Here is a 103,074-nt window from a genome sequence, read left to right as displayed (position 1 = left end):
CACTGGCTCCAGACTAGAGTCCCGAGACGAGCATGGCGCCGCGGCACGCACCACGTGTTCATTACCCCCACCTGCCGCCAAACTTTCAAACCCTGGACAGACCTCTGCTTTCTACGGACAGTAGTCCCCTTGCCAAACATAAGCCAGCGTGGTGTGAAAGCGCTCTTAGAGTGAATTAGGGGGTTGGTAAGTTTAAAAAAAGCTTACTATTGTTGTTATTTAACTTCTAACACATTCACCTAGATATTATAGACGTCTAACAAGGAGAGAAAGCAGTGAAATTCACATATTACAAAACAGTAAGCCACAGGTCGAGCCTCTCACTTGTTCATTCGTGTCAGCATTATAGCAACTGTAACACAACTAGCTATCAGAGCCACTGTGTCGTGAGCATTTGTACAGCCCCAGTAAAATTAGTCGCCACATGGCTCAGCTAAAGCTCAGTCAGAGGCCAGTCGACCAAGCATTGCAAGGTGTGGTCGCCGCTGACCTCCATCTCTCCATAGAGGAGAGAGATAAACTTAATGGCTACGATATTAGTTGTTGTGATGAAGCATTGCAGGAACTAATTGATTATGTCAACAACCCGATCGGGAAGCCAAAGCACACAATCCCAGTCCTCGTGGGACAAATGTTTTTCCTCCATCACCGCAGAACCCAACTGCAAACCGCAGAGCACCAGGCCCAGTTCGTCCAGCTGAAGAACAGCTACCAAACAGTGCAGAGAGAAAATCTCAGCCTGCGCCAAGAAGTCAGGTGCACCCAAGCTGAGAATGCCCGGATGCAGGAGGAAAATGAAACCCTATGCAGGCAGCTTGAAGCTGCCCAGCTAAGAGCAGAGTCAGATCAGGTAAGTGCAGCTGAAACACACAGCAAAACATCTGACATCGAAGAGGGCCCCCTCTTTAGCACAATGCGTAGAAAGGTACCCCTGAAAACTCCAGGGACACACACTAGGAGACGAGCTGCCCCTAATGGTACAGTCTCTGACTTCGTTTTCCTAGACTCCTGTCAAGCTTCTCCAATGGCCTGCTGGTTGGACACAGATGCCCCTCCTTACTGTAAACCCCCCAGTCAGTTTTCAGTCATGCCACCTTGTGTTTCAAACCGACTGATTCCACACCATAGAGGGGGGGAAAATACTTTCAAGACCAGAGTGGTGTAAGCAGCTCGAAGATCCCATTAGCCAGGGAGCTGTACGCAACCCGGGATCCACCCCCGTCGACTGGACTTCCCCAACATGAAAGGGAGGAAGTCGTCCTCATCACTATAGCGATCTGAGTGACTATGGTGTTTCGGATGACTCGGACGTCCCGCAGTCATACCAACACCAAGGTTTGCGCATTCTCGAGTCCCTCACAAGGGACATAGAACACTTTGACCCTAGTAATCAAGATTAAAAAATCGACGATTATCTTAGAGAAGTTGAGCTCTGTCTGGTTAATTTGCCTTATGCTTTGTCATGTGAAAAACTTAAGCTTAAAAACTTAACCACGTTAAGGAGTGTCCATGTGATAATGCAAACTCTACCGATTGGTACCAGAGACCGTTACTCTGCTATGTGTAAAGTTATATGTGAAGAATATTCGCTGTATATCGACGAAGCCCCCCTTACCATAGCCGCTTTTGCCATCACACAGAAGAGGCATGTGCCTCCGCGTGAGTATTACAGATGCCTAAGAACCACGTACTTAGAATGGGCAACCCCACCATGCAGAAAATGAGAAGTTATGCACAACTGGCATTGGAGACACGCGTGCGCCCTGTCCCGTGTTTTGTCTGGTCTGAGCTGGTAGAACTCAGTAATGCGGAACAGCCAACAGGTGTTCCGTTTGCACACAGCGCCCTTCACCAAGCTGATCCAGTGCACCTTCTCTCCCAGGTTAGCTACTAAGCGTCGCTTCCTGGATGTTCTCCTCCCTAGCCTTCTGGCCCGCAAATTCAGTGGAGCAATTCTTGTCCAGACCCACTATGAGCCACAGGTGCTCTGTACTGTGGTAGGACTCCACAGGCTTATTTCCCTCTTCAGGCAACTCCCTGTGATGTATTTTCCACGGTACAGTTCCCTTTTCGGTGGACCCGCATCTCCCTTGGGCAGTCCCACTGACCCCGGTTGCCTTGCTTGTAGAGCTCCTCCCTCATTAGGCAGGAATTACCACCATGCTGCTCCCACGTATGACCTCACAATGTTTGTGGTGTATTTGCCACATGTTACCTCCCCCTAGTCTGGGCAGGATGTGGCTTCTGCAGGGTCTTTTCCCACTGAAAGAATAGAACCGGGAAAAACCACCTTCCCCGACATATTTCATAGCGCTAAGATAGCCCCAGCTGCTTCACACTGTATTTGAGAGACACAGAGAGAGAAAAGGCCATGGCTACGAGGCTTGCTCTAATGCTAGTCATGTAGCACCTGTTCCCCCCTCAGGGGGGCTGGGAACCTAAGGTCTGTATATGACATCTCTTTTGGGGGCATTGTTGAGGGTTACATGCAGCCAATACAGCTGCCTTTAGCACGCAGCAGCCTGCTTGCACCTGTCTCAGCAGTTCACGTAACACGGACTAGTGTGTGGTGTTTTCGATTGGGACACCTTGTGTCACTTCATTCAACACAACGTCGAGTGAGTGACAGAAGGGGAACATCATAGTTACTGTTGTAACCTCCATTCCCTGAGGGAGGGAACAAGACTTTGTGGCCCTCCTGACACGGCACTAGACCTACCACTTTAATATCCGTGCCTTATTCTTGGCTCCTCAGGGCAAAAACCTGACTGACAGATGCATGCCGCTTCCCTTTATACCCGTATGTCAGGGGGCAGGACATGCAAATTATGTCTGCCAATTTTACATTAGCCTTTCCTCAAGTTCAGAGGTATGTGAGGCTCCAAATGAAGACCCCTTATGTCATTCATGCTCCAAATGAAGACCCCTTGTGTCATTCATTCGACACAACATCTCGTTCCCTCCCTCAGGGAATGGAGGTTACAACAGTAACCATGACGGAATCTACCAACTCGAGCAAACCAGGCCATGCAACCAGCCAACAATTTGAAACTTAGTTAGAAAAAACTACCAATTCTGAGAATTATTTTAATAAAAATAAATACAATTGTTACGCCATGATACAGCAGATCCAGTACAAATATAGGAGTAGGCTGTATAAAGGTTATTCCAAATCTGTGCCATTTCAACACATCCTTCAGCACTAGAGTCATAAACAAGCTAATGCCCTCAAATGGGGATTCCTTTGACTAAGGGTAACATAAACCTTCTGAAAAACCGAACAAAACATGCATTCTTTCATAAAAGTAACAAAACTTCCAGGTATGTATAAGTACCTGCTGAGAATAGTCTTTCTGCATTATTTAGAAACACGACCTTTGGGAAAAAGTGCCATAATTATTGGTGGATAAAGGATTAGTTAAACAGTAAGGGTCAGGGTCATTTCTAGCTATAACTGGTATAAGCGGCTTATACCAGCCACCAGAGGGCCCACACAGCAAGGTCGTTTTTAAAATTATTTTTATTTTCTAACTATACGAAAGTCTGCGACAAAGACTGAGGTAGCTGTTATGGCTCAATTAGACAGTTATAAGAGGCCCCCTTGTGGCCCAATAAAGAAGGGAGAATGTAACTGCAATGGGAGATAGCTGTGACAGGCACACGCACGCTCAACACATTTTTTCATTGAAGTACACCAACATGTCGGGAGCAGAACAAACCCTCAGTCAAAAACATTAAACTAGTTTGCTTGAAATGCTTGAGAATTCAGTTTGTGAAGGCAGCTTATTGTGGTACATTGTGTGCTGTGTTTTATTATTACTACTTTTTATTTGGAGACACAAATGTTTCATACAGTATGATTCCCCTTGAGTTGCAATCTCCTGTCTGCTACATGATTGAATAAGCTTAGGTAGTAGAATGCCTCCTCAGAATGCTTTTCCCCTTTACCCCACAACAACCAATCTCTCTCTCTTCTCTCCTTCACCCTCCTCTCTCTCATTTCCCCTCCCACTCTGTGCTAGTGTGAGTTCTCTCTCTCTCCTACCCCTCGCAGGCACACACTCTGTTAGTGGAAGAGATGGTTTCGAAATCCAGCCGTAGCTCAAAGTGATTGCTTCCTTGTGCGATTCTGCCCTTTGTCTCCCCTTGTACCACTTTTCTTGTTCTGAACCTATAAGGATTTTTTCACATCTGGCTCTAAGATCTGTGATTTAGTGAGTGTTCTGCTGAAGAAAAAAATAAGTTTTTCCCTACATGGGTAAAGCACCTGTCTATGACTCATTTCGAATGTCTCATTTGCATTTTTTCTGTTATTGTTATTGACAGTCTTTGTGTGTTCTTATACACATGACACAGTTTAAGTGATCTATTTTTTTGTACTGGAATCTTTTTTATTTTGCCATACATGGATCGTTTTGCATGACAAGTGGTGATAACTCCTAGGAGAAACCATGAGTTGGACTCATTGTAAAAGCTAAACATCTCTGGACTTGGAGCTACACTGCCTGTGGAATTCAGAAAAGGTAAAGCATTATTTTTTTCTCTTTAGTGAAATTCAATTTGACTCTGGAGGTCAGTTGTCCAAAATTCCTTAACTGTTATAAAATATAAGAATGTCTCTATAATTTCAGGGTGCAGAGTCTGATTTAAAAAAATAAAATGATTCTTATATACATGTATCACATAATACATTCCTGCAAAATTATTAGTAATTTCATAGGAATAGCTTAATAAATGGCAACTAACAATAAATGAATTAAATCAAGTTTGAGAGAAAGTTTATCCACGTTTGCTGTACAATGCTGACCCCTAATCGGTTTAACACAATCTCTGTTGACAGCAAATGTGGTATAATGGTGATTACCACAAAAATTTATTTCGACTTGTCCCTCCTTTTCTTTAAAAAAAGCAAGAATCTGGGTTAGTCAATGAGGCACTTACGTTTTAAATTAAGTGAATTTGGCCAATCCATAAAATGTTAAAATATTCAGATTAAAAAATACAGCCACAAGACGTAACTGTATGGTTTTAGCTAACTAACCTTTTCTGTGTAATAGTTATATTCAATTTTACATAATGCAGTGAACCCTAAAATTAAATTTAAACAACTTTTCAGCTCAAATAATAATAGCATTAAAAGAAAAATGTATGTACAGTAATTGCTTTATCAAATTATAAGATTCACATTTCTGCCTTTAAACCCTCCAAAAATTGGCCTCATTTACTTCCTTTGTAAGTGATTCACTCTAACCTTCACTCTAATTTGAGTCAATTTTTTTATTTTTTTTTTTTATTTTAAGAAAAGGATGTCGAAATAATTACGTTGTAAATTGACCTTGACTTCTATTGAACCTACAATATTTTGTATTTATTTTTTCATTGTTACGAGTGCTAATTTCCTTAAATGTTGCGCATAGTCTTTGGAGGCACACAAAAATATATGATTCTATGTGTGTCATCACAGGTACGTCCAAAAAAAGAGAGGAAGCTCACACAAAGTGTAGAAAAATCTTTCAATGTATTTTTTGTTTGTTTGCTTCTATATTTAAATGCCAAAAAGTGCTCAGTGCAAATACAAAACGTTTTCGATTTACATCGTCATCAGTTTCCTGTTAACAATAGCACACCTGGGGCTGGATTCACAAAATATTCTTAAGAAGAAATGTCTTCTTATTTTGTATTCTTGAATAAACTTCTTAAAAAAGTTCTTATCTTTTTTCTTAAGATTGTTCTTAAGAAAAAAACTTAGGATATCCTAAAAGTTAGGATAACCTCACAGTTGTCTTAAATCCTAAAAGGTAAGATGTTTAATTAATTTACTAGGTTTTTCATGTTGAATCTGAAGTCGCATTGGACTGTTTATGTAGAAAGTTTATTTAAAAAAAATAGTGCTCTCTGTGAGTTAGAGTTCATAAAAACAATAATTTTAACATTAGAAACCTTAGTCTTTTTTTTTCACCCCCCATCCACATCCCTATCGGAGTTGGTACAGCGGAGACAGCCCCTGCCATGGCACAGCGGAGACAGCCCCTGCCACCTTTTCCCATTTACCTGCCTCATACTTACAACGTGATATTATCAAGCTTCCTAAGGAGAACTTTTTCCTTGCAGTAATTTCCTCAAAAAGAACATCCAGAACTTGTCTACTGATGTTTTTGTTTCTTTTCTTTTCCTCCATGTCAAATTAAAAGTTATCAAATGGTTTGCTGCAAGTAAATTCTCCCATGACGATAAAAGTTGTTAAACGGACACATGCACTTTATATTCAAAACAATTATAGCTAGTGCTTGCTACTTAATAATAATAATAATAATAATAAAAAATAGGTTAATAGATAAATGTATCATTACGATTTACCAGTGTTGAAGTACTGAATTTGTTGTAGGCTATTAGACAAGGCAATTCCATTAGTAGGCTGATCAGACAATGTCTTTTTTTTTAAGAAAATAATTGAGAAATTCAAAAATTGCACTTAGGAACATTCTTAGGAACTTCTTATAATTTATCATAAGAACTTTCTTATTTGTTTTCCTAAGAACATTTTACTGAATTCGGCCCCTGATTCTATTCATAGAGAGGGAGTATTTACCATATTTCTCATAATAGAATAGACTTAAGAATATACAAATGTTTGATAAAAGTTATTGACATATATGGTCTCTTTATATGGTATACTGGCATTTACATATATTACAAAAGTAACAAAGCAAAGTTACAAAGAGTCCACGATATATATATATATATATATATATATATATATATATATATATATATATATATATATATATATACAATACATTACATTTGGCAGACACGACTTACAGTGCCCTTATTACAGGGACAATTCCCCCAGAGCAACCTGGAGTTAAGTGCCTTGCTCAAGGACACAATGGTGGTGGCGGTGGGGATCGAACCAGCGACCTTCTGAATAACAGTTATGTGCTTTAGCCCACTATGCCACCACCACTATATATATTATCAGGAGATAAAGGAGGACACCAATTGCAAATTACCCATTATATACAGTTGTCAGAGGTTTAAATACACCTTAGCCAAATACATTTGTTATTTACAATTCCTGACTTTTAATCATAGAAAATATTTCCTGTCTTAGGTCAGTTAGGATCACTACTTTATTTTAAGAATGTGAAATGTCAGAATAATAGAGAGATTTATTTATTTCAGATTTTATTTCTTTCATCACATTCCCAGTGGGTCAGAAATGTACATACATTGTTAGTATTTGGTATCATTGCCTTTACATTTTTAACTTGGGTCAAACATTTTGGGCAGCCTTCCATAAGTTTCTCACAATAATTTGCTGTAATTTTGGCCCATTCCTCAAGACAGAACTGGTGTAACTTAGTCAGGTTTGTAGGCCTCCATGCTCACACACACTTTTTCAGTTCTGCCCACAAATTTTCTTTCGGACTGAGGTCGGGGCGTTGTGGTGGCCACTCCAATACCTTGACTTTGTTTTCCTTAAGCCATTTTGCCACAAATTTGGAGGTATGCTTGGGGTCAATGTCCATTTGGAAGACCCATTTGCAACCCATTTGCAACTTCCTGGCTGATGTATTGAGATGTTGCTTCAATATATCCACATAATTTTCCTTCCTCATGATGCTATCTATTTTGTAAAGTGCACTGGTCCCTCCTGCAGCAAAGCACCCCCACAACATGATGTTGCCACCCCCAAGCTTCATGGTTGGGATGGTGATCTTCAGCTTGCAAGCCTCACCCTTTTTCCTTCAAACACAACAATGGTCATTATGGCCATTTTGTTTCAACAGACCAGAGGACATTTCCCAAAAAAGTAATATCTTTATCCTCATGTGCACTTGCGAACTGTAGTCTGGATTTTTTATGGTGGTTTTGGAGCAGTGGCTTCTTCCTTGCTGAGCAGCCTTTCAGGTTATTACGATATAAAACTCGTTTTACTGTGGATATGGATTCTTGTCTATCTGTTTCCTCCAGCATCTTCACAAGGTCTTTTGCTGTTGTTCTGGAATTGATTTGCATTTTTTGCTCCAAATTATGTTCATCTCTAACAGACAGAATGTATCTCCATCCTGAGTGGTATGATGGCTGTGTGGTCCCATGGTGTAAATACTTGCATATTATTGTTTGTACAGGTGAACATGGTACCTTTAGGCACTTGGAAATTGCTCCCAAGGATGCACCAGAATTGTGGAGTTCCACAATTTTTTTTCTGAAGTCTTGGCTGATTTCTTTAGATTTTCCCATGATATCAAGCAAAAGAGGCACTGGGTTTGAAGGTAGGCCTTGAAATACATCCACAGGTACACCTCCAGTTCAGTACACCTCCTATCAGAAGCTAATTGTATAACTGTCTAAAAGTTTTACATTATTTTCTGGAATTTTCCAAGCTGCTTAAAGGCATAGATAACTTGGTGTGCGCAAACTTCTGACTCACTGGAATTGTGATCTAGTCAATTAAAAGTGAAACAATTTGTCTGTAACAATTGTTGGAAAAATGTATTACGTCATGCACAAAGTAGATGTCCTAAACGACTTGCCAAAACTAGAGTTTGCTAATAATAAATCTGTGGAGTGGTTAAAAAATGTGTTTTAATGACTTCAACCTAAGTGTTCTTGTTTGAGTAATGAATATAATTGATATATGGATGTGATACAAAATACAGTTGAAGTATCTCAACAAAAGAAGATGATAGAATATATATGATGGGTAATTTTTTAGATGTAATTGGTGTTCTTTTTTATCTCCAGATATATATATATGTAGATTCTTTGTAACTTTTCTTTGTTACTTTTGTAATAAATGTGAATGCCTGTATACAATATAAAGAGACAATATATGTCTATAATATTTAGCAAACATTTGTATATTCTTAAATCTATTATATTAGGAGAAATACAGTAAATACTCCCTCTCTATAAATTGAATCAGGTGTGTTAAGGGGATACTGATGACGATATCAAATTAAAATGTTTTGTCTTTGCACTTTTGCACTTTTTGGCCTCTCAATAAACAACAAAATGCAAACTTCCTCTTTTTTTTGGCCTCAAGAATGATTTTTGAGATTATGCAACAAAGCTACCTGGAAATATAAGCCCTTTCAGTATTTGCCAAGGATGTCTTTACAGCTTTTGTTCTGCTGTTGGTTTACTTTCATCAGAGGTAAAAATATAGACTGAATATTTTAATATATTATATAATTGTTCATGTAATACTTTTAATTTAATTAATTAAACAACATAAGCTTTAAAGTGATACAATTTACTGTTCTGCAACTTTTTAACCACTTTTGACCATTCATTTGGTTCCTATGTAGAGATGACCACTGTGTCTATGGAGCCCATGGTGGCGATGGTAGAGAAGATGTCCAATGTCACTGAGGCCCCAGTAGAAGCTTCTACTGAAGACATGGCTGCAACATTTACCATTGGCACCATCTTGTCCTTAATGTGTCTGGTGGGTGTGGTTGGAAATATCTACACGCTAGTGGTCATGTGCCACTCAATGCGCTCAGCTGCCTCTATGTACATCTACATCATCAACCTGGCACTAGCCGATCTGCTTTACTTACTTACTATTCCATTTGTGGTGTGTACACATTTTCTAAAGGGATGGTACTTTGGAGATGCCGGGTGTCGAATCCTCATTAGTATGGACTTCCTCACCATGCACGCCAGCATTTTCACACTGACTGTTATGAGCACAGAACGTTACTTTGCTGTCCTCAAGCCACTGGATACAGTCAAACGCTCTAAGAGCTACCGTAAGGCAATTGCCCTGCTAGTGTGGACGGCCTCCCTGATTCTGACCTCACCCATGATTATTGGTGTCCAGCTGATGACCGAGAGCACCAAGCCAATGTGTCAACCTACACTGAGCCCACTCTCTTATAAAATCTACATCTCCTTTCTTTTTGGAACCAGCATTCTGGCACCAGGGGTGATAATTGGCTACCTGTACATACGCCTCGCACGCACCTACTGGATCTCTCAGACTGAGACCTTCAAGCAGACCAAGAGGCTCCCAAACCAGAAGGTCCTTTATCTGATCTTCACCATTGTGCTCCTCTTCTGGGCCTGCTTCCTACCTTTCTGGATCTGGCAGCTTTTAGGTCAGTTCCAGCCAGCGCTGGCTCTCTCCACCAAGGCCAAGCGCAACATTAACTATCTGACCACTTGTCTGACCTACAGCAACAGTTGCATTAATCCATTTCTCTACACCCTGCTCACCAAGAACTACAAGGAGTACCTCCGCAAGAGACAGAGGACATGGACAGCAGGCAGCTACCTAAGCAGGCGAAACCGCTTCCAGAGGTCGCCCAGACGCTCATTGTCTTCTAGCAGTCAGCAGTGCACGGAGAGCTTTGTTCTTGCACACACTTCCCGCACCAATAACAGCAGTCTTTGAGGTATGTTGTTGTCCAAACTTCTGGCCCTAACTCTGTCTGTGCATGTGCTTCCCTTGGGTGTAGTGTTCCAGACAATCTGAATTGATGTGGAAAACAAAGACCCAATTTGAATAAAACCACATATCTTCAATTTACCTTGATCCATTTGGTCTGTTTTGAATCAAGCCAATGCCAGACTGTTGTGGTTTGTAGTCCACAGGTCTGATTTTCTGATCAGTGCATACAGCAAGGATGGGCTACAGCAGAGATATTAAGTATTTGAAGCATCATTTTGATTGCTACTTTTTAATTGCCTACTTTTGTCAAAAACATGACTCCCATACATGATTTATTCACACATTGTGGCAGGTGAAACAAGTGGGAAACTATTGATATAGCTGGACAAAAGGTAAAAATCAGGTTGGTATGTGCAGGTTATATGCAGTTTATACACATATACAATAACTGTTATTGTAACTGTTATTGTTACAAATACAGTAAAAATTAATTGGGCAAATGGCATTAACAAAATTATCATAATAATAATTTTGAACATTTGATGAGTATTCATTGTGCAGATTAACTGATATAAAAAGATCAGACACTGAAATGACAATGAAAAAATGGGGGGTTGAAATAGGAGTCTATCAGAACAGAACCACTGTTACCATTTGCATCCCAATATAGTAATTGGTTTACACAGTAGGTCAGAGTGCAACTGCTGGTCTCAATAAAATGGTCCACGTGATAATTAAGTTTCACTGATTGGATCTCACTAAAAATGATTTTCCAATCAGCAGAACTGCTACCTTCAAGATGATCTGCATAATAATTAATGCCTGAATTGGATGAATAATTGTAGACTGAGAAAAAATAAACAAGGCTGGAAGGGGTTATGAGTATTGATGAGTTAGAAAGAAAAGTGTGTTTATTACATTAACAACAATACATTATTTACAATTTTATCCTACAATAATTCTGTCTGGATTCACTCAGGAAAAAACAATAAAACTCTCCCTAGATTAGGAACTTGGAAACACAGATGCTCTAAATCCTTACATTTATTTTAATTTAAAAAAAATGACAAATGTGAAAACAGGCAGAGAAAGGAGAGGCGGAAATAGAGAGTAAGATATATAGAGATGGAATTTATATTTCATCGTTAATTAATCATTTTTGCATTGAGTTTCAAAGGATTACATTAATTTCTTTAATGTCCACTCAAAAATACAAGTGACTTTGAAATGTTAACCTTCTGGATCACATTTTCTAAAATCATAAAGATTAATGGTAATTCCTAAGTGCAAATACAACAGTTCATAGCACAGTACTAGAGACAGTCCTGTCTACAAACTAATAATACTGTTTTCATAATATTCTGAAAAATATCAAAACAATCACAGCACATGTTTATATGTTAATGTATTTCAAAATCAAAATGCACTCTACAATCATTAGAAGGTCATATAGTTATTATTATCATTATTATTATTATTATTATTATTATTATTGTTGGTGTTGTTGTTATTGTTTTCAGAATTTTAAAAAGACAAGAAATAAACAGAGAACAAAAGAAAATCACTAAACCACAACAAATGTTTTGCTTTCATGTTTCGAAGAATTGAAAGCTGAACAAATAATATTAGGAAGTATCAAACAGTGAATGACCACATCATGATTACAATATAATGACTTACAAATTCCAAAGTTTCATGTTTTGTTTTGTTTTTATATGCCAAAACACAATTCCATAGTTTAATTAAACTTCAGAGCACAAGTGAAAGAGGCTGCAGTCAGCAGAGCAAAGCGAGATGTAAAAATTTTCGGAGTTCTTGCCTCCAACAAGCTCTTGCGTGGGTTTTGATAATCTGTCTCTGGTGGGCAATATGATCCACGTTTAGGAAGTGATGGACATTTCCAGGAGGAAGACCTCTTGGGTTCCAGCAGCTCTAAAAATAATCTGTCCTCTGCTGCAGTCTCTGTACTCAGTCCTGCAATGTCTCTGTTTGTTGCCGGAACTATATCAACATTACACGTAATGATTGCTCTTCCCCTGAGCTTTAATTATTGATTCACCACTGTTGATTGTTTGATCGCTATTAATAGATTGATGACAAAATATTTGAATATTTGAGACAGAGACAGAGCATGTGCGATCACCTGTTGCCACACCTAAGCAGAGATGCTGTCAGCTTTCTGAAGATCAGCTTTCTCAGTGATAAAATAGGCGGGGGTATTTCTCCCAATTTAGTGGTAGCCGTTGCACAAGAGTCATTCGTTATAGAAACCGCAATGTCCTCCGCCATTTTAAAATGTGTTTTCACTCCAATGTGGAAAGTCCGATAAGAGATAAGCCCCTTCAGTTTGTGTAATTAATCAGTCTGTTGTGTCTATCAGCTGTGATGAGCCGTAATGCTTAAGTTTTTATTTTACAGCCATTTAAAGCTGTTTACTAGCATTAGTAGTAGTAATACAAGCGATCACGAAGAGCAGTTGTAAGTAAAAGCTGAAGCAGCTTCACTTCATGTCAACTGGCTCATATTACACATACAAATGATCTTTTGCCACCATCTGCTGGCTAACATATGTAATGTAAAAAAAATACATGTAAAAAAAAAAGACAAACCATAGCTCTTAACAGATCAGCACTGCTCCTACACTTTAGTTTAGAATGGCAGGAACTCAAGCTTTATAAAGAGAATATTCAATGTATGCATTTTTAAAAATACTTAGAACACAGTTACTGGATTTGATGGACTGGTGTTTAACTGTGAATACAAACCCACATGTTGACTTTTTAATCAAACAGTTTTAAAATAAATAATTATATATTAACACATGTCTTTGCCATGACAATCTGACAAGCAGCCATAATTTAAAGGTCAACATTTACATTTTGAATTGCTAACTGGTGCTTATCTATGTCTTTGCATATTAAATCTAGCTAAATGAATAGATTGTGATGATAGCATGCATTTATATGGATTTGCATACCTATTAGGTCAAGGCCTTGGAAGCAACTGAATAAAAGGCATTCAAATCAGAAGGAAGTACATATACACCTCAAAGTGCTCCTGATGACATCTTTTTCACATTGATAAAGTTATATAATCTTTTTAAAGTAAAACAACCCCATTGATAATGGCACTTTTTTAATCTTGATACCGACCTATTTGTGAGAGTGAAAGTTTGTCATAAACCTTATTTGTATAGACGGTGGGCTGTTTCCTCTGGTTCTGATCCTACAAGGATCTAAATCAATACATCTCATATATTCCAGGACCTCTTCCAGATCATCTTGAGCCTATAGCGTGAGATATTCCTGGCAGTAGAATTGCAGGATGATGAACTGTTTTGAGCTTTGTAATCTAATAGAAGAATGGCACAAATTTCCATCAAACACTATTAAACTGAAAAAAGAATCCCGGGCTTGGCTCAATAATCGATGACTGGCATGCTTACCAAAATGCCAATCACTGTTCAATTAATAGCTACATAACTCAGAGAGACAGCTACTAAAGGCCGACATGGAATCTGCACACTTTTTTCATTTGTCTGTCCTAATTGTGAGGAAAAATCTGCAGAATTGTTTGGATTTAAAAACTGTACATTGAAAGGTATTAAACGAAGTTGAGAATACTACACTTTTTGTTGCCAAAATATTTAATAAACAAAATCTTAAGTGACAGGGAGATGTGCATAACACGACAGGTGTTTGAATTCTGTGAATCTTTCTGTAGAGCTTCCTTGAAAGGCTAGTGATAACAGTTGTAGAGGAGAGGACATGGAGAATGAAAAAAAGATTAAATGTACAGTCCAGAAATGTTTGACTTATTTGTTTCAAGAGAAATTCAGGATAACAGTTTACCACTAAATTGAGAGTAAGTTATTTCATGCCGTGGCTGTAATGGAAAAAAACAACAACAGGAAAACAGGTTAAAAACAAATAATGAGAAGCAGCAGTTGGAAAGCCCAAGGAAAAGGATGTGGAGACGTGCAGCAAACTAATATGGACTTATCTTAGAGAGTTGTGACAGAGGGATCAGTCGAGGTAAAAATGCATTATGCAATTTACATATACCACCATGCTGCCTACCTAATTGGAGACTGCAACTGACGATGGGAAGTTGATGCCTATCATATCTATTACCCTTTTTTATCAAGTTGTTAGGTTAAAACATATATGAATGTATAAAGTATGCCTATATTTTAGGTGCAATGACTAGTCACAATTTCTTTTCCATTTTTCACTGTTTTTAATATTTTGTCCCGCTTCATTGGTTCATTTTAAATGGTTCTGTGGTGTGATACATCTCTCTTCAAAGGGAAAATGCCATGACTGAAACTGAGAAAAAAGGATTAAAATATTTGGCTTTAGTATGGATTTTGTATTTACCATAATTTTTACACTACATTTTCTCTTAATATGAACATAGTTGAGCCAAACCCATCTGTCACAGGACAGATTGTAGATTATGGTCATATCTTAATTTTGACAAATTGACCAATATTTCACTGTGAAGAAACACAAAGCTATGCATTTGTTTGGTATACATGGCATTGGTGCAACATTGTTGCGTCAATATGGTGTTGGAGAATATAGATTTTGTAAGGGTTAGAGGTAATGGAAATTAATCATGAAACAGCTTCACTTGTTAACAGAGGCAGCTTACTGACTGACCCAGGACAGCTGGCTAGGTTTATGAGTCCCATTTTTCTTGTGCGCATGCTTGTAAATACCGTTCTAATGACCCTGATTACATATGCTGGGCATCTTATCTCACATGTGTGTATGAACACTTGTGAAAAATCTATTTTTTTTTTCTCTTGAAAATATGAATATACACATTATCAGAGCAGTGGGTGGATCTTTTAGCACTGACAATGTCCCTTGCTGATGAAATATTACTTCCAGTACCGCGGATCCCTATACGTATATTTTATGCAACCTGCATAGGGCACCAACTTCCTAGGGGGGCACCAGAAACTCCACCGTCTGCCCTTACTTGAATGTTATTCGTTATTCAAGGACCCAGTAGCGGTTGCGGAACACAGTTGATCGCCTTGCATTTTTTACTGCGCCCAGCACTCACACTTTCTCACAGCACCTTCAAAATGCTCCCAAACAACAGATTTGAGAGACGGTGGTGGGTCTTCAAAATCTGTCTTATTTAAGTCTGACATCTTTATATTTTGTTTAGTTCCATTACAATTGGGAAAAATATCGAGCTAGCTAGTATAAACTTCACACATTTATTTGATTCACAGTTTCTAGTGTTCCGTCTGGTGCTCTGTTCTGTTAAGTTTTAGTTCCGTGCGGTCCCGTGTTGCTCTGCAATCTTTTTTCATTTTAGTTCTGCACGGTTTGTGTAGTTCGTTATATATTGTTTTAATATTGGTTTCACGCACGCAAAATATGTAATCATTCGTGTGACTGGGTGTACCGTACCGAAGGCCCTGTTTTCATTTTGTATGGCCCGGACACATGTACCATTGCAGCCCTACATATAACAACTTTTACCTGCACTTTATGGGCTTAATCTTACATGTGTTAAACATGTTTATACCACAGGTCTGTTGAATGCTTGATTCTGATTGGTTTACAGATTTTCTAATGTGTGCAATTATTTTTCAAGTAAATGCATGACTACGAAGTAGTTCCAGGTCTTGACCACTTAACGGTTCCATATTTTATTTCAAAGACCCCTACAGGCTACCACAGCAAAATAACTAATTAAAGACATTGGTTAAGTACATTGGATAAGAATGACAAACAATGTCTATATTATACTACTTTTATTTCAATTTCTCACCCGCATTTACACACGTTCACACACACATACACTAACGGTCAAAATATTTGAAACACTTGACTTGAATGTTTCTCATGATCTTAAAAATCTTTTGATCCAAAGGTGCATGCTTAAATGTTTTAAATTATTTTTGTAGACAAAAATGTATTTGTGCCACCAAATTAATTTATTTAATTGAAAACAAAATTTTTATTTAAAAAAAATAGTTTTTGAAATTGATGACTTGGACCAAATAATAAAGAAAAGCAGCCAATAAGTGCCCATCATATATGGGAACTCCTTCAATACTGTTTAAAAAGCATCCCAGGGTGATCCCTCAAGAAGTTGGTTTAGATAATGTCAAGAGTACATGTCTGCAAATTCTAGACAAAAGTGACTACTTTGAAGATGCTAAAATATAACACAGTTTTGTTTTAATTTGGATTTTGTTTAGTCACAGCATAATTCCCATAGTTCCATTTATGTTATTCCATTGGTTTGATGACTTCACTATTATTCTAAAATGTGAAGAAAAAAAAATTATAATAAAGAATAAGTGTTTCAAAACTTTTGATCAGTAGTGTACAGTGTTGGGGAGTAACGGAATACATGTAACAGGATTGCTAATTTAAAATACAAAAAATAAGTAACTATTCCACTACAGTTACAATTTAAATCATTGTTAATTAGAATACAATTACATTCAAACAGTATTTTGATTACTGAAGAGAATACTTTGCGTTTTATTGTCATTTGTTTCATTTAATATTTAGTCCTCGGAAACATCCTGTTAAAGGAAACATTTATACATATAAATGATGCGATCCAAAGTGCATTTGAACAGCGGTGAAACACTTTTTATGATGTGCTACATTCATAAAAGCTGACGAATGTAAGCTTGAAGTAAGTTTGGAGCAGAAGAAACAGAAATAAACCTTGTGTAAATTATAAGCTTTATGCTAAGCTAAAATGCTATTTCTAGCCATTTTACATGCACATTACCAGGCACGATCATTTCTTTTATCAAGAAAATTTGCATTATATCATAATTTCTTTTTTTCTAGTAAGATCTTTGATATTAGGGCAAAAATCATATCTTGATGATATTTTTGTATTGTTTTCCTGTAAAAATCAATTAAATATGCAGTGTTGTTTCTAAAACAAGATTCAAGATAGTTAGGTTTTCAGAGAATGTATTTTTAACATGTGTTTTTTGTCTTACTGTACATGCAGAGTTTTTATAGTCAAAACGGTAGTTCCACTCACAAGAGCATTTTAGGGACGAAAACCCGAAAATGTCTTGAGATAAAACCCTGAACGTTGTCTTAAGGTGTGGTAACAATGGAAAATAATGCACACCACTGCATGTCGTGACCACATTATTTTTCAATAATTCAATGGTCCATCATCAATTATTCCTTACATAATTAATCTTGCATACAGGTTTATTGTAGTAACAATAAATAAATGGATATATAAACATTTTAATAAGGATGATGAAGTGTATTTAAAAACGTATATATTTGTCTCCTCTTTACCTCTTCACTGATGTTTATAACGTCAGGGCTGTCTAACAGTTTGAGAGGTTTGACTTCCTCCATGTAGAAGTTTTCTCTGTACAATTCAAAGGGGTCACATAAGTTTTATGGTCTTCGCTTGCCTGCGCGATATCAATTGATATCCCAATTGAATCACCCAAATTTCGCTCTGACATGTCCCAGAGCTCTGGCGATCTTATCCCTGGAGCATTCTAACATGCACTGTGGCAAATCACACTAAAGCATGTTTCATTCACCTAGCACAGATGTGCTTGTAAGTTATGAGAGGCATTTAGTGCTTATAGAGTGCTGAGCACGAGATGAATACAATTAAATTAAAGTCGCTCATTCTCATAATTCTGAAACCTTCCAAGTAAGAATGATGGAGTTACCCGCCACTGCCGGTGTTAATTTCAAACCCTGTTTGTGCATAATCGTACAAGTGCTAATATGTTCTCTAAATAATCTATTTAGACTCATACATTAAATTATGCTCTAGACCGAACGTGTTCTTGCACTAAAACAATTTACAGACTGTGCAACAAATAGACCAGTATGCAGGTGTATCAGTATGTTTTAAAAGTTGCAGTTATTTTTAACTTGATACAGCATTTAAAAAAAGTGAGATGCAGCACAAAGGTCTCTCAGAAAAGAGTTTCATCACCCATTGTCTCTCAGCAGGCTTTGACTGTGTCAGTCATGCAGGGTGTGGTGATTGAGCTCCTTCAAGGTCAGGCCTTTACAGACAATTGACAGCTTCATCACTCTAACAGCACCTAGCAAGTTTTAATGCACACAAATGCTAATGGCTTTGCGAAGTAATCAGTGCAACCCAGATCCCCTCAGTCTGTATCCTGTCATATTGTATAGGAAACCCACATGCTGTGCCAAAATGACCAGCTACTTCCGATAACCTCTTAAAGTCTCTCACACTGGAAAACATATTTGCTATGTTTTTATTTTTTGATATATCAATTTGTCCCTATGTTAGATGAAAAGATTTCTGAAAAGCTATGAATGTTATTATTTTCTTGATAATTCTGATACCCTGTAGAGGTTGTAATACCCCAAGACGTTTACATGAAAGCTTTAGTTTTAGTGCTAAAGTCTTTGGCACTGTAAAACAGTTAAACAACAGCTGAACTAGCCTCCAAACTTTCATGAGTGAACGATTGATGTGGTTCTAGTTTACTTTACTTTCTTTTTCCTTTTTTCCTTTGAGTGTATTAAGATGATGAATGATAAATCTGACTTTAGGTTGATAGATGTACATTAGTGTGTAAAACTGTTTGAGTGATGAGTGGGGGCTTTCATTTATCATATCAAAAACATGTTGTTCAAGAAGAAAAGGTACTACGTATTATATGTGTCCTTATAAAAGTCAATTAATAATGCAGAATATTATAAAAATATAAGATAAGCCCTTTAAAATTATAGCTAAATCCATAAAGAGTGCTGGTGTTTTGATTGTGCTGATAAAGAGCATTTTGCCACATGGATAACTTTGGAATGTTCTTTAAAGCATGACTAAACCTTTGAAAGAAGTGTGTTACAATGGCAAGAGACAGATGAGAGAACAAGGATTACAAAGATCAACAAATGAGGGAGTAGAGGTCAGAGAGACCCATTAATAAGGCCTATAATAATTAAGCATTATCTTCAATGATATTGAGCACAGAAATAAAATAAGGGGCTAATTCATATACATGGATATGGGATCATTAAAAAAAAATAACACTTTAAAACTCTCGGCTCAAATCTTGTGAATCACATCTGGTCATTATTTTCCAAATATCTGCTTCTAATTAGTATCGGTCCTGACTTTTCTCACCAATTATAGGCTTTTGGAGCCTAGAGCTTTTCCGATAGATGCAATAAACAAAACATTATGTTACTGATGACTTTGAATATGTTTATGTAATTACATGATTATAAAGCATAATGAAGGCTTATATAAGTCAAGCAATGTACCAATGTACAATTGTTAAAATATATAAAATGTAAGTCTGTGATGGTTAATTTTGAAAGTTTTGATGCAGGATAGCCTACAAGGCACCACAACACTTAACCGTTGTAAATGTAAAACATGTAAATACAAAGGCAGGCATGAACAGTGTATGATCTGCCACTGCCTGAGAAAATATTATATTTGAGGATCGGTGTTTGGTTGATAGATGTAAAGATTCTTTAAGGCACCATGAATTCAAAATTTACTTTTTGGCTTTTGGTCAGAGTCTATTAGCTTTTAAGGCCATATTATATAATTATGACCATCTCATCAAATATTTTAAAGATTAGAAGAATTGCATACTGTTATATGCAGACATCGCCATGGGGTCTTGTAAATACATTAATTTGATTACCATCATTTTGCTGATATTTGTTTAGTTTTAACCTCATTCTGTGTGTATTCTTTGTGAATACTCCCATATGTCAATTCATTTCTTCATGTTTTAGTTTCTCTCTTTTTAACTTTATTCAAAGTGGAATCTCCATTGATGTTTCTACCATTAGCCAGCTAACTAGAGTAGTTAGTGGTCTCCCCTCATAGAGCAATACATTTTTTGTTCATGTCATAAAATGGACTTTGTAATGGTTAGGTGCAGTAAAAGTTATTGAGCTGTATTTCTGTATTTTTAATATGCTAGTTACCACACCTCACTCCACCTAACAGCTTTGGTGCATTATTATAATTATTAAATACATACCAGTTTGATCAGACTTACAAAACATTCTCTAGGAATAAATTATACATTACACATACCATACACTGTATGTGTAACTAGACAAGATGTCATATATGTTCTGTGCACCAGTTTCACGTACAGTGTGGACAAACAAATTGCTTGACCCTGGAATCATTTGACATCTGGTTATGACACATATTACACTACACAGGTCTTATTGGCTGTTGTTAATTCAAAGTGTTCAGTTCTGTGTGATTACAGATCACATCCTGTAGGTGATTTTTGTATGTTTTTGTACAAGAAAAATAGACTGTATATAATATATTTTTTTTATCTGCACAGCGCAATCATTATCTTTTTGTTCACTAAGAATATTGCTTATGTTTAAGTCTGGCATGACATTAGATTACCTATTATCCAAAGAGTATATTTTGTTAGCTAAGATGTGTGAGTTTCCCAATGCCTTGTGAAACACTCAGTGGAGCACTGGATCACAGGGTCAATTGAATCACAGACCATCAGTAATGAACAGCAACAAAAACTATTAATAGCCCTCTCCCTCTGCATTCCGTATTCCTAAGATGGAAAGAAACTAAAACAAAGACCATGAGGATATATTTGATATGTAAATCTCATACTTTCAGGTTTCGCTAAGATACACTGGCAGCCAAAAGTTTGGAATAATGTACATATTTTCCTAGTTTTAGGAAATTAGTACTTTAATTCACAAAAGTGGCATTCGACTGATCACAAAGTATAGTCAGGACATTACTGATATAAAAAACAGCACCATCACTATTTTAAATCTAGACAGGCCCCATTTCCAGCAGCAATCACTCAAAAACCTTGCTAATTTGGTACTAGAGAATTTCTTGCCATTATATCAAACATAGTTAAAAGCTATTTTGTTAATTAAATGAAGCTTAACATTGTCTTTGTGTTTGCTTTTGAGTTGCCACAGTATGCAATAGACTGGCTTGTCTTAAGGTCAGTATTAGGTAAAAAATGGCAAAAAAGAAACAGCTTTCTCAAGAACACATGTTCAAGTCACAAGCAAGTCTCAAGTCTTAACCATCAAGTCTCGAGTCAATTCTCAAGTGCAATGCAGGCAAATCAAGGAAGTCTAGTCAAGTCAGTGACTTACCTCAAGCAAGTCAAGCCGAGTCCTGATGAGTGTCAAGTCAAACCACAGTACTACAATAAATAGAGGTTAATTTTTGAAATAAATATATATATTTTTTATATTTATATTTTATATTTTTTTATTTACATATATAAATTTTTAAATATTTAAAGATAACTATCTTTACAGGAAACAGCAGGAAACCGATGGAGTGCGTACTCCAGGTAGGGAAGGAGTATTGCCCCAAGTGAAGGAGTTCAAGTACCTCTGGGTCTTGTTCACGAGTGAGGGGACAATGGAGCGGGAGGTTGGCCGGAGAATTGGGGCAGCGGGGGCGGTATTCCACTCGCTTTATCGCACCGTTGTCACGAAAAGAGAGCTGAACCGGAAGGCAAAGCTCTCGATCTACCGGTCAATTTTTGTTCCTACCCTCACCTATGGTCATGAAGGCTGGGTCATGACCGAAAGAACTAGGTCTCGAGTACAAGCGGCCGAAATGGGCTTCCTCAGAAGGGTGGCGGGCTTCTCCCTTAGAGGTGAGGAGCTCAGTCATCCGTGAGGAGCTCGGAGTAGAGCCGCTGCTCCTTTGCATCGAAAGGAGTCAGTTGAGGTGGTTTGGGCATCTGGTAAGGATGCCCCCTGGCCGCCTCCCTAGGGAGGTATTTCAGGCACGTTCAGCTGGGAGGAGGCCTTGGGGAAGACCCAGGATTAGGTGGAGAGATTACTTCTCCACACTGGCCTGGGAACGCCTCGGGGTCCCCCAGTCAGAGCTGCTTAATGTGGCTCGGGATAGGGAAGTTTGGGGCCCCCTGCTAGAGCAGCTGCCCCCGCGACCCGACTTCGGATAAGCGGTTGAAGATGGATGGATAAAGATAACTATATATAATTTCATCATTATATATTGAATTATTGTTATATGAGGGGCTTTCTCATCAAATATTTGTGTATGCAATTAAGTGAGATTAATCGCGAATAATTAATCGAGACACCATGTAATTAATTCAATTAATTATTTTTTTTTAATTGCGATTAATTAATCAGGACAACATGTAATTAATTCGACAACATTTAAAATCAAATTGCAAATTCACTCTCTGACAGTTTGTTGACACTTATGCAGCAGAAATATAGCTGTTATCCTGGTAATGCCTGTACACAAAGCAGCCATGTGCTTATAAACATTACTTTATTAGGCATTATACGGAGGTAAGATGAAAAGAAAATGTCATCAAAACTTTTCTGAAGACAGTCAGTTACCTTCAGAGATAAATTTATATTAAATAGTCATAAAGGTATTGCATTCAAGGGCTTTAGTTAATGTCTTCAGAAGTCATAATCACTATGAGAGCGCTTGGATTTAGTCACAAGTCATTCTGTATATTTTATACTACTTGTCACGTTTTAAATAGTGTTGCGACTGCAAATATGCCTGTTATGTTTTTATATCGCCAACAAATGGTTATGGACATACAGTATTTGCCTAGACCTTCATTGTGGTCTGCTCTTTGTTCCAATGAAATCTAAAAATGAAATGCCACCAAATGCACCTCTGTTTCTGATATATATCTGATGTCCTGTAGCTATTTTGCTTGGTTTATTAAAAGTTAAAATTAAGTTTTGAACCCTGGACTAAAAGCAAGAAATGTTCCAGTGGAGCAACACATACAATATAGAATAAAATTATTTTTGAATATAAAATTTACAATATGTATGTGTATTTAGGGTAATATAATTTGTAGCATGTGCTGCTGGTTGGATTAGTTAAAGTGTACCGTTCATTATTTCAACTGAAGTGAAATGTGTTGAGGTGTTGTGGTGCATTGGTTTGTATTAGATTACAATGACTGATAAATATTGGATGTCTGTCATCATTTTGATTAGTTTTGTAGTGAGTTAATATGCACACCCTTTGACAATTTGCCTATTTGTGGTTTAATTTCACATTTACTTGAGCTTTTTGACGTGGATGTTTAACATCTTAGTGGTGTTTTGTGCTGAGATTAAATCATTAAGTATGGTTGGGTGGCATCATGTTCTGTGGTTGCACTAGATAAGTCTTTATTCATCACTCTCTGTACAATTTCTCATACTTGTTTTCATTTCATAAGGAGTAGGGCATTATGGGATCTAGCATCCAATACAATGGCACATAAATAACAGTAAATAGGCTTTTGTGATAGATTTTTGACTCCCCTTGTTTGTTTCAGTCCGGTAAAACCAACGAGTTCTAGTGTGAAACTTCTACCTGTCAATGAACCGCTGTGCTAAAATTAGGTTTTTAAACTTTACAAGTTAAAGCACATATACACATGCACAAGTTCACAGAACTTCATTGTCCCTGATGTGAACATAAAGTATAACATGAGAAGCACATCTGTGACAGAATTTGGAATTATTTGTCAATTTTTCAAATATTGGTCAAATAATAGATTAAGTGATAATTTGTGCCCCCCACTAAATACTAACCCTGAGATGCCACTGATATGTCAAAGAGGGAAACTGGGATGATGGCACAGTGCAAGCCTGGGGCAGAGAACACAGGATGGGGCAGAACATCTCTTCTGTTAGTTATATCTCCACACAAGTTCTAGGTGCTCTGCACTTGGTGACTTTGTTGTTGTAAGTTGGGAGGGCATTGCTTCTTCAGATGTTTACTGTATGTGCTAGAGCCATTAAGGCAGGGTAACTCACAAATGATAAATGGATGTGATACACAGTCTGAGCAAGCTGCCTTTTTGTGGCCTTCTGCTCTGTGAGATTCTGTCAAAACAATGTAAGAGAGAGAGACAGAGAGAGGCTGGACTGAACTCATTCATGGTGTTCTGTGATTGTGTTCTCTGTAGCTAACTTTACCTCTGTAAATTGGCTGTTGTTCCAAAACAAATCACTGGTTTAATTGTTCTGAACTGCTCTTTTATGTTTGTGAAGAACATTACAGATTATGTAATTATGGATGCGAATGAAAGTTACATGATTTAGAAGATTAAATGTTTCATGTAATTGTACTCTATATTCTGATTTCACATCTTTTTCCTACACTGAGGTGGAAATTGTAAGATATTGTCATGGTTACTGTAGGGCTCACAGTTTATGAGCGGGTTTGGTTATTAGCAATAATTAATAATTATCATAGATAATTATCAATTATTAAAATCAATAGAACACTGATTAGAATCAATGTTAGCTTTTAATCCTTTAAATCAATAATCGTCAAATTCAATAGAATATGAATTATTATCAAAGATAATATTAATTATTAAAAATAATGGAACATCTTTGATTTGACTTAACACTAGCTTATTGAACAATCATCAAAGATAATTGTCAATTATGGGTTAATGTCGACGGGGCACCACCCTGGAATCAGGGACTAATAACCAGACAGTATAACAGTCTCAATATTAGATTGTTATCTTAGGAACATTGATCTCCATAGAGTAGCAATATTCAAAATGAAACAACGAAGGGTTGAATTCGAGCACTGGCATCCCCTGCCAGCCTTTGACACATGTGTATGCAAAACAAACCAAAACACTACTCTTTTAATTATAACGAAGTTTATGGATAATATAATATCAATTAATAATCAATACAATGCAGTCAATAAACTTCCGACATTCAACTACAAACTAGTGACGTGACAAGAGGGGTTGGGGGGGTGTGTGTGTGTGTGTAAGGAGTGACACGCACAAAATAGCGGACGTGACTCTCGTGGAGAGTACGTCACGTGAGATTTCGGGCCAGAGAGTATGGCCGCAAATGTGGGCGGAGAGAAGCCAATTAATGGCGTCTGCCCGTGTACAGCGTGTCTCCGCTTGTACGATAACTTGGGGACAAAGCTGAGCTTTATCACAAAGTTATCTACTAGCCAAATGTTTGTGAGGGGTTGCATGTGTGTGTGGTTAGTATGACAGAGAGAGAGAAAGTGGCTGCTCTGAAGCTGGTTTCGTGATCGTGGGAGAGAAGGCAACTGTTAGTTTATCACTCAGAGATGCGGTGAACAGCTTGTAACCTGTCCCATGGCCTTTGGTCCTTTAATGGCTAAACACAGTGTGCCGGTCTCACCCGCGATGGCGTAAATACACAAAAGTCCAAAGTGGTTGGATTACAACACAGCAAATTCTCATTTGTGATAAAAGTATGTTACATTAATACCTTGAGTATTATTAGCAACATTGAGCAGACTCGGCGGTCCGTAAACTGTACAAGCAAATAACCTTGATACACAAGAATAACACATCTAAATATACTATCTCTGCCCAGACGTTAACCTCTTACTTGGGTCGCGTGGGGACGCATGTAGAATGTGTGTGCATCCGTCGTTTGACTCCGACTCAGTTCCTCGAGGCTCGGGTGATGACGGGAGGCCGTTTCCTCGCTCTGTCGGCAGGCGCCTGCTGATTTTCGGCGGGATGGCGGAGAAATCAGCGACGTCAACTTGGTTGAAGAGGGATTCTTCTTTCTTCACTTCTGCAGGCAAATGGATGAAAATGCGGATTGCTCTGTGGTCTCCTTCGGATTCATTAAAGTGTTCGGCTCGTCCAGCAAGATGGAGATTGTATGGCCGCAGTTTCAAGTCATACGTTACTTCATTGTGCAATGAGGCAACACCTGAGAACAGCGATGAGCTACGTCTACGTACGGCAAGCGAAGTCACTGGAAGCGATGTAAAGAATGATTTTTTAGGTATTTTTACTCCTGATGACATCATAGTTGAGGTGTGTTCTGTTGAGTGCCTGATCCAATAGGAGTTGAGAGTTCGATCCTTTGGAATTTCACACAGTTGTAAAGTGAGCAAGGCTTCTTGAGATTTGTAGTCGGATTTGTACTCCCTTTGTTTGATTTTGGCGTGGTTTTTATCAGTAAGATTTATTAATTTACTGCCTTTGTTTTGTATCTGAATACATGAGGGCCAACAGTTACTGTTGTAACCTCCGTTTCCTGGTGGAGGGAAAGAGACATTGTGTCGAATGTAGTGACACAAGGGGTCTTTCTTGAGAGGCTTGTGTAACTCTGAACTTAAAAAAAAGTTAAATGAGAAATTGGCAGACAGAATTTGCATGTCCTGTCCCCGGACATATGGGTATAAATGGAAGCAGGCGCGCATCTGTCAGTCAGGTTTTTGCACTGAGGAGCCGAGAATAAGCTACAGCCATTTACAGCAGTAGGTCTAGTGTCATGGCAAGGGGGACACAACGTCTCGTTCCCTCCATCAGGGAACAGAGGTTACAACAGTTACCATGACGATCCCCTTCTGTCACTCACTCGACGTTGTGTCGAATGTAATTACACAAAAAAGCGTCATGCATTACACCGTGTTACGTGAACTGCTGACACAGGTGCAAGCAAGCTACTGCATGCTATAAGCACCTGTAACCCTCCCCAACGCCCCCAGAAAAAGGTTCTTTTCTCACTCTATGTTTCTCGTCATAGAGCATAAAGTGGCTGGGGCTTTCTTAATGCTATGAAATGCATCGGGGAAGGCGATATTTTCCCTTCCTATTCTTTCAGGGGGAAAGACCCTGCAGAGACCACATCCTGCCCAGACTGGTGGGAGGTGACATGTGGTAAATACGTCACATGGGTTGTCAAGCCACACGTGGAAGTGGCGCAGTGGTAGGTCCTGCCTGTAGAGGGAGGAGCTCTACAAACACAGCAACCGGGGGCAGAGACACTGCCCAAGGGAGATGCGGGTCCACCAACAGCCCAAAGGGGGTGCGGCAAAAGAAAATAAGGAAAATTAAGATTTTCCTCCCAGCCCTCCACCTGGGGACGGAGTGGTCCTGATACCAGCTCTGGAGCGAACATCTGACTGCCCAGGTCTTCCGTCTCAGGAGCGCTTAGAAGCTTTCCGAGTCCTAGAGGGTGTCCTCGAGATGGGGGTCGAACGACACTGGGGCTGAGAGCTGGGCCTGGGTTGAGGCGGAGCTGCCTGTTGCTTGGATGTAGGGGGATGTCCTTGGCAGGCAGACGGGGCACGGGCTTCGCTGGGGCGGCGCAGCGAAAAATGCTGGGTGAAGTTGTCAATGGTGTTGCCGAAGATCAATCTTCGCCCACCCAAGTGCCTGCGCTGTGACCTTCGTGGCTCTGAGAGCAAGGTTGGTGGCAAAGCGCAGTTCCTGCAGCACGTAGGGGTCAGGACTACCCAGATGCAGTTCTTTGAGTGCCTTGGCTTGGTGGAATAGCAGGAGAGCCATGGCATGCAGGGTGGAGGAAGCCTGTCCAGTGGCGCTGTAGGCTTTTGAAGTCAGCAACGAGGTCATCTTACAGGCCTTGGAGTGGAGTACCGGGCAATCCCGACTAGTGGTGGCGTTCTTGGGGCACAGGTGGATCGCAACCACTCTGTCCACCTGGGTGACCTTGGTGTACCCGTAGGCTGCCCCACTGTCAAGGGTAGTGAGAGCGAACGAGTGAGGAGGTCGGTTGCGGGCAGTGAAAGGTGCCTTCCACGACCTCATCAGCTCATCATGCACTACCAGAAAGAAAGTTACTTGAGGTACCAGTCGTCAAGCCGTGAGGGCTGTGGGGAGGACGGAGGGTTCCAGTCCAAGCCCACGCTCACGGCGGCCCAGGCAAGTATGACGGCCATCTGCACGTCAGCCTCAGAATGGGCGGGCTGACCTGAAGGTGGCAGCCCAGTCGAGTCCTCTGTGTCAGACGCCTGAATGCTCTCCGATGCAGCGCCGATGACATCATCCAACTCCGGGGGCTCAAGGGAGAACGCGGGCTGGCCATGAGGCGAGCCGCACTCACCTTGGGCCCGGACGGAAGCGAGCGTGCCGGGGGCGGGTTGTTCGTGGGGATTTACCTGGCTAAACAGAGCCCGCTGCCATCCCCAAATTGCCTCCATCGCCAGCCGGGTCATCCTCATTCCCATGGGAAGAATGAGCAACGCGGGGGGCGGCTGAAGTGGCATAACCTTGAGAAAAGAAAGCCGCAACCGCAACGCTGCCATGGTCGTGTTCTCGCAGTAAGTACATGAACCATCCACAAACGCTGCCTCAGTGTGATCCCTACCCAGGCACACGATGCAGCGTCTATGACTGTCAGTTTTGGAGCGATATCGACCGTATCCAGGAACTACACAGAGGCAGAAGGGCATCTTTAAAAATACGCATCCTGAAATGGACGTTCAACACCTGCTGTGTATTGCTCTTTTGTGAGTGAAAACAAACTCTTTTAGAGGGGAAAATACTCTTTTAGAAGTCTGCACTCTTTCAGACAGAAGCGCTGTCGAAGCACCCAGGGGCGTGGACTGCACAGGGTGCAGAGACGGAAAAAGCAGCTCGCAATGCACCGTAGATGCACCAGCAATGCTCTGCTAACAGAGGTGTGTGGAACTTCAGCTTTCTGCTGCACAACCGCTCGGCTCCAAAGAAAGAATCTGACTGACAGACGCACACCTGCTTCCCTTTATGCCCGTATGTCCAGGAGCAAGACATACAAATTCTGTCTGCCAATTTCTCATAGGCCTTTTCTCAAGTTCAGAGGTATGCGAGGCTCTCAAGAAAGACCCCTTGTGTCACCACATTCGTAAATTATTTTGTGAATGATTTATGGCTCATGTAACATGTGTGTGTGTGCTTTTGAAAGTGTGGCTGTATTCTTGTGGCCAGGACTTAAAATCGAAATGGGAAAACTATTGCACTTTCATATTAGCTCTGTTATAATAACTGTATGTTGTTCAAGCCACATGGCCTCTAAATTGATAATCTCAGTGCAAAAAGAGATTACTTGCCACACAGAAGGACTGTGGTTTTCTGTGATGTAGAGTTGTGTTTTGCATGATAAATCTAAAGGGATAATCAAATAAAGGGGAAGTCTGAACACACAATACACACTTGAATTCACTTCCTTTTAGATCACCATTGGCACCATTGAGATTTCAAACTCGATGAGAATGAACACATCTCTCATACATCCTTATATCCTGCCGAATCAACAGATATTTTACTGCAAACATGCAAACATGTTCTAGACACCAGTCAGTATCTGGGTGTTTGACATGACATGTCAAACATTGACAGCAGCATCCTGCAGTGTGCTGTGCAGTACTCCATCCAAAAACCATCTTTAATTACATGCAGTATTATAGATTGAGATAATAGATGGGATATTTATACCTTTAAAATTAATTTGTCACAACAACGAAATAACATCAACTGCAATAATGCTAAAAGGTCATTAAAATCGTAGAAAATTAAAAGAAATGTACAATTCCTCTTTTCAATTCAATTTATTTTTAAAGAGCTTTTTGCAATACAAACATTCCTAACAGCTTTACAAACAGAAGTGGCTTACAAACCCCACAGTGAGCAAGCCAAAAGTTTACAAACCCTGTGAAATCACTTGATACGATTTGTTTCTTTATTGTGTTGATGTATTTCCTATTGAAACATTATAAAAGAGTTGACAATATCAAAGAGTTCATCCCATTAAGGCTTTAGGTACATCACTGCCATGAACCATTGTTTGCTGCTCAGTTGCAGGTGGTATAGGGAGGAACATTCTCATTCTAGAGCATTTCAATGGAACTGGTGTAGTATAAGATGAATCATCAACATTTGTTGTCCATTTTCCCTGAAGAGAAAGACTGTACATTTGAAATGCGTAACTAATATACAAATGGCTTCAAAGCTAATTGACAAGAATGTCCTAAGTAAAAACTTACAATTTATGGGATTTCAGACTGCAAATAAGATTTGAAATATTTAATGAGAAAGCTTCTTCATGCATGGCTTGTGATTTTCTTTAGTACAGTATGTCCTTGCAGGGGAAAGTGACCTAGAAAGAGGTGTCAACAAGCAGCTTTACAGGGGAAAGTGATTCTCCTGCCCCCTGGCTCAGATTCTGTTGCAGGCTTATGTCATGTTCCACTGAGAGCTGCTCTTCACACGGGCTGAGGGCTAATTCACAGCTGACTGTCTCCCCGCTGGTCAAACTCCCAAGAGATCTCAATAATCACTTACCCTTAACCTCTTAACATCCAGCCTCTTTTTGTGCATGAGCTTGATAACGACATACCCAAAGTAAAACTCTTTCAGTTCTTGAACCCTTTGGTGTACAAACACAAACTTGGCACTTAGACATTTGTTATTCAAGAGTAAAAATGTATCATTGTAGTAAAAAAATAAGTTTTTTGAACTATTCAACTATTTTGAAAAGTGACCGCAAATATTATTTATAAAATTCTAAAAACAAAAATGCAAGACTATGCGCAGTGCCCCAAAAATGCATCTGATTCAAAGCCACATGTCTGATGAAGGTAACTCAATTTTGAAGTCAATATGATCAAAACTCTTTTGAGAGTTGATTTATGTAAGTGTTCTTCCAAAAAAAGGCCACTTGGAGGCCCCAATAGACCACTTGTAGTAACTTCCTAAACCAATGATCAAAGTGGTTTAAAACAAACAATTTGCTTATATTTCAATGTAAAAAAAAAATACCACACAAACCAAAATATACATGAAGATATATATTTTCTTTTATTATTTGGGAATATATTACAATGCATTCCATATTTTTTTATACATTTTATAAACAATGTGAAAAGAACATTACAATTTGAAATGTTGGAAATAATTATGTCAATGGAAATAATCTTTTACTTACAATAATGATGCTTGTTTTAATTTTTTCTATACAAATATAAATTGACTTTCAGAGCTTTTGCACTGCCGTTCACCAAGGGTCTTTAGCCACTGCCTCAAGCCGGGGAGCCTCGCTCTCACCGGCCTCGATCAGCATCAGTGAAGCCTGGAGCACACCTGCACGTGTGCTCTGAGTCTGGGGTCTACCTCACGATGAGCGAAGACAAGGAGGGTGGCTCCCCATGGGTTGAATAGCATGTCTGAGCCCCCTGGATGTGCAGTTGAATGGGGTTTGATGAAAAAACGCAGTCGTGAATGTGTGTTCTCAATGCCCTCAGTGTATGGTGACTGAAACTAAGGAGGTTGGGTCAGATTGCAGAGTTCTTTGTTGACAATATGACAGTAACACGCTATAACTGCACACCGTGGTAAAAGCGCAAACACAAACAAACACAGTCCATGGTTTTTCACTCCAAACCTTCGCAAATCTACATCAGGTATATATACAACCCTCATATCGTTGTTTTCATCTTTTCATTAGCTACACGACCCATCAGTCAAAATCGATCTAGCTTTTCACTGGCCACCTTTATCCAGAGACAAACATGGATGATGCAACTCTTTACATCACTTGTGTCGACTATCCTCTTTGGCTATTTTGAGTGACAACCCAATGACAACTGCACAGAACATTTTGAGGGAGGGCTAATTGTTTCGTAAGACCCTCCCAAATATCATGTTTGGGAGTTTTGGTACTGAAACACTACACAGAGTGCAAGATTTCGCAGAGAATGGACATGAATGATAACATGTTGAATATGTAAAACCTGAACAAAGACCAATTGATCAATATTTCTTCATATTTGTCAATATATGGCCTAAAATATCTAATGGATTTTATTTATTGGACTCTTGCAATGAAAAGCATACTGTAGTATGGAGGATTGTGCTCATCTGTGTTTGACTGGAAGACAATAGAAGTCAGAACTTCTGGTTTTATTTTCCGTGTTATCATTTTCACTCTTGACACATTTAATAAAATATCATTGTTGTAAGTTTGCAGTCGTCATAATCTCTTTAAAATGTTTAATCTTGAGACACAGATGTCAATATTAGTTTACAATTTCACATTTTGAAAATGCATTAAACATAAATAAATGTAAATAAATACGCATGTGAGTCATTTCTGACCAGTGGGTCATTAAGAGGTTAAGAAAATAGGTCACAAAGCCACACAGCATTTGCTAAAACAATCGCATCATGATTATACAATTTTTCTAGTAAGACCTTTAATATTAGGGCACAAATAGGGTAAAAATATCCAAAATACCTTAAAACATGATCAATTTGATAGACCTTGTTTTAGAAACAACGCCTCATAAGATTTTTAGGTTCACATTTTGTTATGTTGCAGCCTAATGCTAAAATGCTTAAAAGAAAGAAAAAAAATTATTAACATCACGCCATACCCCATAACGACAAAGCAAATTCCAGAGTTGTATAACTTTGCAAATTTATTAAAAATATATTTTTTTTTAGAAAAAATGAATCACATTGACATAAATATTCAGACCCTTAGCTGTGACACTTGAAATATATGGTGGATCCCATTTCTCTGGATCATCTTTGAGATGTTTCTACACTTCAAATGGAGTCCACTTGTGGCAAATTCAATTGATTGGACATGATTTGGAAAGGCACACATCAGTTTATATAAAGTCTCACATTTGAAAATGTTTATCAGAGCATTTTGATAAGGCACAGATCTGGGGAAGGCTACAAAAAACTTTCAGCTGCACTTAAGGTTCCCAAGAGCACAGTGGCCTCCATAATTCTTAAATGGAAGAAGTTTGGAACAACCAGGAATCTTCATAGAGCTGGACACCCAGCCAAACTGAGGAATCAGGGGAGAAGGGCCTTAGTAAGTGAGGTGACCAAGAACCTGATAGTCACTCTGGTTGAGATCCAGAGATGATGTGTGAGATGAGAGAAACTTGCAGAAGGAGAACCGTCACTGCAACACTCCACCGATCTGGGCCTTATGGCAGAGTGGCCAGACACATGAAAGCCTGCTTGGAATTTGCAAAAAAGCACCTAAAGTTCTCTTAGACTGTGATAAACAAAATTCTCTGGTCTGATGAAATTAAGATTGAACTGTTTGGCCTCAATTCCAAGCGTCATGTCTGGAGTAATCCAGGCACCACTTATTAACTGTGCAATTCCATCCAAACGGTGAAGAATGGTGGTGGTTGCATCATGCTGTGGGGATGTTTTTCAGCGGCAGGGACTGGGGGACTGGGGGACTGGTCAGGGCCAATGTGATTTTTCTTCTTTTTTTCTTTTTAATACATTTGCAAATTTATCAAAAATCTGTGTTTTGCTTTGACATTATGGGTTATGGAATGCCGATTGATGTGAATTTCTGTTTATAATTTTAAGCATTTTATTAGCATGAGGCTGAAACATAACAAAGTGAAGGGGCCTGAATACATTCTGAATGCACTGTATATTTTACAGTTGTCTTAGTTATAAGTTCTCTCTTAGCTCATTTGCTCAAGCCTAATTTTAATTTGTACATATTAGCCGTTACTTTTTATTAAACTACAGAATTTTTATCTTTCCTTGCATTTTCCATGTTTAAAAACCTCAACCCATTTCAGTGAAATCTTCCTGTCCTGTTACTAAATATAATTCACAAATATGTAGAACTTATGGCCATAAGGACTGTTTTACAAATAGATTTGTATGTAACAATGATTTAAAGCAGCATGGGATGTCCAAAAACATCAGGATTAAGCTGAATTACTAAAGTCAATTAGAAATGATCAATGGTCATACCTTTCTCAATGATTTGGGGGAAAGCCTAAACAAGTGAGTCTGCCTCAAAAATGGCCCTTAAGCTCTAGACTGCATGCAAACTGTCCAGAAAGTAGGAATGTGTAATAATGTGAGGTGTTTAGATTGCTCAAGAAACTTGGCAGAGATCCTACATTTGAAGATAATCACTGAAGACACTACCAGACTTTAACCCGGTAATTTGAAAACATGTTAATGCAAAGGCAGGCATAAGCACTATATTTCTGGCTTGCTGAGAAAATACCATATGTGAGTGTCAGCGAGTGCCTGTCAGATGCAGAGCTTATTAAAATCTGTTCTTCTTAGGAGTTGAAGGTTGAACTGGTGCCTTAATTTTCCTAATTGGATCTTCCAAGAGAATTCCAATTGCGAAAGGCAATCAGCCAATACATCTATATTAAGTGAAAGAAAACTAAAAGGCATTGAATAACATTACTAAACATAGTCTCTTAGATTTTCCTTTTTAAACACAATCGATCATCGATCATGGATTGATTGAAGGATTCTGCAATATGTTAAAAGATTTCTTTTTTTTTTACTCTTAAAGGCCATGGCATACTCACTGAGGATTTCAACTTTGTTTTTCGCTCAGGGCCAAAAAGAGTGTTGAAACAGCTGAGCAACATTATACTGTTTGTGAACAGTCAGCAACTAGACACACTGCTGGGGGAGGCATTTACAGGAGCGTATAAATAAGGGCACACAAGACTACATTTAAAACCTTAACTAATGTGAATGTGTAATTACATGTGTGTAATCAATTACTTAATTTCTCATTATATGAATAAAATTCACACAAGATCAGTAAAAGAAGCTATTTTTACCACATTTTTATGTAATGATTTTAATGACGATTTAAAGTAATATATACAGTATATATATATATATATATATATATATATATATATATATATATATATATACTGTAAGGTATGGCGGAGGATCAGTGGCCTTAACAGGTTCCGAACAAACAAGAACTTACTGTTGAAACTCCCCTAATTACTGAAATAGCGCGAAACTCCCCTAATTACTGAAATAGCGCCAACTAGTCTCCACAAGCACAATAAATGTATTGACAAAGAGACAATGAACTATTGACAGAGAACCGCATGTGACATCTGCATGCTCACCACGTGCTTATCGTGTGGACAGGAAGGGGGAATCTTTGAACGCAACAATGTGTGTGTGTGTGTGTTTTTCAGTTAAACACAGAACTGCATATTGCTAATGAAATACGTGTAATCCCTGTATGTTGTGTATTTCTGAGGTATATCAAACTCGTTAGAACTGTTTCGTTGTATGTTTTAAACTCTGAGGCCTCATATTTAATAGCCGAAGAGTGTATATTCCTTTCTAAGTGTACTAAATACACGTTCCTTGGTATCAAATTAAACCTTACGACTTGTCCTAGTTGAATATAAATATAAGATTACCTTAGAATGGTGTTCTGCTAGGTATTACCATCTTTTGAGTTATTCAAACCAAAGCCAGACCCGGTCATAAGAAACATGCAAATGAGCCGTGACGGAACAAAGGAATCATTCTCCTGCCCAAAGAAAGGGGACTTTTACGACCCCCCCAAAGGAATGCTCAGACTGCTGAAGCTCACTGCTTTCTTACTGAGAAGGAGAAATGACACCTTTTAATCCTATATATGCTATATATATATATATAATCCATGTGATAAAAATATTTACATGTATCTAATGTGCCATCTCACAATTTCCCTTAAATGTTGCTTGATCTATGTTTCTTGCAAACTCTAATGGGTTAATGTTTCAGACTTTGCATACTATGGTTAACCGAAATCATATGTGTGGCATATTTGGTCTCTATAACTTGGTATTTTGAAGATCAAAATGACTGTGTACATGATATGTCGATAACAACAACATATTAGTATTACAAGTATATTTCCTAGTTTCTTTCTTGCTCATGCAATGAGAAATGTGAGAACAAAGAGCAATAAACCAAATTCCCGCCTGGAACCCAAACCCTTCTCATTGGTCGAGCCAATGAGAGGTGGGACATGTTTTCTAAGGTTATAAATGCTCTTAGCTCTTATTTCTCGCTCTCTTCTCTTATCTCTTAGCTCTCTCTTAGCCTCTCTTGCTTCCTGCCTCTCTTGTTTTCTGGTCCTCTGAGCCTTGTGCTCTCTCACTCTCTCGCTGAATGATGCCAAACTAGAAGGCCCCAAGGACTCCCAAGCGTGCGCCAGGCTACGGCCTTGTCTCTGACTCCCACTGGTTCTCTCTCTCATCAAGACAACATCATCAAAGATCAACTCAAGCCATCAACAAATTGCATCAGGACAGTTTAATTCAAATGGGACATGCAAGTATCAAACTTAGTCTCATTATTTGATACATTAAGTATCCTTAACCCCTTTCTAAAAAGGGCGTGTCAGAACTAATATGATGGTTTGCTCAGGCTGTTGATCTGCTGAACTTCAAACAATGCTATAACTTCTTGCCTTCCTGTATTCTGCTTCAGCCCTCTTTCTCTTGGTAAACTGTATGAATGTATGTATATGTATGTTAGAGTAGTTTAAATGTTTAGTCTAGTTAATAAAGTCTTGTTCATGTCACATGTAAAGTTGTCTGTGTCTCAAGCTCATATCTAAAGTCACTAATCATAGATTTTGACTACTTGCTCTTAATACGTAGTAAGAAAGACATTTCCCATGCCCCGGAAATGTACCTTTCTATTAATTAATTAATTAATAACCAATATTGAGTGTTCACGGGATGAACCGAGTATTTGGTTGTAATGTTAATGTAGCTACATCAAGTTAACCCGATTAACTGATCCAAATATTCATAATCGATTATAACAAGTTATGATTGATTATTAATATTTCATAGAGCTGATTCGCTACAATATATTAGGGCTGTCGATTTAACACGATAATTCAGTGCGATTAATTTTACAAAAAATAACGCGTAAAAAAATTAAAGTTTGTCTGACGCTTGTTGAAATTCGCGGGTTCTTAAACAAGCCCTCATAATAAATCTCCAACTGATTGACAAATTCACTTTTGAAATGGATTGTATGCCAATGATTGGCTTATGTTCAATAATATGGTAGTAAACAAGACATTGTATTCTAAAGCCGCATTTTGTATTTTCTTATCAATGATTAACTCTTCTGTCACAAGAATGTAATGCATTTTAATGATCTGAATATGATCTGAATATTTATATATATATATATATATATATATATATATATATATATATATATATATATATATATAAAATAAAAATATTCACCGCCATGGCGATTTATGTACACTACCGTCGTGGTACTGTCTGAACGGATCAAGGCGTGCTTGCCGGAGAAACCTCCGCAGGGCAAGGAGTACAGCCATCAACTCAGCCTGCCCATTGCACACGGCGCTCAAACCCTGTTGAGAGGCGTCTGTGCTGACCAAGACACGTCTGGACACCTACTGTAGGGGGACTCCGGTCCGCAGAAAACAGAGGTCTGTCCAAGGGTTGAAAGTCTGATGGCAGAAGGGGGTGATTACCACACGGTATGTGCTGTGGACTCGGGTCTGAAGCCAGTGCTGAAGCGGTCTCATATGCATCAACCCGAACGGCGCGACCATGGCTCCTTCGTGAGGCACGCTTTCATCGAGACTGACTCTAATTCCATGCCGAGAAAAGAGATGCTCTGAACCGGGACAAGCTAGCTCTTTTACCAGCCCTAGATGACTGAGGTGCCTAAGCATCTGGTCCCTGTGTGCGCATAGTAATTCTCGAGAGTGAGCTAGGATGAGCCAGTCATCGAGGTAATTGAGTATGTGGATGCCGACTTCCCGTAGTGGGGCAAGGGCTGCCTCTGCGACCTTGGTGAAGACGCGTGGGGACAGGCCGAATGGGAGGACTGCAAACCGTAGGAAGGGTCGGTGTCAAGGCAAGATGGAGACGTGGAAGTACGTGTCCTTCAGGTCTACCGGTGCAAACAATTCTAGCTGTCGAACGCTGGTTAGAATCTGTCTCTGCATGAGCATTTTGAACAGGAGATTGTGCAAAGTCTGGTTGAGAACTCGCAAGTCCAAAATTGGTCGCAACCCACCTCCTTTCTTTGGTATGATGAATTAAGGGCTGTAGAAACCCTTCTTCATCTCAGCTGGAGGGGCGGGCTCTATCGCATCCTTGAGAAGTAGAGTCGTGATCACAGCCCATAAAGCGCTGTCTTTTTTGCAGTGTACGGAAGTGGAGCGAATACCGCTGAAATGAAGCGGGAGCCGGGTGAATTGAATCGCGTAGCCAAGTCGGATGGTCCTGGCAAACAGTGGAAGCCACGCCTCCAGATTTGAAAGAGAGAGAGAGAGAGAGCGTGAGTGAGCATCTTAAAGATTGTGTACGAGGGGCACTGGAGGGACGATAATTTTTTAAGTACCGTGTGGGGCTTCGTGGCGGAGGGGGGCAGGAAATAGCGCGTCGGGAGGCAAAAATGCGTCCCAAGGCTTGGGTGCTAAGAAAAGACTCAAAGCACTTACCTTCCTCCACGCACCCGGCAGGGGGTGGGTTAGAGAATGAGGAAGAGATCAAGGGAAGACGTCTTCAAAACTCATCAGCGCTGGCCTGCCGGGGCTGAGCAGTCGTGGGTCTGGATGCGAGGTGGCTGCGTCCAAGGAGCCAGATCTGTTGGATTTTGGTGCCGGGGCGGCGTGAGAATTGCACGCACCGGCTGGATGACCCAGGGAGTGAGGAAATTGCTCTTTTATTAAGAATGTGGATACCACAGCTCGAAGGGGGTGTGGCAAAGAAAATAAGGAAAACAAGGATTCTCCTCCTGGCCCTCCACTTGGGGACAGAGTGGTCTTGGTACCAGCTCCAGAGCGAACATCTGACTGCCCAGGTCATCCATCTCAGGAGTGCTTAGAAGCTTTACGTGTCCTGGAAGGGGTCCTGGAGACGGGGGGTGTAAGCAGCCTGCGGGGTGCTCGATGCTGGGGCTGAGAGCTGGCCACCTCTTGTTTTGGCTGCAGGGGGGCCCTTGGAGAGCAGGCGGGGCTCGGGGTGCGCTGGGGCGACGCCGCGGAATGATGTGAGATATAACCTCCTTCTGCCTTTTCACCACCGAAAACTGGGAGTAGTTGGCGACGTGTCGCCGAAGAGGCCAAGCTGGAAGACGGTGCAGTTGAGAAAGCATGCCTTGTCAGTGTCGCGCATCTCGACCATGTTCAGCCGAAAGGTGGTGTTCCGGGACCGCGAGGGTAGCCATCGTCCGCCCGAGTGCTTGCGCTGTGACCTTTGTGGCTCTTAGAGCAAGGTTGGTGGCAGAGCGCAGTTCCTGCAGCACATCGGGGTTGGGACTACCTAGGTGCAGTTCTTTGAGTGCCTTGGCTTGGTGGACCTGCAGGAGAGCCATGGCATGCAGGGCGGTGGCGGCTTGTATGGTGGCGCTGTAGGCTTTAGAAGTCAGTGATGATGTCATCCTACAGGCCTTGGAGTGTTGTACCGGGCGTTCCCACCTGGTGGCGGCTTTCTCGGGACACAGGTGGATCGCACCCGCTCTGTCCACCTGGGGGATCTCCGCATACCCGTGGGCCGCCCAGCTGTCAAGTGTAGTGAGAGCGGACGAGCGCAGGCTTCGGTTGCGGGCAGTAAAAGGTGCCCTCCATGACCTTGACAGCTTGTCGTGCACTTCCGGGAAGAAAGGTACTGGGGGGGTGGGGGCATGGCTGGGAACGGCTCCCTGACCCAAAGTACCAATTGTCGAGCTGTGAAGGCTGTAGGGAGGACAGAGTGTTCAAGTCCAAGCCCACGCTCATGGTAGCCCTGTCAAGCATGTCGGCCATCTGCGCGTCGGCCTCAGACTGGGCTGGCTGGCCCGAAGGCGGCAGCCCAGGTGAGTCCTCTGCGTCAGACGTGTGGACGCTCTCCGATGTACCGGCGATGCCGTCATCCATTTCCGGAGGCTCAAAGTTGAATACCGGCTGGCCGCGAGGCAAGCGCACTCATCCCGAGCTTGGATGGAAGCAATCGTGTGTGCCGGGAGGCGGGTGGTTCGTGGGATTTATCCGACCAAGCCTGTCGTCATCCCCAAGTCGCCTTCATCGCCAGCCGGGTCGTTCTCAATCCTGTTGCAAGAAAGATTGATGTGGGGGGCTGCTGAAGTGGCGTTCACCTTAAGGAAGGAGTGCCACGACCGCAACGCTGCCATGGTCATTGCTCTTTTATGAGTGAAAACAAACTCTTTTAGGAGGGAAACACTCATTAGACAGAGAAAAGCACTGTTGAAGCGCCCAGGGGCATGGACAGCATAGCGTGCAGAGAGAGAGAGAACGCCACTGGAAATGTGCTGAAGGATCCAACAGCAGTGCTTCTTGCCAACAGAGGTGAGTGGAACAGTAGTGAACTTTAGCTTGCTGCTGCACAACTGCTTGGCTCTAAAGAAAAAATCTGAATGACAAACACATGTCTGCTTCCCTTTATACCCGTATGTCCGGGGGTGGGACATGCAAAGTCGAGTGAGGGACAGAAGGGGAACTTGTGGCTATTTTCCGAGGATGCCTTGCAAGAGATGCAAAGTGTTTTGCTGAAGCCAATTTATGCAGAGAAATGTGGCCATGTCTTTTGCATTTTATTCTAATAAGTGTGACAGGGAGCATAGATGCAAATTATACGCTATCAAAAGGGGCTCATTACCTTTATATACGTTATCAAAATATTCAGGAGGGATTGCTTTCATCGAAACTGTGAACCATAGCGAAGTTGGAATGAACTGCACACTGGACCACCTTTTCAAGCAGACTTGAGTGCAGTTCACTAGTTGCACACCTGTTCATGAAAATGCTTCTGGGTAGTTCACATAAAATAATTTTGGAAAGTTGATGTACCGTGGTGTGACAGGCTCTACTAATTTTAAAATAATTTTAAACAGCATTCTGCTAATACTTGTATAATTTTTATGTATAGAGCTGTAGTGGCCTCATATCAATGAAGAGACCACATGGAATATTTGCACTTTCAATTATTTAATTTTTTTTACACCACAGGACCATTTACAATGAGCTATTAAAGGCTATATAAAAATAGCAAAGTTTAAAATAATGGGTGACCAGTTACAGGATATATATACTTTCCACTAAATATTTAACATTTAACACTTTAACATTAAATCTTGATTTAAAAATGGACATGTATGTGTTAACTACTCTTTCAAACCAAATTCTGAAATCAAACAGGCCCAGGTCCACACCAAAAGCTATAGTGTTAAAGCCCTCATAAACAAAGACCATACTCCTTACAAAAAAACTGTTAACTGAAAATTGTTTCATTCTGTTTTGAGAATTGAACAGCAGTGACCAGAAATATATGCAATATATAGTGTTCATGAAGTCTTCAGTATTAGGTAAAAATGACAAAAATAAAATTATTTAGATGAATTATATAAATATGTATGATAGTATGTAATCAGAAAGAACTTGCATTTGGCTCTAAACCATCTTAATTAGCCACATCTGGATGATTCAATACTAAATAACATCTGTGAGGAAACTTCCATGTAAAGTGAGTCAAATTATTTTTTTTCTTAAGAAAAATAAACAACAAATAGTCTAAAATATTCAATTTTGTGTTGTCAAGTCTCGTTTTTTCATAATCTTAATTAAATAATGCTTTTTTTTTACAGTTCTGTCCTTATTTTAAACTTCTCTTTTTTTTTTTACTTTAGATGTAATGAAAGTATCTGCTTATTAAAGAAAGATCTCAATCTCATACATTAGATGTTCACTGTTATTCAGACAGTCTCTACGTTTTGTGCAAACAGTCATGATGACTGACCCTCAAGGTCCCTGCATGATTCATCTTGTAGAACTTTCCTAATAAATAGCTGTCGGATAGGCTGCCCTTCAATTAGCATATTTCTCCACTGTTATTTCTGCGTTAATCACGTATGTGCTCTTTTTGTTAATGGAGAAAACCTGGCTGTTATTTCCTGTCTCTTTAGTAATTATTTGCAGCACCTGTTTAAAAAGCATAAACCTGAATTTGAAGTATTTTAATGGTACAGATGATAGTTTTTTTTTTTTTTTTTTTTTTTTTGCTTTGGACTAATTAAGATTTAATTTAATATGGGTCTGTTTACAAAGATTGCTCATCATGTCAACATTTTAGAGTAATATATATATATATATATATATATATATATATATATATATATATATATATATATGTGCAAAGCTGGTTTGTCCCCTCTGAGCATTTAAAGCCCTGATGTCTGAATAAGCAAGCAAGCAAGCAACTTTATTTATATAGCACATTTTTAAACAACAGACGTTGCCCCAAAGTGTTTTACAGAATAATAACATGAAAGTCATACAACAAAAAACAGACATACATTATTCAAAAGCTAAAGAAAATAAATAAGTTTTTAAATAAGACTTAAAAGTTGTAATCGATGGAGCTGATCTCACATGGAATGGGAGACTATTCCAAAGTTTGGGACCTACCACGGAAAAAGCACAATCTCCTTTTGATTTTAAATTACAACAAGGTACCTTTAAAAGTCGTTGATCGGAGGACCTGAGAACTGTAAAAGGAGAGTAAGGAACTATAAGATCTCTGATGTACTGGGGGGCAAGGCCTGACAATGCCTTGTAAACAAACAAGAGAATTTTAAAATCAATCCTAAATTTGACCGGAAGCCAATGTAGGGATTGCAGTACCGGAGTAATATGTTCGCTCTTTCGCACCCCCGTTAAAAGCCTTGCCGCTGCATTCTGCACTAACTGTAGGCGGACAAGCAGAGTCTGGGGGAGAATAAGTCACTTTCGGTCTTTAATTTCATGCATTCCAAGTAGCTTATTCTCCATCCCTGCACTTTTGAGACATTATGCCATCCAGAAGTCACTAATGTGAAAAGTTTTCAGAGCAATGGCTAATTATGGCAAGCATCAGTTTCAAAGGTTACAGAGCACCCAACGGGAGACTGTTCCAATCATGTGATGACATTATTCTTGCTCTTAAATGTGAACAATGATTACCGTGGAGTAAACAATCTGACAAAGACATCTGTAAAGCTGCATGGAGATCTTAATTTTTTCCACTTGTGTTTCACTGCACAGTATTAAAATAAAGGTTTGTAGACAAACTTTGAGATTGGCTTGAAAAAGCCTGGTCTGAAAGTTTAAAACAAGTTTTAAAAGTGTATCTAGGCATTGCTTGCATGTTTTAGCACTTAACTAGGCATTGCAATTATGTTTCAGCACTGAGATACAGTACGGGCTGTTAACATGTGTTAAGTTGATGCTAGCATATTGCTAAGGTGTTTTAGCACATAGCTAAGCATTGTTAGCATGTGTTAGCATCAGGCTAGCATGTTCTTAGCATGTTTTAACATGTCGATAGTCTTAGCTAGCATATTTTTTGCTATATGCTATACCTGGATTAGTGGGTTGCTAGGGTGGTCTGATTAGTTGCTAAGGAGTTTAGAGAGAGAGAGGTAGAAAGAGAGAGCCCAACTGAAAAAGGTCTCAGCAAAAAAGCTGAATGTGCAATATAGCCGCAAAATTTGTAGCATCCTGCCATCTCCTGAAGGACAACCACAACTAAGAAATGGACATTTGATGAATGTATTATTAAAAATGTAATCGTCCCACTCACACCGCGAACCCCACATTACACATGAATGTAAATAATGTTTATTTCCGTTTATATAGTTAAAGTTAACTTGTTACATAATTTTTTGGATCATAATAATTTTGTATTATGTTTTTCTTTTTTGATTTTCAGTGTTTTTCCTTTGTTTCCTTTGCTTGTTCAAATACTAATCCAATTGTTCAACTGTTCTAAACTATTTTCTATGTTGTTTTACATGCTTTGGCAATACAACGTTTACTTTTGTCATGCCAATAAAGCGAATTGATTTGAAAGAGAAGAGAGAGAGAGAGAGAGAGAGAGAGAGAGAGAGAGAGCGAGAGAGAGAGGGCAAGTGAGCAGCTTAAAGATTGTGTACATTTGAATTTTGACAGTTGGAGTCAACCTTATAAGCTTAAATAATATAACTGTAGGTTGGATTGTTCAAGCCAACCTAATTATTTTATTTGATCTCCTCATGTGTACAATCAGGCCAGGAACACACTGAATAGAGTGAGAGGCTGAAAAACAAGTTTCAGCTAACGACCCTGCATCAGTGTGGAGTGGCATGAAACAACTTACTAACTACAAGACTGCTACCCCCAACACTGTAGGGAACCAACAACTGGCTGATGACCTGAACGTGTTTTACTGTAGATTTGAAAGCCTCAATCTCACACCCCACACCCGCTCTGACCTTCACTTCACACAAACACCAACACCTCCTGCAACCCCCCTCCTCCCCCCTCCTGCTACTCAACCTGCACTTAAGATCTCTGAAGAAGAGGTGTGCCGTGTTGTCTAAAAACAAAAGAAAAGGAAAGCATAGGGCCCAGTTGGTGTTTCACCCATGTGTCTTAGATCCTGTGCTAATCAGCTGCCCCCCATCTTCACACACATTTTCAACAGATCACTGGAGCAGTGTGAAGTCCCATACTGCTTCAAAGGCTCAATCATCATTCCTCAATCACAGGACTTAATGACTACAGACCCATCGCTCTGACATCTGTGGTCATGGAATAATTTGAGACACTGGTGTTGGCCCTCCTGAAGGACATCACAGGACCCTTTCTATATCCCCTTCAATTTGCAAACAGGTCTATGGAGGATGCAGTCAACATGGGATTGCATCATATCCTGCAACATCTGGACAGACCAGGGACATATGCAAGGATCCTTTTGTGGACTTCAGTTCGGCTTTCAACATCATCATCCCAGCTTTTCTCCAGACTAAATTACACCAACTCTCTGTTCCCACGTCTATATGTCAGTGGATTACCAGATTTCTGATGGACAGGCAGCAGCTTGTGAGACAGGGGAAATTCACTTCCAGCACCTGTACAATCAGCACTGGTGCCCCCTAGGGATGTGTGCTCTCCCCACTACTCTTCTCCTTGTACACAAATGCCTGCATCGCCAAGGACCCCTCTGTCAAGCTCCTGAAGTTTGCAGATGACACCACTTTCATCTGCCTCATCCAAGATGATAATGATAATGCACACAGAAGGGAGGTTGAACAGCTGGCTAGGAGGAACACCCCAACACTGACCCCCACCTCAACATTCTAAAAAGCACTGTGACAGCAGTGGTGTCATTCAGGATCCTGGGTACTACCATCTCACAGGACGTGAAGTGGGAGACAGACATTGATTCATTGTGAAAAGGCCCAGCAGAGGTTTTACTTCCTTTGCCAGTTGAGGAAGTTCAACCTGCCACAAGCGCTGCTGATACAGTTCTACTCAGCAGTCATTGAGTCTGTCCTCTGCACTTCAATAACTGTCTGGTTTGGTTCAGCTATGAAATCGGACATCAGAAGATAGGATTATCGGTTGCCCCCTGCCCTCCCTTCAAGAACTGTACACTTTCAGAGTGAGGAAAAAGGCTGAAAAAAATCACTCTGGACCCCAATCACCCTACCAACTACCTTTTTGAACTGTTGCCTTCTGGCCGAAGCTTCAGAGCTCTGAGCACCAGAACCATCAGGCACAGGAAAACATTTTTTCCCTCAGGCTATCCATCTTATGAACAGTTAAATCTGCCCCATTAGGGAATAATTATATGCAGTTCACAGTTTTGTCTTTTTATATTTATCCAACATATCCTACTTCTTCTGCCATTACACTCCCTTGCACCGTGTATAACAGATTTGTATTTAAACTTGCACTACATATGTGTGGATATATATATATATATATATGTGTGTGTGTGTGTGTGTGTGTATTTATATATTTGCCTTATTGTTTATTCTATACTTTATTTTATTCTATTTGTATTTATTTATTTATTATTTTTTATTATTATCTCTGTCTTCTTGCTGTATTGTATTGTTGTGCACTGGAAGCTTGTCACCAAGACAAATTCCTTGTATGTGTGAGCATACCTGGCAAAAAAGCTGATTCTGATTCTGATGTGTTCAGTTAAAATCTTGAGAATGTTGCTCCCTAGGGATTATCTTGGCTCTTTAAAAAAAAAATACAAATAAAGTGTAGTAAGTAAAATTACTTTCATCTTGAGTTACTGGACTGTGTCTTTGTTTTTCCTGGGTTAAATATTTTGAGTCATCTTGCTTATTGGAGGGTGGCATGAGAGTAATGCAAGTATGCTACACTGTTTCCAATTTTACTTGTCCTGTGGTGCAGTCAGAATCAGAACAAATACAAACATGGAACTCTGGCAGCTCAGCAGCCCAGTCCTTCAACCTCAGATGACAGCAAAATATGCAACAGTAATCCATACTTTTAGTTAGTGTCAGGTCAAATGCTTTTTGGGCAAAAGGCCACCACATGCAATTATTTGAGGTCAAGCCAAATTGTTGACTCTTTTAAGGCATTCTGACAATTGTCCAACAAATAATATACAGAAGTACAATAAACTCTGAAAGAAACGAGTGAAGCTATTAATTTTACTATTAAATTAATAATCCATTATTCAAAACAAGTTAAGCTCAATCAACAGCATTAGTTGCATAATGTTTCATAAAGATTTTCACAAAAACTAGTCCCTCCTTTTCTTTAAAACAAAGCAAAAGTCGAGGGACAGTGAGGCACTTACAATGGAAGCGAATGGGGCCAGTTGTCATGATCCTTCTCTGTCTGCCCTTCTGTCTTTGTTGGTTTTTTGTCTGTGTAAGTTTGTGTTATGTATGAGTACATGGCTTAGTCTAATGTTTATGTTTGCCATGTGCTCTCCCAACTCCGCCCCCTCGTTCCCTCTGGCCTCAACCCTAGTTTAGTCCTAGTTATGATGATTGTCTTCTACATTGTTATGGCAACGAATGTGTCAATATTGGATATAACTCCACATAGAAAAGGTTAGTACGCAATATTTATCCCACTAAAATCATGTTAACACATTTTGTGGCTATACTTTTGAAAAGATGGGTATTTTAAAGTTTACGACTCTGCACCATTCACTTCCATTTAGTGCCGTAGTATAAAAACGATATTTTATTTTTTTTATGAACAATATGCCACAAATGGTGTCAGTTGAGCTTAACTTATATTAAACATGGACAATACCTTTAAGTAAATATGAAGTATGTTGGAAAGGTTCTTGCTGGACTGGATCAAGTGATTTTATAAGCAAATTAAAGCAGTATTTAAAAAATATACATATTATTTCAGTATCAGTATATATATAAAATTGGTTAAAAACTGTTTTTACTCTATTGTTAGCACTCTAAACTTACAACAAAGGAAGGAACTTAATGGTAGGAAATGGAAAGTAAAGTGGAGCTACAGTATATACAGTATATAGCATGAAAGAATTGACAGGTTATGTTTTTGTTTGAAACTGATGTTTTCTTACCAAAGTAATGTACAAAAAACTGAGAATTCACTTTGTGCTCAATTGCTGGCATGACTTGCATGACTAAAATGGTGAATAGAACATGAAGCAATCTGTCCTGAGGTTGTTTAAATGAGGCTGTGAAGAGTTACTGACAGTTATTGGGACAATCAAGAAAATACAAGTGAAAAATGAAAAGTAGAGTCTTTGTTTATCTTTTTTTTTTTTGTGATATGAACTTTTTGATGTCAACCAAAAATGATGTTCTCAAAATGAAAACCAGATTTCTCAAGAAATAATCTGGGCTGTATACAGGTTGTTTTTGCTGGGTGTTGAGTTTATATCAATGGATACTAACAGAAAATGCAGGCGACACAAGTGTTGGCTTGAAAAGGCATCTCTTATCCTGCATCAATATGCCATCACCTCTCTGCTCTAGCAGACAAAGGTTGGCCCTGTCAGTTGGTATTTTTGTTTGTACATGCACAGAAGATGAGAAAGTAAATGTCATTGATAAATATGCCTATAACTGTGTGCTTGGTTACTTGTGATCTGTCTTTCATCCAAGGCAACCTACTGTACACTACTTGCCAGTATGGTCTCCCTGGAGCAGACTGAGGTTAAGGCCCTAGCTAAAGGATACCATTGTGATTAAGCACCAATCATATATTAGTGTTTTCCCAATATCTGCTTGAGATTGATTCTGTACTTAACCATTCGGCTACCACTGCCATGCCTCCCTGGATGGTGTTTATTCAATCTGATTAGTGGGTCTTTATCTTGCTCTCTTTCCCACACATTCACACACTTCTTAAATGCCTTGAATAAACCTGAAAGTCTTTACACCTGGCATTAACATGCATTTTAGGTGATTGAATCACAACTGAATTGCACTTGATAAAATAAAATCCAGATTTCCAGCATTTAGAGGTGGTCAGGAATGGCTTCTGACTATTTTTAATGAAGTAAATGCTAATTTGCATTATCTGCATACAACTAAGCAAGTAATATGTAATATAGATAGATAGATAGATAGATAGATAGATAGATAGATAGATAGATAGATAGATAGATAGATAGATAGATAGATAGATAGATAGATAGATAGATAGATAGATAGATAGATAGATAGATAGATAGATAGATAGATAGATAGATAGATAGATAGATAGATAGATAGATAGATAGATAGATAGATAGATAGATAGATAGATAGATAGATAGATAGATAGATAGATAGATAGATAGATAGATAGATAGATAGATAGATAGATAGATAGATAGATAGATAGATAGATAGATAGATAGATAGATAGATAGATAGATAGAATATAAGCTGCAATTTCTTTTACCTGTTGTTGATTTCACAGGTCTATATGATTCATTTTTTCCAGGTCTTATTTACTAAAGGGAAAAGCATTTTGAGGGAATGATTCACAAATGGGAAGAAACAAGGATCAGACATTAGTGCCCCAGATTCACTTGTTTGATGCATAATGTACCATATGGATGATCTATCAGAGAGAAAGAGAAACATTTTCCTTCACCCTCAAAACATCATCATTGCAAGATATTACACAAGGGTTTGAAAAACAAAAAACACTTTTCACTAATACCTTTTTTTTTTTTTTTTTTTTAAGATTTATGAAATGCAGTTTTTTTCCTTTAAACAACAAAGAGGTCATGTTTCCACACCTCTCCATCACAATAAGTAAGGAAATGGAAATAGAGAAAAACAGCTTCCTCTGATCTCAGCGATAGGGACTTGCTTGCAGGGTTTACTTACACAGACAGAACACAGTCGCAATGGTGTACACACAACTGTTCTCATATTCCAACTGTTTTAGCTGCTAGTCATATGAAACACGGACCAAGTCATAAGAAGGATTTCTGAGGTACCCACTCCAGAGTTTTTTTGATAATTATTATATTCCATTTATCAGAAGAAAAAAAAAGAAAAAAAATATTGGTTACATTTTACAATAATGTTCACATTAGTTAATACATTAGGTATCGTAAGCAATGAACAATATATATTCCTTAGTTAATGTTATTTAATAAAAATACAATTGTTCATTGTTAATTCACGTTTCTTCATAGTGCATTAATATTATCAAACAACACTTTTTATTTGAAAAATGTATTAGTATATGTTGAAATTTACATTAACCAAGATTAATAAATGCTGTATAAGTTCATAGTTTTTCATAGTTAGTTCATGTTAACTAATGTTGTTAACTACTGTTAACAAACAGAACCTTATTGTAGTGTTAACTAAATCTTTTTCAGAAGCATTTCTGGATGTTTGTCAACAGAAAAACAATTCCATCATTTTTTGCTAGGAAACAGGAGACAATCTAGACCAGTCATTTTCAACAGTTTTGCTTCAGGATCCAGATTTTGCATTGGAAATCAAGAGGCAATCCACAGTACCAAAATTGTTTAGCGTACCAAATTGAATTACGATGGTTTCCATGCTCACGGCAGCTAATAGTTTACAACACAAAATTCCTTGTTACTCCAGAAACCACGTTTATCCTTGTTGCAAATTAGCCTTTATTTCATGTAGTCTGGGTATATTTTCTTTTAACTTGTGTAGGTTTGATATATGGTTTTCGAGAAAGAGGGTATGTTATGCAACCTGTCCATAATAGCATCTAATTAAGCTAGCTTTATCAAGTGATATATGAATTTGCACTAAAATATTGTACAATTTGATTGGACACAAGGTTTTAGACATCAATAATAAAAGATATGGGAAGTGCTTTCTCCTACTTTTTAAAAATCTTAACTATACAAAATTATATAGTCTTGCTGTATTTGACCCTATCAGAGCAAACCTGTGTCCCAGGTTAGAAACACAGATCTAGATTTTCCCCAGAAAGCATCACCTTTGAAAGAATGTCTGTATACATACTTTTTAATGTCACACAGAGGCAGCATAAATGGATTTACACTGGAATCACAATCGCAGAAAATTATGTATCAAGTGCTCGAATGTGGATTATTGATCGGAATAAGACTCAAATAAGGGTGATTGAATGACCGAGCACCAGTGTAAAGACACTGTATCAGTCTATGCCAGTCCAACTGCTTTCATGTGATACAAAGGAAGATTTACTCTTTTCAAATAACAGAAATCCAAAAAGGTGAACAGAGAAAATATTCCCAAAGAAAGAGAAAAGTGTCTAAGATTGTCTTGTCATTACACCAACTCGGTCTAATGACACTTCATAATAATAGTACTGTACAGTACATATGGAAGGAGTAACCAAATTTGTTCACAGACTTTTTCTTTCTTAACTAAAGTGTCAGATAGGTGGCTAGTTAAAATTTGATACCTGTTTTATTGATTTAAAGTTCTGTGGATAAATTCACATAACATTCTTGAGAAGAAAATTATTTTGAACTATCATTTTCTTCATTTCTAACTTAAGAAAAAAGTTAAGAAAATGTATTTTTCCAGGAAAAAAAAAATAAATAAATAAAGTTCTAGAAAGTGCTTATCTTTTTTCTGAAGGTTGTTCTCAGGGAAAAAAACTTAAGAAGAATTCAAATTCTCTGATTTCGCTTTTTCCTTAAAAATCATGGTAAATAACATATTAAAGTATGGATAACCTACCTCACAGTTGTCTTCAATACCAAAGGTAAGATATTTAATGAATTGAATGGGTTGTTTCAAATATGAAATGTTCTATCACGTTGAGTGGAAATTTGCAGTGGGATTTTTATGTAAAAAAGTGATTATTGACCAAAACACATTTTCACTCTCTCCATGATCTTTAGAGTCCAAAGAAACATAACTGTAATAATGATATCGTTAGAAAGCTGAAACTGTCCTTTTTAATTTATTGTATAAAAACGATGATGGTTAATGTAAATCTCACACGCTTTACATAAAAATAATAATAATAATATATATATATATATATATATATATATATATATATATATATATATATATTGTGAGGTTTTTGCAACTTAAAAAAATATATTAATAGATAGATGAGTGTATCGTTATAATTTACCAGAGTAAGTAATCATTTTTTTTAAGTAGTTAAGGCAACCTCATGAGTAGGTTACTATCAGTCAATGTCAAAGCCTGTTATTATTTATTTATTTATTTATTTATTAAGAAAATAAATAAATATGTTCTTTATAATGAATAGTACTCAGGAACATTATTACAAACTACAGATAATTTAAGAACCTTTATTTCCCTTAAGAACATTTTTGAGAATTTTACTTCGAGAACTCCGAAGAACCTGAACAGATGAATTATTCAAAGCATATACAGTACTTCCTGAGCTGAGCTGTTTGGGGAAAATCCCTCTTTGTGATATGTCATTTATGAATGTAACCATGAAAACCTGGAAAACAAAATGTGACTGAATAGTGTCACCAACAAGGTAATCTCATAGGAGTCAGTATCATCCACATTAACTCAACACACCTCTCACATGATGTTCAACCCTGAAACTAAAGCCAGACTGGTGGAGAAAAGAAGAGTCCTGCAGTCCACAGATAACAGCAAAGTACAGATGCTGAAATCCACTGGGATTAACTGAAATGAGAGTGGGATGGAGGTGGTGAGGGAAACCAGGTATCATTACAAAGTGAAATGGAACAAACTCTTTGCCCACAGACACCTTCACCACAATTTCTCTGGAGGTGTACACAAAATGTGTTTCAATACTGACAAGAGCTGTTCAGACATTACGTCAATTTTTAAGCCAATCACAAGACTTATTTGCCAATGAGTTTTTAGAATAGCTGTTTTCAATTGAATAAATTAAAAAGATAGATAAAGTCTGTTAAATAAATTACACTCAGTCATACATCAAATGCGAATTTTGAAAATTATTACCTTTAAAAAGGTAAAGCCAGTGACTAGCTGATTCCAAACAAATAACACAAAACCGAAGTATGCAACATATGCCACGCATAGGGGCACCACAAAAAGGGGGTTGGCAAATCAACCCCATAAAGGGGGCGGGGGATTGGGGCCCGAACAGCAAAGCATTTAAGGAGGACCTTTGAACTGTTCTTATCAGCTCTTCAGTGTGAGAAGAAGCTAATTGGTCTCTTGACAAGACCACGAAAGCCTGCCCCAGCAAATGAAACAATATTTTCAAACACATGGAAGTGCTTTTTCAGTTGTTGGATCCATTAACTCAGCAGGGAGTTGAGTCGGTCAAGGATTAACAATCTTTCATTAGCAGATGCTAAGGTGATGCTCTGATTCCATTTAACTGGCCAGCAATGATGTAAATGCAGCTTATGACCAAAAATCTGAGGAAAAATTGGCTAGTGTAAAGCTGTTGCTTAAAAGTTGCCACATAATGATTACAACACCTAAATTCATGTCCTTGTGATAGTTATACTGTTGTCCTTATTTAGCAACTTGTTTGCATCTTGCATTTTAAAAAGACTGTTGTTTCAAAATCCACATTTATGACTGTGTTTTTTTAAGTGAAATTCTTAAAAAAAAAAAAATGTTAACCACAGACTTTCTTTCACTTACAAATCAAACATTGCTATTCTAAAAATCCACTGGAACTTCCTGAAGGAACACGTGGCTTAAAACTGGTAATTCTCTTCCGGGTTGTGGGACTACAAAGTGAACAGCTCTATTATCAAGAAAATGAAAATGATTGCTTCTAAAAATATTTTCACAAATAACTCTCAATTTATTAATGCCTGTTTAATAGGCTTTCACATAATACACAGTTTCCTTTCTAACTTGAAATGAATGCACTCTGATGTGAAAGCATTGGCAATCAGGATGTTAAGCTAATTAAATAAATCAATGTATGTACAGTTAACCTTTCCTAACTGTGTCTGTCTCAGTGGAACTGTCAATCTTTTTTATTCATAGTCTAATAGAGATTGTCTATTTTTGTTTGATCTGTTTGACTGTTCATTTCCTTTGGTGCTGAAATGCATTGCAGTGTAACACTCTCTTTTCTTCATATCTAAATAAAGCAGCAGTTCCTTTCCCGTCATTATAAAAATTGTTCGTTTCTTTTTTTTTCTTCTTCTTTTTAAGTAATGAAAGGCTGTTTTACATAGTTTACAGACTTGTTGAATGGATCTAGATGACCCTCGCTGTTTCATTCTTTGTCAAGGGGAAAATTGTAATGTGTCAAACATTGATGGCAATTGCAATAACTGGTGTGATGAAGAGACAGTAGTCCATGTTTTCTTGGCATGTTTCAGAAGACGAAATGGGTTTATGGGTTCTTCTCTTTTATAAAACTGTACATCCTCATTCCTATTTTCTGTGAAATATTAAGAATTTACTGTAAGCATTTTTGGGTGGAACCTTGTTATTTTCTTTTTGATTGTCTCATGAAAAATAAAAAATAAAATCTCTCTGCAGAAAGCTGGCATTTAAAACATGTTTCATTTTAATGTGGTGAGGCCTATGTTTAAAATTCGATGCCCTGTTCAGTTCTTTATTTATTTTAAATGCATCAACAGATTATTTTTTATTTTTTATAGTCAACATATGAGACACTAATTTATTTTCATAGTATTTTGAAACACTGACATTCAACCTGGAATTTACACTTAGACTATCATCTAAGAGTAAGTTAGGCTACCTTTTGTAAATTAATGTTTGGTTTGATTGTTCTAAAGTTGATATTTGATATACTTTATGTGCCAATTTATTTCTATATTTATCTATATCTCTATTATTTTTAAGTGTAAATACTCTTTTTCTAGGGTTTATATACTCTTATATGTTGAAATTAGAGGTCAAACTAAATAATTTAGCCCTTGGAATTCATTTATGAAATGGGGTAGGCTAAATTTGCGCCTCATTAAATAACATTACATTATTTCACGCCTTTGTAAATGTAGTATTACACCATAACTATTGATTTTTAGTGTTATTAGTGCTCTCTTATTTCTTGTTTTGTACTTAATTAATACACCTAAATGCATATATCACAATGAATTTATGAGCAGATATGTGTAATGTTACTACCCACACGCTGTTATAGGCATTCTAGGTGTTTTTATTTGTTCTATTGCTTTTACTTAGTTTATATTAAAATGTATTAATTTGATTTGTTATGTAATGAAGACACAAACAAAAAGAGGTTTTGATAAAACATGCATATAAGGGTGGAAAAACACCGCTACACCAAACAAAGCACCACAACAATATTTTATCTGACTTTTCCGCTCAGATTTTGGTGACTTTGACAGTTTTGTGCAAACAAAGGTTAACTTTATTAAGCTTAATTATTACCCACAGCTTTTATACGGTAAGATATATATACTGTATATACAGTAATATACAGTCAATACATCAAACGCGATCTTCCGATGCATGATGCCATTTGTTTACATTAGTAGCGGTTGTCAATCGTCAAACAAACAGCTACTCAAAGAGTCTTTTCAAGTGCATAATATGTTTATTTAATGTAAAAAACAGCCAAATTACCATCAAGTATTGTCATTAAAGTACCACAATAACAATATTTTCCCATGCACGCAGCCACGTCTGATGATTAGAAAGATGCACATTCACAGGTTTTATTCATTCAGGTTTTAATTCACACAAATTGCAATTCAAACAGCCTTTTCAGGCATATAATACTTTTGTTTTCTGAAACAGACAGCCAAACATCATAAAAGCACCACGGAAACAGTTTAAAACTTGCATACTTACAGTGAAAACATGCTGATCAAGCGCGATTATATGCACTCTGCCAAGTCTGTTTACATTAGCGCTTGTCACACACACACAAACAAACAAACACACACAATGTCTGAGATGTCAAACAGTGCATAGGCAAACTGGACTGCTGATATTATTTGTTCATTTGTTTTTTATAGCTATAGAAACAAAAAAAGTGCAGCAGACATAACCCATTTGTTCACATGTTTAATATTTTATATACAGTATTTCTATATGACAGGAAATAAAAAATCTTAATAATAATAAAAGAAATACTCATCTACACTCTTATACTTTATGCAAAAATAAAGGGGGCACAGCAGAGGAACTTAGACCCTACTCATGAAAAGGTTAATCAAATCAAAATACTTTCTAATGAAATTAATAGATAAAATTATAATAAATGAAAATGGAACAATTACTTACCATTATACAAATGGTAACAACATTTTTCAAATGCAGTGCTACACAACAATGCAGTGCAGTATTAATGAAACTTTAATTCAGTTCAACAGCACTCTTGTTACAAAGGTACTGCTTAAATATAATGTAATCTCATTATTATTTTTATTATCATTATTTATTATCTAAAATTATATTTTAACATACAGTAGTAATCTCTTTTCCCCAATTTCTTCAATTTTACACCTTTTTAAATTTTGCTTTTATTTTGGCACAAAACCGAGTAATTTTGTTTTTAGATGTCAGGTTCACACCTCAGAATAAGTAGTTAACTTCATAGACCTGTGTGCTTATTTAACTGCAAAAAGCTGAAATTTAATTATAGAAATATAAAAGTATGCATGTACTGCATGCTTCAATGTTAATAAGCACTCTGCTCTCTGTCATCTTCTACACACAGAGCGCCCGTGATAAGTATGATGTGTGTTTTCAGTGTATGAGCAGCCGGCTTCATTCATTCAATTTGAATCATGTAGCACACACAGAGTGTATATTTATTTCATTAATTCTCTGCTTTTTTGTGGTTTAAGAATCACATTTCATCATTTAATTTCATTATTTATGCATTCATACATTCATTTTATCCCAAATATGTCAAATTATATGATATTCCATGTTTTAGAGTTAATTCTGTTTTTATTAGTGGGTTTGGTGATTCTGTCCACATTTTCTGCATCACGGAAATCCTACAGCCTTACTTATGTTCTCTCTGGCTAGTTGCCCTGCCCCCAGTTTGTACTCTTTTTCTCCCTTTCTCTCTTGCCTTCCCTCTCTCTGCATCTCCTGATTTACGAAGCATTTCAGGTCATTCCACAGACCGCACTACAATGCACAGTATTATAGCTTTCCACTTCAAGCCAGATACTATAATCCAGCAGTCTGATTTACAAGTTCAATGCATTTGCCCATCAATCAGACCAAAAAAATAAATAAACCTGTTTGAGAATTTTTACAGATTTTCCCCATATTTTCCACAGATTCCTGTCCTAATTCCATCTAATTCTAAACTGTTAAATGAGGCAGATAAATCAAAGAGGCTTATCCTTCAGGCAAGAGGAAAGAAAGCAGAGCAAACATAGCTGACTAACACCCATATTTGGAACAAACAGTAAAGAATCCTGGACAGGAGTCTCTTCCCAAAACATATTTTTTTTCTCTCTACTTCATAAGTTTGCATATTTTAATAATCAGCCAGTATATTTTTTTATTATTGTTAAGAAATTAATCAGTGTGACTGCTAAAATAGGTGAGTTTGAGGCCTTCAAGGTATGTTGAAATCTACATTGTGCCCTGGAGCTACTTATAAAAATCCTGGTCGCTATGTCAATGCATAGCCAGGAAAGAGTACGAAATATCCGAAAATATTGTTCTGAACTCTATGGTGGAAAAAGATCAAAGTCATTTAAAGAGCAAATTATGTGTCAATTACAGCAGCTCCTAAACAGTAATCATTGAATTAACCAAAACCAAAGAACAGACTGGTATAACACAGGTCAGAATTTGACTGACTAGAAAAATTATATAATTTGCAATAATTATATTTTCAACAAAAATACAAAAAAAGATGCAATAGAATGTCTAATCGAAGTAATTGTGTAATTTAAAAAATAAAATAATTTAAAAAATAATCCAACACGGAACGTGTGATACGTATAGGCTGAGATGGGAAAACACGTGTCTGTGATCACGGAAGAAAAATCTAAGTGTGGTGATTATTGATTTTGATGCTGATGGTTGCTGATTGTGAACCTCTGTATAATCCGATGTGGATAGTAAATGCATATGAATCCCCCTGGATTTGGTCAGGGTTTTTTTTGGTGATTGTATCGAACCCTTCAGAAAACCGAGATGACAGTCCACTCAGTGATTGATTATTGATTAGAATGAAGAGAAGAAGAGATTCTACAGTTCATCATGAGAATATGGGTTTTCTACTGTGTTACAACTGGAACCCATTCCTTTCCATTGGTAATTCTCATTGGAAGGATTGAACTGACTATCTCGCTACTGATTTTTTGCACAACTGATTATTGCACTACTACTTACAACTTACAACTTACACCCAGTGACTGTTATATCTACTTTGGATGCCACAAAAGGACATTCATTCACACACTGTTTCTAAGGACTGAGAATATTATTTCATTGACTGTGAAATGTTATTGAGCTGTTGTAGTGTTTAAGAAGTTGAATTATTCTCTTACTGACTTGAACTAAGTTATGGTGACTCTGTATTTTTCTTTTATGGGTTAATATTTCCATATCAGAGATAAATAATAAATGGTGGCGAAAAAATACAATCCAAAAGATTAACAAAATATCTAAACTTAGCTATTAAACTATGAGTTAATATATTTAAACATCTATAAAATCAATATAGAAAAAATTATTTAAACCTTTAACTATACATTTAAAATATAAATAGATATAAGTAAAATAATAAAAGATCTTATAAAAAAGGATCTAAAAATGAACAAACCATTCATTTGTGTTTTGTATTTGTTTATTTTATTCCTCTATTATAATTTCATTTCACATACATTCTTACATTTTTCTAATTATAATATAAATTGGTTCAAGACATTTTCACAGTCTGTGTGTTTGTGTGTCATATCAGTCTTGCCCTCCTTAACGAACCTAGACAAACTGGTCCATTACCTGGTGTTCTTAAGTTCAGTGGATAAACCAAGGTAAAGAGAGAACTGTTACAATAGTTGTTACACTAAACAGACTGGTACAGTCCTATATCTAAGCTGTGCACAGGGGCGGGTTTATGATTTCTGATGCCCCAAGCAACCGATCAACACAAGCCCCATTTTGAAATTTTTCCTTAAAAAATAATAAAAATGTATTTTAAATCATAATTTTAAATTCTTCCTATCAACCATTGTACTTTCAAAATATTTACGGAAACTAGGGCTGTCGATTAATTCAGCGCAATTAATTTTATTAAAAATAACGCGTAAAAAAAATTTACGCAATTAATCGCAATGCCCCCGGATTGTAATAAGGAAGATTCCTGAGAAATGCAAGGTTGTAGTACCACCAACTCTGGAGAGCAGTTATTGGAATTTCAGCTGTGTGGCAACATGCAGTTTATACAGTGAAGAAAACAACCAGACAGCACAAAACAGACATTCGTTACGTTCTTGCATTCAAAACATTTGATGGAGCGCAAACCTGAACTAAGGGATCTCAAGATGTGTTCTAAGTATTAAACTATATTTAACTTGACCCAGTGATCTAAACATTTTATGTTTATGATGCAACGTACCCGAGACGCTACTCAAGCATGTCTGACGCTTGTTGAAATTGATGGGTCCTGAAACTAGCCCTCATAATAAATCTCGAACTGCTGTGAACTGTATGCCAATGATTGGCCCCCTACTGGCCCACTCAGACTTGTTTCTTGGATCTCTTGCTTCTCGTGACAGCCCCTCCCTGGCGAATTCCCCTGAGGAAGGACCAATGCAGAAACAACTGACCAGGTGTACCGCTTGAATCTAGCGCCTTTCCCCTCCACTGAGGCGATCACGTGCGCTCTTATCCCAGGAGACCCCACTAACTCGGCTCCCTGGATGACTCCTCCCTAGCCCTCTGGTCCGCGAATTCAGCAGAGAAATTCCCCGACCAGACCTACCAGGAGTACTGAAACTACTCTGTACTGGAAAAGGTGCTCCACAGGACGGGCCCCTGTGTGGATAAATCATCCTGTGTGTATTTTCCGTGGTACGGTACCCTTGCGAGCGGACACGCGTCTCCCTTGGGCAATACCCGCTGCCCCCCAGTCGTTGTGTTGTAGTCGTCTAACTCCAGTTTGTCATTATAATTTGATACAATATTATTACTTTGAGGATTTATTGGATACAATAGTAATATATTTCTTCTTTAATTTACTTTCACCAGGAGCTTATATTCTGATGCTGCAGTGTATTGTTCACCATGTTGCAAAAGGCTGTATTTTATGTTAGCATCATTGGCAACATTCAGTTGCCAATGTTACAGTATTGTAACAGTAGACGTACAAGGCATGGTGGCCCCTCAGCACACTAGAGTAGAAGGGAAAAAAAGATATTGCTGAAAGCACTGAAATTTAGCTGGTGCCGAAAAATCTGGAATAATGTTAAACATTGTAACAGTCACCTCTTTGCAACCTGAACTTGTTCAGAACATTAAATCTTTGTGGCACATGCACTAAAAACAATGAACAACGAATGAAAGAATGTTTTAGTTAAACAGCATTTTTGAGACCTGAAGTTCTTTTTAACTTTTAAAAATGTGCCAGTCCTGTGAGACACTGAAGAAACAGCGAGACACAGTACAGCAGGCATGGATGTTTGTCCCACAGGTTTTCATAGGAAAACATTGCAAAAAACACGTTCTGTAAAAATGGCCCCTAACTCATCCATTCGCACGTATCTTTGAGTGAGAGTTCGTGGGCGAAACAAGTTCAGAAGGCCTGTATATTTTTATTTATACAGCGTATTCGCACGTGACAAGAGAACAACATGTGACATGCCAACCCTCAAGCGATTTTTGCGAGCTTTCCTACTGGAAATACAATTGCGTCGTGTGCGTGGTGGCTAAAACAGCTACTGGCTATGCACCTGAAAATGGAGATTGTCTAAAGCTTCTTTCTGTTATGTATTTTCACAAAAGTGATTAAATTTACTTTTAGTGTGAAAGAACCATACAAAATTATAACAGCCTAAAGTATTTAAATTTAATCCAACCAGAACATACTGGGAATTCACTCATATTATGCTGCTGTAGATGTTAACATTCCAGATGATGGGTTTGTGCCTGACTAAATCTAATTTATTGGATTTTCCCTTCTTTCTTTTACCCAGTGATGACATTTCTTGATAAATTGACATTCATAATAAAAGTAAGGTGATTATGGCCTTTTCTGACTGGCACCTCAGTCCTTGATCCTCTGGTCATTCTGTTTATAATGAGCACAAGCTTAATTTACTTTGAGCTCATTTTTAATGACAGCTTGCACATAATGATGTCACCTTCCTTTTCTTGTCATTTCTGGAGAACAATAATTGATTGCACACATCAGGGGAGAAGTTTATGTAAGAAAAACTAAACAAAAACATGTCTGTTGAATTAATTTGACCAAAAATACTAAAAAAATTGAGTGGCAGATATGCAGTTAATCATTGTTCTCCGGTACACCGTCGCATGGTCCTTGATCACTCCTCCACCCTCTCAGGCGGACGGCAGCCGCTTCTCCCCGGGCGGACCAGAGTGAGACTCACTACCCCCGGTGGTCAGAACGCCCCTCCGCGTTCACGGAGAATCGCGGGGACACTCATCCGCTCCTGGCAGCGGCCCTACCGCTCCAGGCGGTCGGGGAGACGCTTCCCTCCTCCCCTCACGGACGGCGGCCTTCCTTCGACCCCTCCGCATTTCTGGGGGTTGGCAGGGCTCTCCTCCGCCCCTGGCAGCGGCTCCATCTCTCCAGGCGGTCGGAGAGTCCAGCCCCCACTCGCTTCTCGGACGGCGGCCTTTCACCACGTCCGGCGGTCGGCCTAATCCCTCCCTCGGTGGATGGCAGCGGCGCTCCCCTGGGTGGATGGCAGAGTTGAGGACTCCGCGACGGGCATCCCTCGAGGCGAGAACCTGCTTGATAATAAATAAATAATAGTTTAATATAAAACTGAAGCAAACGACAAACACACACATGACGGACATGTCCGTAAACGATCTCTCTCTCCTCGCACCACCGTCTGCCATTGGCCTTTATCCCTCTCGGATGCTTAATTGGCCTGATAAGGGACTGGTTGTGTATAATCACAACCGCCACAATGCCATTGCCAGAGCTAATGGAATTTAACCAGTTGGAGATCATTTCCAGTGTAAAAAGTACGTTTTCTAATCTGTGATCATTTACATTTATGCATTTGGCAGACGTTTTTATCCAAAGCGACTTACAGAGCCCTTATTACAGGGACAATCCCCCCGGAGCAACCTGGAGTTAAGTGCCCTGCTCAAGGACACAATGGTGGTGGATGTGGGGCTCGAACCAGTGTCCTTCTGATTACCAGATTACCAGTTATGTGCTTAGACCACTACACCTCCACCACTCTGATCAGTATGGCTGAGCGCAACTGGTCTGTCCAGCAGATGTCACCTTGCTGAAATCCCACTATGATCATTTCTCTGATGGGGTTGTGGACCTTGAAGTCTGTCCCAATTTCCAATTGTCCTGATTAATGGCCTGATATTCCATTGACTCCCACACATAGCAGCCACATAACCTGGAATAATTTTGATGTCACACTGCACATGTCTGGTATAGGCATGGTGTAGGTTGTGTAAACTGTAGGTTGTTGATTATTGCTGAGCAATGGCACACCAGAGTAGTCACATGTGTGCAACAAAGCATAAACTAGCTAATATAATATCGACTGTTCCAAAGCTAAATTCGAAATGGTCGTGCCTTGTTCAAAACCATTGTAAAATGACTAAATGTGCACTGCATATTCTATACTAAAGCGCCAAGTTCCTGCATTGCTTGGCAATCCAAAAGTGCTACAAAATCCTACAAATTAACTACTAGATTAATTAACTATTTTTAATATTGATTTTTAATTTTTTAATAATGGTCATATTGATTTTTTCATATTGCTGTGCCTCCATTATATAAAAGCAATAAGCCGCTATATTGTGATATAGCATTACTCATACAATGTGATGTACAGAAAGATTTTGGTCATACATACCTATCCTAATCGATATGATGATGCTTGTTTATAAACACAATTATTCTTGCTATAATAGAGTGCAGAACAACAATATTGCTGTATGAGTTTTATCTTATGCCAAGAATGTAATGCATACATCTTAGCTTATTAATGCAGCTCAATTGGCCTTTTATGTCTTAATTTGGTTGAAAAGGTGAGTGAGAAATGTAGCAATTCTTATGTAAACACATTACAGATGCAAAGTGTTCTATTCACTGGGTCAGCAATTATTTGGAGCAATCAAACAGATAATTCTAATATTGCTCTGTCATTCAAAGCTATGTAAAGTGCAGACTTATATCTTAGTTTCAGATAGTGTCAGAGGTTGTGGCAGATTTGGACTCATGTCATGACAAGACACAGCATACACCAGCTGCTGTATACTGTTAGCATATTTACACAAAAAGCCCAGATCATTCACATGGGTGCATCCCCAAATAAATGTACAAAAATTTTGAAGTTGAAAAAACATTGAGAAAATATTACATTAATTACAAGTCATTTTTATGCTCTATGAATAGATTTGTATGCGGATATGGGTTGCGCAATGTTAAAAATGTGTTAGTGTGTATCATTTACCAGTTTAAAGTAGCACTAGTGTTTTGAAGATCTACTCTCAAAAAGTAACTTGAGTACTCTTTCAATTTTCTAATAAAAACATTTTATTAGAGCCCACAATATTTAAACCACACTTTATTATGGATCAAACCCTTTAGGTGCAATGTATTCTAGTATTACTACCGTAATAGGTAATATTGTAAAATGAAAGGCTAGATAATGCAGAGTCTTGGCCACTGTGCTTGGCTTAATTAATTCCACACAGAGGGAAGAGTGTGCTCAGTCACATACTGTTCTCTTCTTTCTGCTCCAAACCTGACTGGTTTGGGTTAGCATGAACAGACAGATCAACATGTCTATCTGCCAAATCGACTGCACATAGTTTAACTGGTTGTTTTTGTTGCTGTTGCAGGGGAAGATGACTGTCTGGGGCAGGACAAGTGCAAAACAAGTAAAGATGGCTGGTATCTCCCTTCTCTGGGCATAAGAGGAAGAACAGAGGAGGAGGAGGAGAGTGGGCAAGAGAAGCAAAGCAAGACACTGCAAGAAATGTTTTTCTATCCACGAGACGTCTCCCCACATTAAGAGTCCAGTGTGGGTTTGGAGTTACCACCACCTCACCTGTTGATTAGTTTCAATAAATTCAATTACAGATGACTTTTAAGAGGGAAAACTCATTTTCAGTTCATCAGTCCTCCCGAACTCTGGGCTATTGTCACTTTAAACTGAAGTTAAAATACGATTCTGCCCTTATTATTTTGCACATCCATCACACTGTCATTAAGGATCAAGATTCAAAACAAGGCGATTAAAAAGAGAGAAATATGGCCATTTTGATCTCCTCCTCTTCCAAGTGACACTTTAATGAGAGTCATTTCCTTAAAATAACTGCAACAGTAGCTAATAAAATCATTTAACCTATTTTGTGATTGATCAGACCTAACAGGAAGGGTATTTTCTTGTGCAGAATCAATAACTCTTATACTAATGGAGATCCCAGCTCTATTTGATCCAATGCAGTATATCTGACAGCTAAGCTATTCTATTCAATATGTCTTTAAAGATTTGTCAAATTTCATTGTAGGCTTCTAAGTGGCAATGTAGCCATGTATAGTCTTCTATATCAATGTTGGAGGAAATCCAAAGTACTTTATTTTTATTTTTGAGAGTGCTGTGTTTCATTACCTGGGCCTGTTAAATGGATTCCGTCTGATATGTGAAGATTCTGTCTCCTCTATCCTGTTTCTTAGACTCACAGAACCTTAGGTTGACAAGACTGGAGGATTCATGCTGACCTTATACTGACCTGAGATCTGTGTTCTCCCAACTACAATGCAGAGGATGCATGGCTTTGACTTCTAATAAGTTATGATAGCATGCTTGTCATTTTAACTTTTCAGACTGGCAAGTCGGTGACCTAGATGGAAGGTCAGAACACACGACGTGTATGATTTGCACAATATGAGAATCGCAGAGTGAAACTGACCAACTTGGCAGCTTTAACTTCCTGATTCCCAAGAAATCAATAAGTTATCTTCAATGCAAAATGGCGCTTATTATTTTTGGACTCTATTTTTGTTTTACACACCAAAAATAAAATAAACAGTACTGCCCATTAGATGTAGTCTGTATGTTGCTCCGAAATGTTAAATCAGTCAAATCAGAAGAAATAACTATTTTGTTTTCATACAGAGACCATAAATATACTTAATCTCTGTGTTGTCACATTTTTAAATGTACAGAGTGTGATAAAAAGGATATGGAAAGTAAATATTGCAGCTATAATTAAGTTACATTTTTGTGACAACTTTGTTTACACAAAAGCTAACAATAATCATTGGTCATGTGAAGTACACAAACACTTATTCTATGAAAATAAAAGAACAGAAGAGCCTTTTTGGACCTATTAGAACTTGCTCTTTGAGAGCAGAGAAGAAAATAGCCCTTCACTTCCTAAAAGACATAACAAAAATGCTGATCCACTTTATATTAGGTATATTTATATACTATGTATGTACATTAAACAATTAATATTTCGATACAATGGTACTCGTTCTATATGCATGTTGTTCTGTGAAACTATTGTAAAATATGTATTTGCTGCTACCAAAGATAGGGGTAGGGTAGGTTTGGGGTTTAGGACTTGGTGCAGGTTCACCGACAGACTTCAAATAAACAGAATATCACATAGGAATCTTGCAAGATTTTGTGAAGGTTTGGGATGAAGGTTAGTTTCAAGCCACTATAAAAAAAAATTAAGCAATGTGTAAAAACATGTATGTTCATACTGTATAAGTACATAATAAATAAAAAAGCCTAATATAAAGTGGGACCATTTTTGGTTCCATCAGAGAAACAAAGCCTTCCACAGAGAACAGAATTCTGAGTCCCAAGGCTATATTTCATACCTTAAGTCTGCTGTGTAACAAGTTAATTTACTTGTAATTATATATTTCTTAAGGATATGCTTTTGGAAAGAGATTTAATGTGAAAATTATACAAACAACATGTGCCTGTAAGGAAGTTAAACATGCAATGCAGGAATGTAAAAGTACTTTTATTTTTAATGATATGCTCTTTGTTGAGGCCTACACAGATTATTTCTATGGTTTCTCATTGTGTATATTTTTTGCTATTGTGATTTTGTGAAGTATATGCATATTTGTGAAATTTCTCACTGTAGCTTATTTTAAAGACTCTATGCTTGCTGAGCAATGTACCATGCACTCACTAAACAGTAAAGATTTTCTTAAATTGTTTGGTAAGTATCTCTCTTTTTACATGAAATTCCTTTACTCAAAATTTAGGAGGTAGATAAGCACAAATATTGTTCAGTAAAAAATTTATATGTTTTGAGGGTGATCCCACGATTCCAGTGCCTTAAAGGCTCTTCACCTCTTGAAAATTAAACTCAACTTTCTGTCAATTATCAACATTTAATCTAAGAAAACATGCTTTAGCTATTAAAACAGTGTCAACAGCGTTGACATGAAACCAATGAGAGAGCAAGAAACGGGGCACGGGAAGTTTCAGCGGGAGGAGTCCTGATGTACCTGCAACAGAACATCAACTAGCAAGGCTGCGGTATCAAGAAAGTCTCGTTGGACCGAAGAAATGGAGGAAAATTTTGTGGAACATTGGCATTTGATGTTTCATCTGAAATGTAGCACAACCGGTGGAGAAAGAGAAGAGTTGGAAAGAAATTGCCAATTCTCTTGGACAGTCAGGTAAGCAAATAGGTAGACATACGGATATAAAGGGAGGGAAATGCGTCTGTTCATTCAGGATTTTGCCTGAGGAGCCGACAATGAGGTTCGGCCGTAACAGTGGCTCGGTTCAGCGATGTGGCCGGGAGGACACAACGTCTCGTTCCCTCCATCAGGGAACGGAGGTTACAACAGTAACTTAAGATTGTCATAACCTTCTGGTTCCCTACATCCCAATATGGGGGGAAAAAGGTGACATGCCAAGCATGGGAGCAGGCCATGCCAGCCGCGCCTTTTCTCTCTCTATGTTTCTCACATACAGTTAAAGGGGCTGGGGCCATCTTAACGCTATCACACGCACCGGGGAAGGCGTTCTTTCCCAGTTCCTATTCTTTCAGGGGGGAAAAGACCCTGCGGAGACCACACCTGCCCAGGGGGGGCAGTGAGGACTGCCAATGGGAGACGCGGGTCCACTCACAAGGGGACCGTACCGCGGAAAATACACACAGGGGGACAAGTCCACACGGGGGCCCGACCTGTGGAGCACCTATTCCAGTACAGAGTAATTGGAGTACTCTTAGTGGGTCTGGTCAGGGAATTCCTCCGCTGAATTCATGTACCAGAGGGCTAGTGAGGAGTTATCCAGTGAGCCGAGTTAGTGGGATCTAGTCCGAGAGGGCAAGTAGGGGGCCACCATAATGTCTTGTTCCTCGTCCTCCCTGACCATGCATAGCACCTGTGCAAGAAGACTCACTGGGGGAAATGCATACTTGCGCAGCCCCCTGGGCCAGCTGTGTGCCAGCACGTCTGTCCCGAGGGGGGCCTCCGTTCGGGAGTATCGAGTGATCGAGGACCATGCGATGGTGTATCAGAGAACCAGCGTGTACGTTTTTGTTTCCCATCTCTCTCTCCTCTCTCTCTCTCTCTCTCTCTCTCACTGCCGCTCCGCATTGGCCTTTTCCCTCTTGTTTAAATTTTACAGTGTTTTTTGGGGGGTTACTACACTGTTACATGAAGTACCCCCTATTTACTTATTTCTGTTTCCCTCCCCTTGTCCCCTCCCTCGTCCCACTGCTCCTTTCCATTGAACTGCGTTACACACATATGCATGAAAACAGATACCCATTATCAAATACACAGAATGTATTATAATACTAACTGTAGAGAGTGCATCAAAACAAAGACAAAGACAAATACTGGACATTTAGAGGCAATTTTGATATCCAGGCCTGATGCTTTTTTCAGGTCTGAAAAAGAGTACATATCAGGGGAAAGGAGGCTGTACATGTTAACTGACCAGATGATGGTTTGGTGCCTGACTAAAACTAATTTGTTGGATTTCCCTGCTACTTTTACACAGTGATGACATTTCTGCTCTATTTCCTCGTAATCAAAGTAAGGTGATTGTGGCATTTTCTGTCTAGCTCCTCCGTCCCTGATCCTCTGGCCCTGATGCAAAGTCACTCTGTTTATAATGAGCACAAGCTTAATTTACTTTGAGCTCATTTCTAATGACTGCTTACACATAATGATGTTGGCTTCCTTTTCTTGTCATTTCTGGAGAACAATAATTTATTACGCACATCAGGGGAGAATTTTATGTAAGAAAAACTAAATGAAAACTAATGTCTGTTGAATAAATTTTACCAAAAATACTAAAAATATTGTGAGTGGCAGCTATGCAATTAATCAATGGTATTATGGTAGAAAACATTTAGTAGTGGTTTCAATAAGAAGGATGTTTTGATCATGAAGCGATTTCCAGTGTAAAATATCAGTTTTCTAATCTGTGATTAGTAGGGCTGAGCGCAGCTTGTCTGTCCAGCAGATGTCACTTTGCTGAAATCCCACTGTGATAATTTTTCTGATGGGGTTGTGGACCTTCAAGTATGTCCCATTGCCCAGATTAATGATCTGATTTTCCATTGACTCACACATAGCAGCCTCATACCTTAGAAACATTTTGGGTCAGACCTGTTCACTGCAATGACACTTGCAACCAATATGTATACCATAAGCTATGTTTGGCTGCCATGTTCATCTTCTATTTTCATTACTGAAAATATGTATGGGCAGGATGATAGTGTGATGTCACACCGCACATGTCTGGTATAGGCATGGTGTAGGCTGTGCAAACAAAAAGTGCTACAAAATCCTACAAATGAACTACTAGATTAATTAACTATTTTTAATATTGATTTTTAAATGTTTAATGATGGTCATATTGCTTTTTTCATATTGCTGTTGCCTCCATTATATAAAAGTCAAGTCATTTTTATTTGTATAGCACATTTCATAACACACATAATTTCAAAGCAGCTTTACAGGATATCATGCATTAACAAAAAATTAAACTATAAAGTCTTAGAGCGATCATTGTGTAGTTTGATTAAATATGATTGTAAATTGTGTATTGAAATTAAATAATTGAATAATAATTGTATTTAGAACCCCTGTGAGCAAGCTGAAGGCGACTGTGGCATGGAACACAAAACTCCATAAGATGTTGGTTAATGGAGAAAAAATAACCTTGGGGGCCAGTTCCCCTCTGGCTAAACAAAATGAATATAATACCAATATTAGTTATTTATGAGCAATGCAAGTCATGGTTTTAAATTTGTAAATTAAGTAAGCGATGAGGTCCATTTTTTTTTTTTAAAGAAAATATATTTATATTTTTTTACTTTAAGATTAATGACTAATGTCTTTGAAGTTCATCCTGGATTCACTGCAGAAGTTCACATTGATGCATTGTCCTTTGTTAGTTGACTGATGAAGGCTTTTTTTTGCCAAGTAAATGATGGTCTATATATTCCATTTCAAGAGTGTAATCCATCGATAGACAATGGTGATTCAGGCAGAGATTAATAAGATGCATCGTAGTTCAACCAGCAGGCCATTTCAGTGAGGTTTGGTGGGGTCCATCATAAGTCCAATGTTCAGGCAGTGGAATATGAATTATCTGATGTCTTACAGTTGGAGTTGGGATCAGCTCATCCTCTAAAGTCAAAAGACTGAAGTGATGTCTGGCTGGCACTAGTAGTTAGTTGTCATCTTTCAGCAACACATAGAAACGGAGTGCAACACCAAACAGTAACGGAGCTGGCTGGCTCTGGTAACCTCGGGATATGAATGCCAAGGTTTAGACATAGAAACTAAAAAAATGTGTATTAACGTAGATACCATTCAATTTTATGCAGAGTTATAGATCATGATGGATGTTTCTGGTTCCGGTAGACCTAACCAAAGCAGCCTAATTGTGAGTTGAAGGATATATTAGGTGTATGCTTGGCTAAATAGAGGAGTCTTCAGTCTAGACTTAAACTGAGTGAGTGTGTCTGCATCCCGAACAGTGTTAGGGAGACTATTCCATAGTTTAGGAGCCAAGTATGAAAAGGATCTACCACATTTTGTGAATTTTGATATTCTTGGAATTATTAACAAGCCAGAATTTTGTGATCTTAATGAACATGATGGAATATAGCATGTCAGAAGGCCACTTAAGTACTGTGGAGCTAGACCATTCAAAGCTTTGTATGTAGTTAACAGAATTTTTGAATTAATAATAAATTTAACAGGTAGCCAATATATAATGAAAGAATGGATCTAATATGATCATATTTCTTGGTTCTAGTCAGCACTCTGGCAGCTGCACTTTGAACCAATTGAAGTTTATTTATTGAACTTGCTGTATACCCTCCCAGTAATGCATTACAATAATCTAATCTAGTCAATAATCTGAGGTCATGAATGCATAAATTAGTTTTTTGGCACCAGCAATATAGAGCATGTGTCATAATTTAACAATAATTCTCAGGTGGAAGAATGCTGTTCTTCAAACATTGGAAATTTGATTTTCAAAGTATAGATTGTTATTTGCCGTAGAAGACAACTTAACAGTACATCTATCGAGAAACTAATTATATTTTAGCTGCTTAATTTTATAGGTTTTTGGTCCAATCATTAGTGCCTCTGTTTTGTCGAATTTGAGATGAAGGAAAAGTCTGGCCACCTAATCTTTGATTTCATTGATACACTGCAAATTTGGAGAATTGTGAATTTTTGTTGGGTTTAGAAGAAATATAAAGTTGGGTATCATTGTCATAACAGTGGAAACTTATTCCATAATTCTTGATAATATCTCCCAGGAGAAGCATGTATAAGGAGAAAATGTGATTATGGTGCTGAGATGGTCCTGTCACATTGAGTTGAGAATATCGATAAATCCCAATGTGTAATTTTCATTATCTATGCAAATGTTGAAGTCACCATAAATTAAACCTCTAATAAATAAATTAAATCTACATGAACTACTAGATCTGATAGAAAATTAGTAAATTCACCAAGGAAACCAGAGTAAGGCCCAGGTGATCTATATACTGTAGCAAGGGCAAAAGACAGCATAGACTTTTTATTTATATCTGACGGTGTCACATTAAGCATTATCAGTTCAAAATAATTAAACCTATATCCTGTCCTCTGAATAACACCAAAAACATCTCTGTAAATTGTATCAACACCTCCTCCTCAACCCTTCAGACAAGGCTCATGTTTATAACAATAACCTGGAGGAGTAGATTCATTTAAACTAATATATTCATGTGGTTTCAGTCAAACAGAAAGCATCCAGACTATGATCTGTAATAATTTAATTTACAATTAGTGCTTTGGTAGAAAGATATCTAATGTTTAGTAGCCCTATATTTACAGTATATCAGCTTTATTGCCAGGTATGTGTGTACACATACGAGGAATTTGACTCAGGATTGTACATCGCTCACGATGTGCTTACTCATACAAAAATACAATAACACAATAATAAAATAAAATCAGACACAGGCTACAGTGTAGACAACACAAATATACACACTATGAACAAAACCAATATAGACATATTGACAAATAGTGCAGTGATCAGAGTGCAAAAGATGCAGGAGTTATTATTATCATTATTATGTACATGTCGGAGGTGGATGTGATATACAGGTACAGTGCGGACGTTCGAATTAACCAGTTTGTCTGCTTCCTGATCTGGGCCCCAGTTAGTCAAATAATATCATTATTAATACTATGAGCCAAATTACAGGAATGGATACTCTCTCTCTCGCTTTAGCAGGTCAAGTCTACCCTAATAATCTCTTCAAATTGTCTATAATTCCTATACTTTTCTCCATACACCACCCAGACATCCAGCTATTCAGTGACACTAATCAACTATAAACCTCTTTTTCTAGAAGCATATTACAGTGTCTGACATCGTTTTTGCAAGTTCATACACCTCTTTTTTTATGATTATTTATTTATTTAATGGTTGAACATGGTCCACAAGTGCGACCACATATAACTATGTACAAGACCAGGGTTTGCTTGAAACAAAAATAAATAAAATACACTTATACATGTATATGAATAAGTTAGGGGGTGGCTTAACAACACCAGCACAGCTCCAGGATTACCACTGCTCCTCCTTCATAACGCTCAGAAGTAATCAGTACGGATGACCTATTGAGTTATTATATGAGATAGCTTTGTAACAAATTCAGTCCAGGCCTTAAGCGTTTTTGGTTTGGCTTTGTTAATTCTCGCTGTAGTAAGTTCTAATAGTGCAATGTATTTAATTTCTATGAGCCACAATTTACCTGCTGGAATTGTGGGCACATGCCAAATCTTGAAGATAATCTTTTTGGCTGCAGTTAGAGCAGTGTGAAGAATCCTACGCTGGCTCACAGTCAGATCAAGATCTGCATCATCATTCAACAAACAGAGACTGGGGTGCTTAAGGATTACCTTATCACATAGTTCTGTCACAACTTGAAATACCTCATCCCAAAAGTTACCAATATGTTGGCATTCATAAAACATGTGCATATAAGTACCCACAGTATTTGAATTACAGAGTGAGCAGAAGGGGTTAGGCAAGCGCTTCATTTTGTGCAAGATATTTGGAGTAGCATAAGCCCTATGAAGCAGTTTATAGTGTATTAACTGATGGGCAAGATTTTTTGACATTGTTGGAGTAATGTCCCATATAAAGTCCCAATTTAGTTTGCAAGGAGCTAATTCCTTTTCCCATATCGTGGTGATGGGAGCTTTCCGCAGCTGTGCTTGAGCAGTCTGTTGTAAATGAATGACACTGCTCCTCGTGTCTGTGAAAAGTTCACACAGTCCATCAGAGGGTGAGAGTCCAAGTTACAGTTCCATGGTACTCCATAAGCACGCATTGCGCTTCTCAGCCTTAAATACAGAAAGAAGGAATGTCCAGGAAGATTATAACACTCTTTCAGATCTTGAAAAGACCTTAACCCCTGACTATTGAATATATCACCAAGAGTATGTACACCTTGATCCGACCATGGCTTAAAAACAAAAGGTCTGTTGTCGGATTGCAAATTATGATTATACCAGATCAGCGATTCAGATGAGAACTTCCCATGAATTTGCACACTTCCTGCCAAATTTGTACACAATTGTATTCCCAAACCTTAGGTCTTTCTTTGATAAACCAGTGAATAAAATATCCTGGAGCCGATGTGGAAGCACAGCTGATGCTTCCACGTCCCGCCAGGCGATCCGCGAGTCAACCTGTAACCAAATCTTGAGCGAGCGCAGCTGACATGCCCAAAAGTACAATTGTAAGTTCGGAAGTGACAAGCCTCCTTTGTCAGATCTTCTCTGCAATGTTGAGAGTTTAATTCTTGGTCGTTTCTTATTCCAAATGAATTTTGTAATCAAGGAATTCATCTCTTTAAAAAAGGTTATACGGGGAGATAAAGGAATCATGGAGAACAGAAATAAAAGTCGAGGGAGGATATTCATTTTAATGATTGCAATTCTGCCTTGCAGTGAGACTAAAATAACGTCCCATCTCTGTAAATCTTGTCTGATAGTAGTAAATAAAGAACTATAATTTTCTTTAGAGATAGTCTGCAGTGATGGAAAGATCTGAATTCCCAGATATTTAAATGTCTTACTAATTGGGATCGAGGAGGACGCTAATGCAGTATTTGTTGACGCAGACAGGGCCATTAATACAGATTTTCCCCAATTAATTTTGTAACCACTTATGACGCTAAAGTCATTAAATATTTTAAGACACTGAGGTAGAGAAGAGGAAACATTAGACATGTAGAGAAGAATATCATCCGCGAAAAGAGAGATAGAATGCTTGGAGTCGCCAACAATAATCGGGGAAATAATATGGTCCTGCCGAATTGCCTGCGCTAAGGGCTCTAATGAAATTGCAAATAACAAGGGCGATAAAGGGCAACCCTGTCTAGTGCCTCTATTCAACGGGATTGCATCCGAACAGCACAACCCCGTTGAAACCCGTGCGGAAGAGTTAACATAGAGAGTCTGAATCATATGAATAAAACGAGGGCCAAATCCAAAACGGGTTAAGGCAAACCATAAATATGTCCACTCGACCCGGTCAAAGGCTTTCTCCGCGTCTAGCGAGAGGATAGCACGTTGTTCATTAACCGGGTCGGGTGAGTCGATGATGTTCAAAAGGCGTCACACGTTATCTGTGGCAAAACGTTCCTTAAGAAATCCTGTCTGGTCGTGGGGGATTAGGAAGCTGGCAACTGATCCTAACCGATGGGCTAGAACCTTAGCATATAACTTGACATCCGTACCAATTAGTGAAATCGGCCTGTAGCTAGAACAGCATAAGGGTTCTTTCCCTTTTTTCAGTAGAAGAGAAATAAGAGCGGTGTTCTGATCTCTATGGAAACAACCCGTATCAATAGCAAAATTTATGGAGTCAAGGAGGAGTGGTCCAATCAAATCCCATATCGCCAGATACAGCTCCGGGGTAAACCATCCAGACCAGGGGCCTTACCCTTATTCATAACTTCTAAAGCCTCCTTCAATTCTTTTAATTCTATTGGAGAATCAAGAAAAGCACATTGCTGCTCGCTTAATTGGGGTAGATCTAAATTTAACAGAAAATCAATGACAGGTTGTTCATTCACTCCCACCTCAGATCTGTATAGATGCTCATAAAATTCCTTGAATATCCTATTTACATCACCCGCAGCCGTGTGAAGAACATCTGCATTGTCCTTAATGGCAGTTATTGAGGCCAAGGCATCATTGCGTTTCAACCTTAACGCCATTAATTTGCCTGGCCGTTCTCCATTAAAATAGTCATTTTGTTTGGTACGGTGAATCAAAAATTCTACCCTTTTTAGTAAGATCGCCTTGTAGTCAGTTTTAAGATTCCCCAGGATTCTGCTTTTCTGTTCCGTAAAAGTTTTTTTAAGATCCTTCTCTACACATTTAATCTGAGCCTCCAAACGGGTTAATTGTTTTACTCTGGATTTATTTACATAGGAGGCAAAAGAAATACAGTTTCCTCTCAAAAAACACTTGTTTGTTTCCCATAGGATCTGTGGATTAGTGGCTGAGCTCGAATTTTCTTTGAGAAACAGAGATAATTTAGAACGTAACTGTTTTACAAAATCTTCATTTTGCAAAAGAGTTGTATTCATACGCCACCTTTTGGAGCTTAGGGGAATTATCAGAAGAGATAGATTACAAATCACAGCGGAGTGATCTGAAATCAGTATGGGTAAAATATCAATAAGGTTTACACCTTGAGTAAGAGATTTAGAAATCAGAATGTAATCTAGCCTCGAAAATGATTTGTGACGTGCAGAATAAAAAGTATAATCTCTACAGCTCTCATTCTTCACTCTCCAGATATCACATAAGTCGTTATCAGCAATGAGCTCGTTTAACGACTTCGAAGCCTGATCGCCATGAACAGAGACAAGGGATCTATCGATTAAGGGGTTACAAAATGCATTAGCATCTATTCCTATGACCAGGTTGTAGTCAACAAAATTAAGTAGGGATTTGGTAAGAGATGGAAAAAAATCTACATCATAATTATTATGGGAGTATACTGAGAAGAGAACCATTTTCAAATTATTCCATGAACCTGACACATATGTAAACCGCCCGTTTTCATCCCCTCCCATTTTCTCTATTAGAAACGGGAATTTTCTGTTCTGAAGAATAATAACTCCTCTTGATGCACTATTATACGATGAAAAAGCTATCACTTTAAAATGTCTATTCTGAAAGCGAGTAACATAGAGCAATAACATGAGCAGATGCCATGACTTACCACAATTGTTTGTTGTTGTTGTTGTTGTTTTTGAGCGGTGAGGGTTTGAGATCGATGTGGTTCCTAATCAGCAAATGTTAGAGATTGATGCAATAATCTGTGTAAAACACAGTGGAAATGAATGCACGAAGTCAAGACATGAGATGTAGACAAGCAGAAAAAAAAATTAATCTAGAGAAGCGGGTGCACATAGTAAAATACACACAGATGAAATGGTAGAAAAGTGGGGGAAACATTAAGCACACGGTAAAATGGCAAATGATAAAACTATGAATGTATAATAATAAGATTAAGCAATGCTAAGCAGGGTAGCAAGCAACAAACACTCATGCAGCATGCCATCAGCAACAGAAACAGGAAGTGATGTCAGGAACAGGAAGCCAACCTGTGGAAAAAAAAGCAATAAGCCACTATATTGTGATACATCATAACTCATACATTTATGCATTTTTACATTTATGCATTTGGCAGACGCTTTTATCCAAAGCGACTTACACTTATTACAGGGACAATCCCCCCAGAGCAACCTGGAGTTAAGTGCCTTACTCAAGGACACAATGGTGGTGGCCGTGGGGTTCAAACCTGTGACCTTCTGATTAACAGCCCTGTGCTTTAGCCACTACGGCACCACCACTCCTCATACAAAAAATTGTGCCTGTTTTACTTTTTGGTTATTTTGAACTCAATTTATTTGTTTTTCCAATAGACTTTACATATTTTCAACTGTTTAAGCAATGCCAACTCAATTTTATAAATTTACAAACTAGTTTTAAGTTTATAAAACATAATTTGTCTTGTCTTTAACCTTGTTTTTTTAAGTAATGTTAACGTCATGGTTACTGTCATAACCTCCATTCCCTGATAGAGGGAACAAGATGTTGTGTCAATGTGGTGACACTAGGGGTCGCTCTTGAGAGATCCGAATACTTCCCATTCTTTGAGAAAAGGCCTATGAGAATTGGTGAGTGGAATTTGCATGCCACTCCCCAGGGTATACAGGTATAAAAGCCCGACCCCGACCACATCCTAGGCCTATACACTGCATGCCCCAAGACCCTCGCCATAGAGAATTATATTGAGATAGCCCTTACCTCCTGGTACATCCATCCCTCCACTTCCCCAGCTGCTGCAGGATTCTTTTTTGTAGAGAAAGGTTATGGAGGTCTACGTCCCTGTATTGACTATTGAGGCCTGAACTCTGTAACCAGGACCATCTGCCATCCCCTCAGCCCTTGGACAACTCTGAGAAGCCAAGATGTTTACAAATTAGATCATAGGAGTGCTTATAACCTTGTCAGGATCCGAGAAGGGGGTGAGTGGAAGACTGCATTCATCACCACCAGGGGGCACTATATTTGGTCTATATTTGATATTTGGTGAATATTTGGTCATGCCGTATGGACTTTCTAACACCCCCTTGTTTCAGTCTTTCATCAACGAGATATTCAGAGACTTACTGAATCATTGTGTGGTGGCTTACATTGATGACATACTCATCTACTCACAAAACATGGAACAACATATCCAGCAGGTCAAGACAGTCTTGTCACATCTCCAGAAACATCAACTATTCATCAAGGCAGAGAAATGTGAGTTCCATACCACCTTCCTGTGTTACAACATCAGCCATCAAGGTGTAGAGATGGATGTCTGAAAGGTAACAGCTGTCACCGAATGGCCTCAACCTACTAAACTCAAGGAACCACAGCAGTTCCTGGGCTTTGCCAACTTCTATCACCATTTCATTAGATACTACAGGACCATTGCAGCACCACTCACGTCATTGCTCAAGGGTAAAGCCAAGCAAATTGCCATGGAATGATGCCACATTCTGAAACATCCTGACCCCAATCTTCCCTTCCTCGTTGAGGTAGATGCTTCAGATTGTGGGATTGAAGCAGTCCTGTCACAATGTCATGGAAAACCAGGCAAGCTTTACCCTTGTGCCTTCTCCAGGAAGTTGAACTCAGCTGAAAATAACTATGATGTGGGGAATATTTTTTTTTTATTATCTATGTCTTGCTGCTGTTTTTGTATTGTTGTGCACTGGAAGCTGCTGTCACCAAAACAAAGTCCTTGTATGTGTAGGCATACTTGGCAATAAAGCTGATTCTGATACTGATAAGTCCTTGCTGAAACTGTCCACCCAGCATCTGGCTCTGGAACCACGGATTCTGAGCCTCCACCTCCATTGGAGGTAGATGGAGCCCCAGCATATATGGTCAGAGAGATCATGGACTCAAGATGACAAGGGAGCCAGATGCAATACTTGGTGGACTGGGAGGGTTATGGACCAGAGGAGAGATCATGGGTAGCTGCCAAGGAAATATTGGACCCATCCCTGATCCAAGAAGTTCATCATGCCAATCCTAATCGTCCAGCATCACAACCAAGGGGACACCTCAGCAGAGGAACACCAGGAGTTGTTCACAGAGGGGGGCTTCTGTAACATCCGAGGTTGTTACCCTTCCTCCCATCCACCAGAGGGAGCCCTCTCCCGAATACTAACACTGTACTGTTTCTTTTTGGTGACTTCCTGTCTGAACTACAGTGAGGAAAATAAGTATTTGAACACCCTGCTATTTTGCAAGTTCTCCCACTTAGAAATCATGGAGGGGTCTGAAATTGTCACCGTAGGTGCATGTCCACTGTGAGAGACATAATCTAAAAAACAAAATCCAGAAATCACAATGTATGATTTTTTTACTATTTATTTGTATGATACAGCTGCAAATAAGTATTTGAACACCTGAGAAAATCAATGTTAATATTTGGTACAGTAGCCTTTGTTTGCAATTACAGAGGTCAAACGTTTCCTGTAGTTTTTCACCAGGTTTGCACACAGATCTTCTCTAGATCAGTCAGGTTTCTGGGCTGTCGCTGAGAAACACGGAGTTTGAGCTCCCTCCAAAGATTCTCTATTGGTTTAGGTCTGGAGACTGGCTAGGCCACGCCAGAACCTTGATATTCTTCTTACAGAGCCACTCCTTGGTTATCCTGGCTGTGTGCTTCGGGTCATTGTCATGTTGGAAGACCCAGCCTCGACCCATCTTCAATGCTCTAACTGAGGGAAGGAGGTTGTTCCCCAAAATCTCGCAATACATGGCCCCGGTCATCCTCTCCTTAATACAGTGCAGTCGCCCTGTCCCATGTGCAGAAAAACACCCCCAAAGCATGATGCTACCACCCCCATGCTTCACAGTAGGGATGGTGTTCTTGGGATGGTACTCATCATTCTTCTTCCTCCAAACACGGTTAGTGGAATTATGACCAAAAAGTTCTATTTTGGTCTCATCTGACCACATGACTTTCTCCCATGACTCCTCTGGATCATCCAAATGGTCATTGGCAAACTTAAGACGGGCCTTGACATGTGCTGGTTTAAGCAGGGGAACCTTCCGTGCCATGCATGATTTCAAACCATGACGTCTTAGTGTATTACCAACAGTAACCTTGGAAACGGTGGTCCCAGCTCTTTTCAGGTCATTGACCAGCTCCTCCCGTGTAGTTCTGGGCTGATTTCTCACCTTTCTTAGGATCATTGAGACCCCACGAGGTGAGATCTTGCATGGAGCCCCAGTCCGAGGGAGATTGACAGTCATGTTTAGCTTCTTCCATTTTCTAATGATTGCTCCAACAGTGGACCTTTTTTCACCAAGCTGCTTGGCAATTTCCCGTAGCCCTTTCCAGCCTTGTGGAGGTGTACAATTTTGTCTCTAGTGTTTTTGGACAGCTCTTTGGTCCTGGCCATGTTAGTAGTTGGATTCTTACTGATTGTATGGGGTGGACAGGTGTCTTTATGCAGCTAACGACCTCAAACAGGTGCATCTAATTTAGGATAATAAATGGAGTGGAGGTGGACATTTTAAAGGCAGACTAACAGGTCTTTGAGGGTCAGAATTCTAGCTGATAGACAGGTGTTCAAATACTTATTTGCAGCTGTATCATACAAATAAATAGTTAAAAAATCATACATTGTGATTTCTGGATTTTTTTTTTTAGATTATGTCTCTCACAGTGGACATGCACCTACGATGACAATTTCAGACCCCTCCATGATTTCCAAGTGGGAGAACTTGCAAAATAGCAGGGTGTTCAAATACTTATTTTCCTCACTGTATATAAATACCATGCTGTTTCCATTGTCACATTGCGAAGTATTGCCAGCTTACCCTGCCTTACCAAGCATTTTTCCATTGCTATTGCTGATTGTTTATTTGTTATGACCACTGCCTTTTTTCCTAGATTTACTGCTTTTTGGATACCCTTTTTTTTATTTTTTTATAAATGACTACCTCTATTTTCTATTTGCCTGCTGATTTGGATTGTTTTCTTGTGTTCTAATAAACTTCCAGCACATGGATCCTAACACCATCTCCATGGCCAGTTCATTACACACATTAAGAGTGGGTTTGGAGTTGCCACCACCTCGCCTGTTGTATAGTTTCAATAAATTCAATCAAAGATGACTTAAGAGTTAAAAACAATTCTCAGTTAATCAGTTTTCCTGAACTCTGGGCTATTGTCACTTTAAACTGAAGTTAAAATAAGATTCTGCCCTTATTAATTTGTTCATCCATCACACTGTCATCAAGGATCAATATTCAAAACAAGGTGATTAAAAAGAGAGAAATCTTGAAGAAATTTCCTCCAAGTGTCTCACTTTAATTATAGTCATTTCCTTCAAATAACTAAGTTCAAAAAAGTGTAAAATAATTTAAAACATGATTTTGCCATTGATCAGATCTAACAGGAAGGGCATTTTCTTGTGCAGAATCAATAACTCTTATATTAATGAAGATGCCATCTCTATTTGAGCTTATGCAGTATATCTGGCAGCTAAGCTATTCTATTCAATATGTATTTAATGATTTGATGGATTTTATTGTAGGCAATGTAGCCATGCATAGCCTTCTAAATCAGTGTTGGAAGAAATCCATAGTACTTTTTTTTTTTTATTTTTTTTATTTCAGAGTGCTTTGTTTCATTACCTGGGCGTGTTAAATGGATTCCATCTGATATGTGAATATTCTGTCCTCTCTATCCTGTTTCTTAGACTAATTGAACCTGAAAAGAATAGAAGAGCCTTTTTTGCACCTATTACAACTTGCTCTTTGAGCGCAGAGGAGAAAATAGACGTGAAGTGATCCACTTTATATTAGGTATATTTAACTACCATGTATGTACATTAAACAATATTTTGATACAACGGTATTGTTCTATATGAATGTTGTTCTGTGCAACTATTGTAAGATTTGCATTTGCTGCTATCAAAGATGGGGGTAGGGTTTGGTTGGGGTTTGGAGTCAGGGGTTATTTTAAGACTTGGTGCAGGTTCACCAACAGACTTCAAATAAACAGAATATCACATAAGAATCTTGCAAGATTTTGGGAAGGTTTTGGATAAGGGTTACCTTCTAGCCACTAAAGAAATAAGCAAAGTGTAAAAACATGTACGCTCATACTGTATAAGTACATAATAAATACAAAGCCTAATACAAAGTGTATTTTGTAAATCAGAGGAACAAAGCCTTCCACAGAGAAGATAATTCTGAGTCCCAAGGCAGAATTTCATACCTTAAGAGAGAATTAAATAGTTCCAAATTACTAAACCAGTACATGCTTTAGAATGCTGTGTAACAAGTTAATTTATTTGTAATTATATATAGATATGCTTTTGGAAAGAGATTTAGTGTGAAAATTATACAAACAACATGTGCCTGTAAAGAAGTTAAACATGCAATGCAGGAATGTAAAAGTACTTTTATTTTTAATGATATGCTCTTTGTTGAGGCCTACACAGATTATTTCTATGGTTTCTCATTGTGTATTTTTTTTTTGCTATTGTGATTTTGTGAAGTCTATGTAAAATTTAGAAATTTCTCACTGTAGCTTATTTTAAAGAAGCAATGCTTGCTGAGCGATATACCATGCACTCAATAAGCAGTAAAGCTTTACTTAGATTGTTTGGTAAGTATATTTCTTATTACATGACAATAATTTAGAAATTGTAGGAAGTAGATAAGCACATGAAATATTATTCAGTCATGCTGTTAGTTTGATTTTAAATCAAACAATACAAAAACATAATTATGTTTTGAGAGTGATTCCATGATTCCAGTGCCTTTTAGGCCCTTCACCACTTGAAAATTAATCTTACATTTCTTTAAATGATCAATATTTAATCTAATAAAACATGCTTTTAGCTATTAAAACCTCTCAGGCCATAATATTACAATTGTATGAGTACAATAGCTGCATGTTTCTCAAGCATATTTTTCTTTGAACGGAGCCCACAAGCCCAATTCTATAATTTTTTTTATAGCATTTTACTTATAAAAGAAGTAAAAAAAATAATAATTATGTAATATCATATTGGGTATCAGGGAGGTACACAGAGTTAGACTCTATCCTCTCATGTTAATGTGGTTGTGTGCTTCATTTCTCTGACTTTGCCCCTCTATTTCATACTCTCCATCTTCTTGGGCCCAAACTAGAAACCTTATGATTTCTCAACGTTGTTACTCTTGAATGAGTAAAAGGGTTGAAAGTAACAGGGTTTAGTTTTTAGGATACAATTAGCAAACATACAAAAATATCTAGCGTCTATGCTAATTCCAGGTGAACACTGAGGACATTCTATATAATAAAATGTACTTATTTGTAATTAATATATTACTTTCATCTATAATTTAGGTCTGTAGTGAAAAAGTTATATACAAAACTGTATTTAAAATACATTTATTTCATGATAAGTATACTACAAATACATTAACATATCTATGTACTAATTGAAAGTACCATGTCATTTCACTTATTTCATGCTTTCTTCAAATGCACACTGAGAAAGTTTGAACAATACAATTTAAGTGGTAAAGTAATATGACTTTTACAAATGCAATTAGGGGAAGTATACATGAAGTTCAAATATAGAGTATTTTAAGAAAGCACACCAGTAAGGTTCTTGTTTCCATTTACATTTACGCATTTGGCAGACGCTTTTATCCAAAGCGACTTACAGTGCACTTATTACAGGGACAATCCCCCCAGAGCAACCTGGAGTTAAGTGCCTTGCTCAAGGGCCCAACAGTGGCATCTTGGTGGTGCTGGGGCTTGAACCCCCAACCTTCTGGCTAATAACCCTGAGCCTCAACCACTGAGCCACCACTGCCCCCATCAAACTTGTTTTATGATTCTACAACTTGTTTGAACAGTGTTAAAAGCAACTGTCGTAATTAGTGCTGCACAGATACTGATACCAGTATCGGTATCGGGCCCGATACTGAACTCATGTACTTGTACTCGTACTCATAAAAATACTCCGATACCAAAGACCGATACCTCTCGTGACGTAATTGACAACTTTCAGTGCACAGAAACACCGGCTGCAGCAGCAGAGAAAATGTCTGTCTCAGCAGTGTGGAAATATTTCAAAATAAATGTTGACAACCCACGCATGGCAGACTGCAAACTTTGTTCTTCAAAACTATCAAGAGGAGGTACAAAAACTAGCTCGTATAATACAAGTAATATGATAAAACATCTGAAATTGAAACACAAAAATGAGCACAGAGAATTTGTCGCTAGCGGTAGCACTCGGCAACAAACACTGCAGCAAACCATAGTGAGACAAGAGAAAATGCCAAGAGATAACCCAAGAGCTATAAAAATAACAGAGGTGCTTACCCAATTTATAATTCTTGATGATCAACCACTGTCAGTTATTGAAAACGCGGGATTTCATCGCCTTCTTAATGTTTTGGAGCCGAAGTACGAGATACCCAGTCGCTGCCATGTCACAGATGTTGTATTACCACAGATACACGATGCAGTGAAAAAGCACATCATCAGCTTGTTGCATGACATAAAAGCAATTATCTTTACTACTGACAATTGGAGTTGTAGTGTAAGTCCAGTGTCTCTCATCAGCTTAACAGCACAATGGATAGATGGCGATTTCACTCTACAACAAATCATGCTCCATGCAAAACAATTCAGAGGCTCGCACACGGGTCAAGCGATAGCTAGCGTATTTGAGGAAATGCTTGCGACTTGGACAATTCCGAAAAGTTCTGTACATGTTGTGGTCCGTGACAATGCCAGAAACATGATAAAGGGAATCATGCAAAAAATGTCTGTTGGAGAGACATCCACACCTGAGGAGCAATGCCAGAAACATGATAAAGGGAATGGAGGAGGTCAAAGTTCCTAGTCTTCCATGTGTGGACATGGTGTGCTCCAGCTGGCTGTTGCAGAGGGGCTTCTATCACAGCACAGCATTTCGGAGGCTGTGGGAATTGGGCGCAAAATAGTCGGCCACTTTAAACATTCAAACCTGGCATACTCTAGGTTACAGGATATTCAGATACAGATCGGTCAACCAATTAAAAGACTCCAACAAGACGTGCAGACTCGTTGGAACAGCACGTTCTACATGCTGCAGTCTCTGATTGAGCAGAAACGGGCCATTGGTGTATATGTGTCTGAAAACGAGCTCCCAACCACTCTAACAGCAAACCAGTGGAATCTTATGGAGAAGATGGTAAAAGTCTTGGCTCCCTTTGAAGAAATGACTCATCAAGTGAGTTCTTCAGATGCTTTAGCCTCAGATGTAGTTCCCGCTGTCACTGTGCTACAGAGACTGTTATTGAAAGAAATGGACGAGGACCACGGAATCAAAACCATGAAGAGCACTTTGCTTGCTGCTTTGCTGAAGCGCTTCTCCAACGTTGAGCAAAACCCGCTTTACAGCCTTGCAACTTTACTCGATCCAAGGTAATTGCTTAATATATATATTTTTGCTATTAAATTCAATTACAATAAATAAGCTTTAATTTGATCACAATAATAAATAAATAAAAATATTTAAAAAAAAATTGTGATCTATTAAATTAAATTTTGAATATGCATGAGAGTTTTTCTTACTGCACAGAGTGAATGCTTGTATCATTTTTGTTTTTTGTTCTAGGTATAATGATCGATTCTTCTCCAACACAGACACATTCTGGCAGGTCAAAGAAATGTTGGTACTGGAGCTGCAAAAAATGTCTGTTGGAGAGACATCCACACCTGAGGAGCATGGAGAACCAGCTGTCAAAAGGTCTCATAGTGACCAGCCAGGTACCAGTCTGGACAGTGTTTTTGAAGAAATTGCAGATGGATGTGCATCTATATCTAAGAGCAGAGCTCCAACAGCCTCTGCCATACAGCTGGAAACATACCTTGGAGAGGCCACTGTGCATCATTCAGACAAACCCTTCAAGTACTGTGCAGTTCATAATCTGCTATTCCAGCTCTGGCTCAAATGGCACAAAAATATCTTTCAGCCCCATGCAGTAGTGTGGAAAGTGAAAGATTGTTCAGCTCAGTGTCACACATTCTGAATGAAAGCAGAAGCAGGCTTACAGCTGAACATGCAGAGATGCTTCTGTTCCTTAAAAAGAACCTGCCACTTACTTTTGAAAAATAATTTGAATTGACTGTCTTTTCGAATTTTCATCTTCAAAAACCTACTGTACATATGCTTTGAGGAACATCCTTAGCTTATATAGCTTAATTCTTATGAACACTACTCCTACAGTTATAGTGTTTCTCACTTGCTCACCATGATTAAACAGTACACTGTTGTATTTCACTTTACTAAACTCTTGGTTTGTATTACATTGTTACACAGTGTTATGTTATAAACATTTGTTCAGTGATATTTGTTTGGAGCTTTTGGACAACTTTGTGACAGACAGATAAAAAAAATTACGATGTTTTTATTTCATTTTTTTATTATGCCCTTGGTTTAGTAGAGGAGGTTATTGGACACTGAAATTTGTTTGTGCTTTGACAACTTTGTGACAAGCAGATAAAACATTTTTTTCCCATAACGTATTTGAGTTACAGTTGTTTATAATTACAAAGAAGCTGTTCTAAAATCATTAGTCTCACTGTGTTGTACTTTGGAAAACTGCCACTTCACAAAAAAGAACAGGTACAGGTATCGGTATTGGCGAGTACCAGAAAAAAATATCGGTACTCGTACTCGGTCTTTAAAAAATGGTATCGGTGCATCCCTAGTCGTAGTAATGTTATTCAAGCACAAAACAATATTAGTAATATATTAGTAATATGACTTAGAAATATTTTCCAACTACAGTAGAGTGCATATTTCATTTGCATTACAACATACTGTTACATTAACAGAGAACAAAATCTTTATTTGTCTGACTTATAACTGATGTCTTATGACTAGAGGCCACTAACACTGAAATGTATTAATAAAAAAATTATCATTAAAACATAATTTTCTTTAAATTGCACAATGCACATTCCTTAAAACAAAATTTACATGTGCAGCAGTCAACGCACCATAACTAGTTTTGCAGTGGGGGGCTTTCACCTTTCTTTGTGCACAGAGCAAAATGGCACATTTACCAATTTTAATAAAATTTCAGGTGTTAAAACTACACAGAATTATAGTCCTTTCCAGGAATATATATGATTAATTAGGTAGGTCTGTGTATGTTTTAGCGACTGATTGGGGGTTTTATTAACTAACATTTAAAAGTTGTTGGGGTTATGTTTCGAGTTCAGCTTAATGTTAAATATGTTGTTCCCCTTCTGTCACTCACTCGACGATGTGAAGAATTAAGTGACACAAGGGGTCTTCTTGGGATGCCAAATGTGCTCTGGGGTCGACGGACGCGCCGGCGCATCCTGCTGGATTTTTCCGGCATTACAGCGGAAACAACTTAAAATACTCTGTCATTTTTGGGTATACAGATAAGTGTAAGACATCATTAAAGACTATAAAGGGTCTACTTTTATTTGTGTACACACAATAACAACAAAACCTTGTGCTTTTGTAAAATAAAGAAAATAAAAAGGTTGAGCTGTCAGCAGTCTCTGTGTTTGCAAGTATATTTCTGAAACACGTCACAAAAATGAACTGAAACTCTGCGAATATTTATCACACAAACATGAAACATATGTCTAAAGAAAGCTTAAAAAGTTAAATTAATCAATTCAAATTTAAAACAAATATTCTCCTGCAATGTAATCTGTATGAAACAAAGCTATGTACAGTTTTTCCTGGCTCAGCTAATTATACCTAATGTGATCACACCCAAGGGCAGAGGGTGCTATTCATATGGTAATGTGATGAGGTGATCAATGCAAATGGTGAACGCCCCCTACTGTGTCTTAAAAAACATCAAGTTCATCATCAGATTAATTCACTTTCCTGCACGTTTAGGAGATGTCACGCTACACAGGCAAGGAAGCACTACAGATGGTCTTGGACAGTGATGAAGAGTTAACATTTTCCTCAGAAGAAGAGCGGGACTCCGACGATGAACGTTTGTATTTTGAAGAGCGACTTAATCCACCCTAGGATACAATTAAGGATGAGTAAGTCTTAATTAGTTTACATGCTATTTTATATAAAAATATACGTATTTTACTAGTTGGACTATTTACAGACTTGCCATCCAGGATTCAGCGTATTGAAATTTTAAATATGTCCTAATAGGCACATTTGAGTTACATTTAAATGTTGTTTCAGCTAAAGCAGGTATCTAAATTGTATGATGTATGATATGTAATATGATTATATTTTAACTAGTGTTTATGCTGCCTCATCATCATCAACGAAGCTTGCAAATATCTGTTTGGGTGTAAATGTGTCAAATGTGCTACAAATATTCCCGGTCGATGAAGTGCGTGAATGTGTAAATGTTTGCAGTGTGCTATCTCAGGTAATGGCCCTTTGACAGACATATACATCACGCGTCAATACCCATTAATTTCCAGTTATGCATATAGGCTACTGGTATTATACTTTGGAATATATATGTAATAATAGTTTTCAACTTTTTTTATAGGAATGTGGCTGCATCACTCTCGCCTTCACCTGCAACTCGCACTAGGAAGGCACGAAATATCGAAAATCTGAAAGAGTAAGTACAAATTTACCCACTATTTTACATATGTTTCTGTCATTTTGTTTATATAATTAGTGATAATACAATATGTATGTGTGCCTGTGGCATTACAAATATTGTTTTGTTGTTATGCACGCACAATATTAGAATCAGTGATTGGTAATGTTAATATAATATAGTTTTTGTTGTATTATCAGCATGCTAATTGCCCATCAGTTGTGTATGTGCTGGAATAGTACTTTGTTCAACCTTTGTTTATTTTTTTAGGAATGTGGATCAGACGCCTGTTGCAAAGAGGGCCAAGACAAATATTCAGGCAAGCAACAGGCAGTCCACTCTGTCATGGAAAACAGAGACTGATATTGACATGGTTCCACAGACTCTGAGATTCCTGCCTACACGGGAATCTGAACCATAGCTGAGTCCTGCTGATGCGCACACTCCCCAGAGTCTCTTCAAAAGGTTTTTTTTCTGAGAATGCAGTGTCAACTCTGTGCCACAACACCAATGCTCAGGCTGTCAGGGCGATTGCAAAGGGCCACAAATATAAATGGAAAGATGTCAGCATCAGTGAGATGTACCGCTACATTGGCCTGCTGTTTTACATGGCCATGGTGAAGGTGAGCTCCATCTGTGGGTTAGGACTCCATCCATTTCTCTGTGCCTTTTCCTTCCACAGTCATGTCAAAAGACAGATACCTCACCATTTCATGGAATGTGCACATGACTCACTCAGATGCAGATAAGGAAAATGACAGAAAAAGCGGCACAGCTGAACATGAATGTCTTTTCAGAGTCAAACCTCTCATGAACACTATCCATAATGCTTGTAAAGCCATCTATCATCCTAAAAGAAACTTAGCTGTGGATGAAAGAATGGTGGCATGTAAAGCAAACACAGGAATAAAACATGAGTACATAAAAGCCAAGCCAACCAGGTGGGGCTTCAAGTTGTTTGTCCTTGCCGATTCATCAAATGGATACACTGTGGATTTTTCTGTGTACACAGGAAAAAACAACTTTCCCACAGGCCATGGACTATCATATGATGCTGTGATCTGTTTTGGACTGTAAAGTTTTAGGCTCTGGGTACCATGTGTACATGGACAATTTCTACACAAGTCCAAAGCTCCTGACAGACTTGTTTGCCATGAGGTTTGGTGCTTGTGGGACTTACAGAGACTATAGGAAGGATTGCTCACTGGATGCAACAAATTCACTCTCAATAAAATCTGCCAGGGGATCCATCAGGTGGATACAGGATGGACCTATTGTATTTGTTAAGTGGATGGACATACGATAGGTATCTGTCTGTTCTACCATCCATTCTGCTTATACAGGCGAGTCTGTGCAGAGGAAGGTGAAATCACAAGATATATGGAGAACAAAGACATTTCCATGTCCTGCACCAGTGACTGCCTACAACAAACACATGGGATGCATTGACCTCTCTGATCAGCTGTTACATTACCACACTGCACAACACAAAACACTGAAGTGGTACAGAAAGATCTTTCTACACTTATTGGACATTGCTTCCACAAATGCTGACATTATGCACAAAGAGCTAGGTGGTAACATGTCCCACAAAGAGTTCATGGAACAGCTTATTGCAGAGCTCTGTGGTGTGTCACAGAAAGTAGCACCAAAACAGACTAGTAGTGACCATGTACCGGTTCCAGGAGTTGAGCTGACATCAGATGCAAAGGATATTGCCACCGTTGGTCGCTGGAAGTGCATGCTTTGCAAAGTACAGCATGGTAAAAGGCAGGTCACACCTTGGAAATGCCAGGCATGTGATGTTCACTTGTGTCTTCAGTTGAACAGGAACTGTTTTCAAAAATGGCATGAAGGCATGTAGCTGTATTCTCATCTGTGTGCTGTGAACTGGTCAACTTAACTTCAAAGTTGACAATGTTTATGTGCAATACGCATAGGTGGATGAATGGGCTCATACAAACATCCACCTTAGGTAATACTCTTGTCTCTCCCTATGTGCACAGGACACTTCTATAATTTTTCTTTCATCTTGCACTGTCCCGGTTTGCACTTTTGCCCTGAATGTCTCTTTTGCACTGTCTTTTGTACCACTGCTCTATGTGTTGTTTTGTGTGTAAATCCGTTCATCAAAGAATCCTGCAGAAAAATGTACACTGTTTTCAACATTGATAATAATAATATATGTTTCAAATAAATGCAGCCTTGCTGAGCAGAAGACCCAGAAGAGGTCTTTTTTTTACTAGTTCTCCTGCTGGCCAACATGCAGAGCACGTCAAGAGGCTGCACAAGGTACGGCAGGAGGACAAGTCTGAATGGGGGTATGCCCTAGAGCAGGGGTGCACAATACATCGATCGTGATCTACCAGTTGATCGCAAAGATCGCACGAAATTTAAATGTGCTTTCGTTACATTTTAATAAAAAAAAAATATATATATAATGTCTTTCCTTCTTTTATTTTCTGTCTGACTTGCACTTGACGAGTACATTTTGACCAGGCGAGATTTTTGTTTATTCAGTTGCCATGACAACTAGGTTCGGGCCTTCCAAGGGCTTCTGAGAACAGAGCGCGAAATTGCGAAGCTAGCAGTGTTTGAGACTAGCTACCAGCAGCTACTGTCTGATTCCATTCAGCGCAAATCATCAGAATAAGGTAAATGCCCTGGCTATTGTAATCTATTGTGCTGTAGGTGTTTTGGGTTTAGTGATATACTGAATGATATCAACATTGAACATTATTACATATATTTTTTTTTTATTAATTACAAGATTAATTCCATGTAGGGATACATACACTAGTCCCAACAAGCGTTAAAAAAAATTAGTTGGTAGATCTTATTGAGTTGGCCATTTAAAAGTAGATCATCATGTGAAAAGTTTTTGTCATTGTCCTCGAGTCTAGGATACAATCCGACCTTCCTAATTGATCTTTTTTGTGCAGGTCTGAATGAGCCTATTAGATCTTGTGTCCCAGAATGAGGTGAGGGTGGGGTTTTTTTGGAGGCAGTCAGGCTAGCCCTTAAATGGGAGGAGTTTATCACAGCCTGTGCCTTGGGCACAGTTTATCACAGCCTGTCCAATCCTCATCCCAACCTGAGGACAAGGGCACCCCCCACATGGAAGTGGATGCCTCGACCACTGACTCCGCACCTCTAAAGAGGAAGTGGAGGAGAAAGAATCCTAGCACATTGGCCAAGCCCACTGCTGCTGACCGCCAAGATGCAGAGGAGCCAACTGTTACTGACTGCCACAAGGTGGAGGAGCCCACTGCTTAGCTCTGCCCAACAGGAAGTCAGCAATTTTGAATTGTCTGAAAATTGTAGGCTCTGGACTTTAAAATACTCCTAGGGCAGTGTTTCCCAAACTGGGGTATGCACACCCCTGGGGGTACGTGAGGTGAAAATGGGGATACGCGAATTCAATTTTGATTTCATCACGGTCTGAAATAAGAGTCAAACCCAGTTCATATATTTCTCTCTGGTAAAAATTAATTTGTATGACCTCTAGTGAAGAAACATCAAAATGGTTGCATCATTAAGGTCAGATAAATATGCAATGAAATAACCCTTTCTTTGCTGTAGAAAATATGCATCTACTCATGCATCGAGCATCACACAAGTATCTTTTTTCACCAGGCCAGCACACTGCTAGGTGATGTAGCTTAGTGACCGCAAGTAAAATTGATGCATCACTCTTTACCAGACTCACACATGTCAATCGTCTACGATTTTAGTTTGTCTGTTTTTTTTGGTTTAAAACGTAATTTGTTTTTGAGTTTAGATGCATCGGTATCTTTGATTTTCATTGAGATCATAAGCTTTGATGACTGATGTCATACATCCGGTATAGCCAAATAATTTTCCACATTCACACACAGTAAGTTTCACCCACAGTTGCTCACACACTGTTTCCACCATCGTTGCATGATGTTTTGTTTTTTCAGCAAATGAGCTCAACCTTGCTAACAATTATAAATGTTAGATAAAAAAACACCTTTAGCTGACCGAGCAATTAGCTGACCGAGCAATTCCATACCTGCAATGATGCGCAATTCCAGACACAGAAACGAAAGCAATTCTTGCGTACCGCGACACGATGAGGGGGGAGTTTTCAAGTTATGCAGTTATATAATATTTAGCATACCCATCTCAATTTGTAAGCCATTTATTCAATATGTATTTGATAAATATAACATGCACAAAACATGTACAAATATAACATATTTAATATAAGGGAGAAGTTTTACCAAGATACTTGTGTTAAATATTTTCAAAATACCTTATGTGAATGGTATCTATGCATTAGAGAGGGGGTACGCAAATGTATGTTGAATGGTTGGAGGGGTATGCCACTGTAAAATGTTTGGGAACCACTATCCTAGGAGATTCTGTGACTGGTGCCAAATTTGTGCAAAATCATGCCAAGACATTGTAGATGCAACATTTTTGATATTTTGAAAGGTGTCATGATGGCGAAGCAACAAGTTTATGGTGAAAAATGGAAACAGGAAGTGCCTTAAATCGATTTTGATGAAAATTCAGCTATATGTTTGGTAATGGTGGCTGATCACACTGATGTGGCTATTATGTGTCACGGTCAAAGCGCCACAACTGGCAGCAGGAAGTATGGCACTTTTAATAGACTTTCAAATAGTCCTCGTGATAACATGAATTGATTCAAAATTCTTTAGAATAATGTCAAGACACTGCTGATGTAAAACTGTAAAGAAATATTTGATATCTTAAATAGTGTTGCATGGCGACGCATTAATTGTTGTAATTCATTCTTATATTTGTGTGTTTTTTAGGCACTTGTCTTGCATAAAATTTCATAAAATTTTGCAAACACATCAGATTCATTAGCCAGTAGGGCTAGAAATTATGCTCTGTAGCACCCCCTTTTAAATGAGCATGAAAGACGGCCTCTGTAGCACCCCATTTTCACCTACAGTAACCAAACTTGGTTCATATATAGTTCTCATCAAGCCAGAAAACCTTCTTAATTAGAGTTTATTATATTATTATATAACACAGTTAGTTCCAGTCCTCGAATCTGATTGGACGAGAGACATACCATGAGCACTGATGGTCACTTGGACGCTTCACTGTGTGTGTATCACTCCACTTGTGTTCAGGCTGTTCTAAACTAAAGTGTTAGAGCAGTGCTGATCTGTTAAGAGTTACTGTCTTTATTTTTGAAATTACATATGTTAGCCAGCAGGTGGTGGCGAAAGATCATTATTGTGTGTAATATGAGCCAGTTGGTGACGTAAAGTGAATCCGTTAGTCATTGTTTACATAGAACAGCGCTCTGTTTTCATTCGTATTACTAATACATTACCAAGGCTAGGAAATAGCTTTAAACAGCTTTAAACAGACGACTTCAGGATTAAGGCTCATCACAGTTGAGAGACACAAAAGACTGATTTATTACAGAACTCTAGGTGCTTACCTTTTATCGGAGTTCCCCCATTGGATACATACTGTTAAAATGGTGGAGGACATTGTTGTTTCTGTGGAGAAATACCCCCGCTTGGACGCTATTTTTCCACTGAGAAAGCTTACCTACAGAACGCTGACAGCATATCTGCTTGGGAGTGGCAACAGGTGACACATGCTCCGTCTCTCCCCCTCTCTCTCTCTCTCTCTCTCTCTCTCTAACACACACACATGCACACAAAGACTCATAGACATGCACACACCCATCAATCCATCCTTGTTTATCCAATAACTTATTAGAAACAGCACAAGCCATGATACTATTTCTGAAGTGAATTTTTTGAATTACTAAAGGCTTTTGCGCATAATTTGTTTTGAAGCAGCAACGGCAGGTTTTATCCATCACGTAAGAAAGTAGTTCCATGCACAATTGCGTTTTTATGACCTTACGCGGTTTTTCCAAATTTTTTAAAACGTATTTGTTCATTGAACTGTTGTATAGAAGCAATTTCACATGAGCAAGAGTCAACAGCACTGCTTTGATTCGGCCGCAGGCCGAGTGCCTTAGGTAATTACAGCAGTGCTGATATAGGACCATATAACATGATTGTGAGTGTGATATTGCTTTTATACAACAGTTCAATGAACAAGTACATTTTAAAAATGCCATATCGCACTCTTGCTCATGTGATATTGCTTAAATATCCTGCATATTTGTCCAGCAATTTTTAATGACCAACTGAACTTGATTGTCATCTAAAAGCAATTTTAGCATCATAATGCAATTTATATTTTCTGAAGAAGCTCAGAAAATAAAATCTGAGGTAAAGGGGGTATCATTTTTAACAAGTTTTAAGATGGTCAAAAATGTTGTTTTCTGAATGTGAACTCAGCATTGGACAAATAGTTCTGATAGTTTATAATCTTGAAAAAAGTGTAGAACAATCTGAGAATGTCATTCTGCTGACTTTTTTTTTTAAGCTAATTTAAGTTAAACTTTAAAAAAGGCATACTTTTTTCTAAAAATATAATTTATTTCGTTTGGTCAGTAATAATTTTATGTAATGCTTTATTCATTTGGTAATTTATTTAATTTAATAAAGGGAATTTTGCCAGCATTCTTTTTCAAAAGTAAGCAAAACAATAATTTTATAGAATTGGGTTATATGTTAGTGTTCCAAAAAAGCACACTGAAGCTTTTCTCCTAGTATTGTGTATTTAGTTTTGATTTAAAACATATTTTTGCACAACATTTTCTTTTATGGGCTAATTCGATGACTGCCATCTATTTTTATTTTTTTTTGTGGAAAAGTAACTTTAGGCTAATAAATAAACGGATGACTACCGCAATTAAATGAATCACAAACAGTCGCCATTTGATCTCCGTGCACTTGTTGCTGTGCATGATACAAGAAATTAGTGTTTGCACTCCTGGAAGTGTCATGTTTCCAGTATCAGATCTATATGATGTTAAGATCAATCCAGAATCACGTACAATAAATTGGCTTTCAAGATTGCATACCATCGTCATGATAAATACAGGCTAACGATTAGGTAAAATGTGACAATACATTTTGCAGTAATACCAATTTTCTCGATGAAAAGTATTTCCAAAACAGTTTTTCACAATATTTGAAGTATCGATATAGAGTTTATGCGCTTGAGTTAATCGGAAATATATTATGTCAACATTGTTGTGTTTCTATCAGCTTTATTTTTATGCACTAAAAATGTTTTAGCATAAAATCCTTGGATGGATATGTAGTTATTGACTGCTTATATTTTATTTATTTGTCCTGCTGAAATCAGTAAATCAATAAATGTATTAATTAACATAAATAAAAAAAATTAAACCAGTCTGATTTTATGCTGGGCTGGCTGGTCTCCCAGTCTGAAAGGCTGATAACCACCAAACAGCAAACCAGGCCATGCAGCCTGACCAGGATGGAGAATAGCAAAAAAGCTTAGGCTTCATGCCTTTTATTTTTATATTTTTTTGCAGGGTGTGTAGCTGGCTGCTGGTTTTTTAGCCAAGCAAATCAGTTATATGAAATTGTTTTAAATGAAGGATTTTATGCCTCTCCTCTGTACCAAATATTAAAAATGAGATGTTGAGAGCACATAAGGTAACACAAATTTTAACACATATTAATGTATTCAGTATTGGATGCTGATGCTTCTTCATACTAATACATAAAGTATGAAAGCTACAGTTTGATATAAAGTTATTTTTATATTCAAAAGAAACTCACCTCAGTTGAATGTATTTCAACTTTGTACTCTCTTTTGAACACTCTTAAAAAGATATGACTGTAATCACAAACGAAATCCATGGTAGCTTGAAGCCAAATTTTAGCGTTTAATAGGTGCAAGCTTTTTGAATGTGTGTTTCTCTTTCTCTCTCGCTCTCTCTCTCTCTCTCTCTCTTGCCACAAACTGGTACTCATAAATAGTATAAACCTAATAGATAAATCTAACTAATCCGACCAAATGACCTTACCATCTTTGTAAAAAGCAGAACATGAAGATCAGGTTGTACTGCACTCCCTTAGCAAAAAGGAACTTAAAAGGCAAACAGAACAATCACTTTGCCCAGACTTTAAAAATAAGCCCCTGAGTTCCATAAAATTCACTCTGTTCATGGGTAGACAGATGGCCTCTATTGCATGTTGAGGTCGCACGTCTTGATGCAATATGTAACACAACTTTAAAAGGCAGAATAAATTTGAACACAGCAATCCATCTTCTAGTGCATAGGGAAGCTCATAGATCATTACTGAGACTGACAGGGGTTTAGCATGAAGGTTTAACCTTGGCTAGTGCACCAAATGGTAAAAACTGTATGTATAGAAGTAACGTCTAGGTTACGTATGTAACCTCCGTTCCCCGATGGAGGAAACGAGACGTTGTGTCAGAGAAGCGACACTAGGGGTCTCTCTTGAGCGCCGATATCCACCTCTGATCTATGAAAAAAGGCCAATGAGAGTTGGCAACCAGTATTTGCATGTCCCGCCCCCGGACATACGGGTATTTAAGCGGCGCAAATACGGGAGTTCATTCAGGATTTTTCTGAGGAGCCGGAAATGGTCCGGCCACAACAGGGGCTCGGCTCAGCGACGTGGCAGGGGAGACACAACGTCTCGTTCCCTCCATCGGGGAACGGAGGTTACATACGTAACCTAGACGTTCCCCTTCTGTCGCTCTCTCCACGTTGTGTCAGAGAAGCAACACTAGGGTTCCACTTAAAAAGAGCCATGCGCTGAGCCGTGTACGTGATCTGCTGATACAGGAGCGAGCAGGTATGCCTACGTGCAGGACGACCAACTGTATCAGGCTGCACGTACCCTTCCCCAATGCCCCATTTAAGCCATCAGGATTCCTTATCGTTACCCTGGAGGGGGAACAAGGTGACGGCCGCCAACATGGGAACGGGCCAGCCTGGCTGGGCCTCTTTTCTCTCTATGTTTCTCGCATAGAGCAACTACAGCCGGGGCCCTTACACGCATTGAAGGAAGGGGGTCTTAGCCCTTAGTAGGGCGGAGAAGACCCTGTGGAGGCCACACCTACCCGGGAGGGGAGGCAAATTTTGAGTGGCAAATACATCGCATGGCCTATACTTAGGTCTTATGCGGAACAGTAGTGCGGTGGTAGATCCAGCCTCGCAGAGGGGGAAGCATACAGCACGGCACCCGAGGCAGCTGTAACTGCCTAAGGAAAACATGGAGTCAACTCTCGTGAGGGGACAGAACCGTGGTTTTACACACAGGGGGAGTCCGAACAGGAGGCCTTACCTGTGGGGCACCTATACCAGTACAGGTTAGCTAGTGGTACCCGCAGTGGTTTGGGTCGGCGAGTTCCTCCGCAGAACTGCGACCCACGAGGGCTAGGGAGGAGTCAACCAGTGTCCCAAACCTGGGATCTCCTGGGAAAGAAGGCGCACTGTTTCACCTGGTTAGGGGGAAGGGTGCTGGGTGCAAGCGATTCACCTGGTCAGATCGTGGACGTGGCACCGAGTTCTACGGGCTCGGTACCTGAGAGAACACGGGACGATACTGACTCAACTCGGAGATTGTAGAATCTCGCAAAAGTGTTAGGTGTTGCCCAGCCCGCTGCTCTACAAATGTCTGCTAGGGCAGTGGCCCTAGCCAGTGCCCACGAGGACGCAACACTCCTGGTGGAGTGGGCTCGGACCCGCAAAGGGGGGTCACGGCCTGGGTGTGATAAGCCAGGGAAATGGCGTCGACAACCCAGTGGGCGAGTCTCTGCTTGGAGACAGCATTTCCTTTCTGCTGTCCCCCAAAGCAGACGAAGAGCTGCTCAGAGCGTCTGGTGCTCTGTGTGCGGTCCAGGTAAATACGTAAGGCACGTACTGGACACAGCATTGAAAGGGCCTGGTCTGCCTCCTCCCTGGGCAGCGCTTGCAGGTTCACCACCTGATCCCTGAAGGGTGTGGTAGGAACCTTGGGCACGTAGCCCGGTCGCGGTCTTAGGATCACGAAAGTGTCTGCCGGACCGAACTCCAGGCAAGCGTCGCTAACAGAGAACGCATGCAGGTCCCCGACCCTCTTGATGGAAGCAAGCGCGATCAGCAGGGCGGTCTTGAGAGAGAGGGCCCTGAGTCCAACTGAGTCAAGCGGCTCGAAGGGGGGTCTCCGGAGTCCCAAAAGGACGACCGAGAGATCCCAGGAGGGAAACAGGTTAGGCCGGGAGGGAGTCATCCTCCGGGCACCTTTCAGGAACCTGACGATTAAGTAGTGCTTACCAAGAGACTTGCCGTCTACCGTGTCGTAGTGGGCTGTGATAGCGGCAACATACACCTTGAGGGTGGAGGGGGACAGCCTCCTCTCCAGCCTCTCCTGAAGAAACACGAGCACTGACCTAACTGCGCACTTCTGCGGGTCTTCGGCTCGGGAAGAACACCAGTCCGCGAACAGACGCCACTTCAGGGCGTAAAGATGCCTGGTCGAAGGGGCTCTGGCTTGGTTAATAGTGTCTATGACGGCCGAAGGTAGGCCGGCTAGATCCTCCAGCGTCCGTCCAGGGACCAGACGTGGAGATTCCAGAGGTCTGGATGCGGATGCCAGAGCGTGCCCCATCCCTGAGAAAGAAGGTCCTTCCTCAGGGGAATTCGCCAGGGAGGGGCTGTCATGAGGAGCGTGAGATCCGAAAACCACGTCTGGTTGGGCCAGTAGGGGGCCACCAGAGTGACTTGCTCCTTGTCCTCCCTGACCTTGCATAGCACCTGTGCAAGAAGGCTCACTGGGGGAAAAGCGTACTTGCGCAGCCCCGCGGGCCAGCTGTGTGCCAGAGCATCTGTCCCAAGGGGAGCCTCTGTGAGGGCATACCAGAGCGGACAGTGGGAGGTTTCCTGGGAGGCAAACAGGTCTACCTGGGCCTTGCCGAACCTGTCCCAAATCAGCTGGACCGATTGGGGTGGAGCCTCCACTCTCCGCCGGGCAAGGTTTGTCTTGACAGCGCGTCCACTATCACATTGAGGTTGCCGGGGATGTGAGTGGCGCGCAGTGACTCCAGTCACTGCTGACTCCAAAGGAGGAGACGACGGGCGAGCTGTGACATGTGGAGGGAGCGTACTCCACCTTGGCGGTTTATGTAGGCCACCACCGTGGTGCTGGACATGCTTGCCACGAATCAACGGAAGAAATTTCTTCAGGGCAAGAAAAACAGCCAGCAGCTCTAGGCAGTTGATGTGCCAGCGCAGCGGGCCTCGGTTCCACCGGCCTGCGGCTGCACGCCCGTTGCACACGGTGCCCCAACCCAACTTGGAGGCGTCGGTTGTAACCAGAACACGATGGGACACCTGCTGCAAGGGTACTCCTGCCCGTAGAAAGCAGAGGTCTGTCCAGGGTTTGAAGGTTTGGAGGCAGGCAGTGGTAACTTCCACACCATGCGTGCAATGTTGCCATGCTCGTCTCGGGACTCGAGTCTGGAGCCAATTCTGAAGTGGTCTCATATGCATCAACCCCAGTGGCGCGGCCGCCGCGGAGGATGCCATATGCCCCAGGAGCCGTTGGAAACGTTTCAAAGGGACCACGGTGCCTGGTTCGAAAGAAGCGAGGCATTCCAGCACTGACTGAGCATGCTCGTTGGAGAGACGTGCTGTCATTGAGACTGAGTCTAACTCCAAACCGAGAAAAGAGATGCTCTGGACCGGGGTGAGCTTGCTCTTTTCCCAGTTGACCTGAAACCCTAAACGGCCGAGGTGCTCGAGCACCTGGTCTCTGTGTGTGCGTAGTAATTCCTGCGAGGAGGCCAGAATGAGCCAATCGTCGAGGTAATTGAGTATGCGTATGCCCGCTCCTCGTAGCGGGGCAAGAGCCGCCTCTGCGACCTTCGTAAAGATGCGAGGGGACAGAGACAGGCCGAAGGGGAGGACCTTGTACTGATACGCCTGGCCGTCGAACGCGAACCGTAGAAAGGGTCGATGTCGAGGGCGAATTGAGACGTGGAAGTACGCGTCCTTCAGGTCTACCGCTGCGAACCAATCTAGATGCCGGACGCCAGACAGAATTTGTTTCTGGGTAAGCATTTTGAACGGGAGTTTGGACAAGGTCCGATTGAAAACTCGCAGGTCCAAGATCGGTCGTATGCCGTATAGCTCTTTTATTGAGAATTTGGGACGGGGGCTGCGGCAAATGAAAAAACAAAAGATTCTCCTCCCGGCCCTCCACCAGGGGACGGAGCGGTCTTACCATCTCCGGAGCTAACTTCTCGTCCTCTGGGTCCGCTGTCTCAGGGACGCCTGGGAGCCTTCTGGGTCCTCGACGGGGTCCGTGAGGCAGGGGGCGTACGCTTCCTGCGGTTTGCTCGACGCCGGGGCTGAGAGCTGGGCCCAGGTTGGGGCGGAGCAAAAGGTCTTCTGGCCACGGGAGGACGTCCTCGGCGAGCAGGTGGGGCCTGGGCCGTGGCGGCAAGCTTGCGGCGCGGCATGATGTGCGAAATGGCCTCCGTCTGCTTCTTCACCAGGGAGAACTGCTGGGCAAAGTCCTCAACGGTGTTGCCGAAGAGGCCGAACTGGGAGACAGGGGCGTTGAGGAAGCGAGTCTTGTCGGCTTCACGCATCTCAACCAAGTCCAGCCATTGCTGACGTTCCTGGACCACCAGGGTGGCCATCGCCTACCCGAGAGCCTGCGCTGTGACCTTCGTCGCTCTCAGGGCGAGGTCGGTCGCTGAGTGCAGTTCCTGCAGCGTGTCGGGATCAGGGCCACCCCCGTGCATGTTGCGAAATGCCTTGGCTTGGTGGACCTGCAGGAGAGCCATGGCATGCAGGGTGTAAGCGGCGCGTCCGGTAGCGCTGTAGGCCTTCGCGGTGAGCGAGGATGTTGCTCTACAGGACCGGGAAGGGAGTACAGGGCGGCCCCGCCAGGTGGTAGTGCTTCCGGGACATAAGTGGAGCGCAACAGCTCTATCCACCTGGGGGATCTCCGTGTACCCGTGGCGTGCTCCGCCGTTGTTCCCGTGTTTTCCCGTGTTCCCGTGTTTTCCGTGTACCTGCCTTGTTTGTTCCTCAATAAAGTTGAACTGCACTTGGATCCGCATCTCCTCGTCTGCCTTCGCTGCCATTCGTAACAGAACGATAGACCAACTATGGATCCAGCGGTTCAACGAGCAAACTACCACCTGCTCTGCTTGAAGCAAGAAGACCGCCCTATAGAGGACCACATCCGCGACTTCCTTAAGCTGGCGAGTATTTCGGATTTCCCGGACTACTCTCTGGTGGTCTTCTTCAGGGGCAATCTGCACCCCGCACTGAAGGAGCAGCTGCCACAGGCGACGCGTGACTGGACCCTCCGCGACTTCCTGGTGGCGACCCTACTGGTGTGCGCCTCACCGCTCGCGGTGGGCGTTGCTGAGAAGGACCCTGCCTCACCGTCCACAGTGGTGTCTCTTCAGCCACCCTCGGCGCCCCCTGTAACACCAACTCCACCTGTCAACGAGGTCACCCTCACGTCAGTCGCCTTCCACGAGCCAGCACGGCCCTCTTCGTCTGCCCGGAGGAGGGAGAGAAGACGGGCTTCCGCCTTCCGGTCCACGCCTGCCCCAGTTTTCGAGCCTGTGCCCATGCCTTCCATGGTCAGCGAGCCTGTGCCCACGCCTTCCACGGTGAGCGAGCCAGCGCCTACGCATGTCACTGTGAGCGAGCCTGAGCCTACTCATGTCACTGTGAGTGAGCCTGCGCCAACGCATGTCACTGTGAGCGAGCTTGTCGCCTCAGAAGTCAGTGAGCCAGTGCCTGTCGCCTCGACCGTCCCCGAGCCAGTGCCTGTAGCCTTGACCGTCCAAGAGCCAGTGCCAGTAGCCAGGACCGTCCAAGAGCCAGCGCCAGTAGCCTCGACCGTCCCTGAGCCAGCGTCTGTAGCCATGACCGTCCAAGCGCCAACGCCTCCAGAGCTTTCCAGAGCTCTGCCTTCCGAGCTTTCCAGAGCTCTGCCTCCCGAGCTTTCCAGAGCTCCGCCTCCCGAGCTTTCCAGAGCTCTGCCTCCCGAGCTTTCCAGAGCTCCGCCTTCCGAGCTTTCCAGAGCTCCGCCTTCCGAGCTTTCCAGAGCTCCGCCTTCCGAGCCTCCCGAGCTTTCCAGAGCTCCGCCTCCCAAGCTTTCCAGAGCTCCACCTTCCAAGCTTTCCAGAGCTCCGCCTACCGAGTCTTCCAGGGCTCCTCTCGAGCTTCCCAGAGCTCCGCCTCTCGAGCCTCCCAGGGCTCCGCCTCTCGAGCCTTCCAGGGCTCCTCCTCTCGAGCCTCCCAGGGCTCCGCCTCCCAAGCCTCTCGAGCCTCCCAGGGCTCCGCCTCTCAAGCCTCTCGGGCCTTCCAGGGCTCCGGCTCTCAAGCCTCTCGGGCCTTCCAGGACTCCGCCTCTCAAGCCTCTCGAGCCTTCCAGGGCTCCGCCTCCAGAGTCTCTCGAGTCTTCCACGGCCCTTCTCCCCGAGCCTCCAACGGCTCCACCTCCAGAGCCTCCTACGGTTCCGCCTCTCGAGCCTCCTACGGCTCCGCCTCCCGAGCCTCCTATGGCTCTGCCCCCAGAGACTCCAGAGCTTTCTAGGGCTCCGCCTCTCGAGCATCCTATGGCTCTACCTCTCGAGCCTCCTTCGGCTCCGCCTCCCGAGCCTCCTACGGCTCTGCTCCCAGAGACTCCAGAGCCTTCTAGGGCTCCGCCTCTAGAGCGCCCTGCGGCTCTCTCCCCGAGCCTCCTATGGCTCCGCCTCCGGGACCTGTCCCTGTCCGATGGCCTCCTCCCAGGTCCCCTGGGCCGGCCCCTGCTCTGCGGCCATCTCCCAGACCATCTAGACCTGTCCCTGTCCAAAGGCCGCCTCCCAGGCCTCCTCGACCTGTCCCCGTCTTGTGGCCGTCTCCCAGGCCTCCTCGTCCTGACCCTGTTCCAGTCCTGTGGCCTCCTCCCAGACCTCCTGACCCTGTTCCTGTCCTGTGGCCTCCTCCCAGGCCTCCTGACCCTGTCCCTGCCCTGTGGCCAGCTCCCAGGCCTCCTGAACCTGTTCCTGACCTGTGGCCTCCTCCCAGGCCCCCTGACCCAGTCCCTGTCCTGTGGCCTCCTCCCAGGCCTCCAGACCCTGTTCCCGTCCTGTGGCCTCTTCCCAGGCCCCCTGACCCTGTTCCCCTCCTGTGGCCTCCTCCCAGGCCTCCTGACCCTGTTCCAGTCCTGTGGCCGCCTCCCAGGCCTCCTGACCCGGTCCCTGTCCTGTGGCTTCTTCCCAGGCCCCCTGACCCAGTCCCTTCCCAGTGGCCTCCTCCCAGGTTCCCCAGACCTGTCCTTGCCCTGTGGCCAGTCCCCAGACCACCTGAGCCTGTCCTTGCCCTGTGGCCAGCTCCCAGGCCTCCTGAACCTATCCTTGCCCTGTGGCCAGCTCCCAGACCACCAGAACCTGTCCTTGCCCTGTGGCCAGATCCCAGGCCTCCTGAACCGGTCCCTGCCCTGTGGCCAACTCCCAGGCCTCCTGAACCGGTCCCTGCCCGGTGGCCAGCTCCCAGGTATCCTGAACCTATCCTTGCCCTCTGTGCCCCCTTGGACTTCCTGCCTGCCCTTTGTGCCCCCTTGGACTTCCTGCCTGCCCTTTGTGCCCCCCTGGACTTCCTGCCTGCCCTTTGTGCCCCCCTGGACTGCCTGTCTGCCCCTTGTTGCCCCCTGGACTGCCTGTCTGCCCCTCGTTGCCCCCTGGCCTGTCTGTCTGCCCCTCATTGCCCCCTGGACTGCCTGTCTGCCCTTCGTTGCTCCCCTTGGTCTGTCTGCCCACCACAAGCTTCCCCCCCAGTCAATGGACATTTGTTCTTCCTGTTTTTTGTTCTGTTATTGTTGATCGTCTGGAATCCGATCCTTGAGGGGGGCCATGTTAGGGTTACCTTGTCTTGTTTTACCGTTGCCCCTTTGTTTATAATTTTTGTCCCTTTTGTCTTCCGTAGTTTTCACTTTTGTCCTTTGTTTAGCTCCACAGTCTCCCTGTTAGCGTTCGTGTTTTCTGTCATTGTTTTCACCTGTCCTCATTAGTTTACCATTGGTTTCTGTTCATTCACCTTGTTATCTT

The 103,074-nt window shown here is 40.0% G+C and overlaps 1 protein-coding gene across 1 annotated transcript; it reads left to right on the top strand.

Annotated features, from left to right (window-relative positions):
• Nucleotides 1-4,090: 4,090 nt before the first annotated feature.
• Nucleotides 4,091-65,532, top strand: LOC127633746 (urotensin-2 receptor). Its single transcript, XM_052113025.1, has 3 exons — nt 4,091-4,523; nt 9,318-10,409; nt 63,234-65,532. Exon 2 carries the CDS (start codon nt 9,320-9,322, stop codon nt 10,406-10,408), a length of 1,089 nt encoding a protein of 362 aa, XP_051968985.1. The 5' UTR covers nt 4,091-4,523; nt 9,318-9,319; the 3' UTR covers nt 10,409; nt 63,234-65,532.
• The last annotated feature ends 37,542 nt before the right edge of the window (nt 65,533-103,074 follow it).

The sequence above is a fragment of the Xyrauchen texanus genome, chromosome 40 (genome assembly GCF_025860055.1).
Source record: "Xyrauchen texanus isolate HMW12.3.18 chromosome 40, RBS_HiC_50CHRs, whole genome shotgun sequence".
NCBI classification, from domain to species: Eukaryota; Metazoa; Chordata; class Actinopteri; order Cypriniformes; family Catostomidae; genus Xyrauchen; species Xyrauchen texanus.
The sequence above is the reverse complement of the archived record's forward strand: the minus strand, read 5'-3'. Positions and strand labels throughout refer to the sequence as shown.

Bases quoted from the DNA above. Each gene is read 5' to 3' on its own strand.
- LOC127633746 (XM_052113025.1), top strand. From the start codon at position 9,320: ATGACCACTGTGTCTATGGAGCCCATGGTGGCGATGGTAGAGAAGATG.